At 36.9% G+C, this 144,179-nt stretch overlaps 1 protein-coding gene across 1 annotated transcript; it reads left to right on the top strand.

The window, feature by feature from the left end:
* The first annotated feature begins 33,881 nt into the window (after positions 1-33,881).
* Positions 33,882-125,875, top strand: KCTD8 (potassium channel tetramerization domain containing 8). Its single transcript, XM_062493486.1, has 2 exons — positions 33,882-34,725; positions 125,415-125,875. Exons 1-2 carry the CDS (start codon positions 33,882-33,884, stop codon positions 125,873-125,875), a joined length of 1,305 nt encoding a protein of 434 aa, XP_062349470.1.
* The last annotated feature ends 18,304 nt before the right edge of the window (positions 125,876-144,179 follow it).

The following is a 144,179-nucleotide window of genomic DNA, read 5'->3' as shown; positions in this document are numbered from 1 at the left end:
TCACCACTATCCCTGCCTACATACTTAAGTTCCCTCTTTCCAGCACACCAGTCTGATTTATTGCTTGGATCCTGCTGAAAAGGAGAAAGCTCAGATCAGTTGCTAAGGTCAGTAGCTAAGAATACCCTAAAATGCAGAAAGAAGCTCCACAGAAATGTCCCCCAGACCCACAACCTTTGTTCTGTGAATAATGTAGAGGTGTTTTTGCTGAGATAAATCATGCCTCTCTGAGCTACTCATGGCCAGAAGATGTATGTATGGCTGTTCAGTTCCTTGGCTATGGCTAGGGCTTATTGAAGAACTATGACCCCTACATGACCACAGCTTTTTCAGGTCTTCATCTGGTTCCACAACATGAAACATTATGTGTGTTACATTTTCAAGAAGAATGAAAGATACTTTCCTATTTCAGACTAATTAAATCTGAACTTTCTAGCTGTTATAGCAGCTGAATAATCATAGATTCATGAAAAAAATCAGTGCAGAAAAGAGCACACAGAGGACATTTAGTCCATCCTGTGTCTCAAAGAAGGGTTGACACGGTTTCTGACGCCATGACAGTCACCATGGTGACTTTCCTTTAAAACTTTAACCTTTCTCTCAGTAGACCTTTCAAATCACTGAATACCTGCACCACCTTTTAGTGTTAAGTGGCATGTACAGGATAGTGTATGGTTGTTTTTTCTGTGTGTGTATATATGCATATATGTGTATGTATGGCAGGGAGGTTGAAAGCAGGTACACTGACAACAGGCAGTTGGTTATCTGGTTTTGAGTCATTGAGTTATGACAGAAACCATGGAGCAGATCAAACTGCTAGAGGATCCCCACAGAATCTAGTTCCAGTTTTCACATCCTTACTACTGATTGCTGGAATCTCAAAGGCCATACCAAGGAAGGAGTCGCTCTATACACGCCTGTTTTCTCATATAAAATATAAGAGAAAAATATTAAAAAAACATTAAAAATATATTTCTGAATTTTATGAGAAAAGGGATAGAGAGATTGATGGGGCTTTGGTCTGACCAATCATAATTCTTATCCTTAGAATTATCCTCATCCTCATAACTATTATGCTGTGCCTAATGGCTAATCAAGAATGATCCCTAGGCAAGGTACAAGCAGAGAATAGTGCCTCTTTCCCAGAGCAGCTTATGCTGGTGAAATATGACTATTGTGGCAGCACACAATTGCATTAAAAATATCATTGCATTAAAATACTGTAAAGGTTTCCCTCTGTATAGCCTGACTTTTGCACCTCAGAAGGCATTTCACTCTGTAATCAGTGCAGTGTGGTGCTAATGAGCTTGTTGGGCTTTGTGTGCTTTACTGCACAGTTTGCATTCTTTGTGTGCTTGGGCACTTGAATATATTCTAGCTGTGCCAGTTGTATTTGCATTCTGATTGCTTAACAAAACAATGCTGCACATTTAAGGAAAATCTCAATGCAAATACAATGAATGGCAACAGTAATGATATCCTTTGTGCCTACAAATCCCTATAGATGCAATTTCATGTGTTCAGATTTGAATGAACTGGGCAATGTGAAGCTACAGCATCAGTTGTTACATAAATTGTTTACATATGTTTACCAAAATTTTCCAAGCAGTTCAAGGAGTTAAGGGGATAAGTTTTTCTGTTAAAAGAAGGAATTGTGTCTAATACATTGGCTTGAGACTTAGTCCACATGGGTTCACTTTGCTTTATTTCCTATCAGACCCAGGGCAGACATTTGGGTTTGAATTGTAAAGGTGCTTAGTGACATAGCCTGCTGATTTCTTTTAGGTACATTATTCTCTTAGCATCTGGCCCGGAGACTTGTCAGCATGATACTTTCATGTTTCATAAATATGATGTGAAGAGAGCTCAGTTTCTTTAAAATTTTCTTTAAAAATCAGGCACTCAGATGATTGAGCCTTAAATAAATTCTCACAAAAATAGGTGAAATCTCCTTTCCCAAATCAGCAAGGTTTCTTTTCACTCAGACACACAGTCCCCACATGCATATTCCCCAGTCTTTAATCACAGTGGATTTCATATCAGATGGGGTGACCCTAATGACAAAAGATAGAATATGAGAAAAATCTGGTGGAGCTACATGGGCAGCCTCCAGCCAGCGAGATGCTGTCCTGCTTGCCATGTTCTTCTCCTCTGCCTTTTTCCTGTCACTGTACAACATCTCACATCTTCCCAGTGAACACATCTCCCTAGTGTGGGGAGGGCAAAAAAAGACCTCAGGCAGAGTGTGTGTCTTCCTTTGATGATCCTCATTAAAATCTCCAGGGAGCAACCAGTGGAGTGGAAAACACAGCTGTTCTAAGACCAAGATGGGTATGAGCAAATGTGACAGCTCCCATTCCTTTCTTAGGAGTCTCAGGAGTCTCTTTAAAATATGAGAGATATAAACTACAACAGGACCAGAAGATATTTACACTGTTTATTGATGTGAGGGATGTATCCAATGTGAGGCAGCTCAGAGCAGTAGAGGGTTTAGAGACAGATCTACACCTTGCACTCACACCTGTGTACCTTGGCCACTGTACTGTCAAGCAGGATGAATTTCAGGAAGATATAGCTCCTCTATCCTGCAACAACTGTTAGAAAAAGGACTCTACCAAAAATCAATACTGTGAAATCCATACTCTGAGTCTGGGCGACTGAGTGACTCTTACCCAGACATTCAGTATCCTCAATAGCTGATGGGTTCTAGTTTCTTGTAAAAAATTCAGTATGTTCTGCATGTTTTCTGACTTTTCAATTCAAATTCACTGTCCACAGCAATGGGTGACAGCTATGCAGAATCAGCCTGGCTGGCAGAACTAGATTAAGCACACTGTTCCCCATTAGATGGAGCTCAGTAAATTGCTTCTTTGACTTCAACAAGGTATTAGTTCATTAGTTGTGAACCAACTCACTAAAAGGCTTTATCTTATAAATAGCCTGTGATGTTTTAAACAATCAAATATCTTTAGCTCTGTTGGTCAATCTGTTACTGTGTAATCAGTCCAATGCACTTCAGAAATATTTTTGCAGTAAACTCCACCAAATACTATATATTCTGCAGCCCAGTGTGACAAGACAATGTGCATGTCATCAGTAACTCTTCACAATCTATTATATGCTCTTGATATTCTGTTTATTGTTGACAATTTATAGTAACTTCTTTGTCCTTGATGGGGAATGCTCTATTTTAGCAAATAGAAGCACAAGTGCTTTTTAAAAATAGATCTGGTGTAAAGTTTTTGTCCCAGATAAATTTGGGTTTTTTTTGACAAGTCTGAATATTTGTTCAAAGCAGAAATACAAATTTCCATTCCGTCTGAATGAACAGCAATACAAACTTAGTGCTGGAAATTTGAGGGGGAATTAGATCTCAGCAGTCATAAAACTTTTGAGGAAGTAGAAGTTGTTTTGCTATTTTACTTAATATGTCCAGGATGGGCTTAAGTGAATGACATTTAAAAACAAATAACTGGTGGAATTTGGTGCAGGCATAGGCACAAGCAGATGAGATGTCCAGAAAGAATCAAATGACAAGGGCGACCTGTTTTCAATTTCAGAAATGCAAAGCTGACTTAAGCTGCTATGTCTCAAATTTCGGTGAACTTAAATCTGAAAGAATATTGCCTGGCTTAGTGTTAGTTAGAAGTATGGAGAAGAGGAAATTGCACTACTCTTTATGCTTTTGAATACAAACACAAAGAACTCAGTCAATGCCTTAATCTCAGAGGTGCTTGTATCATTTCCCTTATCCCTTTTCTCGTGCAGCTGGCATTTTCTAAAGTAACATTCCATTATTAAGGAATATGAACTGAAATTTAATAGCAAGGAAAAGGAAGAATTTCAGCCAGTCCGAAATATTTCTTTCACATTAATTAGTCTGATCCTGGGCTGGAATATTTCTGTATCATCAGAGCAATTAGACTAAATAAACTATTTTTATTATTTTCTTTAAACGTCAGCTGTTCTTCAGATTAATTTCTGATAAACAGCAAAAAGAGAAGATTATTTTCTACCTCATTTAGATACTGCTCCATCCCCCATCCAAATCAATACAAACCCTTTCCCTAAATTCACTGACATTAGGGTAGAGCTTTTATTGTTCTCAATGAAAACTGAGAATGTATTAAGTTCCTGGTAGTGATGGTGGATAGCATTTCAACTGTTCGTAAATTGTACGCCAAATAGAGTACAATAGATATCACCACATGTCCTGATATTACTAACACTTTTGGAAAAGTGCACAAGGAACCAAGGGAAATCTGTCTCTCTTTTTGTCTCTCACTTGCTAATCAGTCTGGTTGGCGGATGGGCTGGGACCAGTCCTTAGGATATTTATACTGCTGATGATTCATGATGCACTTGTAACTCTGTCCTACTGTTCAGGCACAATTAAGCATGCCCAAAGAGATGCTGTGATCAAAATACAGCTGGTTTCGAAGTATAAAGCAATCTTTCATTGTCTAACAGATGTAAGAGATATCTAAGGGCTGCAGTGAACTGCTGGAAAATGTCAAGGAGACACACAACAAATTTCTGCTGGGCAGTCTTTCCCTGTCTCCAACTCTGTCATCCAACTCCTTGTGTTTCCTTTAGGATTTTATATGTTTCCATGTTTTTCCTTATGACTCTGCTATAGGATTCCTCACAGCTTTCTTGCAATGTTCAATTTCTACAACCATCTAAACTGAAGTTGGCTTCACCTTGGCATTGTTTCTGGTAAATTAATGGGGAGGTGAGCATGTTAAAGTTGAAAACAGCAGATGCTGCTGAATGCAAAGGAAATTAAATATGTTTTTTACATTTTAGAGTAATGGAGAGCATTGAGAAGGCTGTCCTCCAAGCTGATGCAGAATGCACAATTTTGTCCACAAGTTCTTGCAGAAAGGGGAATTACTCCTCCCCAAAAGTCCAAGGATGATAATAAAGACCATTCTAGTTCTCAGGGTGGGAAACTAATGCAAAAAAAACATAGGCTTTTACTCTGAGTTTCACTACAGTAAACTTGGAGTAAGATCATTAGCAAATATCAATGGGCAGATTGTAGGAATATCAAGACCTGGAGTGTCTGGCCAACATCATACTACTGGTCAACAGCAGGGGTTAAGTTTAAGAACAGAAAAATAGTTTGCTACTTTCTGTGGACTGTAAAGTAGCTGGGACATGCCTGAGAAAGAAAAGTTTGTGCTAGCAGAGTTGCTTTAACATTTTTAATGGCAAAACCTGAAAGCAGATCCCTTCTGCTTCAAACAAGCATTAATCAGTAGAAGCAGGTACTTGTAAATAAATTAACTCATGCCATAGCGTCCTCTATATATTTTTTTTTTGCTTCAGAAGCAGAGAAATCACAATATACCTTAGGGAAAATGGTCTTACTTGTTGATAAAATCTAAAAAGGTCGTTGGGAAAAAAATAAATACGAATCAGAAGTAAAATGAAATGCTTGTCTCTAATGAAAAGAAGGAGACTGATTAATTTGTGATTCTTAGCATCTACAAAATAGAGGTCACTATTGTGAAGGGTATCAGTCAGTTTCTAATCCATTTCTTTAGTGCAGCTTTAGCAATTCATCAGAAATTTATAAGGAAAAGTCCAACAAAGCTTGAGGCTTGGGCAGAATTTATTATTCGGTACCCAACTTTCTCTTCATGACATGCATATTTAGCACAGCAGACTTATACACTGAAGAACTGGACTGGGATCCAAAAGCTTTTCCTTGCAAAAGCTCTGAAAAGTCTCTTGGAGATGTCTACTCTATATGAAGTCCATACATATTCTTAAGGGAATCATGAAGTGCACCCTACTTATTCCTAAAGATATTTTTGTAAACTATCAATGCAAGGCAAACATTGACAAGCATGATAGGTAATTTCTGCTTACTGATCCCATTAATCATGCCTGTAAAATCACTTTCCCTAGCAAAGTTTGATGCACAAAATACATAGATTGTGCAATGAAAAATTATTTAATCTCATAGTTTTTGCTATAGTGGAAAATGCTGGATTTGACTTCTTCCCATAGGTTTTATTTCATTATTCCTGTGGATCTTAAAAATAATGCATCATATTCACACCTTCTCTGTACAACACAGACAGCAGCAAACATACACTGCTCCCACCAGTGTGGGTTCAGAGTCTGGCCATTAAGTGCTAGGATACCCCTGGCTGCATTGTTGCAGGTAGCTGTTCTGTGACAAAGTAAAAAAAAAAATTACATTATATTGCTGAAGGAAGGGGATGCAAGAAAGGAGGGAGAATGCATTCTCATGGCAGTGTTCTGTCTGCTGCAGTAGTTTGTAGTGAGTGTGAATCTGCATGAAAGGATTTCATTGAATGCTCCTTTACTGGTATTGTCTCTCTGCACTCTTTAGTAGGGGGCATAAAGATTTCAGTTTTAGATAAGAAAGGAATTATAATAATTGGCTAATAATTCAGTCATGCTCCTTGAATAATGGAAGGATAAGAAGCAAAAGAGATTTTTGGGTAGGGAATAAAACATCTCTCATAAATGTCCAAGACTTTGAGAGTTGCAGTCCATATCTCCTTTAGAACCTAAGGCTCCTTGTAGGCAATTTACAATCTCTGACTCCATCGTCACCATCTTATGCTTCACAGGAAAAAGGAAGGAACAAATTGATGCTTTACTGTGCAATGAGGCCTTGTTACTCTTCATGTATATTCTTATTTTCTGTAGAAAGAAATTGCAGTTCTGTTAAGCTACTTATAAACTATTAGCAATTAACATAACCATCCATTTCAGAAAAAAAAATCCACAAAACTTTTCCACATGCATTTCTACTAAATTAAAAAGGAAGAATGATAGAATTACATCACAGGATTGGAGAAACGTTGTTTGCAAGAAACATCAGAGTGGCACGTTTTGCAGCCTCCCCATTACTACCCCAGCACTGAGCTATGTCAGCCCTTGGTTTGCCTAGTCAGATCTTGAAAACTTCCTAGAATGTCCACATCACCCAAGGGCAACCTGTTCCAGTTTTGCACTAAGCTCTTTGTGAAATTTCTTCTGACGTCCAACCTGGCTTTTGCCTCTTTTGCCATTTGCCACAGCTGAGAAGAGATTGTATCTGCATTTTTGTATCTGTTCTTCAGAAATCTGTAAGCTATTATTAGGTTGCTCCTTAACCTTGTCTTTGTGAGTCTATGCTGTCTCCACTTCTCTTCCTGATACATATACTGTAGGCCTGCAAATACATCTTCTGTTTTCTAACATCAGGATAATTCTCAAAATTTTGCTGTGATTTTTTTTTTATGGGCAAAGCTGCCAATAACTTAAGTAAAGTAAATATCTGAGATGACACATGAGAGTTTAATATCAAGTCACAGTACATCAAAATATCTGCAGAAATCTAATTTTAATGAGTCTAGAGTTACCACATTTTAGTGAATATTTAAAAATTAGGTTGTCTGCTTTTCTAATGGGAAGTGATCAAGCAGCACAAAAACTTGTTAATAGAATAAAAAGCAAGAGAGAAATTATATAGAAAATGTTCAGATCAACACAAAACCCAAGCCTCCGTCCCAGCAGGAAATTGAGAAGATTTCACTTTTATCAACTTGTATACAGCAACATGGAAGCCACTGGGAACCTTATAGTAGGTAATTCTACAGCTGTTTAGTAGACAATAAATGAAGTGTTATTTGGTTGCTTTTACAACTGGAAGGGGGAAAACTTAAAATGGAACTTGCTACAGAGTATGCTGTTTCTGTAATTTCACAGCAGGACAATCATAGACCACTTAAAACCACAAACTTGCAAAAATTCTCAGTGCTTCTAAATCATATATGAGTCGCTGGAGCCTTATGATACTGAAAGTAATGTAAAATTGTAAACAACATATGCTGAGCTTCTGTGTTGTACAGAAAATTCTTTGTTGTACATTGTCTTCTGTTTCAGAAAATAATTGCAAGACATTCAGCTGTAATCAGCAAAGCATAAAATTACTGCAAAGTTCCTGCAGATTCCAAAAAATTATGAACCCAACCCAAAAGTTAGCTGGACTCAAGACAAGGTGTCTGGAGTCTTTAGCATTACAACTGGAACACATACAAACCCTACACGTGTGCTTGAGATTTGACAGTGACGCTTTGCACATTCAGACCTTATGAACTCCAAATGTCTTTATAACCCTCCTGAGGCTATCTAAGCCTCTAGGCATAAAGAGGACTGTTAAACATCAATTCTGATCCAGTAATTTTAAAGTATTTTGCAGAAAATATCCCAAAATAAATTAGGAGAGATCCATGTGATATAATTTCTTACTATGCTGGGGAAGATGTGGCTCTAATTCAGTTAAGAAGTAGAACTGAATCTGGGTCTCACCCAACCCACATAACCATTACAGGATTGAATTAATATGTGCCTTCACTACTTCCATGCTAATACAGCTAAGTGACAAGCAGTTTTGGCAGCTAACAAACATACTGAACACTGATTTTAACTTAGCATAAGGGACTGAGTGTTTCTCAGCTTTTAGAAATGCATCGTTAGCCTTGCTAGCCTTTGTAAGTCTATTTGTGAGCTTCAATGCCTAACCCTGAATATGGATTCTGCCAGAAGTTCAGTACCACTGCGACTAGGATTTGTCCACTCTCTTCATGTATCTCCTCACCAGTTTTGGAGAAAACTCTTCAAGTACCCCTACTCACCACAGAAAAAAGTCAGACCCATATTATCAGAATAATAACAGATTTATTTGCCTTCTCCAAGTGGGATCAACAGAAAACTACCTAACAGATACTGCTAAACTGCTAGTTAAATGACACACTTCTGCTTACATTCCCTTTTTCACCCTTTTCAACTTCTCAATTTTTTGCCTTTACCACTCTCATTCATTCCCAAATAAACAGGCTTTTTGTATTTACTCTTTCCTGTTGTCCCTAATTTTATACCTCCTCAGCATTTCTGATACGCTTGCACTGATAATTTCTACTTAATTCCTTCAAGTTAGTGACTCCCTCCTGTTATCAATCATAGTTCTAATTTCTACTGCTTCTTATGTTGCTATCTGGTTAATGTAGTCTTGTCAGAATTAGATGTCTACATATGCATTACCCCCCTTTTGCTCTTTGTAGATCTCTTTTAATTTCTTGTGTTGTTTTGTTATCATAGCTTCATGGCAGGGCTGCCCACCTGCATGCTCTTACTCTTACAAGTGCTAGGCTGCTCTGCATGATGAACCTTGTACAATTTAGATGCATTCCTTACTGTAGTGGAAGATTAATCCTTATTGCATGAATTATTATCTCTCACTCTTGGTCAGCACACCAGGAATATTGACTCCATACCAGCTCATAGACATGAGATGTCAGTGCCCACATCATCTGGAAGTTTCTAATGGATACAAGAAGGTTGTATACAAGTTGGAATGATATACTGAAATTAAGTTAACATTAAGTTGATTTTCCATATGGAGGCAGAGTACTAAATCATATATAACAGAAGTTCACATTCAAAAGTCCATTGACTTTTCTTCTAAATATCTTCCAGATTTCCCCAGATTGACAAAAAAACCTCAGGTTAGTTTGGGGACTTAAAAAAACGAGACCAACTAAGACCTGTGTTTGGTTGCAAATAATGAGTTTCTAGTTCCCTTGTTTTCTTTTTTTGTTTTGTTTTGATTTGTTGTTGTTGTTTTTCTTTTAATAAATAAATAAATAAATAAAAAAATAATAGAAAAATACTAGCAGCTGTCTCTATCTTCATTTGAAGTCTCTCAACTTGGGAAATTACTGCCACTGTCTGTGGCTTCTTACCATTGTATGCTTGCATTCATTCACGCCTTGAGACTCACCCTCAAACATCTTTCCTGAATGCTGGAATGCCCTTCAGGGGCCAGTCCTGATGTCTAGCTCCACTGGCAGAATACACATATATCTGCAATACATACGTGTATATTTTCCTCTAGCAGATGACTAATGTAAATGGTTTGAATTATTCCACGTGAATCCAGCTAATTCAGCCCATATGGTGAATTCTTAAGATTCCTGTCTTCAAGGACATAGAGCTTCTGAACAGATTGTTCATGACAGTAGAAACAAATTAATTTTCAAATAGTTTTTATTATTTGCCAAAAGAAACTATATCAAACATGTCTTGTCAGCTTTTTATTGTCCTGCCACAGAATGACTGACTGAACAATCTACCCAGTCATTTCAAGCAAATTCAACCATTGGTGAAGCTCACCTGAGATCACTTGTACTACCTTGTGGTTTGACCAGTAATATACATGACTTAAAAGTGACAACTCAGGTGCTTAAATATTGACATACTCTTGCTGAGCTGCAGTTTTCTGTAACTACATTATTCATGATGAATGCAAGAATCATAAGTATAAAATTATGAATGAATAAGTAAATGAACAGATGAATGAATAAATGTTCAAATAAAGGAATAATCTACAGTGTCTCTCATTTTGTCTACATGACCATTTAGTGAGATTTTGAAGGACAGCTACTTTTATGATTAAAAGTAGAGTTTTATTGATTATAATTTATGAATTGAAGTACCTGTATTTATGATAGGTCCAGCGTTATATGTTGTATCACTTACATTAAAAACAGAAAGGAACCATCTATCCCCGAGGGATCACACTATTTTAATTAATAGTAAAGGAAACCACAGTCTTATATATGATAAAATTCTTCCAAATGCTAAAAGCTCTATCCAGCTGTACCTCTACACCATCACTAAAACAGTATATCCCAGAGGGATAAAATCACTCCTCAAAGGCCTCTTCTCCATGCTGGCTCTGCCTGCAGTGGGAGAGCATGGTGTAATGAGCTTGCTCCCTCTCGCTGTGGTACTCTAAATATCAGATTCACTTCCATAAGGATGATTTCACTTCTCGTCACCTTTTATCATGAAATAGATGCTATTATAGTGTAACAGGATTCAGCTCTTGATTGAAAACAGAAGGTCAGAAGAAGGAAGACTCAAGTAGGTATCTCAGGCTATAGCTGCATTTTGGGGTATGGGAGCCCTGCCCAGCTCTCATGCTGTCAGAGGTGCCCTCCAGAATTTCTGACTCCATACCAGGATAAGACCTGAGTACACGTTCCCTCCATTTGAATATCCTGATTTTTGCAGGGACTGGCCAGGAGGGAGCTGCCAGTTTCCCTGGTGAATACCCAACCAAACCATCAGGGATCTTGATGGCACATCAGGATCATCTGACCTGAAGGCTGACTGGACATTTCCCTCCTATTTCTGTGTTCCCATCCAGCAAGGAATTTAGGTATATAAATTACTCCTCTCTATTCTGGAAAACCTATGGGTATCAAATAGTTAAACTGGTTTTCTATAAAAACATTCTCTCATCCCGTTTTGAATCGCATCCCTTTGCATAATAAAAGGGACTGCTGGGACATAAAAGGCAGGTAGATCTTGTGGCATGCAGGTGGAAGAAACTAAAGAATGTTACCTGATTCACAGCAGAAAATTTGTACATTACTTTCAATTGTTTGATTATAAATTGCCAGAAGATTTGGTTAAATGCTTGTGTCTCCTTGTTTTCTTGATTTTCAATTTGTTTTCTTAACTTTAAGTGGAAAATAGATGTTAAATAGCCACCAATTTCTGTAGACAAAAAAAGCCTGCTAGCACATTTTAGGGAAAAGTTGAGAAAAAAAATCAAGCGTGGTATTTAATAAAAATACAATATTTAATCATATCTTTTAAAGAAAATTAACCCAAACGACTGATCACCTCTACTGAGACATGATTCTTGGTGAGAAGATTAAGTTCTTTTTTTTTTTAATGAGCATATTTATAATGATAATATTTGAGCATGGCTCATTTCATAAAAGCAAACATAGAAACTAATCATTAAAATTCAGTCTCTCTCACCAAAACCCATTCCTGTAAAATTATAATCATCTGTAGGATAATTTTGTAGGCAGTATATAATGTAAGGAATATCATTATTGTTACGATAACTCTTTACAAATAATTTAAAAGACCAGTAATTCTGTCAGTAGTTACTATGTCCCAGCCAGATAAAAAAATCAGGTTCAGAAATATAAAAAACGGCATATATATACATAATTATTAATATTGAAGTTGCAACAGAAGTGGTACTTAGCAGCTGTTTATACTCTTTTGTTGCAGAAATTGATGGAAAGTGCATTTAATGCAGATAGCTAGATTGATTTGTCATTTTAAATATCTTGACTGATTTTTTTAATCTTTGCAGTAATTATATGGAATAAATGACAAACTGATATAAAACATAATTCTTAAGGTGAAACTAAATAACCAATTAAATCCAGTTCAAGGAGTAAAAATTTGTTTGCAAAACATAACTGTTTTCTAATTCAGAATTATTTTGCTATCTATTCTTACCTCCAGCAAAGAGGTACAGGGCACTGAATCTAGGCATTGAATTCTGCTCTGTTTCTTTTGCTTTCACAATTGCTCCTTAAAGCAAAGCCTATGAAAGTACACACTTATCTTGCAGGGGATTAACAAAAAAATATAACAAAAGGCAAAATCCAGTAAATTGTGTAGCCATTTAATTTTGCTGAGAAGTGCAGAATGGATTTGTTCCAAAATGCTTTATAATTTGCAGTGTGTTTCACAAAAGTATTATGCATCTCCTTAACTACATAATAGGTAATGCTGTTGCATTGTGATGTTGTAACTGTCAGCTTTTACATAACACCTGGTTTGTTGAGCATGTTGCTCCAAGTCATAAATTATAGGTGCTAAAAAAAATTAACAAATTAATTTTTTAATATTAGCAAAACAGAACATGTGCCAAAATTGCTTTTTCTTTTTTCTTTTTTTTTTTTTGTTTTCTTCTACTGAGGCATAGCAGGAACTAATATAATGCCTATGCAGAACAGCATCTATTTTTAGTAAAGCAGTTTTCACTAGATATAATTTTGGCATTCTGAATAGAATATTTGAGCCATTTCAAATTTAACTCCTCCTGGTTATGGAATAAAGCCCCTGGTGTATGTAACAAAGGTGATTTTCTAACTTTAGGGTATGATCTTGGTTTTGATCTCTTGTTGCAATGTCACAAACTCTAAGTGACTCCTGTATAAGTAAACAAACAGGATATTCATTTCTGTATCCTACACAGCAGGAATACACCAAGCTAAGTCAAGTGACCCAAATGAATGCAGATTCATGTAACTTGTTCCATTAGGGTAGAGGCACCCCAAATATCTATGCATGGAGGAGTCATCCCAGAAAAGCATAGATATTTTCATCTTGCACTGTGTTAGTGCTCTATGTATTACACACCTGTTTCTCCCATACTGAAATGAAGTACAAAAGACAGTACAAAAGGAGTGATTAATGTTTGTCCATGGCAGGTTCAGCCTATTAACTGATCGGTTTATTTGCCTGTACACACAGATTTTTCATATGAAGCCTGTGAAAGTAGTATCTAAGCAACAGACTGAACATTTCAGCTTTGTCCTGAGGTCTCTATTCAGCATTTAGAATGGAACATAAATGCAGGCAAGTTGTAATAGCTATGGGGAATTTAACCACTGTTATCTTACCTGGGTTTGTGCTAAGCAGCTGTAATCAGTGTGTTATTTAAATGGCTACTATTTCCACCTTGAGACGGTACTTTCCTTGTTGTTACCACTAAAGAAACTACCCCAAAAGTGCTAACCTAAAGAAATGCTAGGAGAAAGATAATACTAGAAGCAAAATAATTCAGGGGGAAAAAAATTTGAGAAATCAGTGTTGTACTTAGTTATAGTCTCTGTATGTGTTTGCAGATATTGTATGAGATTTAGCAGGATTTACTTTTCAGATATTCAAAGAAAGCTAATAAGTTTTGAGAGCTTAGGATGTTATTTTAATTACTTCATGTATTTCAAAGTGTTACTGTATTTTTTCACCTGTAACTCAGTGTTTCTTGGAAATCTTCTCACAATTTCTGTTCATTTGTGCCATTCCCCACCAAAACCTGAGACAGTGTGGTCCTCAGTACCATGGCAGATTTGGCCTTCTCACATAGAAGGGTTATGTAGGAAAAAATGGCTTTCAGCAGGTCATCTGTAGTGAGAAAGTTATTTGTATGACCAATACCAATTTTGATAAATAATAAAGGGAATTTTTTTTTGAAAAAAGACTTGAAAAACCTATCAGCCTGATATGTGAGAGTGTTTTTCTGTTGTTGAAGACAGTTGCCACTGACTTGGAAGAGAATAAAAACCTTGCAGCAATTAAGAAAGAAACAATAAAAACTCCCCATTTGTAGATTTCATCTGTGTTAGGAAAGTCATACTGATTGTACTGCAACTTTGATAGTACTTCACAATTTTTGCTACAAAATGTGAGGACATCAGATATGAATATTTTCATTTTAGAGAAGGACTGAAATATCGTATTCAAAACCTGGCCTTAGGCTAAAGCAAAACTGAAAATGTACAGGATTAAAGATGAGGGCATGAACTTAGTGGCCTAAAGCAAGAATTTCTTCTACAAAAAGTGGACTTTTCTGATGAAAATGAAAGGGGAGGAGTAGTAGTGGGAATTGCTCTCATATTAAATAACTTACTGCATGCCACCAGATAAGATGTCAATGTCTTGTTGCTGTGAAAAAGAAAAGGAAGATTTATCTATGAGAGGACTCTAAAAGACTTTATGTGTTTGTTTGTATTTGCAAGGAACTGTAATTGATGTCCTGAAAATTTTCACCTGACAAATTCCAAGTCACTATATGACTCTGGGACACTAGTAATTCTCTGGATTCTGTTTTAGCCTTTAGGATACAAATTCTTAGTTTCTACAGATACTGTGAAGGACTGTGCAGAAGTACACATACAGTTCTGAATAGAATGTAGTTTGGTCAAAATTTTCTGAGAGGCAAAGAATGACCAAAATTTTCATGGCCACAGGGTCACTACTGTGTACAGGATTATATACAGAAATATATTTCTACAAAGCACAGAGTACATAAAGATAACTAAGAGAATAAGATTTGGAAATTTAATCTTGAATATCTTGGGAAATATCTCTGCATATTTACGGTTCCTATAATATCTTTGTATATATTGACAAAGTTAGATTACAGCTATACTCTCTTGCAATAATTAATACTTGTATGGAAAAGGTTGGATTCAGAATTATTGCTCATCTTTGGCTGTCCTCACATACCCAGGTTAATGAAAATCATGTTGTAGTTTCAGATATGCAAAAGTAAGTGCTTTACTAGTAATTCTCATTTCATTTGAAGTACAGATTGCAATTGCTTTTGTCTTTTGAGTCCCTGTTATTATTTTCCATCTATTTGATCAGGAAGAAGAAATCACTTAAAAGAGATATATTAAAACTGATTATCTTAGCAGATACCCAGAGACTGTGGCCATTGCATTATGAATAAAACACTGCACTGATGCATAGTGAAGGTTGATGCACCACAGCAAAAGAGTAGAAATGAGATGATGCCCCAATAATCTAGGAAAAAAAAAAGTTATTCAAGGGGAAAAATAGTTTGGCAAAAAATTTAATCAGTACAGGGCAAGAAAATTCCAAGAAGCTGAGAAAAAAAATTGAAAGGACTAAATAGACTAAATTTTCTTTTCTTTTTGTCTTTCTGGCAATTATGTGTCAACATGATGCTATTTTAGGATTTAAAGCCAATTAAAAATTGTTTTCACTTTTTTTCACCCCAATAATTTCACTTTATTTTATATTTTTTTGGCTGGCCTCCACAGAAAATACTGCAGTACATTTTTCATACTATTCTTGCCAGTAAAAGACTATCCTTGACTAAGAGAAAAAACAAGCTGCTTCTCTGGAGGTGGCTAGAAAACTGGCATAATATCAGTGAACACAATCCTGGCACAGGACAGACTAGACTACCTATAAAATTTTCCTGATATTGAACATCAAGGTTTTTCTGGAAGTAGCAAGAGAAAGGAAGAGATTCCAAAATACTAAAATCTGTCATGATGTTTTAATTGTGAAGGGCTTAAGGGACTCCAGAGATACTCTATTCTAAACCACATGCTTCACTTTCTGTTCATTTTACTTTTCATCTGGTTTTGAATTAAATAAGATGACTGCTTTAGCTACTTCAGCTTAACCCTTCACTTTATCTAAGTGGATGAAAAGAGTTTCTGTGCCAGGGGCAAAGGCAGCCTCTCTGAAGTAGGCTTTCCTCTGGAAAAAAGCAGTTTGAGTCCTGGATCAGCACTAGAGTGGAGTGCACTAGGGTAAGCCTTCTGGCAGTACAGGTAAGGTGGAGGAAGGGCAGAGAAGTTAATACCTTAGTGATTGGAGCATGTCTATATATTTTCTTTTTTTTCTTGCTTTTCTGTCAAGACTTTCCTAAGCACTGATTTCAAGACTGTAAATCTATGTAGAGGAGTCTGAGGGTTTTCTTCCTGCCCTTGTTTTATAGATCCATGATTTGTTTAGCCTTCAAGAAAAAGTATCTATGTATGTTTGGGTATGAGTATTTAATTGTTTCAATTATTGTTTCCAGTATTTTGAAACACGCACTTCTGAAAGACTGCAGAGATATCCTATATTTAGTAGGAAAAAAAATATCCAAGGTCATATTGTGTCCCTCAGGAGACATCAAGTTCATTGATGTAGCCAGAATACATGCTAGAACCGAGCACAGATACTGGCACATTAAATAATCTTTTAAAACGTTCAACAAACCTTCAGACACACTAATTTGACACCCTAGTTTCCTTCCTCCTTGGTCAGCTATCCATTCCTATGTAATTTAAATATAAACCATTTGATTAAGAGCACTTAATAAGTATTCAAGACTAGAAACTGTGGAAAAAAACCACAAAAAACCAACAAGCTAACAGCACTTGAAAAAGTGAAGCATTCATTCCTGATACGGAGCTAGTTTGCATTGCCATTTCTAACAAATAGTACTGAGCCTTTTATTTTCATATCTTGCTGTAAGTCTTTGCCAGCCTGCTTCTATTTCCCAAATAGCTTCTGCTTCACTACATTTCCATCTGTACAGAAAGGGCATGGGCATAAACACTGATAAACAGTGAATGAAATCTTCCTTACCTCCCAGCTAAGGCAGGAAACTGGCAGGCTGTATTTTTCTTTTCAGAAAGTATTACGGTAGGGATTTAGTCTTTTATTGTGATTTAAAAGGGATTTTTACCAGGAAGCTGGCAGCATCAAGCTTTTTTTGCTAGATGTGGCACTGCTCTATGACATATAGGCATGTGTCTTTTGGCTGGTGTAACAACCTTCCTCAAAACCAACAAAGTATGATTAACTGTAACTTCATCTTTTAATCACTGCAGTAGTGATTAAATAATTAGTCTTGCATTTTTTGCCTGCATTTTCTTCTGATTAAGAACAAGATGGAAGATTGCCATACATGTGCCTGTATGAAAGAGGGAATGAAAGAGCTGAACTTTCTTCCATGGACCAGAGAAATATCATCTGGCAGTAGATACAAAATGGATTTCATGAGGATGTTTTTTTCTGTATTAAACAAGCAAGAATCAATTGAATGGTTAGGATTTGGTGCAATCCTGAGTTCTTTTTCCCCTATATCATTATCATTCTGGTAACAACAGGTAGAAATTTATTTGAGCCTGCTGCACAATTAACACAGCTATCCATCTACAGAAAAAAAATGAAGATTCTAAATTGGCAGAACTTTAGGACAACATAGGTATAAGGTGTGGTTAAGGAATTATAACTCTAGATAATAACAAATAGGCAGTTTTAGAAATCAGTAGCAATAGATGAGTCACTGAAAATAACAACTTTGCATCTGTAGTTCTGTTTTCTATAGAAGGAAATTTTCAATATGAGAACATTTCAATGAGGTACAGGTGTATCACATAATAAGTTGTTCCATGTGGTGAAAATGCTAATGTTCTTGTGTGTCACAAGCACATCCTTTGATTAAAAAGGGTACATGTATGTCCTAGAAAACTACTCTTACATTACTTGGAACAATGTTTTTCTATAACTAAATAAACGTAATCACAACTAAGTTTACATAATTGTCATTAATATGAATAGGAAGCTGATGCCTAGAGAGTAGATAATAGAACCCTTAGACACTTATAAAAAGGAGATTTGCAGCTGATTTATTAATAAAAAAAAGATTAAACTTGCTTTTATCCTCTGATCCTATGCAACATGCTTGCAAATGCATATAATCTGTGCCTTGCATTCTCACAGGTCAGCATCTACTCCTGAGTCCTGAACCCTTTTGTAATGTAATATGATGGTAGAAGTCTAGGAAGATGGGTAAATAATGTTCTCCTCCATTTAACTGTTTGCCTGTCACTTCCAGGCTGTTCATCAGAGCTGCTCAAGTCTGCAGGTGTTTCCCTACATGGTCTTCAGCCATGTTCAGCCTCCAGGAATCCCACATTGAGCAGTGGAGGCAGCTGCAGGAATCCACTCCAGAATGTACAGGGAGCATCTACAAGAACAGGAAGATGGGTCAGAACTGAAGTTAAAACAGTATTTAAGAAAATTATTTTCTTAGTAACTATAACAAAGGAAAAACACACTGGGAAGCAGACTGCACGAAAAAATTGTATCCTGCAATGAATAGTTTCACAAATTAAAACAAGTACATAGACTTTAAGACTGATTTGGAATAAAAACAAAATCATGTTTGGAGAGACTAAAAGTGACAGTTATAGCAAAGGGTTTAAATTGTCTGAAAGACAGATGCCTGAACTTTTGCTGGTGTCTGCCATGACCTTATGATACAACATGAAGGAAAACAACATAAGTACTTTAAAGATACTATCTTGGTGCTGTCCATTTTTCAAAACCATGGTGACTATAAATCCCCATACTAAAAATCCATGTGGATCAAGCTATCCTTTGGATGTGATTTGATTGAGGGTATATGAATCTCATTTAAACGGAACTCTGGCATGCAAACATTATCTTAGCTTGTCTGAATGTGGCATTCTTCTGCAGCTGCCCAAGAGCTGAATGCACAAAAAGCACATTACAAGTCATGTGAAAGTTTTACAGTGTGGGCAATGGCACTTAACGAATTCCTACAAGATTTCTGTCTTGTACTGGTGAACCATCTGACTGCTGAAGTCAAAGAACCCAGAAGTGATCAAAATGCTCCAAGGGACAAAGTAAGTAGAAAACTCCCCACTCTTTCCATGAAGTTTTGCATGCCTCACTGTTTGGTAAAACACCAAACAAAGTAATTCCAAAGAGCATTAAAAGGTATCTGAGAAGGCTTTTGACTTTTCTGACTTTATATGTCATAAAGTCATCAGTCTGTACTCAGAAAAGAGAAACTTATTTTCTTCCTCTAGGACAACCATCCTTTCCATGCAGGTGCAAAAGGAAGTGGGGAGACAGAGGAAGGATTTGCCCTTACAACAACTTGCTCCAATTTTTTAAGCAAAAGAAGCAAGATAAAGGATTTTCACCTGCTGCTTCTAAAGAATGTCTCCTGACACTTCCATAGAAAAGTGGGACATTGCTGAAATTTGAAGAGAAGACAGTAAGGGGGTAAGGCAAGGAGCGACAGCTGATGAAGTTGCAGAATGGAAGAACAGGTAAGGCAGAGATGGGAGGAAATGCAGAAAGCATCTTGCACATTATTTCACACATCCTCCTGTTGTGTTACTATCTTACACCATTCATTCATCACTTGATTGATGAATTTTATACTTGAACTTGATTGATAAATTGATATTTACCAATATTTTAAAAATGCATGCAGGATCTGCTCTTTGGACAAAATATATTCAGTTCAAATTTGTATCTTTTTGTGAAATATGTGGATTTAATTGGTTTGCCCACTCTTTACAATACAACATACATACAATAATTGAACTTTTCTAAGTGTTTATGAAAAACAGTGTCTTAAACTAGGAAGAATGGAAAGAGGAAAATAAAAAGAAAAAAAGAAAAACTATCAGAAAGAGGAAATGTAAAATGAAGTGATTTAATCACCAAATCCGGAAGACACATTTTACCTAAAATAAAGATTTATTGACAGGTATTAAACCCCACATCAAAATATTATGATGCACACAAAGAAAAGGAAACCTTTAGCAGACTTTATAGTTGGGATCCTCCCATTAGAATGCTGGTCCATGATCATTGGTAACTCACTAGGTACTAACTAAATTCAGTTTTTAATTTTTATGAAATCCTTTTCCTGTACTATCTTAAAATCTTCCAAAATACAAGAAACCGTGGTGAAATTACAATAATATCTAAATATAGTGAAGACAGTTTTGCTTCCTAGTTCACTGTAACATTGGTATATACAATAAGGATAAGGAAGATGGACCCATACATTTTATTTTTCTATTTAATTTTCTAGATCTTCATTTAATAAGATGACCTAAATAAGTTGGACTGAAAAGGGCAATTTTTGTGTTTATGTGTTGGACTTCCCCTTTGAAGAAGAACCTGTTGATTGGCTGGATGTGATTTTTCTTCCTTTTTTAATTTTTTTTTATTTATATATATGTATATTTATTTTTTTTCCCCACATGGTATTGTAAAGGGACATCAGGAAAACTGGGTCAGTTAGGACTTTGAAGTAACCAGAGAAGTACAATATTTTATTTTCATTTAATTGCCCTTTGCATCTGTGTAATATATCCCCACTTAGTGACGTTATGTTGTTTTAGATGTCTTACCTTGACTGTATTCCAGACCATACTTAAATTAATCCTGACCCTGTGTTTGTAGTTATCAAAGGCAGTCCAGCTGGATTTTTTAATTAGACCCTCCAAGGTAGCAGGAAGCTAGTGCTTTGGCTCCTTAGTTAGCAGCTGTGCAGCCAGCTGGGCGTGTTTATTATAACTGAGGACAACTCCTCAAATTTCCATTCTTGGCATGATCATGCTTGACTTCAGTCTCTGTTTCTGGACATCACTGAAGATAAGCATTAAAGGCAGTTTCGTTGTTGCCTCATAAGGATTTGGTTGACATAATGTACCATAATGATATATTTCTAATCAGGCTATTTAGCATTATCAAATAAACTTTTTAAATATGAATCATAATTTGTCATTTGAATATAATTGTAACCTAATCTCAGACAACTTTCTGTATAATGAGTCTATACAGTATAGTACTTGAATATGAAATTCAATATTTGCCTAAAGCATGCAGATGATAACAAAACAATGGAACATGGTTGACCCATGGAGAAAGCATCTCACTGCTCATTTGAAGAAAAAAATTGCTTGTATTTCAATCTCATTATCAAAACTGGAGAATATGCTCTATGACATTATTCATGAAATGCACAGCATTTTATTGTCTCACACTTAATTTGGAAGGTTTAAATGAGATTTAAGGAATACACAGGCCCAGTACTGCTTCTTAATATGAGAATTTTATCATTAATAGCTATAGATCAGATATAAGCCTCTATTAAAAAAAAAGAAAATGTTGTGAAAAAAACTACATTTTAAACTTGTTTTTCCTGAAGTCTCTGGAGAATGTTTTTGTAGAATTGGAGGTTTTTGTTTCAGGTGATACTTTTACGTGTACAAAAAAAAAAAAAATTAGTCCTTTCCACACTCCTTTCTATTTAATTCTCTAACAGGCAATCTTTCGCTCTGCACCTCCTAGCACTTTTACTGGCTTTTTGCATGATTCATTCAGCTTTTTGTCTCACATATTTCATCCAAGTGTAACAAATCCCCTCAAGCCAGCACTGGTCTAGAAAAGGCTGAGGATGGGAAAGCAAGTTATTTTGTACCAGGTTAGAGACTTTAGATTATTGTTTTGCATTATAATAACATTGAATTTGTCTACTTAGATTTATTTTCTTTTAAATTAGAGTTTTAGTTGAGATAAAATCTAGATTTCTCAGGCAAAATCCCATCAGGGTAAATGAGAATTTTGCATCTGATTTCAGGGAAACTGTGTTTTCCCTTGATTTCTTTGTTTTTTGTGTTTCTAAGACACAGATTTCTCTTTTCTTTACCTAATTTGCTGCATTCTCCTTTTCTGTTTCTACACAGTTAGTCATATATATCAGTGGAATACAAAAGTGCTTTGTTCCAAGATAACTTCCGTGCTATTGAAAGCAATTGCTTTCTTCCCTAAAAATTACCTCCCAATGATTGGGTACTCTCAATCAATTATTTAGGAAGTTTTACTACTCATCAGTATAAAAATAAATTGGTGTACTGCTCTGTTAGGAATACATCTGGTCCAACACATAATTTACTACCATTTCTCAGGAGTCAGCTCAGGCTAGTGTCCATTAAGTTGTGTGTCCTGAGCCCATCATCACCACTGAGCTAATATAGGTAGCACTAAACATAACCATAAGAAAACTAAACTGAAAAGCTTTCACGAACAACAAAAAACAGTATTTTGTTTCTACCTCTTTCCAAGTAAAAGAGTTTAAAGGTGTTGGATATCCTTTAATATAATAAATTATATCCATTAAAATGCAGTGTTTTGTGGTCCAAAGCAGGATGCTCTCAACTACAGAAAATATGAATTTAGCACTATCATCAAATTTTCTTTTAATGCAGTAAAAATTCTTGGATAGCAGCCAGCCTTTTTACTTCATACAAAACCAGCCTTTATGATTGCCTGTGTAGTAGAAATCTAAGAATATATTACAAGATAGTGCCTAAAAGATTAATAAACTGGCTAACAACACACCCTCCACACATGCAAAATTTGGTCTCACACATTGCATGTTTCACATTACTGATGAAGATGTGCTTTTTCTCCCAGAGATAAACATGGTCCCATAGGCTAAATTCTCCTATGACTTACATGCAATGCAGACTCTCTGGGCTAACTAACTGGAGTATGCTCCTTTACCCTATTGTGCCTTAGAAAAATCCCCTTTTTCTATCTTAGAAAGAAGGTATATTTCACTTTGGGAAGGTGACATTGCTCTTGTGCATGCCAGCAGAACATGTCATCAGCTAGGCAGATGCAAATTAAAACAAGAAAAAGCATGTAAGTATTCATGTAGGTCACTATTCCTGTAGGTCACAGTATGAAAAAATAATCCACAAAATTGTACTGAATTGTTTTCTGCCTCCATCTCCAATTCAGTTGCTGAAACATAATTGAGGACCTTACTTGATAACTTTTCATTATTAAAAGCTCTAAGATTATAAAAGTAGGTGAATGCTGTGAAGAAGGTAGATCTTATATTTAGCTAAGATGGTAATTTCATCCTTTTTTTTTTTTTATTAGAACCACCTGCAAGGGGTTATGTCCTAATATGTAGTGAACTTCAAAATGTTTATTAGTCAAATCTAAAATTAGCTGGTCATGTTCTTAATTCTGTGTTAATGCTTTATTAGTGCTGGTATTTATATTACATTTATTACCTGCTTGAAGCACTAAGTACCTTTAGCAAGTCCAATAATTGAAATATCTTTGTATTCCCTAGTACCTCAAGCCATTGGATTTTAATTATTAGTTCCTGAAACATTGATTTGATGCTTAATAGGACTCATCTCTGTTTCATCTCAATTTTTTCTTTAATTTCACATTTATGCTTGACATCTTCCATATTTGTGGGATTTGTCATTCTCAGCAGTATTTGTGCTAAAAGTATTTTGAATTTTATAATGTAGGAAAATTGTGGCTGTGTTTTATCACCATATATATGCTACCAGCTTCATTTCTTCCACTTGAGTTTCTCAAATCCATGACTAGGTTAAGAAAATCTCTCATTACTTCTACAGCTCTCTTGACCTTTCCTTATGCCTTTTAATTTACTCAGTCATTTCACACTTGAGCTCTTGTTTTGGGAGAAGGAAAATATAGCATATTGGTGTTGCCAGTTTATTCTCTGAGACCTATTCAGATTCAATTGAATGGCACTGCAGTCTTAGGAATGACCAGGTCACGATGGTTTTTCACTCAAGTAACAAGTAAGTCAATGACTATACGAAAACCAGCCATGGGAGAGAATGCATAAGGGAATGTTTTGACTCCTCTCTCCCTTTTCTCATAGCATGGATTGGACCAGCTGGAAGGAAACCCCAAACTTTTCCTCTATACATTGAATTTTCTGGCTCATTTAAGTTGGCATTACAACATTTTTTTACCCTTCTCCTTTGCCCCAAAGTGAAAAGGGTTGAAGTGGTCTCATTCCTGATGACTGCTGCTCATAAGGAAGGCAGAGGTTTCCCATTTCACAAAATTTTCATTTCACATTTCTGCTGATTTCTTCTAATCTGTGTCTGTTATTTTTAATAGCCCAGATAATGTAATCTTAAACCAGATTTAAGTTGTGCCCATAATAGTCTACTTCTCCTCATATGACTAGCTCTTCCACTCTCCTATCTACTTGGTTAAACATATTTCCATTTTCATATATTCATTTTAACATCCTTTTATGACTGAACATACATTATTTTATATTAATATCTATCAATTCCCCATTAGTCTGTCATATAGCACAATTCCACAAAAAAACCTCTATCCAAACCCTTGCTAACATTTACTCGTTTATTTTCATCCTCTCTATGTACGTATTTCTTAGAGAGGCCACATTAAGGCATGATTTCCATTTGCTTGAATAGGGACAGCTGACTATAAGATGATCTAACATTGCAATACCTAAGAAATTGAGTTACTGATGCACTCAGAAAATTTCTAGAAGTCTTTCCTCCCCATTTGATATATTAAATAAGAAGGGATCAGCAGCTATTGAAAGAGTCTTCCAAGAGACAGGGAAGTTGAATCACACGGAATGGTTTGGGCTGGAAGAGACCTTAAATATCATCTGGTTCCTCATAAGGCTGTCAAGGTCCCTTCCCTCCAGCATGTCAACTGCATGACTCAGCTTGGTGCTGTCACCAGCCTTGCTGAGGGTGCACTCAATCCCACTGTCCATGTAACCAACAATGATGTTAAGCAGTGCTAGTCCCAACACTGACTCCTGAGGAACAGCACACATCACTGGCTTCCACTTGGACTGAGTCTTTTACCGCAACTCCTTGAGCGTGACCATCCAACCAATTCCTAATCAGGCAAGCAGTCCATCCATCAAGTCCATGTATCTCCAGTTTGAAGACAGGAATGCTGTGCGCAACACCATCAAATGCTTTGCCCAAGTCCAGGCAGATGATGCCAGTTGCCCTTTCCTTATACACCATCACTGTTACCCTGCTGTAGGAGGTCATCAGATTTGTCAGGAATGATTTGCCTTTACTGAAGCCGTGTTGGCTGTGACCAATCCCCTCATTTTCCAAGCAGCCTTAGTGCAGTTTCCAGGAGCATCTGCTCCATGATCTTGCAGGGCAAGAGAAGGTGTCCTGTGTCAATAAACAGCTGGAGTGCATGGAGCTCCACCTGGGATGAGGAGCCAGGCAAAAGCTTATGGGTCAGGATGAAACAGAGGGCAGGGACAGGTGACTTCATAGTGGGAGTCTGCTACAGGCTGCCTGGGCCAAGACAACTCCACAGGCAAAGCGTGGAAGCAAGGACAGGTAGCCTTGGAGAGATACAGAGTCTGCCCGACCACCCAGTGATGAGATCAGGAAAGATCCCTGACAGAATTAAATGTGACCAGGGAAACAAGAAAAATTTCTATACTTAGGTCAGTGATAAAGGTAAGACTAGAGACCTGTCACTACAATGATGGGTCTCAGTCACTGTTCCAGCCCTGACAGTTCTTCCTTATTCTTACATCCAGGAGAGCATCACCTCAGGCTGGTCCTTCCCAGTACCTGTGTCATCCCTCACACCCTTCAGAAAACTCCCCAATGCCCTTTCCTTTGCAGCAGGTGCCAGGAGAACCAGTGCCCGTGACCAGAAATTCAGCTGTTCAGGGAACATTGTAGTTAGGTATTCACATGTGGGGCTCTAATTCAAACAGAGAAACCAGGAATATGAGATTGAACAAGCAAATCAAACACATTATTCCATTTTTTTCCTAGAAACATCTTGAAACAAATTAAGGTTGCTTTGTTGAGGCTGTTTGCTTTTTATTTTTTCTTTTTTTCTTCTTTTTTTTTTTTTGACCTTTTGACTCTATCAATAAAGTATGAGGGTCAGAAACCCCCTGTTCTGAAACTCACCTCCTTACTGTTTTCAGCATAAATGTATCCAGGATCAGTTTTAGCTCACTTGGCCTTGGGCCAGCCTGGCCGTTCAGGATTTCAGAACACATACTGTAGTCATGTACAGTAATTGAACTCCTCTCAGCTTTTGTTTTGTGTGACCAAGTATGCCAAGCTTCTGTAGTTTTGACTTCTTTCCTTTTAAGATATAGTTATATCCTTAAAAAAAATCTGCCAATTACAGCACAGAACAGTTTCAAACTATCAACATGAAAATAAGGGTAAATAATGTGGCACAGCCTTCGAACCAAATTGTCTTTAACTGTGTCTATTTTTGTCTATTTTGTTTAATTTTTTGTCTATTTTGTCTTAATTTTTTTTATTTATGTGTCTATTTTTGTCTATTTTCCTGACTTTTTTTATTGTCTTCTGAAGTGTAGGAGGCAGACATCTCTATGAATTTGACTTTATTTTTTTTTTCGTTATGGGCTAATACTATTTTGATAGCAATAACAATTTGGTTGGCTGTAAAATCAAATGCACATTGTTATTAGTATTACTGACTTTTTCATTCTCATGTGTTAATTTACTGTGCTATTCTTAGGAGCTTTGTCACTTCCACACATTTTTTCTTTTAAAGCTATCATTAATTTATCATTATAACACCTTCTGCAGCTTTCTTTTGTGAATGAAGCCCTCTGCATGCCAAAGAAATTATTTGTATTCTGATTTGGTTTTACAATGGAACATCAGGAAGAAAATATCAAGTACACAAAGAAAAAAAATATATGGAAATTACAAACGATCATATTTCATTATGCTGTGTTATCTCTTGTGAATGACATGAGTAGACATTGATCTCTAAAACATTATGAATTATTGTTTTAAGCTTTATAGAAATACTATTTTATACTAACAGAACAGCAGTATAACTGAGACAGAAACAAACACCTAGTATCATCTCATCCTGCATTGCATGTGCATACATTTTACATTAATGTGTACTATCATCATAAGCAATAGCACTCTTCAGATACTGCAAAAGTGTTTATATGTCCAATGCCAAAATAGCACCTCTAGTTTAGGCACCTCAGTCATATTAAATGTTGTGAATTGGGAAAGGTTTTTTAATATTCTGTTATAAATCTGACCTTAAGTGCTTTGCAGAATCAGAACCTTAACAGACATGTCTTCTTCCCTGTTCACTTAGCCAACAAAAACATTGATGTGCAATATGGCAACTTAGGATATTACCAGAATAATGAGTTTTCTTGGTTTTGTGCATTTAGAAACTCAAGCATAGTATTAATCTGGAAAAGCATAGTGTATTATATTTTCTTTGAAATTTTCTCCCTTCATGAAAAGAAAAATATAATTATGATCATCTATTTCAGATTTAGATAACCTAGAGCAAACAGGAAAAATCTATACTGAATTTAGAGAAGCCATAATTTGCACTACTGTAGGGAGTTCCTGAAATAAACACTCTGCATTCATTTCTGTGTGCTAGACTGTAGACACATACCCACTCAGACACTAAGTGCCTACTTGTCAGAACTCCTGAACACTGCAAACACAAGCTGAAACCAAAAGGAGCTGTGATTGTGTAGACTCTATCAAAATACAGGAAAATCAAAATCTGTATTCACAAAACAGAGTCTAGACTGTAGAACAAGTGTGTACCAGTACACCTTTGTCCCCACTACCTGAGGTTTCTGTATTTCATTCAACTTGTGTTCATAAAGAAGAATATGAGATTCCCCGTTCTGATGACAGCAAAAAGATGTGTAATTGTATAAAAACTGTTGCTAGAGCAAATAGCAAATATTATAGGTCTTAACATTGAAGAGCCAAGCCTAACTTCACTCTAGGAAAACCATATGATACCAGATATATATACACACATGTATGTGTGTGTATGTGTATGTGTGTGTGCTTGTGTGTATGTTTGTTCTGTCAAGCTGTTCATTTCAGCAGGCTCTAGTAAATTGCTGCTTGAGAATAAGAAAGAAATGAGCAGCTGAGCAGAACATCAATAAGCAGTGCCTCTGTGGAAATGACTTCACGTTGATCAACACTTAAAAGATGTTTTTTTCAAAAAGATAAATGAATGAAGGAGGAAATAAATAGTACATTCAAATGCTAAATACAGCCTACACTGAGAAAAGTGAGAAAAATGTCATTGTCATACTTGGAATACACTTGCATAACTGTTCAGGCTATTAGGTCTAATTAACAGCAAGTGAACAGATTCTTGCTATGGGGGTATTTATAAGCAGAATATGTTAAATGCAGAGTTTGACACACTGAAGTTAGAATTTAGTCAGATTTAGGCTAGTGTAAATTTACATAGAAGACAGAGTTCTGCACTGAAAAGGAACTATGGGCTAAATACTTTTGGAGTGCTAATTCTGAGTGCTAAACTTAATGATGAAAAAGAAACTGTACACTTTTCATGGAATAAATCCAATAATATATCAAATTATTCTCATATATGTCTGGGTAAAGGAAAACATTTGAAATATTCTAACAAAAGTACACTGGTTTATAATTCTTGTGGTTGTTCTTTTAGTTTCACTTTGGTATTGTTTAGCATAGTGTAGGGAATAATCCAAACTGCTACAGTATGAAAGCATGGACATCATTTTAACTTTCATAAGTGAATAGTGACTCTGGACCCAAAGAACTTGTCAGGTAAAGCTAAGGCACCTGTTGTTATGAATAATTCAAACCAATCACTTCAGCCACAGCATGACTGTGCTGACTTCAGAGTGGTAACCTCTGTAAATACTGTAAGAAAACAGATAAATTAACTATTAGTGACTGAAACTTCCAGTCCTTGGGAAGCAATAGTTGTTAAATTCTGTCTTGATTAACCTGGCTAACAAAGCTTCTCACCAGGCCGTTTCTTTGTTTGTTTGGTTGGTTGGTTTGGTTTTTTGTTTTTGTTTTTTTTTCCCCCGAGAATACATGATTTTTAAAACCTTAATTACTACTTTCTCTGTTTCAAATGCAACTTAAATTAGAGCTATGAATTGCTATGGATTGTAAAGAAAGTTCCCAGATTCCCAAAATCAGGCCTGCAGGCTAATTTCTTCTGATTTAATTCTCAGTACTGCAACTAAATAATCTATGGTTGTAACGTAAACAAGGTTGTTTAGGTTCTGAATGTACAAATTCCCACAGCACATCTACTTGTATGAGTGCTTCTCTTAAACTCTGATAATTAACTATATAAATACAAACATTTCTAAATTCTTGTAGGACAGAATCCCAATAATTTTGGAATAATAAAATGCTACATATAAATACATCTAAGGTTTAAAAAGGAATGAATGTGAGGACTGGAAGGAAAATGTGCTGAAGGAACTAATAAGGAACAAACATAACATATGTATTGAAATGTTGACTGGTAGGTGGATGGAAAACAGACAAGCTCAAAGTCTTTAGAAAAATCAGTACTTTGGAATGATGTTTTGTTGCTAACAGAGAAACAAGTAAGATCTTGACAGGAAGAATTCTTAACAGGAAAATATTAATAACTGTGAAAATCACAGAAATTACAACCAAAAAGGAAAGAAGGAATTGTGAAAGTAGCCAAGACTTCTAGGCTTACTGGGCCAGAGTACAGCAGTGCTGGAAATATGATTCTGCTGGCAGTTTTTCACACTCTTTTCTACAATTTTAATATCATTATTTTGTGCTGATGATTGACTGAAAGACAACATAATAATCTTAAATGCTTAGCAGGTGATTTCTGCAATTATTACAGACCTGTTCATAGTAGTCATCTGGAACTTCTTTTGCAGGAACTCTTCCTTCTTCATCCTGCAACTCAGGACAAAGGACCAAGTCCCTTTGACTTCACCAGGAGACTACTAGAAGAATTTTCTCCTTACTAGAATGGTTCACTTAATTTATTCCCTTGCTGGAGCTACAGACTTTTTTGTAATTCTCTCTCTAAGGGAGTATCTGTTCTTTTACTACCCATTATTCTTTACTTGCTTGTTCATTTTCATAGAGAAATAAGATTTTTTTACAATTTAATTTGAAAAGTGATTTTGTATACTTTATTTAATCTTATCCAATCACCTGTAGTGTATCAGTGAATGATTTTTCTTTTCTTTTGAAAATCATGCTCAAGAATGTCTTTAAAACAAGTCTCTCATGAAGAATACTCTCACCTCTCTCCTTCTCAGAAATGCTGTTTTATTTAACAATTTTACCAAATACAGTTTCACAACAGATTAGTGTAGCATTTTTATATGTAAAAAACTTACCTTTACTTGTATAAATCAGTTCAAAACCTGCCTGAGCAGTAACCCAAGTAAATGTATTAATTCCTGATATCCTAATTTCCATTTCAGAACTGTCTGAGCAGCAGTAAATGCATACTTTTATCTACATGAATGTTTCATTAGAATGACCTAATTGATCGATATGATGTGATCCAGATGATCTTCCTGCCCCTCTTTTCTGTTCCCCCCCCTCCTCAGCATGATCCTCTCAGGTTAGTTGAGATATATCAGGTAGACTGGTCAAAGCAGCACACCGACTGACTCCAGGGCAGGAAGGACTACAGTGAAAAGAAGTTTTTTATCTGAGGAACTTATCCTGACTGTGCCCCTCCAGGCTATTTCCAAAAGGATTGTTGTTGCTACTGCCTGCTGCTTGCACCAGTGTGCCTATCTAAGGGAAGCTCCAGCTACCATGAATTCTTCTGCCCAATCTCAAATACTCCTAACAGATAAAGAAACAGACTATGACAGATTTTCACCTGCATTTTTTTCCTTTGCTTTAGGCATCAGAAACCATTACATGTCTGAAGCTTAAGGATATTTACTTATTGTTTTAATAGAGCTAAAACTCTTATCTATATGTTTTGAATACAATCACCTCAGACACTCTACCACTTCTCCCGTACTTCACTCTCAGATCTAGTTTTAAAGGTGCAAAACTTATTTCTGGGCTAAACAGATAAATGAGGATACAATTCAGCATCATAAAACCACCCCAGGATATTTATGCAATTAAAGATTTACTTTTTTTTCATTGTACTACTGTTACATTTTACTCAAATAGCACTGCAGGATGCTGCTACATAATGTAAACCTGTAAGAAGGTGGTTCCTACTCCACAGAGCACAAACAAGTTCTTTCTGTCTATTGTTATGAAAAAATACCTTTGGAGTTTATATGGGCTACATTCATTGACTCAAACAAAGACATTGATGGGCCTAGCATATACTTATTCACAGAGGAAACCACGAGCTGACCTAATAATAGCCAGCATACAGGAGTTTAGTACAGAAGTGACTGTAACATTTGGTGTATGGACTTTTCAAGTGTCACCATGGCTGTTCAGCCTAGGAAGAATGTAGCACAGATTTTCCCTTCTTTTATTGATAATCCTGAGAAGAAACTTCCTACTTCCATAAGTAATACATTCATATTTGTTTTATGCATGACTTCTATGCAAACTGACAAACTGGTAAATTCTGTATGGCAATCTCACATAGTATTGTCAAACAATGTTTTCTTAGATTACAAATCCTTGCAAACACAAGTCACCAGAGAGAATGTTTAAGATACAGTTCTGCCTCAGCCGCGGAAGGGAGAAACAAATGAAATTATCCTCTTGCTAAGGCCACCACTCTGACTGTAGGAACAGTTCAGTGCTGCTCATAAGTGTGATGCTGCAGTGTCACAGCCATGTAATACTCTGGCATGAGTTTTGTTAAGCATAGGCAAGCTATTATTCTATATTTCACAGAAGACAGCAGACAGGAAATCTGTCCTCTTAGAAATCAGCAGAAACATTTCATCTGAGTCCTCAGGAGAAACAATATCCCCTGCAGAAATGAACAAGACAATGAAAACCGACTCCTCTCATATCCTATGGAATTAAACCTACAGAAACGTAGGGCAAAATTGTCAAAAAGCAGCGATGCCCTCCTTTCTTGCCCAGCAGTTTGAATGTTTTTTCTGGCCTTTGAGACCACTTAAAACAAATTAAACAAGGAAAGGGACAAAATTTTACTTTGTTTCTTGCAGTTATTTATTTTTTCAAAATTATTAATTGGTTTCAGTAAGTGGTTAAGTGGTCAAGGAGGGGCACTGCAGAAATCTTCCCTGAAATCTTTCCTGCACATTTCTTTGCATGCCCCTTAATTCCACAAAATTCTAATGGTTTGAATCACAACACATTTAGTTTTCTAGGAGTCTTTTCTCAGTTTAGCCATGTAAAAGCTAAAGGAGTTCTCTCTAAACTCAGATTTAGGTTAGTGTATAGAAAATGAAGTGAGGAAAGTAGCACCATGGACAGATTCCTTCCACCCTGAAAGAGACAGGTCAGATGAAGTGCTGAAGATGTGCATGTTACTGACATAAGCAGAGAAGTCTTCACTAGTGGTTTAAAGACCCCGACCAAGCTTTGGATGGCTGGTCATCTTGATCATAGCACACTAGTGAGGAAGTGACAGACTGCAGCTATCTACCTGCAAACTGATGATTTGCACCACCCACAGGCCTTTTTAAAATGAAGAACAAGTTTTGCCTCCTACCTATGTGGCACAATTAATGGTCAAGCCTTCACCATTTAAAGGATTATAAAAAAAAACAAAAACAAACAAAAAAAAATAACAAAGCTAAAACGTTCCCATGTATGAAACACCCAGCTTAACAGTCACACTTAGGCCTGGCGCTGGTAGTCAGAGAAACAGTCAGGTTTAAGCATCGGTTTTTACTGGTAAATGCAATTGTACATTTCTCAGCCAATGCATGAGCACAAATCTGGGCTCTAATATATTCCAGCAGCACAGCCTGGAAATACATGCATCAGAAATCTGGATGCAGGTGAGCTGTAGATAAATAGATAAAATACAAATCAATACAAAAACAAATAGATAAAAGTTAAAAACTCTACTGCTTCAAGAGTACAAATTGAGGTCCTTCACAGCCAAGAATCCAGACAGGAATGTGTTCCAAATCAGTGTCTGTCATCTGGATCCTAAAAGCAGCGAGTTTTTTTTCTGTTCTGAATCACCCCAAATCCATCGTCAACCCAAAGAGTACGCTTAGCTTCTCTGAAAATCAAGATCCCAGTGTGCCCTGACACAGTGAAGCCTCACAACCTCAAATACAGCATTTGTGTCCCACCAGGACCATTAGATTTGTGCCACCGGCACAGCTGAACACTGATTTCTTTTGTGTCCTCAATTAAATGCCCCCTTCACTCTTATGAAGGCAGGCTGATAGAGGGAAGATGGGGAAAAATGCTCTCATACGCATCCAGGGATGTTGCTCTTGGAAGGACGACCATCATTCTAGCACTGCAAGTGTCGACCGGAGTGACAGTGTAAGAGAGGCAGAGCCATTTGGGGGAGGCTGGGAGATTTTCAAGGGGGGAAAAAAAAAATAATTTCAAACCGAAGCCAGCCAGCCAAAGAGAGGGGAGGAGCCGGGTAGGGGCTTGGCTCATCCCTGGGCCGAACCCGGCAGCGCGGCAGCGCTTTGCCAAGTGACAGCCGGCTCCGGCGGCCGCACGGCCCCGAGCCCAGCGCGGCTGCGGGCGGAGCAGGCAGGGCCGGGGGCGCTCGGGTCGGGTCGGGTCGGGCCGGGCCAGCCCAGAAAGAGCCCAGCCAAGAGCCCAGCCCAGGCCGTCCCACCGCGGGGGAACAGAGGGGACGCCGGAGCCGGGGTCCTGCCGCGCCGGAGCAGCGGCTCCGTCCAGGCGCTTCCGGGCGCGCCGGGCGGCGGAGGGGAAGAAGAAGGAGGAGGAGGAGGAGGAGGAAGGGAGGTGTGGGTGGAGGGGAGGGGAGGGAAGGAGGGGTGGAGGGAGGCCGGCTTTTTTAGGAGGGAGACCCTCCTTCGCGGCCGCCCGCTCGCAGCCATGGCTTTGAAGGAGGCGGGCGGCAGCATCCTGCCCATCAGCGACATGGTATCCGGGCCGTCGGGCTCGCCGTTCCCCGAGGTGGTGGAGCTCAACGTGGGGGGCCAGGTGTACGTGACGAGGCACTCCACGCTGCTCAGCGTCCCGGACAGCACGCTGGCCACCATGTTCTCCCCGTGCCGGGGCGGCCCGGCGGCGGCCCGCCAGCTGCCCAGGGACAGCCGGGCGCGCTTCTTCATCGACCGCGACGGCTTCCTCTTCAGGTACGTGCTGGATTACCTGCGGGACAAGCAGCTGGCGCTGCCCGAGCACTTCCCCGAGAAGGAACGCCTCCTGCGGGAGGCCGAGTACTTCCAGCTGGGCGACCTGGTGAAGCTGCTGTCGCCCAAGGTCACGAAGCAGAGCTCGCTCAACGACGAGGGCTGCCAGAGCGACCTGGAGGATAGCAACTCGCAGGGCAGCAGCGACCGGCTTCAGCGGGCGGCGCTGGACAAGCGCTCGGGCTTCCTCACCGTGGGCTACCGCGGCTCCTACACCACGGTGCGGGACAACCAGGCGGACGCCAAGTTCCGCCGCGTCGCCCGCATCATGGTGTGCGGTAGGATCGCCCTGGCCAAGGAGGTCTTCGGAGAGACCCTCAACGAGAGCCGTGACCCCGACCGGCCCCCCGAGAAGTACACCTCCCGCTTCTACCTCAAATTCACCTACCTGGAACAAGCCTTCGACCGGCTCTCCGAGGCGGGCTTCCACATGGTGGCTTGCAACTCCACCGGCACCGCCGCCTTCATTAACCAGTACAGGGACGACAAGATCTGGAGCAGCTACACAGAGTACATCTTCTTCAGTAAGTGCTGCCCGCGTCCCGGTGTCGTCCCCCTCGCCCTGGTCCCCGGTGGGAGCGTGGCGGTGTGCGCCTAGAGTACAGCTGCACACCCAGAGCCCTTGCTGTCCCACAGCAGCGTGCAGCTGGACAGAAATGGGAGCTGCCCCGTTTCCCCTCACTCCGCTCTGTCACCGCCATAGTTCAAATTTCATTTTGTGCGCTGTGGGGGCGGGACAGGACTGCCTAAAATGCCCCGTCCGGAGCGCGGCGTGGGAGCGTCTCCCCACACACGCTCCCTGGGGCAGCCTGGGCTGATCCCGCCTTTCAGTGCCGGCAGGAGAGGCAGCCCCCACGTGTCGGGGTGTCCCGGGGGAAGGGTCACAGATGGCGGGTCGGGGGCTACCGCCTCGGGACAATGGGGGTGACCCTGCCCCGCTGGGCGGGCGCGGTGCGGGCGCGGCTCCGGCTCCGGCGCGGAGGGTTGCGGCGCTGCCCGCCAGCGAGGCGACGCAGAGATCCCCGAGCAAGGAAGGGTTTTAATATTTTATCGCTGCGCTTCCTTCAAGGGAGCGCACTGCGCCTGGGCACGGTCCCCGTGAGGGAAGGGGCAGCGAGGGCACAGCCAACTTCCCAAGGAGCAAGGAAGAGTCCCGTCCAAGGTGGATAAAAATTGAAAAAGAGAAAATAAACCGCTCCATAGCCATTACGCAGCTCTTAAGCAACTTCTCTGGTTGGCTGTGGTCAGGAAAACCTTAAAGGTTTCGGGTCATTCGCAGATAGGAAAACCAAGCGATGACGAATGAGTTTCAATCTGGCGAAGTATGTAGTGCTATGTAGGGCACTGGCGAGCAGCGGGTTCGGGTCATGAAACCGCAGCAGGATAGAGAACACCATCCCCTGGCAGAGATTTGTCTTTGAAAGGCAGATGCAGCCTTAAACATTACAGATGTGTTTGAGAGTCGAGCGAGCCGGCGGAAGAGTGATGTGTTCTGCATTCACTTCTTACTTCTCCTGCCTCTATGTGGTCTCACACTCCCTGAGCAAAGAAAGGATGAATTGGCGGAGCATCTGCCTGCCTCTGTGGTGAGGTGTGAGATGCCGCCTCTGACTAACTTCACTAGGAAGGCAGCTGAACAGAAGCAACTTGTTTGCCCTGCAACACTGGGCTTAGGCACGGTATTTAATACAGGAGGGAAATGAGACTGGTTTTCTACTGGGAGGAGAAATTCGTGTTGCTCTATATTGTGTTAGGTGGTGACTTCATTTGCTGAGCAGAACTGACTACTGAGACCAGTCTTTGAAACTGGATTAAAATAGTTTTTGAAGATTCACTGCATAACTTATCAGTGGTCATATTTCAGTAGGATATGTGAAAACTGAGCTCTAGAGGAGCTTCAGGTCCTCCTGGGTGGAATTCTGTCAAGTATTTTACATTATTATTAAGCCTTCTTTCTCAGAAAAATTGACAGAATTGTTTTCTAAACAGTAAAATTTCCTCCTTGAGATAGTGTGTACTGTTTGCTTAGAAATAGATTTGTAGGTGCATAATTTTTGGTGTGCATTTGTGATGGTCATAATGTTGTGGTTATTTTTTGTGCATGTTATGATGAGGTTGCTGCATAGAACAGTCCTCTAATTCACATCAGTGTTTTAAATTAATCCCCAGTGTAATACCACTGATTTATTTGGAATAATGCCAGGGATGAACTGGACGTTGTATGTCATGATTTTTGTTTTGGTTTTTAGTCTTCAAGCTTCTGATATTGTGAAAAGTAAAATAGTTTCCTAATTTCTTAAATTAATAGAGATAACTGAAAATTTATGGTTTTGCCTTTTTTTTTTTTGTTTTACTTCTGAATGCAAAATAAGGCTGAGATAAAAATAGGCTGAAAAGATGTTGAGCATATTTTAATTTTAGTTGCTTGTTTTGCATTTGGAAACTCTTTGTATAATGACTTTATACATTGTTTTATAATCAGATACATTTCTCTGAAATATAGCAAGATGGAAACCACACTTATGAAAATCACCAAAATGTGAAGAGAAACATGTGAACCAGTGCCTGAGCTAAATGCTTTAGATTTTTTGTTGTATTTTTTTTTTTCAGTCTGACTAGATGTCAAATTGATGAAGACTGTTGATAAAACAACACTTAATAATAATTACAATATGCCCTGGATGGATTGTTTGTGTGCTGCTGCCTTGCCTGACAGCTGCACAAGGATCCAGCAAAAGGAGAGCAAACCTTGGAAGCCTTGTGCTCTGCACCAAGAGTGAGAAGAGGGATCAGGGCTACCGGCTGTAAGCTCTCCAACAGCTTTAGCCAGGGCTGTGTTCCTTCTTTGCTCATAAGCAAAGCTTCATACACAAGAAGAGTAGTCGCTTTTCAGTTTATTCCTTGCCAAATGTCCTCATGAACCCTGAAAAGGAAGCAAAAAAAATCAAGATGAAAGACTTGAGGGAACCTATTCCAGTTTTGGACAGTGCCTGAGACTTAATTTGGTGCTAGTGAAGAAGAAACCCAGTTTTATAACCCACTGGAAAAAGCTGTACCTGCATTTGCATTTGTTATTCACAGCATGAGCACCTGCAATCAACAGCAATTGTATTATTTGTTGGTCTGTAAGTCCAAAGCACATAAAACTTATTTTTCACCATTTCTCCTGAGGACTGGACAATTCTGTTTACTAGTAATGGGAGATAGTAATGAGTTTGGGAACATACATGAGAATATTTTCATTCTGTCCATTTTCTGAGGTCATAAGTAGCTGAATTATTTTCTCCCCAAGAGCTACTAAAGAAAGGCAAAGGTTTAACCTGTATTTTATGAAATATATTTCAGGTCTGTTTCTAGGATCTTTCAAACTTTGGTAGGTTTTTTGAGTTGAAATGATCTATCACTTTTCTAAAAAAAAATGCAATATACTTTATATTCTTAAACATTCTGGAAGATCAAATTCACCTTGGATACTGCATATATATTTAGATCAGTTATGAACTGCTTAATATCTAGGGATAGATCAGTAGTTGCAGACTAATTCTGATTGGGGAACCAGAAGTTGTTAGACATTGCTTACCAGGAAATATCGCTTCAGCCTTTGGCAATGTGTCATGACAAATGCAAAAACAGGTTTCCTTCTTAGTATGTATAAATCCTATTAAAAAACCCACAGTTTTTTTGCCCCTAGTGGTGTTTGAGGTATCATGTATGCAATGACAGATTCATTTGTGCACACAGTTATTACATGACCAGAATTTAGGTTTCACCTTGCATTGGTGGCTCAGTTCTGAAAAGTGCTCATAGATCTGTTCCACACATCCATTACAAATTCTATCTCTTAATGGTCAGTTAAAGGAGTAAACTTCTACATGGCAGTGAAAAAGCTCTGTCAGAGAGTACCACAAACTTTTTTTGTTTTTTTTTTTGCTCTGTGCTATTAACACTCTCACCCTAGGACACATGACTTGGGCCAAGTTAGGGTAACATGAAATGCATATGCAGTTTGGGAAGGATGCTCAAACTCTTCTGCTGCTTAGTTTCACACTGCCATAGAGGATGACAGATTAATTAATTACCTGTTGATATGCGGTGGGTTATGGCCTTCATAAGAGTTGCTTCTAACTGGAGACAGGAGACCTTGCTTCTTCCTTTGGCTGCAAACAATGCAAAATATCTTCTGTTATCTGTCATCTTTGTGAGGAAGGGGTGAAGTTTACATGTTTAATGCTTTTGGGGAGATGTTTGCTTGGTTCATGGTGTTTCTCAGTACTGTTCAGTAATGCAAGACTGCCTATGCATGCTATTACTAATTTTTTTTTCTCTAGAATCTAATTAGCCCTAATGGGTTTTACTTTTAACATCTGCTATGCAATGTGACTTAGGGGTGTTGAGAGTATTGTGCTTAGCTGAAAGCTTACTGTGCTGAACTGACATCTTTATTGTAAGAAGAATACAATAATATTTCCTGAAAACTTTGACATGCTTTCTATGTTGACACTCCTGTTTCACATATGACAGTTTCTGTTTTCCTTTTCTCTTGTTTTTGTAACGGGTGACATTAGCACGGATTTATGGTGCTTATTTTCTACTTGAAGTCACAGCACTCTGAGATTACATTGGATGCTGTGGAGATTGTCATAAACAAGCAATAATACTTTTGTAATCAGATGGGGAATAAGCAGTTGGAAGCAGTAAATTTTTGGGAGGCAGTATGGTGTTCTGAAAAAAAAAAATCCCAAACTCAAACAAAATAATACCATCAACCCCCCTAAAAAACCCACCCACCCAACAACAACAAAACCTAACCAACATTGATTGTGTCATTGCATGTAAAATACTTGGAGGTGTTAGTTGCTCTGTAATTGCCAAATGCAGTTCAGCATCCCACTGGGATAGTGAGGGGTTGGTGGGTTGGCAGGCACCCTAAACTGCTCTTTCTTGGGCTGAGTGCTGTGAGAGCCATCCTGCAACTGGTTACTCTGACCATGTCAAGCTGTTCTCCAGCCATCACTGCATCTTTTGTGGAGTGTTTAATATGCAGAGTGTATCTGTGCTATTTTTTTTTAATCTGGAATAAATATATGTAAGAAATTGAGGAGAAAAAGGAGACCAAGAGGAGAAAAAAAAAAAAAAAAAGAGGAGGGTATTGCATTTCTGTGACATGTGGAGATAAATTTGGACAATTTACTTTGAACCTGAATCAGCGCCTCAAAGATTAAGTACAATTTTTTGGTGGAACGGGATGATGTATCACAAGCAGAGTGTAGAAAAGCTTCAGATTTCTAACAATTTCAAGATCTAGAAATGTTGTTTCTGATGGGACTATTGAGCAAAGCTCTTTAAAGAGAGATTTTGTAGGCAGTCCTTTGACTTCAGAAAACTGATGTAGAACTTGAAGATGTTCTGTCTTATGAGTTCAGCTCAGCTCTTAATACAGCCTAAAATTAAATAAATAATAGATTATCCCTGATCTTGCCATTCTTCCAAAATATATGTTCCTGAATGCAAAGATGAATCAAAAAATCAAATACTTAATAATGTAAGAATATTACTCTTATGCTGCCACTTGATATAATGTGTGATAATCTAGTCTACTGAAACTGGTATTCTGAAGTTAGTCATAATTTTAACCAACAGATTTTATCTCAAAATTATTTTAAAGTATGAGATTAAAAAGAACTTGATCAGATTTGACTTTTTAATAGAAAAATAAAAATAACCTACATTCTTCTACAGCTGATGTAAAGACACTGCTGCAGTGAAAAGCTATTCCAAGAATCTTTTGAATTTTTTTTTTGCACTTAATCAAAATATGCATAACTCAATACAAGGATTTGTGATCACATTATATCAATTGTCTCCAGTTTCTGGTCTTACTGTGGTCAAGTAATTTTTTTAAGTATTGGTGAGCCTTTTTGATATTTAGAGCTGAGTGTTGAAAATGTGTGGTATTTTTAAAAGAGAATTAGAGATTAACTAAGAAAATCAACTATCCTGGATATTATACACCAGGATCAATGGTAGATAAAGAGCAAGCAAGAACTGATGGATGCAGCTGTTATTTCTGATGTCAGGAAATGGAAACACACTGGTTTTGATATTATCCCAGTCTTTTATTTCTTGTGGTTTGCTCAGGGAAAAAAGTGACAGTGTTAGGAAAGCTGACTTTGCTGGATCTGTAGTACTTTGCAGGAGAACCACTTCTTGGTGTCAGATCATTTCATAGATTTTCAAGGATTTATGACAGTAGTTGCAGGGAAATGTTTATTTTTTCCACAGTAAGATGAGCAAATCCTATTTTGTTTTTTCTTTAGTGTCAACATGAAATTCTAGTTATCTACTTTTCAAGCACAGAAGTTAAGCGTTCAAAAGCTTTCCTTTTAATATTGTTCCAGGCAGATGATTAAAACATTACTGCTAATAAAATGCATTTTGCAATGTTTGTTTGTCTGTGGCTGGTATTTTCACTAGGTCTGGTCTTTTCCTTTGCTGCACATACCACATTCGTTACACTGTGGTGAGAATTTGTGTGGCAAACAAAAATTCACTGAGATTTGCCCCAAGAGGCTGTTCATTGATTGTTACAATATCCCCTTTCTTGCCATAGTTGCACATTTAAAAAGGAATGTAAGTGTCAGGAAAGGAGAGGCACAGCAAGGGCTCTCTTCTTGCTCCAGTTGAACCCCAGCATGGCCTGGACAAAGCAGCCAGAACTCATTGCTTGTGGTCTGGTGTGTTACCAGTTTAAGGATGAGCTCAGAAGACTCAGATGGGTCAAGAAGGAAAGTGCACAGGGTGGTGTGCATCCATCTCACCCTGCTGGGGTCCTGAGCAGCTCGAGCCTGGCGTGATGCTAGTGGAGCTTGCAGCCAGCTCAGCTTTGCCCTCCATTGTCTCAGCAACTCGGCAGGTCCTGGCTGCAGCCCTGCTCTGCATTTGCTCCCAGATTTTTTCTGCAGATTTTCTGTCTCAGGTTTTGGAGTACTTTACTGCTAGAGTCGTGTAAGAAGTCTGTTACAGAGTTAAGGTGACCAGGGTTGTGTTTGCAGGGCTTTTTCACACTACAGACTGCTTATTTGGTTGGTGGTTATTTGACTATGACTGAAAAAATCTGGAGGCACTATACCAGCTAAGATCCTAACCTAACGAACTGATGTTATTTTTATAGCCAAGGGTGATTTTGTTTCACTTCTCCTTACAAGACCTTTATTTCCTAAAGCATGTGGAGTACTAATGCCACTCAGATCATAGCTCTTTTATAAACGGAGCCACAGTAAGTTTAGTGGAAAATCTTTTAAAAATTTACTAGGCAAATTTCATTTTTCTTTAGCAAATCAAATACTTCATGATGGATTTCCTGGGGAGGTTGTTCACTCCAGCTTGATCAAACTGCATGTTATTTTTCAGAAGTATTTTATAATCTACTTAAAATTAATAAATAAATGTTTGGAGGAAGAAGTACTGTATATAAAATATCATTCTCAGCAGAGACGTAATTCTTTCATTTAAATGTTTTTTATTGTTTTTATTTTTTGTTTTTAAGCCAGTAATTGCACATCTAGCTTTTACCTCATATAAATTCAAGACTATCTGTGAATTAATTCCTTTTGTTTTTTTTTTTTTTTTTTCTTTGACCTAAATGGGGCTAATCATATATATAAGCACCAAGTGTGTGGAACTCAGAATCAAGTTCCATTCAAAATTGCAACTTCACTGGGACTGAAGCAACAAATACCCCTGTGCGAGTCCCCCACATTTAGGTGAAATTCAAAGTATATGAGTGGTTATTTGGTTTTGTAACTCTTTAATACACAAAATCCTGTCAGGAGTTAAGTGATAATGATTTTTAATTTTTATGGCAACTTTAGAAACTAATGGCATTCCATTTTGGTTGCAGTTGATCAGATCTGGCAGCTAAATTTATGTTTGTTACATTTTGACAGTGTAGCTTCTGAAGACAAACTAAAGGGTGCATCTTGCTGCAAGGTGCAACTCCACTCATATCATCACAGCTCTAAATATTCTGGGGACTTCACCAAGTAAAAATCACAGTGGTGTTAATCAGTTTCATGATTCTAGCAACAAGATGAATACAATGCTTTAAAAACTTTCCTGCAAATAGTGTTTCTTTGTGCAATTATTTGTATCTTGTCTTTCCTGAGGTTGCTCAAAAGAGGAGATACGCCTTCAGAGACATGGAACAATGTGTTTGCCCATTCTTTCTGCCTGCCCTTAAGCTGTATTAAGACTGCTCTGAGTTACAGCTGGTGCAATGTTTCCTTCCTCAATATCTTGCAGCTGAGAGTAGCTGGGTCAAAATGTAGTTGTGCCCTTTCTCATTGTTCCCAACATGCCTGAACCCTGTGGCAGAGGCTCTGGTGCAGAGACAGGGGCTGCTGCCTCTGGGGGCTGCCACTGCCTCTGGGCTGGCTTTGTACTGCCCCAGTCACATACCCTGTGCCTGGCCTGTTTTCTGTCCCAATGACATGCACTTAGCATGTAAAGAGAACTACAGTAGCTTAGAGAATAAAAAATAATAGTACTTCCTTTTGAAGGGAATGGTACAACACTTTATAAAAAAATATCTTAAATAGCTCAATCCAGAGTCAACAATTCAGTTACAAGTGTAACTACTCGGGGTAGCTAGTGCACTAAAATAGGTATTCTGCACATTTCTTCAGGGGTAGAAGGTGTGGGCTGGGAAACTGAGGGGAAGAATCAACATAATCATTGACTCTTACAAATGAAAATAAATATTCCAGGTCTTTGCTTAGCGTACATTCAGTTGTATTGTATTTAGTACTTAGAAAGATGTTCTCTTTGCATTAGCAGAAAGATATTCAGAAACTAAGTAGTATCTATTATTTTTTGTGTAAGCAAACAACAATAACCTTCAGATGCATTTGTATATTTTCTCTTTCATCCTTGCTGGGTTTTACCCTTTAGTAGTATCAACAAATACTCCCAAAGAGAGAAGTGCTAGCGCTCAGGGACTCTTGTCACATTTTGTTGTAAACATTCTCCTGCAACTTAAGTTAGTACTGAAATTGTTCTACATTTTATTGAATATAGATGTTCAGAGGTTCTTTCAAGGGTTACAACTATGTCAGTGTATTCCAGGGAAGTTATTAAAAGTGTACTATCATTCCAAAAGCTTTGCATCAGTGAATATTTTACATATGTTACAGTGATCTGTGAAACTCTATTTGATGACAGGAGCAAAAAGGCCCAGTATTACATATGTTTATGATTATATAAATAATTTTTCTGTAAAATGGTTCCTTTTATAACCTCTTACTAGCAATTTAATTAAATAAGATTCTTCCTCTTCTGTTACTCAAATCATCATTAAAGCCACCATCCCTGCAATACTATGAGAGCAAAGACAAATGTCCATTTTGTATACACTGAAGTATTCTTTAATACTCTGGCTCTTAATCCAAGCTTTTTTATTCTCATTGAAGCTCATGAATACAAAATAATATGAAAATCAACTACAGAAGGGCTGCAAGGCAGATAAAATTAATCAGTAAAATTGAGTGCCAACAATCTAATCAGTGTAATGTGTTGATAATATAGTGGAGAAAGATTAAAGCTAAACAACACTTTTTGCAAGTTTTTCTTAGTAAACACATTGTCTTTCCCTTTCTTCTCACAGTCACCTTTTATAGGAAGTCACTCCTCAGTATTGTTCTTTTCAGACAGCTGTTACTATTTCTGTTGTTAATGCCTACTGTGGCTTTTGAGCAGCTCTGGAACAAAGCATGGCTACTCTTGCCTTTCTGTCTATTTTTGTCTCTTTCCAGTGTTCAGTAATATAAATATCACTCATTCTGTCCTCCTAAAAACACCTTTATACAGCTTTATACAAACGTGATCAATATTGCTGAAGCTACACAGACTTCAGGGGGAAAAAAAAGAACAAAATAATTTAGCTATTTATGATGCAAGAAAGAATGGGACTGTTGTTCAAACAAGGTTGTTTCTGTCCTCTTTTATTTTCAAAATTTTGGCATCAAATCCCACACTTAGCTTTCTGCATGACTTACCCATTTGAAGTACCCCTTCTCTGGAGAAGGAATTTTCAGAATCTGTATGTGTAGCTAAACCTTATCATATTTAAAGAGTAAAACAAAACTCCTTAATGAATGGAGCTAAGACCAATATAGTTAGCAATCCTGCTTGGAATTTTTACTTTCCCAGGATTAATAGACTTCAATTTTCTATGTTACCAGTCCTTCAGAAAGCTGTACTTATTTACCTGTCTTAACACCAGGGCCTAATCAACAGGTATCTTAGCATGACAATGGGGAAAATTCCACAGAGGGAAAAGGGAAAGAACCAACCCCCAACACTTACAAATATAAATTTCTCATCTTCACACTGTCAGTTTGTTTCTGGGGATACAGGAAATTAATATCACCTCTCTAAATCTTATACACAGTCTGTGTGGTTTTGTTCACCCCAAAATATATTTAGTCACAGATAACGACATCCTTTGGGTTCAAAATAACCCTGTAATTCTTTAGGATAGAAAGTAAAAACTTTTCAGAACTGTTTGTTATTTAGATACTTGAAGATCATTGGATTTTTTTAAGTTTTACCTTATAACCTGCTAAGTTGATATCTTATATGACTTTTAGCTGTCTAGTAGTTCAGCCTCCAGTCATAACAACACTCACATTTTTATTACTCTACTTACAGTATTTATTTTTTCCACCTGTAGCTGAAGTAGCTTGGTGTCTAAATTGGTGGAATTATGCCCCTAAATAATGGCATCTGCGATCACATTTGATTACAGGAAGCTGAGTGTGCTTGTGGCAGAGGAGATTAAGTTAAACGCTGTCTGTCTAATCAGTTCCCCAGCGACTGCCTCCTGGCAGTACTTCCTTCCTAAATCCCATTTCTAGGGATTTCATGAATAAAAGCTGTATGTCATGTGAAAGTCCAAGTCTTCAGAAGATCATTTTGCTTTCCTGATTTGAGAAATTATGGACTTAGGAGCAAGGCTGAAGGCATTGGTCACCCTTGCCAAAAGCTTTGGGGTGGACTCGGCAAGGTGTGTGTAAGGCCACCAGGAACTGGAGAAGGGAGCTGGAGCGTGTCTGTGCTGCTGCCTTGGGGTCTGCCATCCTGAGGGGGGACAGCTGGAATGGGTTCTGGACACGCAGGGGAGACCCAGTGGGTCTTTCAGGGCTTGGGGTGTCTCGTGGGTATCTATATCTAATTTATCTATATCTATATATCTATATATCTATATATCATCTATATATCAATCTATATATCCATATCTAATCATATCTATATCTATCTATATCATTATCTATCCTTATCGTTATCTATCTATATCTATCTATATCTAATCATCTCTATCTATCTATCTCTCATCTCTATCTCTGTCTCCATCTCTATCTCTACCTATCTCTTTATCTATCTATATCATCTAGATCTATCTATATGTATCTATATCTAACTATATGTATCTATATCTATGTCTATCTATATCACCTATTTTTTGGTATTCACAGAGGCCATGTCTGCCTTCTGTGAATACCAGGAAATAAGGCCAAGAACTGCCTCTTCCAGCAGACCCCTGGCCATGCACCATAATCACAGGTCTGCTTCAGTGCTTCATTGCCAGAGCAATGAGTCAGGGTGGGACATTCCACGATTTAAAAATTTGTTATAGCACAAAATACAAGAGAAATAACTCATTGAGTTATTTTTATGCAGGAAAATCAAAGCATTCTTGGTCAAAGGCACCAGTAAGACCAGAGTTGCATCTAACTATTATTTACGCAGTGGTATGGCACACTGTGTTCCTGCAACCATGCTGCTGAAGCAGCTGAAATTCAGTAGTAACCTCAAACTTAATATAATTAATCTAAATATTCTTTATTTGTCTGCAAAGTATGGAGGGACAAAAGTAGTTGTTATAAGCAATAAGTAACCTGAAATGAAAAAAAGAGGAAAAATTATTTGCTCTTTAGACTATGGAAAAATGTTTAATTTCTAATTAATCTTAATGATCTATGTGAGACTTTTTGTATTGTCATACATGATGCATAAAGGTACAAACTGGAGTGGTTGCTTAGCTGCATTTTCTAAACATGAGAAAAACATTCTGAACATTGAGAAGATATCCTTTGTTTTTTTAAAAAAGTTTTAATACATGATTTTGGAATCAAGACTATCCTCTTGTCATCATAGAGAGATTAGTATCAAAAATAGTTAACCTTTTTAATGAACCTTGTAATGAATCACATTTGAGAATAATATGAGATTAAAATTGACCTCCAAATCAATGCCTTCAATCTTGAATATATTTTCAGAAAATCCAGTCAAGTTCAGTGAAAATTTTCATCTGCACTTCAAGCACCAGACAAGCAGCAGGGATAGACAAATTTTAATTTAGACTGCTGGTTTGGAAAATTTACTTTTCTTATCACCTCTGTGACTGGCAATAAACTGCACTTATTTTTTTCCTTCCTTATCCTGTGGTTATAGTGTAGGTTTAGCAGTCCAGAAATTGACATTTTATGAAAGTTCACCTTGATTTCTAGCAGTGGTTAGCTCTCATTCATTAATTTTTTCAATTAAATCAGTTTGTAACAGTGAAAGCAATGCTAGTAAAAGCTATTTATTATCAAGCAATCATATAGAAAGACTATTGCAAATTACCAGGCAATTGCTGCTGGTCCAGGGCCTGTTGCCATAATCTCTATTTAAAAAGGTGTATGGTTTTAGACTATGCACCAGAAAATTAGGAGTGTTAAATGTTACATGTGGTTGGCACATAACACTCAGCCTTCAAGCTTCCTAATAGCCTTAAAAGCTCTTGATAAAAGGCAAAACATTTCCTCCATTAAGGGGGTGTTGGAACAGTCTGTGCAGTGATGCTATGCATGTTGTGCATCCTTTGAGGCTTTCAGAACTTGTCTGGATCAAGCCCTGCTAACCTGATCCAACCTCATAAGTGATGTGTTTTGAGCAGGAGGTTGGCCTACTCCGAAGTTACCTTGTGGTGCTCTTCTCTGATGTGATTTTACATTGACATTGGCTGTTTGAAAACACTTCTCAGAAAAGTAGTGAACTGCTGCAGGTAAATTAAGTAGATTCTAGAAAGCTATAAATTCTGATTATTCTCAAAGTCAAAAATTTCAAACCTTTAGCTTTCTGCTGTCTTTTTTTACTTACATCAATGTGATCTATCAAAATGGAAACGATTGCATCAGGATGAAGTTTCTTATAGGAATTTCTGGCCCAAATTCAAGACTGTAGAATGTTAAATAGGCCACAGTTAAGAAAGTATCTGAAAAAGTAATCAAAATGCATATTGGACAGCACTGTAGTTGTTGATCACATGTTGTTTGAAAAAAGAACTCTCACAAATTTAGAAAATCACCACTGTTTATAACTTTAATAATTATTATTGTCATTCTTTAGAGAGATTCTGGTGCTATCTCTCATAAAGGTGACAGACTGCCTTGGGTCTGATTTCGTTGGATTTCTCTCAATTTTGATGGTTTTAATCAGTTTTGAATTCCTTTATAGTGACATATTTTTCAGACTCTGTATTTTTCCCCTAGCATAGCTAGAATCAAATTATGTAGCAACTGCAAAAATGCTGAAGAGGATTATTTTGGTATCCTTTTTTACTGTTAAAAAAATAATAGTAAAGGACATATGAATAATATAGAGTTAGCTGTTAGCAATGTGCTGTGGAATGCATGCATAGCATAAATACAAGGTAGTTAATTATTAGGGTATTTCAACAGTTTACATTTTTTCCTTCTTGAAATTTTAATGTAAGAATAGAACATGAGGCACAAGTAACTAGAATTATAAAAAAAAGTTGGATATTTCTTTTGCTTTTCCCACATTACTGAAAAGATTGCTGAAGTGATGTAGCTGAAGGTTCTTTGTGCTGTTAAAAATTCCCTTATGACAACAAAATAAAACAGAAATATTGCTTGCTTTGACTGATGCCTAATAGATAAATATAGATACATGGTCATAGAGAAGCAGCATAATAAAAAGATCTTAAGTAAGTTCTTGTGTCAGTTGTAGATTGTCAAAACACCTAATATCAGTGAAATTATGTCAGTTATGCCTAGTAATATGTTTTCTTCTCAAAAGTTATTCTTCTAGGTGGGGAATGTGTTGTTAAGGTATATATGTAAGGCATATATATGCAAGGTATATATGTATTTCCATTTATTTTGATGGAGGGATTGGGCAGATTGGTACAGATACCCTTGAGCTCACCTACACCTGCTCAGAGAACATCTGGATGTCTTGATGGTGTCAGCCAGTCTGTCCCTCTATGTCCACATTACATATAAATCAAAACTTAAGTGACACGATATTTAAAACCCTTTGGCTTGTATTGCCTGAACTTTCAGTCATTGATGTAGCTTGTATTCGAAAGAGGGTTTTGTTCAGCATGATACACAGTACCTGTACCAGCCAAACATAAAACTGTCTTGCTACAGTTCTGGAAAGAAGTAACAGGGTTACTCAAGTGTTTAGAATTCTTGATTGTAACAGTGGTAATATACAGATTACAACAAGTTGTAGAAATACTAAATAATATAAAGGTGTTTATAATCGCTGGTCTTTATGAAGGTTCTGAAGCTTTTGTAAATTTATCCTGTCTATGCTCCATTGGCTCATGTCATGTGTGCTTAGCTTCATCTGCACAAAGCTGGTCCAAGCAAAACAGGTCAAATCCTTCGCAAGTTCATTGAACAATTGTAGGTAATTTCACAGGACATAAACCAAAGGAAACTGAGGTTGCACGGACAGAAATATTTGGAAGGCAAGAGAAAATCTTCAGCTAGTACACAAAGTGTCAAAATCCCAAAATTTCTGATTTTCTGGTCTTGCAGATTGCTATGTTGCAATGCTTTCCATTTAACATGATTTAGAGAATCAAGTCTTTAAACTGTAAATTTGCAGTAAAATGTGTGGCAATTAAGAAAAAGCTCTTTTCTTTCAAGAGATTCCTACCATTAAATACTGTAGAATTTTAGTTTCACAGAGTTGCACCAAATGAGGCTGCTGGGACTAAGGGCTCTGCAGAGTTTGTCTGACATGACACAGAACCATCTAATGGAATCCATTGCAGCCTCTCGGGTCAGGGATTTTCCTTAAAGGGAGGACTTCTGTGCTTTACCATAAGGTGGAATGATGAATGTTATGCATATCACGAGTGGGTATTCAAAATTGATGGAAGTCAATAGAATTTCATCTGCCCTTTTGTAAATGCTCTTTTTCCCCCCACCTTTCTATTTTTCCTTTCTTTGTTATATTGATTTTCCACACTAGATGGCAGTGCCTTAGCACTAGTGCATGACAGGGGAATTGATTTAATTTATCCGGGGGGGAAGAAATCCTTCTGTTTCATGTTTCCTTCTACATACATAGCTTAAAGAATTACAGGTGGGAGGCTGGATTTTGATGAGCCGCATATGGATGGGAAAAGAAAAATTCAAATTTCCCCCCCCCCCCTTTTTTTCTTTGTAAAAATGGAAGTCAATTGAAGCTGATCGAACCAGGCTTGCATTGGCTGGATGTGAGATGAACAGGGGCTGTCTTTCACTGCTGTCCCCAAGGAGTTGCATTCATAGAAACTTCAAGTGAAAAGCTGTATTGAGTTAGAGCTGAGAGTGCAGCCAGACTCTGAGCAGATTGCCTCACAGTTTTGAGCCATATGTTGTCTATACTGAGAAGTCAGTGAGAGAAAACACAGCTTCCTTCTCTTTCCAAGAAAACCAAGTGCTGGAGGGGTGGTGGTGGCGAGCTGAGAGGTGCTGGGGTGCACCTAGTTATTGCTGTTTTAGTGCTGGAATACTGCCAGGGTTCATAATTCCACCTGCGAGCGGGGATGCAATCCTGGATTATGGAATGCATGGTAATTGAAAGACTGGAGGTTTGCTGATTTGAAGGTTTGCGGATTTGAAGTATTTTAACAAAAAGGTCGTTAGAATGAGGATTGAGGGAACATCGTGATTAGAACCAAATGGGCCGTGGAAGATGCCGTAAATGTGGAAGTAATAGGTGAAGGCTGAAAGCTGGAATTTTGTAGTTGGAGTTCAGTTTTAAATTAGGAAACAATATTCAAAATTTATAGACGAGGTCCTTGAAAACAGGGATATTAAAGCAAGCAGCTGTGTCTATTTTTCATATTTTCAACCTTCTTGAAAGAAAACCTCCAGTTAATCCTCTGAAAAGAGAAGACAGGAGTTTTTAAAAGAATAAATACAAAGAGATTCTGCAATGAAGACAAAAGAAATAGACATGTCATTATCAGGAGAAATTAAATACTTTAAAATACAAGAGTAGGAAAAAATAAAGAAGAGACATGACATAGGATTGATTGACTATGAGAAATAGCTGAACTAAAAAAAGTATAGAAGCACCTGAAAAAAACCCAAAAAAATTAGAAAGTCAAGAGTTGTCAAAGACATTTTGTCTTTGTAAAATGTATGAAGAGCATTCTCAGTGTATGGTCTGTTCAAAAATAAGATGGTTTCAAGTTTCAGTCCAATTTATACTTCACAAAGGTAAATTTGATGCAATACCTTCACCTTTTTCATTGGAGTTAAACATTTAAGAATCTGGAAGGCTCTTGCCTGAGGCTGGGAAGCATACTGCCATGAATACATTTTCTTCAAGAAAATTTAACTTAACTTGGTGTCTCCTGGGACCACACTGCATGCAGCTTCTGCCTTATTTATTCAGTTTTATTTTTTTCTATATACCCCCTGAATGAGATGGATAAAACCAAATTGAAATACAGGAAAACAAATTTTCTCTTAATTTTTACTGGATCTGCCATAGCTGAAATTTCATGAATATTGCTGGAAGGAGGGAAGGCCAAATAAATGTTTATCTGTCTTGTACCACAGCATTCACAGAAAATGAATATTTTTTTTCAAAATACGCTGCTGTTTGCTGTCATTTTTTGTGTGTCACAGAAAGTGATAGTCCTGTCTGAAATTTATTACATAACTCTGGCAGAGCAGAAGATGCAGATGGCTTACCATAAAAATGCATTTCAAATTATATTTGATACTGCTTAGATGATTCCTTGCTCGTTAAGGGAAGCAACAAGTGGTTCTAAGTTGGAATTTGTTGCAGGAAAATGAGCCTGAGTCTTGGGGCAGTTATGTGGGAGGTAGAAGTTGCCAGTTCTTTAAATCAGAGAGAGCAAATAATTGCTTATAGACTTCCCACCTCCCATATGAGTTTTCTAACTTCCAGGTTGGATTGTCAAGGGATGCACCTATTCATTTTGCAACAGGTATTTTTTGCTTTCTGAATTTGAATATCTTCCCTCAGAGATTTTTCATAAAACAAAAACTTGCTTTCCAATTAGGCTTCTTCACATCAGTAGAAAGAATGACACAGAGTTGTTTGAGGAAAAATGATTTATATGGACAGTATTATGCAGAAATTTGAACTTGGAGATGTTACTTGTTAATTGTTTTTGTGTTGTGTTGTGGTTGGTTCTCTTTCATCTTGTAGTGGATGATAAAACTGGGATTTTCCCTTGGTATAAGGAGTTTCAGTCTTCCAGAGCACATGGTTTTCAAGACTGGTTTATACAGAGTATTCAGAGGTGGGGAGGCCCACCGGATACCTGTAGCCATTCTGTAGCCATTTTCTCCTGTTTTTTTAATCAGCCATGCCCAGCACTTTGTAAAACAGAAGTAGCCCTCTTTTTTGTTCATGCAAGCTGAGAGAAGTTCACTGTAATAGAAGATTTTTATCTTGCTCATGTGTTCTGATTGAATCTGAAGAGGATACTTCAAACCACCCAAATGATATTTATTTACTCATATTCATGATTTAATTGAAAGCAGGAGGTTTGCCTTCAAGAATTGGATTTTGTAAGCATAAGGATTATCCTTGTTTGTTAAATGTAAATACCTCTGATTAAAACTTGTGTTTCCTAAAAAAAAAAAAAAACAACCAACATTGTGTTCTTCTAGATTGTTTTCTTGGGTTTACTCTGGCTGTGTTCCTGAAAAACAAACCCAAGCAGAATGCCAACTCTGTTCGGTTTTGATAATCAGCCATTCATGAAGAAAACATTCAGAGTGTTCTCTTTAGCTAGTGCTGCATATGGGTTTGTACTGCTGCTTCCCCTTCCCGCTATTGCTGGCCTCCTGATTCCAAAAATGTAACTTCACCACAGGAACCAGAGAGCTGCCATTCTTGCTAAATTAATGTTAGCACTTCTCATTGCAGCTTTATGCCATCCTCTTGGTCAAGTTTTGTGGATTGCACTTGAATTACTCCAGCCATCACCTGGAAGATGTCCTTCTGATTCACTGGATTTCGGAGAAGCATGTTAATCATAAATTCAATTTTGAATGGCTTTTCTTGTCAGATCCTCTTGCAAAATTCTCTTTAAGTACTCCTGCTGTCTTCCTGATTTTTGCCTCCTCTCCCTTACTTGGAGATTTACAGCTTCTTTTCTTCTCTTGCCATTACAGAATGATTTGCATTGGTAGTGACCTTAATGAGCAGACACCTTTCACTAGACCAGGTTGCTCTAGCTTCATCTACTCTGGTCTTGAACAATTTCAGGGTTGAGGCATCCACAACTTCTCTGGGCAACCTGTTCCAGTGTCTCACCATTCATACAGTGAAAAAATTGTCCTCAATATCTCATTCTCATCCAAACATACCCTCTTTTAATTTAAAGCCATTCCTCCTAGTCCTTTTATTAAATGTCCCTGTAGAAAGTCCCTCTCCAGATTTCCTGAAGGTCCCCTTCAAGTACTAGAAGGTGCTATAAGGTTCTCCCTGCAGCCTTCTCTTCTCCAAGCTGAACAATCCGAACTTTCTCAGCCTGTCCTTCTAGGAGAGGTTCTCCAGCTCTGTGATCAGCTTGGTTCTGGACTTGCTCCAACAGGCAGTAAGGCCACCAAAACCTCACTAAAATCTCATTTTTAAGTGAGACACTTAAAAGGGCTTACATTTCTTTACTTATTCTGAGTCAGATGCACGGGAGAAAGAGCAACAAGATACTCTCAAGAGGTCAAAACAACAAAAAACCCCTTTACTGGCAACTTAGAAAATCAGAGAACTTTAGCAAAACTTTTGAGCAACATTCAATCAACTTAAAACATTCCACAAAACATCAGATTAGCCCTTTCAATTTAGCAAACTCCAAGCCCATCTGACTTTAGGTTTCTCAAAATGTTACTCAGAATTCTGAGAAGAGGTAATTAGAAAATGAAAAAGACAGAAAAGGCACAGAAAAGAACTACCTTAACTACCACTTGTTGTTCCAGTTGTGTTCAGCTGATAGAAATTCCAAGAGGAGGGAGGATCACCAGGTACAGGACGAGGTTGGCTTTCTGGGCTGTGAATGCGCATTGCTGGGTCATGTTGGTCATACTCCTCTTCAGAGGCCTATAAATTAATGTGTTATGCTTTCCACTGTGATACTGTTTTTCTTTTCCATTTCTTTTCTCAGTTTTGGGGGGGGGTTTGTATGCATCTTGGTGGTTTGTTACTGTTAATTAAAAAAAAAATCTCTGTTTCCTCACACAATTTCTTCTGAGCAGAATACATTGTTCTACAGCAGCTGAAGACTGTGGGATTTTTGCATTTAGTCCACTCTATCATATTTTATTTAATTTGTAGCAAAGTTAAAACCTTTAGAAGACATCAGCTTTTGTTGTTTCTTAATTGTCATTGTTTTCTCATTTCCATCATGCCACACATATGGAAAACAGCTGCTTCCTTTGTTGGCATTCCTTAACTGTTGTTTCTGATGGTCACATGCTGGTCTAAATAAATGCAAGTTCTTTGGTTAGCACAGTAGAAACAAGAGATTGGTATTTTCTTTATAAAATGCTATGCTTCCTTATTTTTCTTTCAATTCATAGTTGGTTTTTTTTTTAAATAGGGGCTTTCTAAATAGAGGCAGAATTACATAATTTCGTTGTTTATGCTTTCTTAATTTATCACATTTATGAGTAAAATTCTGCAGCATACTCAAAATCATTTACTACTTTTTTTTTTACTGCTGTAGATACAAATCCTCAGTCTGCTAAAAAAACTGAGTTGTTTTCTATAGAGGAGGTTCAGATGCAATTAGAGAAGTGACAAACTTCTGTAGTCTGCAGAGCTCTGTGACTGCGTTCTGCTGGGGGATGCACAACAATAACCAGATTAACATTTTTCACGCTGCCATTTCAGCTGCCCTGGGTTACTCACAGTCAGTACACTTGCTTGGCAGCTTGCACAGGTCTCTCGCTGGTGCATAAGGGCACTTTCTCATTGGGTGCAGCCACTTCTCCAAAAAGTTTAAAGGGGAGATTATGGGCAGCAAGATACCTTGTGAAGTCCAAGTTCCCACCTACCCAGCTCTCCAGGTGAATGTTTTCCTGCCGTATGAGGAGGTGCTTGCACCACAAGCAAGTGTTTGGCCCTCTAGTTTCCCATGCAGGCTGTGGCTGCTATTGAAATCTGTGTGTAGGGGTTTTTGATGTTTATTTGGCAAATGCCTTCAGATGCAGAGAAATTATGTCAGTTATTTAATGTGGAGACCTGAGGATTGTCACAGCATACCACTCAAAAGTTGGTGCGTGTGGTAAATTGTGGCTGGCCTTGCAGTGCACAAGTAATAAAGCTTTATGCTAATAAGATGTTGGAGTCTATATTTTTCCCTTTTTATTTCTTTATTTTTTAAGTTTTTAAGTTTTCTGCCTCAATTTCAGAAAGTCACCAAAATTTATGTGTACTGCCTACTGATAGGAGCAAAGGTACTGAGGTAGATGTCCTTCCCACTGTTAGAGGCAATAACTTACAAAACTGAAATATAGTAATCTGTGCTAATATTGCTACATCATTATGTAGTGAATTTTCTTCAGAAAAGTTTCTAAGAAATGGAAGGGAAACTGGCCAATTTTACTAAACTCGAAAGTTATTCTATTAAAAGAATTTTAAAAGCTATCCTAAAAATTAAACATCTATCAGCTATTTCTATTACTTGTACTGTATTCTGTGGACTTGATTTTCCAGTTTTAGGTGTGTAATTTTAGCATTGCCTCATTGTCATTTTAGCTTTGTGAAATTTTATATTGAAGTGAATGTTTATGGAAAATACTGTTCTCTGCAAAGATGACAAGAGAATCATGAAGCATTAAAATTCAAGAGGAGTTTTCTGAGGGGGAAAGGAACATCGTATTCAATCATGCTATTTCTTAAGAAGTCAACAACAAAAGACACAGGATATTTATCTGAAATGATCACAGCAGTGTATACAGACAGAAGACAAAAACAGATCTGGCATTTTAATTTAAATATCCAAAATGGCTGGTCCTGTGGAACTTGTTTACCACTATTAAAATTATTCCTTTTCTTCCTTTGGAAGCTTGTTACAGTTTGGGATGCTGCATGTTGGCATTGGCTGTGCTGTTGCCCACGTCTCTGTTTCTGGCATTTCCATGCAGTGGGTAGCCTGGGGCTGTGCTGTTTCTCCTGGGGTGGGCATGGGCAAAGCAGGCTGGTGTCCAAGGAGGGATTGTGAGATACTTCTTAGAGACAAAAAGTCAGGGCAGACATGGAAAGCTGAAATCAAGAGCAGGGCACGGTGAGAGAAAGAATTTTAATTTTCTAAATGGCTAAGAATGACTTAATTGATAAACTTCTAATACAAAACCCAGAACGCAGTGAAGTCACAAGTACATTCCTCTTGGACTTTGATGGACATGCCTGATATTTATAATATTGGGTCTTAGTGTACTTACTTTCCTCTTTGACATTTAAAGTATCAGTGGAATTATATCTTGTAAAATGAAACATCCACCCTGAAACATTCTCTTCCATTAGCTTTAATCTACACCATCTAGTACCAGTCACTATTTATTTACTGTATCAGAGAGACCAATTAAAAATCTTTCAAAACAGCTGGAGAAGATTTGTTTGACACAATGAAGAGAAAAAACCCTAATTCCTGCATGTTCTTCCCAAATCACATTATAGATTTTCCTTCATTCTTAAACCACATATCATGTATTTTTCCTCCTTTTCATTTGCATTTTTAAAATTATTTAGGTTGGGAGTGATGTTAATTTTTATTTGAAGCATTTGCCAAAAATCCCAAGGCAAGGGTTGCTGAATTTGTACTGTGAATGCGTAATTCTCCTTTGCCTGACTGGAGGGCGGAACTTGTTTCTGAGTATGATGGCTTTTAGGAGAATAAATAATGAGAATATGAGAATATATATAATAAATAATGAGAATTTTTAGGAGAATAAATAAATACCTCACACCTCCTCTCAGCTTACAAAAGATTTTGAATCTGGAAGACTTGGCTCAGTGGTGGATTTGGCAATGTCAAGTTAACTTCATGATCTTAAAAGCCTTTTCCAACCAAAATTGTGAAGTGATGTTTATGACACTGATTTTCTAGTAAATGAAAATATGTGAAAAGAAAAAGGAAAATAAACCCCCCAAAACTGCCTATTAATTTTCCATAGTAACATGTATAGAATATTTGCAAAAAATAAAAAAAAAAATTGCAAAAGTATGATTTTATTACATGCTTCTATTGTCTGGTATGAATAGATCAGTCTGGCATAATGAATTCTGCTTCACATTTTACTGGGTTCTGACTCATCATGGCAATGCAGGCAGCAATCAGTGTGACATGCAGATGAAGGCAGCTTAACTTCTTGTCACGGAAGTTTTATTCATCTGCTGTATTTATTTAATTTAGTGGAAAAGCCTAGTGAAGAGAGATGCAACCTTTAGCTACATGTTGTTAACAGTTCTCTTATGAAAAACAGCATAATATGTAAGGTTTGAGAAGCTATTTCCTTTCCATAACTATTGGTGTTGTATATCTTTGTGTTTCAAAATTGCTAATGTTTGTTGCCCAGTTGGTGACGTAAGGATGCTCCTTATTCTGTTCTGCAAGTGCAATCCCTATAAAATAATAACTCTGGGACTGGTACAATTCCTGCAAATACATCAGTGAGCCACAGACCCACATATTCATGGTTACTTAAATAGTTCTGATGAAGAGGACTATGAAGGATTAGCTCCAACTCAGGTCTGCCAGGAATCAGTCTCAGTCTGATTAATTTTTTACTTTAAAGGGTATGTAGATTAATGGGATACAATACTAATTTTTATTTCTGTGAGCTAAAATATAATTGATCATATCACTATGGCGTGGTCTGCAAAGATTAGAGATTCTCAGGTCTTTCTAGTGTGGCTGTGTGGGATTGGAGTGATAAATATTCCTCTTATCACAGGATAGGTCTTCCTTTCTGCAGGTTAGTAGTGAATATTAATTTTATATATAATATAAATATATAAATAGATATAAATATTTATATATAATTCTGCCTCTCCTTTTATAGGAAAGCAGTTAATTATCATACAGAATTGGGTGAGGTGGATTTTGTCTCTCAGTTCTCATTTAGGAATGCATTCTGTGTCTTAAGACCAAGGGTAAAGATACCAGATTTCCTCTAGTAACCCCCTGAGAGACCTTTAGCTTTTTCTTTTGCTGTTTTTTCTGTGCAACTTCCAGCTTTACTAGTTGGCTTGTAGGGAAAGTAGGATGCAAGTGTGGGAGTGATGTTCCGGATTTTAAAGAGCTAATCTTTTGCATTAGTAAGTAAATGAACACCATCCTCTATCTATTTAAATGTACATCTGCATTAATTTAAGAACTATCACTTTGATAGTGATAGTTCTTTGATCACTGTCACTAGTTTTGTTGGTCAGAAAAAACTTTAAAATGTCCAGCCTTCGCTTTAGTCAATTCATTATTTTTAAGTGCTACTACTGCTTCAGTTTACATAGGTCTTATTCCATTGAAAGAACAATCAGGTATTTTATGTATTTTGGTTTGGTAGGGTGCACAAGATATGATTTTGTCATGTGCTACTATTTGATTCCTCTGATCTCTAGTAGATTCATTTTTTGTGTCTGATTCTGTTTAACGGTTCATTTTCTGAAGAAAGAGTTGTATAGATTACATTAAATGAGTTTTTATTGTTGCTGTGGTTTTTACACATTTTAGGATAACGTTCATTATTCTCGCAAAGCCAAATCATTCAGACATTATTTTGTCCAATTAAGACAGTCATGACTTTCACGTGCCGTGTTTTCTTCAGATGAGAAATTTGTCATTAGCGCAGCAATCAGTTCACTTGGTAGTAGTATTACATTTCACACTACTTTGATTCTTTCATGATCTTCTGGTCCTAGCCTATTAACTTGTCCAAACCCTCTCTTGTTGGGAAGGCTTTTGTTGATCTCTTCTGTTTCTGAGGTTTTTTTCTTGTCTATAAGCTACTGTGTCTTTTTACTACCATGTTGCAACCGTGCTGCAACCCTCACAACCTAGAGATACGGGACAGTGTGGCCAGGTAAATGCAAAGCTGATCTCTATATTTTTTTCTTTTTTTTTTAAATATAAAATTCACAGAATCACAGCATCATTTATGTTGGAAAAGGTCTCCAAGATCCCTGAACCCAACCTTTGACATACCACTACTTTGTCAATTAAACCATGGCACTAAGTGCTGGGTGCAATAATTTCTTGAGCTCCTGCAGGGATGGTGGCTCCACGACATCCCTGGGCAGTCCATTCCAATCCTTAACAACCGGTTTTGTGAAGAAATTTTTCTTGATGTCCCACCTGAACCTCCCCTGGTTCAACCTGAAGTCATGTCTTCTCATCCTATTGCTGGCTGCCTGGGAGAAGAGACCAATCCCCACCTGGCTGCAGCCTCCTTTCAGGTAGTTGTAGAGAGTGAAAAAAAAGCCTCCTTTTCTCCAGGACAAAAAACCCCAGCTTTCTCAGCTGCTCCTCACAAGCCTTTTGCTCCAGAGCCTTCCCCAGCTCCATTGCCCTTCTCTGGACACACTACAGCTCCTCAATGTCTTTATTGTAGTGAGGGGCCTGGAGGCAGGATTCGAGATGTGGCCTCAGCCACAGGTGCAGGACTCAGCATTTCCTTTTCTATAAACTATTTTTAACGTGTGGTTTTAGTGGCTACTTGAGTGGGATAGTCCAGATACCTTTTCATGCTGCTTTGGATCCACTGTTGTTTATCATACTGTGCAGATGTTTTGACAGTCAGTCTTCAATGGGGATTTTTTTGCATTATTTTTATAAGAATGTAAACATATATTTGTTAAAAAATAAAGGTTTAATGTTAGGGAATGTATTTAATAACTTTTGGACATAATATATATCTGTCTGTGAGTCAGTGTGTGTGCAAGTAAATATATATATATATCTGATCTCAATACTTAAAATTAGAAAAGAAATTTGAGAGGAGGGATTCTGTGAAAAGCAACAGAAAATCACTGACTGGTATTTTTTGGTTTTGCAGCAAAACATCAATATGTTATAACACACAGGCTCTACTTTTGGTGTTGTGTTTATTCCATCACCATATAACACTGACAGGTGTGACAGCTGACATTCTCATTAATCTCACTTTATTTTATGTAGATTTAAAAGGAAATGTAGATAAGGGCTGCTGACTATGGCTTTTCAGAAGTTTGTTTTTGACTCTTCTGGTGCATAAACTGATGAGCACTCTGTAGCTATAAAATCTCCTTGCTCTTTGAAATTGCCAGTTCTACTATAGGAGCAATGTAAAAGACACTTAAAAAACCCCCAACAAACTCCAAACAACTAAAGATTGCAATAGAAAATTGCTTACAATGTGATTGCCATAAACATCAAACTGAAAACAGATATTTTTCAAATTTTTAGTGCAGTTTTGTTTTTCCTCAGGAAACACAGTTATCTGTTTTGATAAGCTTTTTTTTTTTTTTTTTCCATTAGACCAAACTGCTGATCTTGTGTCTTAAGTGTAAACAGAAGGTGAGAGAAGCCATGATGAATGCTAGAATGAACTGTGGCTAAGATTAAGCTGGGAATAAAGAACAGCAGAACATTCACTGTCATTTATCCTAACTTCCTAAATGACAATTATGTTAGTTATGGAAATCTTACGATAAGTACAGGTTGTTTTTTTTTTTTTTTTTTTTGTTTTTGTGTTGTTTTTTTTTCCCAAGATAATTCCTTGGTTATACAATTTGGAGTAATCTCATAACTGAGTATAGTGGCTTACTATTCATTTGTGCTATATTTGATAATTTGATTTTTAGTCTGTTACCAAATAATGTGGTTTTTGACAAAAAAGAGAGCCTCTCACCTTGGTGAATACTAAAAGATGTGGAATGGTTATATTTGGGTTAGTGGTGTTCAAAGTGGAAGAAATAGCTGTAAGGCTTTTGCCCTTTTCTAGTCAAAACTGTTTCTTGTGTTTTAAAAATCTAGAAAGTGCTTCATATTTTTACTGATGCTTTTTTTCTGAAAAAAAAAAAAATCACTTTTTAACAAAAAAAAAAAAAAGAAGAAAAAAAGGTGGGTTATAGAATCATAGAATAGTTTGGGTTGGAAAGGATCTTTTAATGGACATCTACTCCAACCTACCTGCAATGAGCAGGGGCATCTTCAACAAAATCAGGTTGCTGATTTTGCCAACCTGACCTGGAGTGTTTCCATGGGACTGGGCATCCATCACCGCTCTGGGAAGCCTGTTCCAGCATTTCACCACCCCCAATTCAAAAAAAATCTTTCGTATCTCTAATCTAATTTGACCCTTATTCACAGTAAAACAATTACTCGTCCTACTGCAACAGGCCCTCCTAAAAGTTTTTCTATGACACCACAATAAATCATACAGTTTGACTTGGAATCTCAGTGTAACCTGAACACAGGCACAAGGATTTCCCCAGATATTTGGTTTATTTCAGTTTTCATACGCTTATTTTTCTATTACTGGTAACTAAGAGTCTTTAATCATACCATTAAAATGTGGTTTGAATAATTTGCTACTTTTATGCTTTTCATGATTTAATATTTACTGCACTGTGGATAATTTTGTCCCTTAGCTTAATATGAAATTACTTTAATTATATCTTGAGATCTACTTTTTCCTCTTATTTGATGCTAAAGATATCAACTAGAAAGGGATGCTACAGTTCCAACAAAAATTAAGCAACAAATTTGATACCTGCTGTGAGTGTTCAGAGAACTACTCCCAGCTGTGATATTAATATTTCATTGTTTATCAGGAAGGTAACTTGCAGGGTTATTTCAAGTTAAAGGCCAGGGTTATCTCCCACTGAGATAATAGACACATATTTCTTTGTAGAAAATTATTGGTCTAATTATGTTTTTAACTGTGCTTTTAACTATCTTAGCCATACAACTGCATGCATTAAGGTTAAAATTATTTTACATTATATATTTGACACTAAATTGTCCCGGATTCAAATATATTTTCAAATATATTTTTAAATATTTTCATAGTAGCCTGTTGCCTTGGATTTGGATATTGTTGTTACTGAACTTTATTGTAGTGATTCAAGAAAGTTAGCTGCATAAAATTCTTGAACATTTGAATGTTTTAAAAGCAAAGTATGCCTTTTTGGTGGGTTCAAGAATGGTACTGATTACATTATTTTTTAAGCATTAGTAATTTGAAAGGGAAGTTAGAAATTTAATGTGTTAGAGTGAAGTGAGCACTCTAGGTTGTACTCCATCAGAATTCTACATTTCCCAGGAGTAAATAAAAACATTAAAAAACTGTGTAGTCAAATTGGCAGAAACTTCAGCAGCAGCCTTCAGTCATATTGAGTATTTTATAGTGGTTCCCAAAGTTTGTAGTAAAATTGTTTCTGGATCCTATGGTTGAAGCTAAACAGATAAGCTGACAGCAGTGTCTGTCATCAGAGACAATGAAAATACAATGGTATGAGAATGCAAAATCCAGCAATTAGTCTTATTTCTCTTGGTGAGTATTAGTAATAATATTTTCAGACTTGTTTAACCCCTCACAGCTGAAGATTTTAATGCACTTTAAATATAAGATTTAGTGCTTATATCATCTCTAGAATGTGTGAGATTACATTTCCTTTAAATAAAGTGTCATTCAATTAGAGAATAAAATAAAAATCTAAAAAGCATTTTTAAGGGTTACACTAAGCAGTGAGAAACTGGAAATTGTAGTGCTTTACAGAATCAAATCACAGATGAGGAATTACATGAATAAATGTAAGCGTTTGAAACAGAAAAAGAAGGAAAGAAGAAAAATAGTTTTAGTCTTTTCAGTGCAAACTAGTTCTCCATGCTGAGCTTTTGTAAAAGAATCAAAAAATAACAGTAGCAAAATGACAGGCTAAAGCAAGACAAGATCCATAATACTGGGTCAAGTCATTATGAGAAGTGTTATCTTAGCTGAACAAGCAGCTAACACACTGAAGATTTCAAGCATTTGAACCTCATTCAGTAAACAGCATATGGCAAGGAAAAACTCCCCTTTGCTTGTTGCCACTGTCAGAGGTGACGTGTTTAATAAATGGGCTAAGCTCATCCAGATACAGTCAACCCTTGATTATCCAAGGATAAACCTTTTGGACTCAGGGTTCAGTGCGCCGTTGGTGCGGGGACAGCGGAGCTGGCTCTGCGTGAGCTGGTTTCATTTCAGGAGGAGTGCAGGCATGCCCAGGCTGAGGGCACAGTTTGTTCTTGACTGCTTGCCGGGTGCCAGCTGGGGGATTTCCTCACTGCACGCTCAGCAGCAGCACTGCCCTTTTCCCACTGCGCCTTCGCAGTGTGCTCTTATGACCAGGTTTTCCATTTGTCTTGCATTGTGAGTTACCCAGGTTATCCAACCCCTTCAGAGTCTGAGAGTGAATAATGAAGATCTGATGGCTGCCTGCTGTTTTCTCTTGGCATTTTTTTATGTACCAATTTGCTAGGAAACTATATTAAAAGAAGGAATGAAATAAAAAAAAAGCTAATTTCAATTTTTAAATTAAGCTTACTGCTGTGTTTTAGGATTCATTATCTCTTCTAGAGTCAAAAAACATACCTGCTACTATTTGCTCAGACATTTTGTTTGCCTTGTGCTTTTGGTGCATGGTGAATTAAAAGCATTCCTGCAATGTAGTTCTTCTGCACAAAACATATGACTGTCCACTTCAGAACTTTGCACAGAGTAGACGCACTCTGCAATAAGTAGGAAGTAGTGTGAGATTTAAATTTCATATGGTTTTATTCACCTCTTTTTTACAAATCCCATTTTGTGCTATTTCCACATCTACAATCAGAATTTAAAACTTCTCATCGGTTGTTTTCAATGCTTCGCTATAACATGCAATGCATTTTGGAGTACCAATTGGTACACGTATGTTCACATATGTAATTTTTAGCTCTGAAGTTTATTTAATACTAACAGAAGGCATCTGTGACACTGTCAGACCAATTGATTCTCAACCACAAAATTCATCTCTGTCTTGTGAGTTGGCATTCTATTTATAGACTATAATAGACACAGTCATTTAGGAGTAGCCTAATGTAAATCTACTTATGAGAAGTACTTTTGTTGCTATTAAATGAAATTGTATATTTTACTAATAATATATAGGTTTTGAACTATCTTTGTTTCTAAGGCAAACATTTCAAATGCTTAGCACAGACATTTATTTTGAGTTTAGTCCAGCATCTAAGATCTAACCAAGTTAATGTAAAAAGCTTTACATTTTTTGATTACTTTCATGATGGAAAATGTGTCAAAACACTGCACAGGATGACTTTACTTACCAGGTTAAAACTTTGGAATCTTTCACACTCTTTCTGTGAGATGTCTGTAATTGAATTCTTGGTCAGTCAAAGGCATGATGTCTGTAATCAGAAAGTGCTCTTTGTTTCATCAATATCATCAAACCGCCTCACAGAGAAATATGAAAGTGGAATATTACAATCAGTGAAATCATGTGAAGCACATATCTGAAAGGTTAAAATCTACATTTTCACTATTTTGGCTGGGGAGTAGCTGAGCAAGGAAAAAAAAAAAGAAGAGTGAGCATTTTGAAAAGTAATCTTTTCCTCTGGCCTTTAGTTCCACACAATATGCTAAAATGATAGCTGCTTTTGAAATACTGAGCAGATTTTTCTTTGAAAGATTTCCAACTTTTTCATCTAATATGTGATATCAAGCTCCTGTTGAAATGGAAATGAGCTGGTATCAGTATTTTTGCTTATTAGTCCACCTGTACTTCAACCCACCTGCATATGTCCCTCTGGACTTTGCTATAATGTGCAAGCTGGTCTTTTTGTTACAAGGCCAGGGCGTTTTTTTATTAATATATGTAACTGTTCTTGTGTTATATTCCCAAAGGCTTTCCTCTGTGTCTTTGAGCCAAATGGAAAATGTAATACTTCCAGAAAAATTTCAAAAGCTTTGATGTTGCTAATAGCACCATAGGTAGGATTTGTTTTTGAAACATATGGCAATAAAGATAAGTAGGTGTTTCATATTGAAATATTCAGTTTTGAGGATTCCTTATTAACAGCACACAACCACAAGTAAAGTTTCTGCCCTTAATAATGATCTGTCTTTGATTTCCTAGACGCTTCTGTCATGATCTTTAGCAAATTACTATATATATAAAGGAGAATCGAGGGAAGATACAGATACTTCTGTTCTGACAGCACTTCCCCGGTAATTCTCACTCATACTGCTGCTCAGATTTTAGACTTCTGACTCTTTGTTTCACAGCAGAACATGTTCTGCTCATTTTTTTCCATGCTACTTTTGGCTGTTTTTGTTGTGACCTATTTTCACACTTGTTTCAAGCAGCTTTAATATAAAAAATAAGTTCACTTTATCTGTGTGTTCAGAAAGATTGTCTCTTGCTGAGTAGCACTGAGTTGTTGAATCATCATCCTTCCCAGGCACAACCAGCTGTCTTCATCTATGTCCATTTGTTTAATCTGCCTTTTCTCTTCTATCCCTATTTGCAGTCTGTCAGCATTAGTGACTACTCTTCTAGCTTCAGGCTTTGCATTCCCATGCGTTGTTGGTAAAAATAGTTTTGCTACGTATTGCACCTTCCTGTGCTCTTCCCTCCCATTAAGATCAATTTCCAAGCACTGTCCTCAAGTAAGGTGGAAGATGAAAAATTAGATGTCTAAGATACAATTAAAATCCACATAAGCCAAGTGCTACATTTGATCATTATGCAGCTGCTTCAGATAAGACCAGACAGGCTAATTTTACTGTACACAAGATGTACTTGAGAGACCAGGCATCTGTCTTGAGTAATACTTCATCCTTCAGGAGCACCAAAATGTTGAAGCAGCTGTGAGCCTGTAAAGATTGCACAAAACACATAGAAAGCAAGGGTGTAGCTGTTTGTCTCAGCAGTTATGTAGTGAGGGTTGGACTATGTTCTGTTCTCACTGGTAATCTTCACCTTTTGGACACTGCCCTAGCAGACTGGTTAGCTCCACACCACAAAGATGTTGCCAGAATTGTACAGAGCATGGCCAAGCTGATAAGAATAGAAGAAACCGGACAGAAAAAGAGGAGGGACAAAGCAGGCTTGGAATGAGAGCCCTAAGGACCCTGAACCATTTTCACAATTTTTTCTTTAGAAGCAGCCCAGATAAAATTAATGATGATATAAATTTTACCAAAAGCTACCATGAATAGCAAGCCTTCCAAACAATGGTTTTTGTTCCTTGTTTTTTGCACTTGCTCTCTGTACTCATAGCTTCACCTTTAGTTGCAACTTCTCAAGCCTGCTACAGGGTTCTGCACAGATGACTTGATTTGTGATTGTCTGTTGTTTCTGTCCACTTGGGCGTGCAATAATCCTCTGCCTGCCAACAGCTGGCAAAGAGGAATGCGTTCAACTCTGCTCATCCCTTCAGGCTCTGAAATTGTATGGGGCTGAAAACTGTATCTCTCACCAGTGCACGTTTGGCAGAGGCCCCTTACTGGAAGGAAAGCATGTGGGACTAGGAAGAGACCAGATTTTTGCCATCCTTGCCCCAAGTATTCCCACACTACACAAGTACAGAAGAAGGATACAAATGATCTGGACAGTCTTTCATTCCTCAAAACCAAATTATGTGAAGAAATTAAGTTTCCTGAAATTCTTGCCCTACACTCCTAGATCCTTTGAAACTTGCAGTGCACATGCTGACAGGTTTCCTGCAGTAGTGAGAATAAAGCCTCCCCATCTCTTGCCTCTCCCTCTTAGCCAGGACCTTGTCCATTGCTGACAGAATGAATCTGCAGAAGATCCACAGAGCTATGTAACTAGAGCAACTTGATTATTAGCCCACATGCAATGAGGCTCAAACATGGGGTAGTTCCATGCCCTACACCACCACTGACATGGTCAGAAATTGTACAATTACTCACAGAATGAAAAAATATACAAACCAGGTATGTATAAACTCCCATTTCCTGTCTCTACTGCCTGGTCTGTCTACGAGGTTTCTGGGACAATCTTTAAGTCCAGATTTTACTCTTTCATCTCTATTTGCATAACCTCCCTACAAGTTGTGTAAACTTTTATTCTATCCACCAAAATTGTAGTCTCTCTTGTAGATACATATTCCTTCTCCTTATATGAACTACCCATCTCTACAACATGCACATGTAGAACATATCTGCAATATATCTACCTCCCTCAACTGGGCAAGTTTTCTGGGAGACTGCAAGTCCCCCTGTACTGCAAGCACAGCAGCACTGTGTCTTTCTTGGGTAACAAGATTAAGGAGGGTTGGGCTGTGAGTGGGGGCTGCTGTGGTGGAATAAAATCCCACACAGAGACATAGATGCAGTCTGTGTTGTAGTATTGCTGCTCAGAGATTGTCTTTGCCCAGCTGTGGATATGACCTGCTACACATGAGGGATCTGACAAGACTTGTTTGGCCAGTCTCCCTCCGCAGTTCTTTGTAAGGCACTTCTAACTGCATCATTTATTCAGCCCAATTGTTTGATGGTGTTAGCCTAAATGAGTGAGATTCCTGTCAAAGTCCTCAAATTCATTAGAAACGATGGTCAGTTGCTGGATATGACAGGACCTGGTAGCTCAGTAGTCACACCAGACAAAGAGCAGAAACTGCTGCAGTAGTTGTTTGTGATCTTGACTTATTTCAAATAAGAGTCTGCTAGTCTGGGACTTCTTTTTTGAAAAACACAGAGGTATCAATACAGATTTGCGTCAACAGCTTCTTGGATAGCATCTCACATGTCACACAGAGTAATGGGTCAAGTGATTCATTCATTTAGCACTTTCTTCTGGATATGCTTTGAAGCACAGAATTTTTGGGGTATAGTACAACATGGCAAATGTTAAACAACCATCTCTTCAAGAATACAGTGACATGATTTTTTCTTCTGAATAATTTTTCAAACAGTTTTCTTTCTCTTAATATTCAGGAAGAACATGTTCTTGTGGGGCTATGTGGTGGTCATTCCTAGGACTTGACTGGCCAAGGAGGGAAATGAATATCCAAACTTGCTACAGGGTGAATGGCACAATCCTGCAGCATTTCACAGTGTTGGTGAACGAAGTACTACACAGAGGAAGTACAGACCCATAATGTGGTTGAAGGAATGGCCAATGTTGCTACATTCAGGGATTCCTCAGAGCTCAGCCATGGAAGCAGCAGTACTCTTATCAGTTTGCTGAATTTGTGAAACTGAACTGTCCAGTCAATGACAGAGGATGTAGACAGAAATGTCTAGACAGAAAACTGGCTATGATTTCATTTTATATCTTGTTCTTCCATACATCATGTGCAATAAGTGCCTATAATGGCAAACATAGCTAGTTGAAAGAACAGCATGTTTTGTTGTGGGAACAATCTCTCTTGTTTCAAAATTATTCTTGAATTCAGAGAATTCTGAAATCAAATTCCATTATGCAGAACCACTTATATTGAGTTGCTTAGTGCATCTCAGGTATGCTGATCCAATTTTGAAGCACTCTAATTCAGTGACTGGAGCAGCTCTTCATGCTATGAGTGCTTGCTGCATATTCTCAGGACTGCTTCTTCCTTCTCCAAGGGGCAGTGCCCCACTCCGCTGGTTCTGCTCATTCTTGTGCTAGATTACATCCTTCCCTTGAGCTGTATTTGTGGAGTGGGACATGTCTTGGTGAGGAAGCCAGCAGCAAACAAGCATGACTTCTGGTGGTCAGTAGTATGTACAAGATCACCTTCACAGGGAGGAGCTGTGTGTGATAGAATTTCTTCATGGACCAGAAACAATATTTTGCATATGCAATAATGGTGTCTTACCTGGATATTTATGCCCCATATAATTTAAGTGGCCTTTTATGCATAGATGAAATTTTCTTCCTTCTGCTTTCATTTCCAGGATTATGTAGGAATCTGGTGTCCTTTTCAGAGTGAAAATCAAAAAGTCCAGCAAGACCACTATTGCTATTGCCTCTTTCTTTGCATCTGTACATATTGAGATTTTTCTTAAACTTTCTTTAGTCATTGCATGTCTTTAGAAACCAAACCAACAGCCTGACATGGCACATGCTGACTTAGGTTGTTATACTTTGTCCTTCTTGCTGTTCACTTACGCGGTTGCTGGCTATCAGCCTGCCTGGTTTTATGATCATATGTCATTTCTTTGCACTTATGGCATTTCTGGCACTGAAGAGAGATTGTTTGCAATAGATAAATTTGCTGTTTGCTAATTGACTTTTGTAATTTTTGAAACTTAGCAGTATTTTTATAAATTAATGAAAAATTAATGTTGTTAATGTTTATGACACTGCTTTGTTTCTTCTCTTTTGTTAACACCAATAGGTTACTGCTATAGCTGGACACATGGTCTGCATGAAAAGTAACAATACAGAATTAAACAAGATACAAAATACACCTAAGGTAGTACACAATGTCACCTTAAGTGTATCATAAACAGTGATCCCTACAATAAATTATGCAGATGTCAAGTCTTGACATTGGTGTTTCAAAACTGCACCCTGCTCCTAAGTAACAATATTTTGGGAAGACATTGTACATGCTTTGTTGAATTGTTGCTGCAGAAAGCTGATTATTCCACCTGGGAATCCTGTACTTATGGCTGTTTGGAAAAGCTCTGAAATACTCAGTAGCTTTTTCTAGAAGACTAAACTCAAGGTACTTGGCTGATTTGAGTTGTTTATATATAAAACTACAGTCCTAGTTGGCAATAGCTAATTGTTTCTTTTTCCAAGAGGTCTATCATAAACAAAAAGGCTCTTGAGTGGAAAGTGTGAGATACCTGGGGAAATTTGAAAAACTTCAGGGCTTAGTTAACTCAAAAATTAATTTAAATCATGGTTTAAAAACTTGAATACCAAGGCTGTTCAATTCTATAGTAGTTTCAGATGTGAGATGTAAGTTCTAGTGTTAACAATGTCTTAAAACCAATTTACTGAATTGTTTCAACAAGAGTTTCTGTTGCCTTCAGATACTATGTTTATGAAGATTTACTTTCCATTCTATTTACTCAAATGCTGTATCATTTTAGTACTGCTACAGCTTTCTTTTTCACTTATGACCTTTTTTTGCAATGTTCTTCAAAATGTAAGTATGAACCAGCAGAATGGGGAGAGAAATGGAAAGTACAAAGGAAATCTAAAGTTCAAAGCTTTCACAGAACGCCTTAAGGTTCTTGAAGCTGTTCAAATAGAAAAGTATGAAGAAAATTAATTACTTGCAGGTGACAGAATATAATTAAGAAAAAAATAATGCATAAAACAATATACAAAATCTAAAAACACTCATAATATATTCTTAATATCTAAAATATTTATCCAGAAGCAATTTTTCAACCACACCCCACTATTTTTTTTTACACAGATACAATTTGAATGAGTTGAAATACAGATTTCCAAGTGAAAATTTATTTCTTTGGAGTATTGTTGCATTTAGATCACATTTCACATAAGACTTTCTTCACTTGTAATTTCAAGCCATCTCCAGGAGAGAAGGGCTTCCTCACACATAATGGTGACTTGGGAACACAAATGCTGTCACTGCAAACATTCCCCCGTCCTCCTCCTTCCCCCCACTTCATACACCAAGATGATGTCACATGGTCTGGAATATCCCTTTGGCCAGTTTGGGTCACCTGTCCTGGCTGTGTCACCTCCCACACACCCCCAGTCCCCTCAGCAGTGTGAAAAGCAGGAAAGGCCTTGGCTGTGTGTAAGCCCTGCCCAGCAATAACAAAACCATCTCTATGTTGTTAACCCTGTGTTCAGCACAAATCCAAAACACAGCCCCATACCAGCCACTGTTAAGAAAATTAACTCTACCCCAGGCCAAACCATCACACTCAGTTTTAAGATAATGACCTCCTTTAGTGTTATCTTGATTTCAGCTGGGGCTAAGTACATGCTCTCAAAATTAAAACTTCACTTTAATAAAACGGTAATTTTTAAAAGAGGTGTAAAATGTTTTTAAGAGGTTACTTGAGGCTAATTATAATGTTGCAATACTGAAATGAACTTTTTAGCCATTTATAAAAAACAGAGTTTGAAAGTATCAAAATTCAGATCTGCTGGCAGAAGGTGTCATGTAATAAGATGATATAAACATGGCCTTAAATCTTATGCTACAAAAGACAGAGTCATGAAGAATAGGTAATATCAATGTCAAATAGTATATGCTGGAAAAGTGTTTGAATTCTGATGATCCTATGGTACTTTCTCTACTTGTATATAAATGTGCAAAAAAATTTGTCTGTTAATATTGGAAATGTAGGTACACCAAATGCTTGTACACCAAAGCGTGAGGCCTGAAAATCGATGTCTTGATACACTTTGGGAAATAATTTTGAAACTATGTATTTTCCTTAGAATTTAATACATCTTGCCCAAAAGAAACTTGACCAGGAGAAGGTCAACAATTTTATCATTTGGAAAATGATAAAACTGTTCATTTTAAAGTCAACATTAAACTTTACCTATCTAAAATATTTTTGAAGTAACTATTATTCACAGATCTTTGTAATATCTTTATGACTTGTTCATTACATTTTAAAATATGATAATATTTTATGTTTAAAGCAGAGGAATCTTGGAGACACCAAAGAATGTCACTTAGTGTCCTGAAAAAGAGCTGAGAAAATAATTCATAATTTATTTGCAGGATTTGTTTTTTGTCTCCTGCATGAATACTTCACATGGAACACTTTCCCAGTATCAAAATTCAGGTGTTGATAACTGGGTTAAGTTTAGGTTCATAATTTTGAGCCAGTATGCTTTTATTTTTGTTTACCATTATTGAATTTAGAGATGCTTGACATGTTTGGACTGATAGTATATTTTTGACCCTTAGTTGTGACTCTGTACACCCCTCTTCTAGAAGAAATAAGAATAAATAACAAATTTTTTTTTGGTAGACATTAGCATCTCACTCTTCAGTTATCTTTGTAACTTCCTGTCTGTAGTTCTGAGGACCTCTGATACAGAAATTCTTTCATTGGAGAATGCTCATGTTAAATAGAATATATTATCATTCCCCCTAAAAATGAAATGCCATAAGGTTTGTGACAATGAAAAAGAGTGTTAAACATAGATGTTTATAAACTTAGAATAAATTTGTTTACTGTTCAATAGCAACATAAAAAGTAGAAGAGAGAAAATAATACTCAAAGGATGGAGATACATACGCTTTTGCAGAATGCAGGAGAGATGGAATTTCCCCCCCTCAGGTTTTCTTCATCTTATGAAAGATAATCCATGGTCTAAGATATTTATTCTTAAAGATAAATGGTGCTCATTGAAGTCTTGAGGTTGTAAATAAGCATCTGACCTTGAGAATGAGAAATAGTTGCCAAGTTCTAAATAATGTTGCTATGTACTTCAAGTTTTAAATGGCATTTAGATAGTGACATTAACATCATCTGCATAAGAAAAAAATGTATAACCCTTTTGTCATTTGATTTTAAAATATTTTTAAACTCAAATCTTATATATGTAGTTATGCAAATTTTATGTGTCTTTTTTTCAGGCACCTACTTTTACTTTGAAAACTAGGCATAGTGTTTGTTCCTGTCCTGTGCTTCCACTAGCACCAAATGTTTCTTTGTTCACTTAACTACCACTCAAAGATTAATTTTTATTTGCTTGCCAGGGACAAAGTGGAAAATTATTTTATCTTGCTTCAGCTAGTTGAAAATCCCTGCCTTCTGGGGTAACCCATCTTTGCTGGAAGGCTTGCCCACACCAGTAGTTTGCACTTTATGCTTTAAGATGAGTGCAGCAGCAGCTCTTGCAAGGACCATTGTAACATAATCTTAACCCTAGTGTTCTTCAACATGTTGATCTTAAAACATCAAATACACTGTACTACTAGTGATCTGAAATAACAGTAACATGCAGGGCATTTGCTACTTTGTGAAATGCCCTTCATTGAAAACTAAACCTATTTTGAAAAAGCCAGCTCTGGAAATAGAAAATAAAGTAACTTTTGAAGAATTAGCTGTATGAAGCAAATTAAGCAGGGTGTCCTCTCTCACCTCTTTTAAATGTTTAAAAGACATTTTCCTATGAACAGTGCATACCTTGGCAACTGGATTCAGATGAGAAGATATTAAAATGCAGAATCATAGAATGTTAAGGGGTTAGAATGAATCTTAAAGATCACCTACTCTCCTCCTCTCTTTGCAGATACAGGTAGAGAAGTTAACAAATTACTTTTGGGTAGATAGCTGAAAAAGTTGAAGCAGCTCTTCCTGCTATCGATTCTTGCCATGGTTGTGCATATGAGAGTGTGATGAAGACGGTACCAGTGTTTTATCCCGGCTCTCTGGTTACCAGCAGTTCCCTTGGGATCTTGGAGCTCTCCGTTGTGCTACAGCCAGGTGTGAAGTGGTGTCATGCAAACATTGGTATGGGCACAGTGGTTAAAATGAATAAAAGAAATAAAAACTAATAATTGAAGTTTACAGGTTTGAAATATGTCTGATATTACTAGAGTACTAACCAAGCCTCTGTGCATCTCTATTTGCTCTGCTATTGAAAACTTGTTGTCTCTGAATAGTTAGCTCATGAGATTGCATGCAAAATCCCCATTTATGACTCTGATTCTTTTGTTCTTTGCACCGCTGTAACTTTGCATTTCGTTTGTTTATTTCTTTGTTTGCATGTGGTGCTTAATATTGTCAGAACTATGCATTTTTTACCTAAATATTTTCTTTGATCTAGGTGACAGATTATTCCATCACTAAAGTAATATTCAATGCTCTGCATTCCTTCTGTTTTCAGCTGCCTGTTTTTGCTGTGCCTGCTGTAAATAAAACCACAATGTTGTCAGCCTAATTATTCCACATACCTCTTTCCATTTGCTCTAATTTTTAAATTAAAGCACATGGAACATGTGCTTTTCTAGGATTTTGTGACACCTCATTTCTTGTCCTGAGAGCCAAATTCACACTGTGAATAATCTTATCTGCCAATAGTGAATTGCCTGTCTTTCTATCTTGACTGTGTTTTCTGGCTTAATTGCTGTGAGTCAACAGTAGGAAATTAGAAACATGTTCCATAATGAAAGGAAGCTGTTCCTGAATACAGCCTTTTTCCAGTTCAGAGCCTTTTCAAGTATAAGTTGATTTTTATGCTTTATTTTATTGGGCCATGCTTAGTTTCAAATTTTTCTTTTTTACATTTTCAGAACTTATTAGCTTGTCACATATGAGAGATCAAAACTAAAAAAGAGTTGTAATCTGTAAATAATCAGCCAAATGATCCTGTATTTTGAAGTCTCTGAGGTTTGTAAACATGAACTGTAATTCTGAAAATCTGATTATTTTCATGTCCAGCTTTTCCAGTGAAGTGTTCTTGTGCAGTTTTGGAAATGATACCTTGTTATCCCATGTAGTCAGAGGGATCTTTCCAGACAAAGTTCCTATTCCAAAAAAAATGAGTGATACATTACTTTATATGGTGACACACTGTTTTATATCACAAGGATTAAATGGATGACTCAGATGTGATCTTGAAGATTTATGCACACAATAAACTTTCGGCATTGGAGTAAATTTGAGTTTGCACATAAGTCATCCCAGGATTAAATCATAAAATTTAGTTGCTGATTGCCAAATATTTACTAAATAGCAACAAAAGTGTGGTACTTGGTAAAATATTTTTAATCATATGCCACCCCTTGATTTTTCCATGGTTAGGGCAAAGATATTGATATTACCTCAAAATCTTCCTTTCTTCTTTCTCTTCCTATACTTTACCTTTGTTTAATTTTTTGTGTGTCAAAAAGGGTCAAATTTGAATTTATTTGGTATGCTTTCACTCTAATTTAAGACCTGAAAACTTTACATATTGAGAAAGACAAAATGAACAGGTTTATTTAGATCAGATCAGGAAATGGTTTTTATCAGCATTTTTTAAGCATAGAAATAGGATATTTTAGAAAAAATGGATGAGAAAATTGCACAATAATACACATAATAATAAGCTGCATTTTTTTTTTTCATCTTGGAGATTTCATTATCTATGAGTAAAATGTGTAAATGTAAAAATGCTTTTTTGGTGGGGATATTTTTAGGTAAGGAATACTTCTGTAGGGATTTTGGGCTATAAGGTCAATACAAGGGTTTTGCTGGCTGCTCCCTTTGGTAGTTTCAGTACTTTGTGTCCCAGTTCTTCCATCTGTACTGATGTGCTGATTCTGATTATTATTAAAACAGAAGTGTTTTGCTATCTATTTATGAGGTGATGTCTTTAAAATCCACATACAGTTAGTATGCTATAACATACGTGAATATACCTCCTTATAAAAACTCAAATAATGTGACATTTTACCTACCCTAAATTCTCTGACAGTTTTCTTGATTTACCAAGAATCCTCATACCCAACTCTTTGGTGTTCTTTCTCAAAAAATAGCAACGAAACTCCTGGGTTCACCTTACAATTCCAAGTTTAAGTTTTGTTTGTTGTTATCATCTTTATCATCATCATCATCATCATCATCATCATAGTATTTTAAAGTGTTTGGTAAGTTAGAAAGAAATGATTGACAAGTTCACCTCAGTAGGATGAAACAATTAATCCTTTTCCCTTCTTACTTTTAAGACTTTAAAACCAATGTTATGATTGTGGGCTTATCTATTGAATTTGAATGCTTGGAATTAGTATTATTTGTTTAAAAATTCTTTGTCTCTCTAGACTAGCCATTAAGTACAGTTCACCTTTGTGGATTTATGTCCCCTTTTGTTTCATAAATGAGATAGATAGAACCTAGAAGTTCAGCTGCTGGCTAAGTCTATCTGTTAAAATATACTAGAATAGCTAAATAATTTATGGACACTGTATAGAGAATTGAAATATTCCATAATGTTTTCATAATCCAGAATGGGCAAACTGTAGAAGAACAGTAATTATTAGGGAGTAGATACACATTTAGGGAGAAACTCTTCAAATTTACTAGAACAGATGAGGAGGCATGTGTTCAGTGATGTCTCTCATTTTGTAGAATTGGCAAACTCTGTCTCAAGTTGCAACAAAGGTAGTAAAATTTAGAGCTGTTTTTTGTTTCTGAAAAATTGTCAGGTTATTAACCTTAGTGCTACAGTTCTGTGGCTTGCAGCCTCCCCCCTGCTTTTATGGCAAAGCAGTGAGCTATGAGTGATACCAGCTACCTGTCATCCACTGAAAAACTTGGTGAAATTATGCTGGGTTGCTTGAAAGCAGAAAGAGGCAAAATTTAGCTGCAGGCATCTTTTTCTCTTTTATGTCTCTTCCTTCTCTTTTTGCTTCTGGCTTTCCTCAATAAGGGGGTGGACAACCTACTTGTAGTTTCTTATTTATCCAAGATGTCAGTGTTGGAAAGTTCAGGCAGCCTGCCCCAAGCTGTAACAGTAAACCCTGCTGTGAAATTTTTCAGTTTTTACTAAACTGAAAGTTACTAGAAAAGCAACCATATTCATATGGCTTCTGAAACTCAGGGGTTTCAGGAAGAAGTGGATGCACTTGGAAACAGAACTGGATATACAGACAGAAGAGAACAGCATTAGGAAGAGTTCTTGGGAAGGAAATCTAAAACTGAAAAAATGGCTTTCCAGAAACCCTACTCAAAATCAAGGCCATTACACACAATCCTATAAAAGAGCACAGAGGAAGTCAAGTTTTCACTAACTCCTGCAATGAGTGAAAAATGCAGAAAAAATAGCAGGACTTTTCCAAATTAATTAAAATTCATTTTAATGTTCTGTTAACGTCACAGAATCAGCTCATTTAATTCTAGAGACAAATGGGAAAATAAACCAAGATCTCCAACTGACACACTGCTGATCCTCCCATTTTTACCAAGGTGAATGGAACCCAGTCTCCTTCTCTTGCCAACTTTAATGCCATATTCAGTGCTTTATAATGACATCATAATATGTATCCTCTCTCTCCAGCCGAGGTTCCCATCAAAGCATTTACTGTTTCACACTTTGTCCTTGCCTGAGTCAAAATGCGTTCCATTTGGTTCTACTGCTCATAATTGGTTTCTTTGACCTTCAGATGCCTTCAAGCACCACAAATTCAGCTTTTTATGGTGAACATGTAGGACACCGAGGCATTAAAAGAAAAAGCTGGTTTCGTTTACAAGCAATTAATATCAGTTTATACATGCATTTAATAGATTGCTCTATTTTTCTTCTTCTCACTAATTATTAAAAGTCTATTTTAACTTCAAAGTCTAGAGCATCTTCATAGACACTGAGTTCACACCCTCTCAGGTTCAGCGGTGCTGGCGGAATGGTCTCAGGGCATCCCTTGAACCTCTCGGAAGAGTAAATCTTTACTAGAAAGAGAGTGTATATTCAGTTCCATTTCTGTGTACGTATGGTTCCAGCTTGAGAACTAGTCAGCATACATCAGAGCTGAGTGATGAATACATGAACAACACATATATTACTTTGGAATGTTTTGCAGCCACTAAAAAGAATAAAGTTCCATCTGCTGTCCACTGATAGCAGGGCCTTGGGAATTATTTCAGAATAAAATACTGATGTAATGGACAACAAAAATACAGTGCACGTATCTAATGTATCATAAAGAAGCATCATTCACTTTAGAAAAATTATAGCTAAATGAAATGGCTTTATTATAAAACAGTGTTAATAATAACAGTAAGTGTAGTAAGATTAAATGGGATATGAGATTTGTCATTTTTATAAATGAAATGTTTGGCTTGTGTTGAGGAACTCTGAAGTAAGGTTGCTGTCATTGGGACATGATTTAATAGGCATTACTGGCTGGTACTATTGCATATGTTTTTTTAATTTCTTCTTAATGTGTAAGTTTGCATCCTGCTGGTTGCTGCTAAACTTTGCATCTACAAATGGAACAAAAAGCTGTTTCAACTGAATGATTCATGTATAGGAAAATGTATCTTCCTTTTTGCCATATTTCCCTAATGCATACTTGTAATTTCAAGATCCATGGAAGTATTGCAAAGAACTTGTAACAACCCTAATTGAAAAAGAGTGATTTTTTGTGGCCTTTTTAGATAGGCAAGATATCCTACATAGTAAGCCAAGGATTATCCTTAGCAGAAATTCTCAATCTTACTGCAAGTTGCAGTACAGGTAAAAATGAAATTTAAAAATTAAATCTCTATTACTATAAAAAAGAGTTACCTGTAAAATCATGCACTTCATTCCTTGGTCGTCACTTTTTTAGAATGTACTGCAAATATTTTTTTACAAGAAACTGCAAACAGTCCTGTGTGCACATACTTTTATGTCTGTTTATTTCAGCAGGTGTTTCCATATGGATGTGGAGACAATCAAGAAAAAGCTGATTTTGCAGTTTCCTTCTCAATATGGCCCACGATAATTTTATCTTTCTTCACATAGTGAGTTTGCTTGCTTTTTTTAGGTTGTAGTGAATTTGTAGTGTCCTGTATTCAGAATACTTTTCCTTTACTGTACGATTTCACAATTTCAGGGGAAAAGAACTATTGTAGAAAAATGCACATTTCTGGGAAGGGAAGAAGGGGAAAGGAGGGAAAAAGTACTACAAGAATGCTTAGATGTTGGGAGAGAGTAGATGACTGAGTCACTGTTCACTGAAGACTGCACACAGGGAGCAGATAATTATCATAGTATCTTCATAGTCTTATGCTACAATACAAAGCTTGTTCATTAATTGGGATCCCTAAATCTGCAGCCCTGAGCTATGGCTGGACACTGTCAACAGCAGAAGATGTGACACATAAGGTGTTTGTTATCAGAGCATTCATGTCTAGCATGAACTCATGCCTAGCAATGAGCACTTTCTTTTCTGCTATGGATGTCTAGATGTCTTGTTACCCTGAAATCCAGCAGATTGAACTGATTGATTTAAAAGTAGATAGGTCAGCCAAAATATATGAAGGATTATGCTTTCTAAACCTATTTTGGGAGGGAACCAAATAGTCATATTTGAAATTAATGGGAATTAATGGGAAATTGATGATATTTGCTTGTTATATAATGCACTTTAAAATATGCATTTCATACTTACTCTGGAACCTTGTAAAACACCAGAAAAACTACTGATAAATGAATTACAGGGAAGTTAACAAGTGCTCAGTAGAAGTATAACAGAGGTCAGAATGTGGTAATTTTTAAAAAGATTATAATCATAACCTGTTAGTTTATTAGAGTACTGGAGTGTTGTCTTTGTAGCAGGAACTATATCCACTTCACTGTTTACAGGATTCTCAGAACATTATGGCCTAAACCCCGGGGTTCAGAGCCATTACTCTTCAGTGCTGTAGTGACATATTAGCAGTTCAGGGCTGTTTTAGGGGCCGTACAGGCATCATGCCTTCACAGCTGACAGAATACCAGTTTTAACACCACATCTGTCCTTCTAACCTCAGGAGTGCTGAGGGCTTTCCTCTACCTCATTAGCTGTGAATAACTTAAAGTTGCTGACAGCTATCATAATTTAGAGGGATGAACCCCACTCGCACCAAAGCAAACACTGGGAGAATTCATGAAAACGTTTGCAGATGCTCTGTAAAAGTTTAACTGAGTTTCATGCATAGAATAAGAGACAAAATTTTATATTTAGTGCTACCTTTGTGTCATTCTTATGTAATTATGCAAAAGCTCTTTTGTATCAAAACATCATTAAACTTTTAATCATATATAATAAGGTGTTGAAAACAAATCATGCTAGGAATGGAAGATGTTTCATCTATATGGTAAAAAAGAAAACAAGCTTGACTGAATGGGAGAACATTGTACATAGTAACAAGTTGCTTGCATGAGTAATTTTTAAGTCAGACTCCTTTATATTTTGTTCTGCAACTCAGTGAATTCTGCATGAGAGCTCATGGGAGGATTTTTGAACACAGAGTTCTTTAGTGGCAGAAGTGGCCCAGAAGCATTTTGTACGAAGCAGTGTTGGCATGTTGGGCAAACACTGGTGGTGTGTCTGAGGCTGCCTCTCCTGAGACTCCTCAGTTTACTTGTATCTGCCCCCTCAGCATCTGTGGGCCCAGGATGGATGATGAGTTTATTATGATTGTGTGAGATGAGAAGGAGGAAATACAGCAAGGATGTAGTAAGAAGAAATAAAAATACAGATAAGAACCTTCTTATCTTTTACCTTTTTGCCTTCTTAGCTTCAAGTCACAGTATTTGATAACCTGCTGTGACATGTACCTTAGATTGGAGAAATGTTGAGCTGCTACAAGAAAGGACCATGGGACAAGGGACCTGTAAACACCTAGGCAGGGAGAGAAGTATTCAGCTGGAAAGTGTCCGCTACAATGATTGTTTTTAATGGAATGTAAAACTAGTATTTCTTTATCTTGGAAAATAAAAAATAAGCCTTATTTTTAGGGACAAACTGCACACCAAATATTTCATTTAAATATCATTAGGTGAAGTATGTCAATAATGGAATTTCATATTACCAGCACAGTTTTAATTCCTCAGGTGTAATTAAGGGAAGTTCATCTGCTTTGTATTTGAGGTCAAGACAAACAAAACAACTTAGTTTTAATAATTGATTTGATATTGTTGAGGAAATGCTTTCCCCCATGTTTTGATCTTTAATGTATTAGAGAATAAAGAGAATAGAAATACAAAAGTAAAACAGCTGTTTTTAACAGGCAGAAAGGAAAAGAGAAGCCAGTTGGGCAGTCCTATTCACCACTGTGTCACCATGGATTTAGTCCATGGAAGTGGTTTTCCTGGTCATAGTCACATAGCAGTTACTGAGATTTAGAGTCCTTTACTAGAACACCAGAATGCATTTAAGAATGCATTAGAGCTTTTCAATTCATTGTCTTGTTCATCTGACAATGGTGCCATATATTTTTAATGGTACAGAATCAACCTGTGAAATAACTGACAGTGGAAATCTTTCTGGCACTGCGCTGTGAATACAAATACACCAAAGCAATATGGCCAGGGACTCAGCTGAAGGAAATCACTAAAATCACTGTCTATTCTTGAAAAAGAAGCTCACAAAATATGAAAGGGCAGCATTAACCTTCTTTGTAGTTCTCAGTAAATGAGAAGTAATTAAAAGGTGATACACAGAGACCTCTGGGATACACAGGGAATAGTTACGTGGTTAGAGATATAAATGAAATTTAAAACACCTCCATAAATTAATGCTTTACTGTTGTGATTTTTGTGTCAAAATATTCATTCTATATATGATTACACATAAAATTTGAGTTTGCATGTGAAAATTCTTGGGACTTGACAATAATTTTAAAAATGTTGTTTAAAATTCATCCCAAAATCACATTACTTGTATCTGTTATTCACTACATGGGGAGGTGTATACAGGGGAATATGCACATCTTAAACCTTAATTTCAGGATGAATTTTGGTAGGTACCTCTTGAAAACCGTTCTGTTTTCTGATCCTTTATTTCATTATGCATTCCAAGAATTATGCCAAAAATAAGGAGCAAAGACAGTCCAGACAGTCTGTTCTTTATTTTTTTCCAGCAAAAGTATATCCAGCTAAATTGTCTGAACCATTAAAAAAATGAACACATTTGGGAAACACACACCTTCAAATGGTTCATTGTTTCAAAATTGAGAGACTTACCTGCATTTGCAATGTGTGTCTTTTCTAATAAATATTTAGCTCTGTAGTTTCAGGCACCCAAAGTGTCAATCTGCTCTGCCCATGAGAATAAAAGCACAAGGTAGCATTTTGCCCTTGTCTCAGCCAGATGTGGCTCTGTTCATTGCCAGCACAGGTTGTATGAACACATTTAGTTTGTTCCTTGTATGATTCAACCCACTATTCTTCTGAAGGTCTGCAGGAGATAATTTTGTAATCAGTTAATTATGCATTTTTTTCTCTGTAGTACAATTTTCATTCATTCTTCCGTAACGTTTTTCCATAGCTGACAGATGCTATGTGATTGTGAGATTAATTAATAAAAACATTGTCCTAAAACAGCATTCCAAAGTGCCTTGCTCTCCCTTTCCTGCTTGTATTACACTTCACTGCATTTTTTCCTTTTCTTTTAAGTCTTTCTATTCATTGTAAAAATTCATACAATCAAATTACTTTTGACATCTGAAGATGATACAGATACAAGAGTCCGTTCAGAAACAAATATACGTTGTTGCTTTTCTTAGAAAGATTTGAATATTTGTGGGGTTTCACTCTAGTCCTGTATGCAGAAAAAGCTACCCTATTATCAGCTTCAGTAAATTTTTGATGAATCTTTTGTGCAGGCAGTCCCAGAACCTCTGGCCTAAAAATGCCAAACCTGTTTTTACTGGTTGCTGTGGGAGGGTTTTTTGTTGATCTGAGCTGTCTTATTTGCCTTGAGGGTAAATCCTATGCTAATATTTAGAAGCAATGACTTCCCCCTTATTTCAGTTAGCCAGAAACCAAGAAATTGCCTCTTTCTTCATCTTCCAAATTTCCCTTAGTGTACCCAGAAATTTGCTTTTCTTTCTGATTCCTTTACAGAGGAACAAGCTAAAGGGGAAGGTCAGGCATATTTACACTTGACTGTTCCTTGTAACAGTATTTTAACTAACCAAGTGTGCCAGTTTACTTCCTTTTTTTTTTTTTTTTCTTTAGATTCCTTCGGAAAATTCCATGTCCTTTCAGTGACCTCAGAAAGGCACAGTGTGTAGATAATATGCACCTTAAGGAACATCTGCTGAAAGAGACCAGTAAATTCACTTCCTTCTCCCTTCCCAAGTATTTTTCAAGCAGTCCAGAAACTTTTCTTGGGGCAAAAATGTGGGAAGAACAAGTGTGTTATTATTCTGTGCTGGAGCTGCTGTTCTTCCCAGGTGGGTGCACAAGAGGAGCTGAGAGGATTTATTCCCTTCTGCAGCTCTATACAGTTAGGCACCATCTGACCCATAACTGTTTTTTGAAACATATATGTAATGCAAATTTCTAAGCTGCCACATTTTTATTTTAAATATTCACATGTGTCTCCTGAAACATCTAAAAGCAGTAAAAGTCTGCACTAACAGAAAAGAAAAATCTAGGAGCATTGAGGTAGTGTCATCATCAATGCATCTTTGCCCACAAATTTTCTGATTACTTGTAATGACTAGTCAGGCAGTCTTGGCCTCAGATTCTTATAAAAAGAGGAACTGGCTCACAGCTGTTCAAAAAGGAGGAATCTTTTTTACCTATATGTAAAATTATTCAAGTGATAAATAATTTCTTGATGGGGCTTTCCATGTTATCTCTCCATAGATAATCATGTTTTCTGCTTCAGAAGTAGGGAGAAGTTTGTAAAACTGAAAACAGGAGACCTTGCTAGATTAAAAAATTTAGAATTTTAGCCACCCAATAGGTGGCTAAGGTTTTAAAAATTATTGGAGTTTTGGGTATTCATTATTTAAATAAGTACTGTAAACAGCATGACAAAGCTGTTTCTAAAGTAGATATCAGTATGGTAGCATCACTACAGCTGCAAATAATTTTATCCTGTCATCCAAACTTCCTGGCATTTCACATGATCCCAAACCCCTCCAAATACCTATTTGTTAATCCACTCCAGAAGAATAGGGAAATTTCGTTATTTTACAGAATTTTAGAAGGACTGAGAAAACATAAATTCATAAAAATATAAAGATTGCTCTGAGGTGAGCTCTTTCCTAGGTGTTTGTGACAAGTCTTGGCAAGGACAAAACATGAATAGCTTTATAATTCACAGGTTCCAAAAATAGCCTTATGTGAAGATTTACTATAGCTTGAAGTTATTTTTTTGTCTCTATGATTACTTTTACTCGATTAAGAATTAAGAATAATATTTTGTGTAAACAGAGTAATGATAGCTTTTTTTTCCTATTATATCATTGACAGAATAAAAGTCCATGAACATCCAAGTAATCTCAGACATTATGACTTTGAAATCCAACTTTCCAAAATTTGGGATGTTACATAATTACACATAAATTTCTAGCAGGTATGAGATATTTATTGGCAGTTTTATTTATGGAAAGAGAATGATTTCAGAGATTCCTTTGAAAGTACTTGTCTTGTAAAGAAGTTTCTAAGTAGAGAATAGAGAAGGAAATGAGTAGATTTAAATCAAGTGAATTGTAAGCAAAATCATCTCTTGCACACGTGATGTATGATCATGTTTCTGAAGATTTCCTTCCTGACTAATGTCATACTGTCTATTTTTGACTCTTCTCTTGAACAAAGATTTCTGTAAGAGCTACAGTAGATATAATCCTTTGTTACTTAAATTCAAGTAGTTCCTTGAACAGATTCTGAATTTTCTACAAGTTCCAGTCTCTGAACTGGTATAAAATTGTGATTTCTGTAGCTCTGCTGTTGGGTTGCTTCCTGTCCCATAAAACTGTGCTATGACTTGAATTTTTTTTCCATTTTTATTTTTAAATCAATAGTACAGTCAGAACAGTGGTTTATAATTGAAGCTCATGTCCTGAAGCCTTCACTCTATTCAAACTCAGGACTGATATTTTAATATTTAAAAAAACCCTCCAACAAACTGATTTATCAAAATTGCAGAACTAATGTTTAAATATAACTACACCAAAAATACCACTAGTGTAAACAAATACTTCTAAATGCCTGTCATGGTAATTTCAAAATAGAGTTCAAACTTAAAATGTAATTGAATTACATCTTTTGGCTCTATATTAATTTTTAAATTAACTTATAAGACTTTTCCTATTATTACAATGTTATTTCCTGAGCATTATTTTAATGAAAAAAATGTTTAAACCTATATATTGCTGTTTAAGTCTTTTAATACTTTTCTTTTATATTTGAGATGAAGTAATGTTCTTTTTAATTCTCATTTATGTTGATACATCTGTAATATACTTCAGGCATGACATCTGACTCATTTGATAGATTTACTTTTCATTGAACTGTTATTCATATGCAAATTGATTAAATAATTTATTGACCTTCCCTTTAAATTTATTTTTGAGATTTCAGAAGCCTTAAAGAGTTGCAGCTCATTCTTATATTTATTCTGTTTCACATTACTTTTAATTTTTTGATTCAAAGAATCCCTTATAGTGGAATACTTCTTTTACTTTTACATTCCATCAATCAAAGGTGATATCTGCAAACTATATTAATAAGAAAGCAGAGGCCATTCCACAAAATTAATTTGTTCATATTCATATTGTTTTTACGTTAAGATGCTCTGGTGCAATGTTCCTATATTCTGCTTATTCAGAATGAAGTGGGCTTTGAAATGACTGTGTCCTGAAATAACCTGACATCCAAGAGTTACTTAATCATACCTTACATTCCTAAGACAGTCCAGCAATAGATTACTGATGTTAATTTTTCAAATTACTATCCAGAATATAATTACTTGATTGTTTTTTAGAGGATGATGAATTCTGACAGACAGTTGTCAAATGAACATTCATCAAAACACTATGATTTACTGCAGAATAGCAAAGCCCATTTTCTAAAATCTTCCGTTTCCTCTGTAGCCTTTGATGGGAATCAAGTTATACAGTTTTGTGTATTTGCTCTTCTACCTTTCCTTGTTAGCAGTTAGCAGTAAAAAGTGGATAATACAGAGTGAAAAAAAGGAATTGGGATCAACAAATTAGGCATTAATTTCACTGCAGTTATCACTTCTGCTGCTGTCTGTTGCACTAACTTTGAGTGAATCTGCACTTACTCTCTGATGAGCCTTTATTTTAGCCAGTAACTCCTTGTACTTCTTAGCATTAGCTCAGTTCTCATTCTGCATTACTATTTTGTTTCCCACACAGAACAAAACTGGTTCCAGGTTAGAAAAAAAGTCTTTTCAAACTCCTCTCCTCTGACTATAACCACTCTTTCAATGCATTCTAAAAGGACAATCACATCATTCTTGCTCTGGTCTTTTGATAAAATACAAAAGCAGTAGCTCATCTCCCCATGCTGCTTGTTCTTCCTCAGGCTTCCTCAAGCTGTCACAGCTATGTGTTACTGAGACTGGGAAGCAGAAAGCCAGTCTGCTGCTGGATGTTGAGCCCAAAACCCAGCAGATAAAGTCTTCTAGGATGCTAAAATGAAACAAAGTCCAATTCAGAATTTATTTATTGTGACTGGTATTTAGTTCAGTCTAGTTCAGTTTTGCGCATGGCAAGAAAGTCATGCTTTGGTCTTGGGTCTGAACTCAGAAGAGTGACCTTAAGAGTATTCAGTAGCCAGGGAGAATTTTTAGGTGAAGTTTTGAGTGGAAACACTTCTACTGTGCTCAAGTCCCATTCTAGGTGTCCATTTTAATGGGATAGAACTCCTGAAGCCAGTCCAGCTCGATCATTATGCATGGATAAGCACACTTTAAAACATTCTATTTGCAGGTGAGAAACAAGTATGAATGGTTGACAGCTCACTGGAAACAGGAATCAGCAAATGCAGGCTTATTAGGGATTTCTGAGAATGGTCATTGTGATTGTCCTCCAAGCCCTTCACATCTGATCCTTTCTAGAATGTAGAACAGCAGTGTCCTCAGGTGTGTTCCTGAACATCCTGAATGTGTACCTTGGCACTGCTATATCTGCAGGTGAGATTGGATCCCTCCTAACTGCTTGCACAAGCTAACCTGCTGTGGTTAATGAAGTTTGTCCAGAGAGTGGCCACTTGTGGTGGTAGCACAAATTAATCTGATTATAGGCTGACTTCTCAACATGCTCTTACCAAATCTGTCTGCTTCTAGAGGTTGTTAACTTAAGTATCCATTTAGCTACACATCACATCAGGAGTGGGAAAGGATGAACTCTGGAAAGCCATTTCAGTTCACACGTAACCTTAGTGCAACAGCCCACTTTTGGAACCTAACCCTAGCAGACACAGGTTTAAAAATTACTCAAGGGAAAGCCTTGGAATTGTTTATGAAAGATACACTGCAAATCATCTGCTTTGTTTTAAGAGCAGAGTTGCTGATTTTTTAAAATTCATTGAAATTCAGCCTGATGGTTCCTGGAATTACTTGCAAATGAATTCCACTGTGGTTTAGTATCATCAGTGGGAAGAGGAGTGTGAAGCTGAGCAAATCTCTTGCCATCTGGAATGTAACTCAAGCACCTGATAGTTCCATTCTGAGTCCCCTCAGGAAGCTTACAATTATATAAAATGTTTAATCAAAGCTGTTATGCCAAGTATAACTGCAAAGCTGACATCAACATAAGAAAAGTTAAATGGCTCCATATGAACTGTTCTTTTCACTAGAATTTTTAAAAGACAGGAAGAAAAGATAATACCAACTTTGCTTCCTTTGTTTGTGAATGACCAAAACCATCTTTTTAGTAAACAGTGTCATTTGGCTTTACAATGTTACTGTCACTTTTTTTAAATTACAGAATGAATGCCCATACATATATGGCTTTGTGTCATTAAAATTGAATGGTTTTTTCAGCTGCTTAAGACATGCCAATTTCTCTCACAGTTAATCAGGCAAAGGGGGCTTAACCCAACTGGCTTAATGTGCATAGTTTCGATTTTTATTTCAGTTCTTTAACAGAAAAGACTGACACATTAGAAGTGGTGATTAAAAAAAATGAATGCATCTGATGAGCAATCTTCATGTAATCTGTATTTTAATATAAAAATGATACTTGGGTATTAGAAATACTGTGTCAGATTTTGGAGATGAGAAAAAAATCCCATTTGTTAAAAAAGTTCTATGTAAAACATAATTTAAAAGTATTTCTTAATTCTTTTTCTTTTAATTTATGTCTATGTAAGATAAATTTGTATTTTTGAAACTGTTGGAATGTAAGCCTTGGGAACAACATTTTTTCATAATAGCAAGTTGTATTTTCGATAAATTTAGTTGGAAAATTGTTTGCATAAACAGTTTTTCACTAAAGCTCAGTTTAAAAAATAATTATTCAAAAGAATAAGCTAAAAATATTTTTGAACTTCACTATTTTTTAAGAAAAAAAAGTAACTGTATATTTCCAAAGCAAAATATAAATTAGTGAAGAAAAATACTAGCATAAGAGAAGTGATCTTGTGGATTGTTGTTCTTTACGAAATGGAATTTTAGGAAGCATTTAACTTCACAACATATTAGCTACTGCAGATAATTTAAAAATTACTAACAGCTGAAAATGTTTCAAGGAAAATCAGTCTTTTAAATACTTGCTAAAATAATTGTAAAATATAAAGTATGTTTTCTGCATTTTCCATATTTTGTTTGCAGTGTGTTCACAAAATCTTATGGTGTTGAAGACTTGGTTCTCCAGGGCAAGACTAAAAATGCTGAAAAGCTTTTATGTCCAATAGTATAGATAAATTTCAGCTGACCTTTCAAAGAACTTATTTATATAGTTGTTTAAATAATTGCCTTTATGCAAATTTAAAATAGTGACAGATATGCCAGCAAATGGTGGTATTATCAGCTGAGGTTTTGGCTGCTGCATCATATCAAATTATTGGTAAAATATGGATATGAGAAATTCCAATTCATGATAGTAATACTTCTCTGGTACTTTTTTGCATTGTAACACACTTTGGCATTGGCAATGATTTTAAAGATGTGAGAAAGGAATATTGATCTCATGTTCAAAAAGTCACTAAGGAAACTACAGATTCCTTAAAGGTAAAGCTTTATTATGTTAGCAAAGTTAATAGACCATTTTGACTCTTTGAAGAATATCAGGACATGCTTAAAGGACCTAGTTAGAGATAAATTCATAATCCCAAAGGTCCCAGAGATAAGAAGCAGGTTCAAATACCTCGGTACCTCTGACACTTCTACAGATTCAGTTCATTTTGTTGCCTCAAGGCATTCAGCTTGGCTTTTTTAAGTGTACAGTGCTCACTGAGTGTTGTAGGGATTGGTTGGTGGGAACCTCCCAGGGTCATTGAGTTCAACCTGCTGCCTGAAGCAGGACAGTCACCGACCTCACAGGAGGTCAGCCAGCTTTGTTTAACTCTTGAAAACTGCAAAGGAAAGGGTTTCACAGCTTCTCTGAGCAGCGTGTGCGGTGTGAAAGTTTGTCCCTGCGTCCAGCCCGAATCTCCCAACGTGTTGCTACAGGATTATAAATCATGTTATTACATTATCTGTCTCTATTGGCAAGAGTTTTGTTCCATCACATGGAAACCTACCCATCAACTAGCTGTGGGGTTAATCAACCTCTTCTCCTTTACAGGTGTTGGACAAGATGGCAGGTATTGCTAAAATTCTCTCCACCAGCTAGCAGTGAAGGCATAACACCATGTCTGACTTTCCTATTTCCTTGAAGGAAGGCAAAGAAGGAATCCATGAGGAGGAGACGGAGTAGTGACTCTGTTTTGTGGAATGTCTTTTTTTTTTTTTTAATCAGGAAATCTTACTTGTCTTGGGCAGCAAGGAAATCTTCACCTTTCTCAAGAGGTAGTTTGGTTCAAAGGAAAGGAGCTTGGCTAGAACCCACACCATGTGGTGGATGAAGTGTACTGTCTCAGCAAATTCTGAACAGGAGATAGACATGAAATAGTCTAAGCCTTTACTCAGCTCCCTGGGAAATTACTTTGGCCTAATTAGAGGTATACCAGATCTTCAGGTACCACCATGTCTTTCTACCTGCTCCCATTTCTTTGATTAAAAGGCTGAAATTTCTGTTAAGCTAATCTAATAGCAGGCTTATCCTGCTGCTTTAAGGGTTACTCTTATTTCAGTCAGTATGAACTCTGAAGACAAGCTAACAACTTTCAGAGCAGCTGGAAAAGGTACATTAAGTACAGGTGTACTAAGAAAAGGAAGAGGGCTGCATTAACACGCTTTCAAAGAAACCTATACACACTGAAGGTATGTTATCACTTATCTGTCATGAAGCTATATTTGAGAGATATATTTGAGGTAATATTAATAGAAGCTTTTAACTGCCAAGAATTTGAAACATTAAGTTAGTTAATTAGGAGAAAAAGAACAAAACAAAAAATGTGTGTATGTGTTTCAAGTGTGGAAAACTTGTTGTGCAGGAAAAGTGAAAAATCTGAAAAACTTCAGTGCTTCTCTGTGTCATTTTTTCAAATGTAAAGCACCTGATTGCCACGGCAGTAAATATCTATTAAATGGTGCAGAAAGTAAATGCTGTTATTTCTCCCTTTTATGTCTCAGTGCCTGTTCAGAAAGTCTCCAAAAACTTGTGAACTGATCCATTCATCTTAATGAGATACTTCCAGCAAAAAGAATATTTCAGGGATGTGGATACCAATAGAAACCTGGGAGGTTTCATGGCTTCATTTCAGTGGGTCTTCGCATTTCCCCTCCTTTAGTTTAATCTCATATGGAGCTTGCTGGTAATTAGAGCATAAAGCTTTATTTTTTAGATAAATAATTGGGCAACAATACATTCTTTATTCTGCTGTTTTAATGTTTTATGAGACTGCTGTATGTATGTGCATGCATTGGAGACAGGAAAAATAATTTCATTTATTTAACATTTAAAAATCAAATTAAACACCTGAGACAATATTGCTCGGTATTTCACAAAAAATCCTGAAGAAATTAGTGGGAAAATCAGAATTTAAGCTACTCCATTTTCACTTGCATGATATCTTTATACAACATTTTTGCTGACATTTACGCAAGACCTTGTGACCTGTGGTAAGAGGCCCTAAATATTTTCATTAGTAAGAAAACTTCAATCACTAAAAGCATCTCAACTTAAAACTGAAGCATGTTTGCAGGCTACCCCATCTTCTTTACGGAGTGTTTTCATTCTTCAAGTTTCTGTCCTTCCATTCTCCTTTTTATTATGCTGTCAATATCTATTTCCTCCTAATAGGCAATTATTTTTTATTTGTAAAATACTAGAAATAGGTAATCACTAAAGTGATTTTACATCTGTCTTCAACTACTTTCATTTCCAGTGCCCTTTCTTTTAACTATGATTTTACTCCTCTCATTTAGCTCTACCACCTGCAATTGATTCCTTGAATTCTATTCAATTTACTTCATAACCTTATCATATTCCTTGACAGTTCTTTGTATAAAACATGCTGTCATATAAATTATGAATGATTCCATTGCTTCTTTGTAGCACTTTTCTGAGTTTTACAGGGTACATCTTCAGGTAAAATAAGTTTGACCTTGTTTCAAGTGATCAAAGTGCAAGCAAGACTTTAACTGGAATTAAAATCATCTTCATCCCTAGTGCTGCCAACAGCAAGGTTACACTGTCTGGATTGTTCCTTACAAAATAAGGCCAAAGAAGTCAGATTCTGAGTCCAATATTGAAATCTATTTTCTTTAGAGCTGTGGTGATTGTATACAATTATAAGGAATTATTTGTTTATGTACATATGTTTAAGGAAATAATATCGAATAAAATAAAGAACTCTGCCAATTGATTGTGGTAGGAGTTAAATGAGTTTTTCTAGGCATGCTGGATTCAGTCCTGCAGAGACACAGGTCATAGGATCAGCTGAGGTTTTTTAGGCATTGAAACCCTCTCATTTTCTGAAATGGTATTGTTTCATTTCATTCATATTTGGCTCGCCACAGCCATTTGTTTCAAGAGATGCAAGTACTTGATAGAGCTGTTGTAATTACAATTCACTTTATTTAGTTAATATAACAGGACTTGTAAATTGGGGTTTATTTATGAGGATTTTGCTGTCATAAACTTCAGATCCTGATACGAGCTTGAATTCACCTAAAACTTCCTTGGAAATTTTTGAGAATCCAGAGCCATATGTTAAGGATGGAAAACCTTGAAAATCTTTAGGCCATGATTTTTCAGCAATGTATAGTTTTAAAGATAATATTACACAGTTCTATTCCATTGTGTTTAGGATCAATTAACTTTCCCGAGCTTGTCCCAGGTTGGACACAGAAAACAGTGGTCCCCTTCTATTTTTTGCCTCCATCTACTGTGAACATTTCTTAGGGAAAATCCCAAATTTTCAAGAATGCATCTTGCTTTTTCTTTGTGAAATATTTTGCAATTTTAATATGATATCACCAAATGGAAGAGGCTAAAAAGAAGTTGTATGGCATATCTTACAGAAAAGGAAATGCAGTTTTAACAAAGGCTATCAGGCTATTTTTAATAAAATGAAGTAGTGTTAAACCTCATATTGCAGAGAAAATGTGTTAAATAGGCTCCCACTTTAGCCTACAAATACTTGAAAATGCATTACAGTCTACACTGAACACTGCATAAAGAAAAAGCATCAGAAGTAGTTAACACATTAAAAATATAACTCTAGGCAAAAAACTTCTAGAAACCCTGGGGGTTTTTCCATTTTAAGGATTAAGAAATTTTTCATTGCATGAAAGAATTCTTATTTCAGGCCATCTGCTTCTATTGCTTTTTTGGGTTTGATTTGGCATCTCGACTAGTATCTTTGCTCCTGTAATTAGGATTTTAAAATTTATTTGTCTTCTAGTTCTAGTAGATAAAGATAGAATTTTTCTGAAAGTGTTACTTTTTATTCGTGGGTGAATCTTCTTATAAAAAAATTAGGAGAAAAATACTAAGACTTTAGTGAAATAAAGTGTCTGTGTGTGTGTCTGTGTGTGTTTGTGTGTGTCTGTGTGTGTTTGTGTGTGTCTGTGTGTGTTTGTGTCTGTTGTGTGTATTTGTGTCTCTGTGTGTGTCTTTGTGCGTGTCTGTGAACTCCAGAATCATCCATTCAAGAATTACAAATATAATCCTGTCTAAGTGTCACTTTCTGCCTGTTTTATCTTAATGGTTTGAGACTTTTGTTTGATATTTTGTTCTTTTAAGGAAATTATTTCCTTGTGTGTTTATATTGTTTCTTCAAAATGCTGTTCCTCTCATGTTACAGCAGAGGATGTGAAATATTTCTCATTCCACTTGCAGTAAAAATCCTTTTCAGGCAGAATTCACAGATCCACCAGTTCTAAGAAAATCATGTACTCTGTTGTTAATCTTCCTCCTTAGAATGAAGTTGCTAAAAAATTGCCATATTATTATTTGGTGAGAGATAAAAGGGCTGTTATTAATTGACTGTTATGATTACGGTAACTATAGCCATCAGGGCTTTTAATTATAAATAAAAAATGGCACAACTTTGTGAAGTTTGCCACTTAATTACTTTTTCTATATCTTCTTTAAAGATAATAATGATAATAATTTATAGAAACAAGGAAAATAAATTTCTTGAGCTGGTAAAATGACATAACTGTTTGATTATGTGAATATTGGGTCAATTGGTTCAATTGGTTCAATTTTTAAAATATAATTTGAGTATGTATTGAATGTATTCCATAAGGGAATGTGGCAGCAGGAGGCATTTATGAAGACTCTGACTTAGGAGAGAAAATGTGTTGGTGATCTGAAAGATTGTTCTGTGTTTGGGGTTGAGGTACAGTGGGTATCAGGAAAATGAACTTAAGAGAGACCCTGGAAACACTGTTTCAGAGCTGTCAGTACTTGATCATTTGGGCAATAAATTATACATGATAATTTCCTTATTTAGAATGTTATTTAGAAAAAAATAATCAGTTTTTCATTCACTCTTCAAAACGTGCCCATACAAACTGGAGTTAATGATTTTTTAAATTTGATTTTTATATTTTTTTTAAATACAGTTGATTGTACTGCCTGATCTGAGAGGATGCTTCCTTACTGCTTGAATAGTAAGAATCCATTTCATTAGTACTGGGGTGGAGTGGACAAATAGCTATTCTTCCTGAATGAATTCTCAAATGAAAGACAGCCTAAAGCATTAGTGAAAGTGAATTATAGCTCTTTTATGGTTTTTATTTACTTATGATAATTTAAATATTCTTTGTTGATCAATTTTCATCCCTAAAGTGTAGATCAGTTTTAATAAGAGCATAAAACTACATGTACCATCCTATCAAATACTGCTTCTTGTGAGTTAAATCTCTCTGACAGCTCTTTTGCTTCTGTCTGGAATTCACTTCAGGAAGTGTATTTTCAGAGATTTCAACCTAACTACTTCATTTGTCAGCACTCTGGAGTCAATGGTTGTCTCTTCCACACCAGAAAGAAGAGCAGGAGAAAATTCAAGATACTTTTTTTTTCCCTGCCTCTTAAACTGAAGATGTTGAGATGATGCTGCAAGATTTGTAGCTCTCTTCTTTTCTCTAGTAAACTTAGCACCTTCAGTGCCTACTTTCAGGAATAAGATTAATTTCTTTTTCAGTATTTGTTGTTGCTTGCCCTGGCTGCAAGACAGGGTTTGTAGCTGTGAGCTTCACAACATTGTTTAAGGAACACCTTGGTGTGAGACTGGTCTCAGCTCTACATGTAATTAAATTTCTAGTGGAATGGGAGCTCGTTAGCTTTAAGTTAACTAAGCTAAACTGTGCTTCTACTCCACTGTGCAGTCACCACTGACTTAGGTGTTGATCTCTAATGGTGCCTTTCCCATAACCTTGCAGTGTTTAGCATCACCTGTATGTTAGGCAAAGTCGCTTGAGTCAGCCTGACTGCAAAGTCTGCAGGTCACTTTTGGTATTAGGTTAAATCAGGTAGGAAAGGTGTTTTTTTGTTTGGTTTTTTTTTTTTGTTTTGTTTTGTTTTGTTTTTCTTTTTTGTTTTTGTTTTGTTTTGGTTTTTTTTCCTTTTGTTGTTTTTGTTTTTTTTTTTTTTTTCACATGAATGTATATTTGCAAATGCAACTAAATAAATGTGTTCTGTTCTGAAGAGATTGTTCCAATTTCTGGAGCTCATGGGATTCAAAGCTCAGGGAATTTAGAATTTGAAGCTATGTGCAGAAAAGTCGAACTCTCTTTTAGGTACTGCATTAATAGCCTGATTTTGAAGAAGGCAAAGTATATTTTACTCTCACTTGCAGCCAGTCTTCAAGAAGAGATTCAGTACTTGTTCTCCCATTTTCCCACGTTCTTATTTCCTGACAGCTTACTTGCTGCAAGTGAACTCTGGCAACTGGTAGAATAGTGGGGAGAAATGGAATAAAGCATTTTGGTGACTCCAAAAAGCCTAAGATCATTGAGCTTAATTTCCCCATCACAGCTGTGGTCTAGAAGGTGACTGATGTTCTCTGACTCTTCGTTAATAAATCCTATTGTGTCCTTGTGCTATCAAGGAAAAGCATATGGACAAGCATATTTCTTTTTCTTCAGAGGATAATAAAGCTTCTCTGTTGGGATGATATGGTTGTCAGGTGAGGACAAGACTGTATTTCACACAATCTCATCAAATAGGCAGAAAATACTTCTGCATCTAAATGGAAACAGAAAACAAATGCTTGCCACTGCTGATTACTGGCACAGTATTGTGGCAGGAATGAAATAGATAAGTGTGTATAAATAAGATCATTTGAAAATATTTTTAAATTGCTTTGTTCAATATAACAGTGAAATAATTTTATGCTGAATATGCCTTTAGGATATGTTGATGCTTTTCATGCTACTGACTTCAGCTGTTATAATAAAGGACTTAACATTTTTGCCTTTCAGACCAATTAAGTTTTATTATTTTGCTATTTTCAGCATCCAGAATATAACCGTAGTAACTGTAAAATTCCTGAGGAGGAGACCAAATTATTATTATTACTAGACACTAGATTATTTTTTCATAGATAGTATTCACTGTAAAATTCAGTAATTTAAGATCACTAGGATTTATTCTATAAATTTCTATTATCAGACAGATTATCAGCCCCTTAGAGGTGATTTAGTTGTAGCTATTATTAAATATTTTCTCGTGGTTTGTGCTGTGAGGAATTGTGATTTCTTACTTCTTCCACTTAGCAGTTTTTTAAGCAAAGACTGTTGCTTTCTTTCCCACAGTTCACTACAATGGGATTTTTTTGCCTCCATACATTAACCAGGATGTGCTAACCAGATCTCACATCTGCTAGACCTGGAGTTAGTGCTTTCCTGATGAAAATTTCTCCTATCTCTGCTTATCTCAAGTTCCTGCTGTTGCAGTTTATCTTTTGGCAAGTTTCTCATGTGGCCTTGGCAATGTTTTGAGTCAGGCAGCTGTGATCTTTAAGTACTTACAACCTTGTATACAGAACTTTGAAATCAGCCTGATTCATGTCATCCAGCCTAAAAAAACCTCCTTCAGGTTTCTTGTACCCTACAATTAAAAAAAACCCAAAATTTTAAGCTTTAAAATCTTCTGAACTTCAGAAAGTACTAACCTTCAGATTCCTTAGCTTCTTATATAAGAACTGCTACTGGCAAATTGATGTCCCATATCTACAAAACTCGAATCAGTATTCAGTCACAAATCACCAACTTTTTGCCATGCATGGTTAGTATCAATTTCTCATCATGGAATTTGTCTGGATGCTGATACTGGTTAGATAGAAAAAATGAATGAATATGCATCCCAAGGGAAACGCACTTTCCTTCTGAACATTTATAGGAGTTAAATTTAGCTTCATTAGAACTTACTCATATTATCTGGATGAACAGTCAATGAATAAAAAAATTAACTGCTATGTGTAACATTCAAAATATTTCCAATAGGCACTGAATTCAAAGTTACTTATTTTCCATTTTCTAAATAGATGTTTATTTTCCATGTTCCTATGTTGGTAAATAAATAACTTTTCATTGTACCAGTAATGCCGTATAGGCTGTGATGCAGTGACAAATGGTGTGATAGCAAAAAAAAAGATACCTAACCAGGGATACTTTGAATTCTTTTCTGAAGAACAAATTTCTGATGAAACAGAAATGTAGGGGTAGGAAAATACATAATCTTCCTCATCTTTGTATTTATCAGGCATGGCTGTTACAAATGGTTTAATATTTTAATAGAAATTACAATTTGAAAGAAGTTTTTTTTCTTTATAACTATTAGTAATTAGAAGTATCAAGGTATTTTAATTTTTTATCTGAAGGAAAATGTAGGGAAAACACAGATGATGGGGCGTATGCTAATGGAAGTACAGAAAACTTTGAAGTAGACACAGTAACTCTGACCCTATATATGAAGTTGTAAAGGTCTTGACGTACAAAACTGTAGGTACAAAAATGTATTAAAATGCTCCTATATCTTCTACCTTTTCCCTTGTTCTTTACTAGAAATGGAGTAAGATAACCTGCTTCTCCCTGATCTCCCCAAAAGTAATATACATTAATTGTAAATTTGATGAATTTTCCGCAGCTCAACAAATGGTGAGAAGCTGCTGTTTTGGTGGCCAACTGTGTTGTGAATCTCCATGAAAAAGTGGCCAGTAAAGCTCTCATTTCTTTCCCCTGTCCAAGCTCTTGCACTAATGCCAGCTCTGTGTGCACCTTCTGCACTGGAAATGCAAAGGCTCTGTGTCTGTGCACCTGCTGTCTGCCAAAGGTGGCCCTGATGCTGACTGGAAGCCACTGTATGCCAGTGGTTTTCACTGTGAGCCTGTAGCAAGGCCACACCGAGGCAGTAATCCTCACTATGTGATTCAGGAGATCAGGCTGGACACAGGGGCGGTGTGCACCCACCTCCTCTCACAACCAAGCTCTTTCTAAAGAGAATTTCAGTAAGTCACGTTCTAACCCAGAAGGTGATCAGGAAGCATCAGCTGTGGTGGTGTGATTCAGGTGTTATCTGGGTATCTCTTCCTTGAGTCATTTCTGTTTCTTCTCGTGGTTCTCTGTAGAAGGATCCTGTGCAAAACTCTTGATAGACAAAATGTAATAATGAGTTATTATAAATTTTTGGAAGTTATGAGCGCGATACTTTTAAATTATTCCCATTCTATATAAGAAAAGTAGTGCCCCCCTGTACCTTTACTGCTTAGTTCAGAGAATCTAAAATTTCTTGCCACAGTGATACAGAATTTTGGCAACATGGGTAAAAACAGTATAATATGCTTTCAGTCATTTAGTTTGAAATTAATTAAACCAAACTGCAAAACTAATGAAAGAGAAAGAATTGGAATAAAAACTCTTAGTGACTTCATCTTCACACTTCCTTGTTAAGCATTGTTTCACAGTCTGTCGGATTGTGGTAGTTTTCTTTAAAAAGCTGAGCAGCTAACAGTTGCTATAAAGTTGTCTATTGTAAAGGCACATCAGTCTCGAAAGGCAAAGAGTCACAAGCCTTAAAGTCCATGCTAAAAGTTTCTGGCAAAAAGTCCTAAATAGCAAGTCTCAATTAGAAGTAGAAGCTGCCCCTGTTGAGGTCCTGGCAGGGCCAGTGTTGCTGTGGCAGCTCCTGTCTTCTTTGGGCGATGGTGATGGCAGTGAGGAGAGAAGAAAAACAAGAGAGCAAGAACAAGAGCAAAAGCAAATCTCTCCCCAGTGCACAGATTCTTATACACACATTACCCAACAAGCTAAAAACACAAACTCAAACCTTTTCTTCTTAACCTATTAGAATTCTAGTTTCCTAGCACGCCAGGTTAAGTATAAACTACGCGTATAATCAATCTTGTTCTATCGAAAAAATGTAAGCAATGTTCTTACTATAGTTTTATTATGTCTAAAACTGTGTTTCTGGAGCCTCTACAGAAGCATATTTTCAACACTAATATCTAGGACTATATGTTTCAACCTTCACACACTGGTATTTAAGACCTTTATTCTCTAAAGCACTTAAAACTTTTCCTTCCTTCTTTCCTTTCCTTTCCTTTCCTTTCCTTTCCTTTCCTTTCCTTTCCTTTCCTTTCCTTTCCTTTCCTTTCCTTTCCTTTCCTTTCCTTTCCTTTCCTTTCCTTTCCTTTCCTTTCCTTTCCTTTCCTTTCCTTTCCTTTCCTTTCCTTTCCTTTCCTTTCCTTTCCTTTCCTTTCCTTTCCTTTCCTTTCCTTTCCTTTCCTTTCCTTTCCTTTCCTTTCCTTTCCTTTCCTTTCCTTTCCTTTCCTTTCCTTTCCTTTCCTTTCCTTTCCTTTCCTTTCCTTTCCTTTCCTTTCCTTTCCTTTCCTTTCCTTTCCTTTCCTTTCCTTTCCTTTCCTTTCCTTTCCTTTCCTTTCCTTTCCTTTCCTTCCTCTCTCTTAAACTTAAACTGACACCTCTGCTTTATGTGTGAGTGGCTTAATATGCCTCAATCCCTCTAAATGGTTTAATTCAATCCCTGCATTCTGATTTCTCTCTAAAGTATTCAGATAGTCTCTTGGTTTACAGTCTCCAACAACAGTCCCCAATGAACCACCTATTGTGTTCTGTAATATCAAGAGATTCAAAGGTGTTCTTCTGGAAAAAGAATGTAGCAAACTTATTCCATGCCTGAATGTGCAGGGTGCATACTGAGCACGGCTCAGCTGCACAGCCCTGTGAAACACATCTGGAGTGCTGTGTTTTGTGGGGGCTCCCCAATACTAGAAAGACATGGACGTACTGGCGACACAAAAATTATTAACGGCTTAAAACCTGTGTCACATAGGAAGACTCAGAGAGAGCTGGAACTCTTTAGTCAGGAAAAGAAAAAAACTCAGGAGGGAACTTATCAATGTGTATAAATATCTTTGGGAAAAAGTAAAGAAGATGGAACCAGATTCTTCCAAGTGGTGCCCAGTGACAGGATAAGGGCAATGAGCACAATTTGGAATTGAAGGAATTCTATTTAAACATACAAAACCCCCTGTTTATTGTGGGCATGGTTGAACACTGAAACAGGCTGCCCTGAGAAGTTATGGACTCTCCATCCTGGGAGATACTCAAAACTTGACTGGGCACAGTCCCAGGCAACCTGCTGTAGTTGATCTTGGTTTGAGTGGGAGTTTGAATTGGGCGATCCATTCTAACCTCATAAATCCTGTATGTTTACTTTAGTCTTGCCAAGAATTATGAAGGTAAACTCCAGGGTTAGCCAGATAACTCTGGGTCATACAGACACACTTTTCATTCAGTGTCAAGTTTTTTGTAGCATAAACAGCTTTTGTTCCATTACCAGCATATGCTTTAAAAGTACCACCGCTGGTGATGTGGGAGGTAGATACTATTCATGGTCCAAATACAGACTCAGTGCCAGAAAACACCAAATAAACTTTATTTTGGGTTGTTTCTGTGATTATTAAAAGATTCCATGTATTCATCAACAGAAGTGTATGAGCACTTTTGGGTAGCCATTACTAAAGTGCTCTCTCAGCTGGGTTACTTTACTGTGTATTGATCAGGTCTGGTACTATTTGTTTTCTTTTTTTTTTTCTTCTACGCAAGCAGCTTGAAACAAAATTTAAATGCCAAATTGTAGCTTAAATAATCAATTTCCACTAGACATATGATTTGTAATGATTAATTTTTTAATTTAATGTACAGGATGGTTTGCAAGAATCAAATTATACTTAATTATTGGTCTGTAGCTTTGTCAACAAAATTTCAGTTCAAGGTTGTTGCAGGAAACAAAGACTGATTTGGGTGATAGTTTGATGTCCTTTCCTCAAAATTTATAAAGCAAATTATTTATTTTACAAAATGCGACAGTATTAATAGGCCTTAATAAAACACAAAAACACATCAGCAAAACTAGTCTACTTGTACATAATTTTAAACTCAGTAAATATCAAGCACTCTGTCACAGCAAGGTCAAGTCTTCTGAACTGGAATTAGCTAATCAAACAAATCTTCAAGTCGTTACCAAAAATATCCTGTCTCTATATATATTCTACATGAGTCTAAGGATGTGGATGCATGTCTGGGTTGCAGATACTAACTACATTCTTTTAAGAGTCCTTGCACTAAAGAAATTTGGACAGTAAGTGCTTTATTATGGCTAGAAGGCTATGATCTAACATCTAAATTGCATTATAAAAGGTAATAAGAATAAAAAGAATCCAACGAATAAATTTACATGGAGATTTAAACCTTTCTCAAGTATTTATCCAATAAGGAAACCCCACCAATTTTGCCAGGAAATTTATTGAAAAATAGACATTTAGCAGACATTATTTATCAGAAAATTCCAGGGAAAGGCTCCAATCTTCCAAAACCTGCACAATACCAAATAAATCTTTGACAAAATTTCTTGCTGTTGGGACTCATTGGATGTTGTCACAGTAATTGTGCATTTAAACACAGCAAACATGCAGAGGTTGCATGGATATTATGCCATTTCTAAAAATTGAAAATGAAAATGACATCTCCAAATTAATAAAAAAGAATCAAGAATAATGAGCTGATGAAGGCATAGCAGATCTTGGACACTCTTTATCTGCCACAGGACAGTTCTACACAGGTCAGTGGAGCACATCTCCATCAAGTGCTGATGAAGCTTGGCCGAGGCCAGAAGTGATACACTTGATGCATCTTAGCACTGCCCTGGTGCTCAGGTGCAGCTCTGAAACTGCCCAAGTCATGGATAATTCTTGATGTAGTGTGTTAACAGTCACTAACTTAGATGGTTTCAAACTGAAAAGTAGCTTGGAGCCAGCAAATGTTTCGCACCTAAGTTAAGAAAATAAATCCCTACTCCTGGCTGCCTACCTACCTACCTCTGAGCTAATTTCATAGAATATTAATATACAGTTTAAAAGGGCAAATGTGAAATAACTGTTAAATCTACAAACACTTGGAGAACTTTTCTTCTCTCCTCCTTTCCTCTATAAAATTTCACAAGAGCAGATTAGAAGCAGAAGTTTAAAAAAATATAGAATTTTTTCCTGAAAGCCAAAAATCATAGATACTTGATATTCAACCTTCCATTCTCATGAGTCCCATTCTATTTGTAATATACAAACTAAATACCTGTCTCAAGGCATAATGCAAACTGTCATAACATCACTTTCAAATAAAAGAAGACTATTTATTGCTCTATACACATGAAAAGAGAAGGTCTGTCCTGTGGGAAATGGCACTTTGTGTCAGTTCTATCGAAGTTTCACCTGATAAATTTTAAGTAAGTAGAATTCACAACTATTGTGATTAGGTTGGAAAAACAAAACCATTTTAAAGAATCAGTTGTTACTTTATGAGCAAATAGGAAAATATGTTTTCCTGTATCATCTTTTTTCTATCGTGCCTTGGCCTTCACCAAAAATAAACCCAAAACCTCCCCTTCTTTTGCTGCACATGCTCTGTATTTCATGTGCTTTTAAAGTTTTTTAAAATGTCACATGCTTTTTTTCAGACATCTTTTTAATGAAGAACTGAGAAGAGCCATGGAAAAAATAAAATCCCATCATTGATCTCAGCAAAAAACCCATAGTGTTTTATTGCAACAGATGCCTTAAAGTCTGTTATGTTTTCATTCTTCAGTGCTGCAAGAACTACTGCTTTTATTTTCTCATCATTATATCCCTCTTTATTCTTTTTGGTTTTGTGTGCTCAACCAGCATGTGTTGCACTGGCTGCTCTTCTGCCCTGATCTTGCAAATGTGACCACCAGTTCATTTGCATTTCATTTTCCATTCACACCCTTTGAACTGCAAGTTTTAATCCAGTTGATGGAGCCCTGCTGAACACAGGATGAAGTGGCAGTGTCCATGTGCTGCACAATAATTTTTACCAGTTTTCAGAATGGGGCTGTGCATAATTGGCCCAGTTTTCCAGTCTAGTGCTTCCTTTCATTTGAGTCTTTCCTAATACTTTTTTATTATATCAATAAGTGATATCATAATTAAAACCTGAGTAGATCAGCATTGCCTTTGTGTAATCTCTTAATCCTGTATTAATATTAGACATTGCTCTTTTTTTCAAATCCTCTGTTTAACATGTCTGGGCAGTTCTTAATTTGCTCTAAAGATTAGCCTTGGTACACCAACCTATGAGTGTTTCCCAGCAGTCAGTTGACTTCATTCTCAATTCATCTTTTACATGATTTATTGCTTGCTGAGAGAGCCTAATTAAATGTAATGGACTGCTGGCATACATCTGTTGGAATATTGACATTTTATCACCAATTAGGCTGTATTTCTTATTGTGCTCTTAGCTGGCTTTATATCACTTTACTTTGCAGGATTAGGAAATGCTTCTTCCTCTGTTTTTCAACATATTTGTTTTCAATTAAGGTGTTGAGGTGTTTTGTTTGGGAAATAGAAGCTCTACATGTCAGAAGATAAGTACAGGGCATAAAGATGTGTGTAATTGAAAGGCATAATCATCTTAAATATGCTTCTCCTTTTCTTCATTTATATTCTCTCTTTTTTCCGAAATACATCCCACAGTTTGATAAATTAAGCTCCTGTATGCAAATCTGCTTTCAAGCTAGAATTGCTTTCTTTGTTCCAAACCATTTTGCAACAAGAAACTCCTAATGATTTCAACTATATTATCTTGCTAAACTGTGATGAACGTGTGCTGCATTTGGAGATAGTGCTGGAGAAATGACTGTCCCCTCACTTCTTGTCCCGAGTGTCTTGTACCAGCAGGTATCTTTAGACTTCAGAAGAGGGTCTCTGTGGCACACTGCAGCACTGAAGGCATGGGGGGCTGCTGTGGAAAGCTTAACCCAGGGTCAGAGCTACTGTAGGGTTGTGTAATGCCTTTTAGCTCTCTGTATCTGCAGCTCGTCATTAGCAAAAAACAGCAGCAAAGCAGATACAGGCAGAAGTGCTTGTCCAACACCAGTTAGATTGTTGAGGTTTTGATCCCTCATGAGCTATTTCTTAGGCTTCTCAGCAAAGGAATAGAAGAAAGCTAAACAGAAGTGAGGGACACATCAGTTTTGGCCATCTGTACCTTGTTCTTTGTACCAACTTAAAAAGACCCAAAAAAAGTTGTTTCTGAGATGAACTATATGCACTAAACATCTCCTCACCCAAAACCACTGTGGCCATGTGCAACTGACCTTGTGAGAACAGACCCTGACCCACACTCTCTTTAAAGCTGTGCCCAAACACTGTCTGGAAAAGCTTGTTGGCATCGGATATCACTGTTAGGGAACACTGCCAAGTGGTACAGCGTCTGGCCAGTCCTTGACCGGCAGAGTTTTCCATGAGTTTTCTTTTATTCATTAATATGTATTTTTCTCTAGAGATTTTCTTTGCACAGTCCAGCCTTACGCTACAATTCGAAGATTTCCCTGTATTCCACTAACTTAGATTGTAGGCTGAAGAAAATTGACACTGACATGTCTGTGCAGAGCAGTGAATGTGGACTACATTAAATTTTAAGAAAGAAAATGAAGTCCAGATGGATATTTTCAACACTTTTAACAGCACTGATATCAGTAAAATCAATGACAACTACTTTACATGGGCACCATCTTATACACTATATCTAGTGTCCCAATACAAGTCATAATAGATAATCTGCACAACAGCTTTCAATAGTATGTATATTGCATTTATTTAATGTTTTCTGCACCTGCTGTGGTGCTAATTAATTAGGTGCTATACCTATCTATGCTTTCTCTTAATTTTCAGTAACTGTTAATGATTAAATTAAAGAGAATATAAAGTCATCATATTAAATATATTCTGTTATGGGTAGAGTATTTTCTACATATCCAGAAACCTGCTCACCAAGAATATTATCTATGAACTACAGGATTATTGACCAAAACAGCTTGTAAAATATAAACTAAAAGGCTGCACTGTTGTTTACATTAGAAATACATGGTATCTCAGTGATAACAGGAACATCTCTGATCTATAATGTCAGAACCAAACAAAAGTTATATCTATTCATGCAACACTGAAATGTTGTTTTATTAATAGATTTGGTTATTGGGCTGTGAATTGAGGCACCAGAGGTGCCAGCACATAATTTTCTTTACTGCTTCAGGGGGAAATAACCTCTTCCAAAGGTGCAAAGAGAACAGCAGAGAGTTTAAAATTTAGATCTTTTGTTCCCCTCCAGCAAGGTCTATCATAGGATGTCTGCCCTTCCTGCTTATATGTGTCCCTTGAATTCTGCTCCTGTTGATGATCTCTTGTGTTGGTGTATGCCAGGTTTCTGCCTTATAAATATATTACAAAAAATATATATTGCTTTGACTTCCAGAGGAATTTTATGTCTTGTTTCCCTCCTGGAATCACAGCACAGGTGTATAAATATAAATGTATCTTTTTCAAGAGGAATAGGAAGAAACCTTAAAGGTTCTTCTTCAATGGACAGATATTTAGGGTCTGGTGGGAGTGAATATTCTATTCAGTTGCTGCTCTCCTTCTTCAAAGGAGAAAATATGTTACATGTCGTCCCAAAAGTAAACACAGTATACTGTTTTCTAAATGCAGTAATTGATCCTTAATGCAGATAAACTAAGGAAACAGGTTATTAACAAAACCCCAAATGACTTACCTTTCTGAAACAATAAAGGTTTCATATGTGTTTGAATTGACTTCATAACCATAGCACTTATGACTCTGGTTTACAATTATTTGTTTTTGTTTGAGAACTTATAGGCAACTCTATGTAAATTATAGTGGTGATGGAAATTAAATATACATTAAAAATGCTGTTCCTGAATAATTCTAGCATAATAGGTAGCCTGCTTCATAATATGTTATTATTTTCATAATGATTGAGCAACTTGTATCACAGATGCATTTGATGAAGTAGCAACAGCAGTCGAGATAGCAGCATAAACATCATGCTCCACTGCCTGCCCTGTGCTAAAGAAATTACAGTGTGGGAGGAAGGAACATAACATTGCGATTGCTGAGACTGACAGCCAAGGAAGTGATGAAGTCTTATGAAATCAACAGCATGTTGAGTACATACTCTCCAATTATGATGACAGGGTTTCGCTAAAAGATGGACCTGCTATCATTACACATAAACGGAGTTGTTAAGACAGTTTCCAAAAGATCAAGAGCAGCATATATAGTTTTAAATAGAACATAAAAGTTGTTTGAATCTAGCAGATCTTCTAACACGGTCTTACCCTGTCTCCTACCAGTATAAAGTTTGTGCAATTCTTTTTTTTTTTTTTTTTTTTTGGGTTTGGGTTGTTTGTTATTCTCATCTGCCTCCAAAATATTTTGCAGCCATTTCTTGTCAGAATGCTGCACTGTCTTGATTCTACATGCTCTGCAGTGAGCTCGGCTTTTAGTCACCATGTTTGCAGCACCATGGATACAATGCGTGCGCTACTTCCAACTGTAGAGCAAATTTGTGGGAAGACCTGCTGGGTAGGGGTTTTCTGTTTGTTTTTCTGGGCAGAATGCAGATTTTTCTTTGGAAAATTTTGGGTTTTCTATAACTGACCAGCTTCATTGTGAGTCATGACAGAAAGTAGGTTGCATTCATTTTTCTGTAAGCTGGTGCATTGCACTGTTATATAGGCTGGGCAAAGAGAGGAAAGATCACTTCTGCATGGTGCCCTCACTGGGTGTACTGAGAGTGGACATGAGCTGCAAAGCTGCTAAGTGTGCAATTCCCAGACAGAAAATCGGTTGGCCCACAGCTCAAGCAATTCAAGGAAAACCTGGTTTTGATTTTGTTCATCTTTCACCCTAATTTATGAACAGATTTTGAGAAGTACCTATAAGGAAATTATCTATACAGATCCAACTCAAAGCTGTAGCTCATTTGGGGATCTCGTCATAGATGTGGCTGGAAGGCAATTCCCAATTTACAGAATTTGTACTATCTCAAGCCACCACATGTGCATAAACTTATCAAACTGCAAGACCTTGTTCTGGCTTGTTAGAAAGCTTCTGAACTCATAGTTGGTTAAAATCAATTTATTTTTGTACCAAAACTGTCATTTCTGTTTGGATTGCTTTTTCTTCTTTTGGGCTTTAAAAAAAAAAAAGAAAAAAAAGAAAAAAGAGTAAAAAAGCTAGAAGCACTTTATTTAATTTGAATTGTCTTTCATAAGTGTGAGAAGCCATAATTAAACACAGTATTCTGGGTCAGGTCTTACCTGAACCTTTGCAGAGAAGTACAGTTTTTCCTTCTGGGTATTCCTCACTTGTTATATTCTGAAATTGTGTTCAACTTCTTCTTTAATGACTGTATTACTTTGTTCAGGGGAACTATGATCAATTAGCACAACCAATTCTTTGCTCTCCATTTGTTTCCACTCAGATACTTAAAGAAGAAATTCTTGTTGATAATTTCCAAGATGCATTTTTGAACCATTACGTCTCGTCCTCTTTCTATTATTTACCTCATTTTCAGTGTGAGTTTTCCTCTGTAATATCTTACAAATTTATGCCACCACATTTCTGCAGCATGCTTCTTTGCAAAGATCATTGCTACGGTTAATAAATGAGATTCATCTCAAGCATGATTCTGAACAAAAGAACACACTTTTTTCTAACTCGATGCAGTTTTCATCTTCACCTCCCATGTAGTCCAGTCTGTGGCCACCTTTTTATTCCTGTATCAGTCCTCCTCTTGTCTGGCCTTTTGCAGATCATTACTGCACAAGTTTCACAATACTTTTCCAATGAGTGAGAGAAATTGTACTGATATCCTAGCAAAATATTTATTGCTCAAAATTCATCTTTTCATGCAGCTGCAGATTCTATTCCTATCAGAGTATTTATAGTACATCCATTACCAAAGTCCAAGAAACTGGTGGCAAGCAGAAAAATACACGTTTACATATAAACACCCTCAGAGAACTACTGAAAGCATTTAAACACTGAAAGCTTTTTCTTCATGTATATAGTTTTGCAAAGCACTTATGAATTCTTCATACATAAATGCCCAGAAAATTCAGGGATTATTTGTATTAAGTCTTGTGTAAAACAGAAAAAAAATACAATTAGTGAAAAATCTCAAGGAGTCTTATATAATGCATGTTTATACAAAGAAACACATGGGATAGTATTCATTTTACAATCAGAATTTAAGTAAGTTCTTTCAAAGAATACTTCGATAATAACATAAAAGCAAAATGAAGAGAATTTAAATTTTTTGGTCTATCTGGTATTTTTAAGCTCCATGACAAAATTCATTAGTACCATTTTACAGCACGGAAAATAACTCTGCCACTGTTTTCTGTACTGTTTTCTGTACAGTCCCAACTGAGAAACAGCTTTTTTATCCTTTACTTGGTGACATTTTCTCTTTGGTTATTAAAAATAGAAAAGGACAGCTGCCTACTTACATGTGCATTAACTTCATAAATTGTTAATCTTGAAAAGACATGCTGTTCACAGAAGGGCTAAGTTTAATGCTGCAGACTGCCATTCAGTGACTATCACTGTTTCTTATGTTTGAAGTCATGCACATCAGACAATACTTGCTTCTCTATAAATTTAGCCCATTCTCAGAGTGTCCCTTGATACAAGCAATAGTTTCATTTATTTCTGAAGAAACACTCAAGTTAAAACAATAAGCATTACTGACATATTAGTCTGGCTGGTGTCCCTGAGCAGAAGGGAGTGGGAAGCAGGTTTGGAGCATGTCTTGAAGGTCAGCATGGATGCTTCTCCTTAGAGAGTGTCACCTCCCATCTCTCCCCTGAGGGCTCTTGCCTGGGGTGATGCTGTCCTGACACATGGAGCCATGTGCCGAACACGAGCAGGATGTCTGGCCCCACCACCCTCGTGGTCAGCACTGCAGTGCACCTCTCTGCAGGAAGCAGGTGCCCATTCTCCTACATGGATGCTCATCAAAGCAGGGTTGGGCAGTGACAGTAGGGACCTGCAGTGGCAGGCAGGGTAGAAAAGGAGCACGGCACAGTCTCGTGGGTACTTATGTCCCAGTTAAAGCAGGATTTTTGTGTGGATTTCGTCCGGTGTTATTTTTTTTTAGCTTTGTCTCTGATCAGCTCCTGCATATACCATTTCCAAACCTCTTTCACTCATTCACTTCCCAGCTGTAAGCTCTTGCTTGTATTTTATCATTAAACTGAAATGCTTGATGTGCTTAATAAAGGCTTTATCAAGGAAACATGAGGCGGATAAACCTTGAAATTTTTCATTGCTTACATGACAGGAGAGTGGCAAATATCTCTAAGCTGTATTCTAGCTAAGGTAAAACTGAAATCCACATCAAAAAGAGAAGATTTAGGCATATATGGTAGAACTTAGCTTAGTGCAGCATGTCATCCTAAGAAACTCAACTCAGCTATCACTTCACTCTGGAAACCAGGAAACTTTGCTAGAGGTTGCAAGTGTTAGCAGTTTCTCAGTTTCCAGGCCTGGACTGCCTACTGAGGTTGTTCCACAAGGCAGAAAATAATTCATCATCTAAAAATAATGAATCTTTTTCTAACAGCTATGTTTTAAAAACCATTTCTAAATAAAGAAACCAGACAAAATGATCTGCAAGGTCAATACCATAGTTCCAGCACAGAATATAATCCTAACAGGGTTTTTTGATGATGACCATGAAAATGTTTCCAAGTTTTTGGAAACCAAGAGGTACTACCAGGTGCTAAAGGGAGCTGAGAAGCTCCAGGTCCAGCTGTAGCATTGCTGAAAATAGGAGCATGTCTGTGTTGCACATATTCAGGTTAATGTATAGGAATAAAAGAGTCAACAGAACCTGACTGGTGTATTTATGTGGATTCACAGCTGTGCAACCGGGTTCTGAATCCGGGCCATGCTATAAGGAATGTAACCATATTAATACCAGAACTGAAATTCTCATCAGGGAGTGCAACAGTAGCAGTAGGAAGCAAAGGAGGTGATGATTGTGAAATAATTGCCTGCCTCTGCCTACTGAGGAAATAAGTGTCATTTTTTTGTTATATGGATATATTAGATAATGTTTTGCCATTAGTAGAAATATGTTTCTGTATCTGTACTTCTAGTACTGCATCTGTGTTAACCACAGATGCTGCATAATCCAGAGATATCCTTATTCTAACTGCATTATCATGCACATTAAAATTACTCCATTTTTCTGTCCCTTTCTGCCTTCTATTCTTTCATATAAAGACACTGAAATAGCTTCAGACAAATAAAATAAAGGATCTGTGGAATTATTATTTCAGTTGTATCACAGACTACTGTAAAGTGATGTAAGATGTGGAAAAATATATTTAAAGCACTAGTTGTGTTCACAAAAAAAGGCTGTAATATTTTTTTTTCAGTGAGAAATATGTGTTTCATCAAAAGCTAAAGTATTTTAAGTACACAGATTTAAATTATTTTTCCTTAAAAAAGAAAGGTAATTTTAAGAAGAAAAACAGATTATTTCCAAAAGTGTTGAAAATTATTAATTTTGATTTTTTTTTTTCTTTTAACTTACATGGATTTCCACATTTATTTTAAATTATTTTATAAAAATACAATCATTTCACTCGCTGGAATGAAAAAACATGCCTTAAAACAAAACACAGAAGTCAAAACCCACCCTGAGCAGGAGGAAAAACAGTTGTCCCTTAGACCCTAACATGTTTTTAAAAATGCAGTATCTCAACTATGATTAGATAATTTAAGAAACCTTGTGTTTTCTGTTTTCTATTATGAGCATCTTCTGAGGAGTGCAAATTATAAACAATATAATTGACGGTGGGTTGAAAAGTACAGTCAAAAGAGGTATTAAGTTTTCTGTGAAGAATGGTCTTTGTTTTAATACAGGTAATAGGTAGTGGTTTTTGTGTCAGAAATCACTTCATGAGTGGTTCATAAAATCCAGTTTAAAGTCTTTCACTAAAGAAACATAACTTATAGCCAAGATTCTGCCTCTTAATTCATGTTAGTATAATTAGCAAATACACACTCAGCTGGAGCAATGGAATAGCCCCATAGTGCACACATCATTCCCACTTTGTGGATCCCTTAAGCTTGGTTGTGGGGAAATAAAAGGATATATCAAAGTTTTTCTCCTGTCACTAAAAGGCCCTGCCAGTGGGAGTCTCCCATCTGTGACCTTGTCTGGAACATAGGCAGCTCTAAAGCTCTGCCATTTGTGCATTCTTAGCATGATGCAAAATTTAGATGTGAGATGTGAAATGTGAAAGTTACAGGAACATGTGAGAAAAATGTAGGACTCTATATCAGCATATTTTAATTCCTTTTATTGACATTTATGTACACTTTTTAAGTCTAATTAACAAAAAAATTTAGGAAATTTTAATCAACTTTTGGCTGTAGAGTGAAAGTCAGACAAAGTAAATCAGAAGCATTCTGAAGAACTGAACTTGTAATCCCTGGGCTTTCATTCATCCTTTCCACTAAGGATTTTGACTTCCTTCACTCTCCTAAATTTGTCAATCCACAGTAATACTGTGGCATACCACACACATTAGAAGACCTGAAATAGTAGTGAGAATATTAAAGGGGGACATCTTCTACAGTCACATGAGGTAAAAATGTTACCTAGTTTATGGTTTAGATTTTAATTCTCTTGGTCCAGCTGTACTTTAATCTACAACCCCAAAATAAATTTGGATTTTTTTTTGTAAGAAACCAACACTGTTTAATCTAATAAATTATTAGTATCCAGTTGTCATATAATACTTTCAGCAGCAGGTCTTGAAGCTTTTTACAGAAGGGATGACTTAAATTTTGGAGGTGGAGAAACTCAGGGAGTGAGACAGAAGAACCCTGACTTTAATATTGACATTGAAAAGCAAAAGAAAATTACATTTTCAGGCAAAAGGACAATTTGTTCGGGGTAACTGCTTTGAATTTGAAACCTCAATGTACAGCTGAATAGGAAAGATACACTAACATTGGTAAAGCTTGGTTAAATTATTTTAGCTTATGAGGGAATCAAAATAGGGGAAAAACAAGTATGTGAGAAGAAAATATTACACTACAGGACTGAAGCCAGTGAATATAGCAAGAGTAGTTTGATCTTGGGTTTTTTTCTGGGGAATACTAAAAAGGAGAAGGGTACAGACATCCCTTTCCCTGATTAATCACTGTACAGATTGCACTTAGAAATGTGAGTCACTGAAATTACCTTGTTCACCCCTAATGCACATACATACACTGGTCCATTTTGTCACCTTTGGATGGTGACAGAAAAGAAATACCACCTCAACTGTCACCACAAACAGATTTCAGTTTGGTTGGCTTACTTGTTTCACTGTTTCTCCACATAAATTCATTTAATGAATTAATTTAATGAATTCAGCCTCTAAGGTTTATCTGTTTGTGAGTTTGTTACATAATCATAATACTTTGTTCATATGCATATATAATACTCGAACATACAAATGATTTGCAAACTATTTTGCTTTTTGCAGAGGAAAAATGAAGAGTTCTGTGCAAAGTGAATTCATTATCCCTTAAGTATTGAGCTTTTTTATAACTTAAATAAATACCATATAAATACTTTTTGTTTTATGCATGTATATTCATATTTTCTGTAGCTTTCAATGAATGCTTTGAATTATTCCATTAGGTTGATCTAAGAATTTGGAACTACAAAAGTGAGTTGTTATTATTGGCATTTGTTTACATGGTTTAGGCTTGAATGCCCCATACATGTAATTTTGTGTTACTTTATTTTTCATGTACCAGACCTTAATGATGAAATAGGTGAGTGGCACAGCTACAGTTGAAATGTAAGTCTCAAATATGCTTTATGCTGCATAGACCAAAGTGAGAAAGACCTCACTGATGACCATCAGTTACTTAAGGAAGGCTTTCAGCAAACATTTCTGGTCTTTTCACAGAATCCTTGCAGATTGAGAACTTACTGTTATCCCAGGAAGCAGCAAGGAAGGGGATAAACTATACCAATATGATCTCGAGTGTATTCTGAATTGCTTTGCTTGTAGTGCTTGAACCCTTAGGGTAATTCACTGTGGACTCTTGCCCAGTTCATATATTCACTGCTAGTTCTCGGTGACCAAAAGTAACTGAGTGTGCATTTCCCATTGTTTTGCACTTGCCTATTGCCTGTTATCATCTAGTATCAGCCATCAAGGTGGCTGATGTCTGAAATATTTCTTTAATATGAGGCTTTTTCTAAGGCCAAAGCCAGTGCATGGTATTTTGACAACTTCCTATTATCATGTCTTACACACTTTCTCTAAAGTCACATTAATTTATTTTGCATGCCAGTAGGAAAGATAAAAAGAAAATTGAAAGAGCTAGAAGGAAGAAATGAAGAATTACTACTTTTTTAAAGCAACTGACAGTGTAATTGACAAAGAAAAGTTATGTGAGATACTACTAAGAAAAACAGAAATAAAAATTATCAAGGAAAACTGCTAGTGCAGTATCTGAAATTTAATGGGGAAGCAAGGCACAAATGTGATGGTTTATCCTGTCTTTTTTATTTTTTTTTTCACTCTTGCTCATACTGTTAGAACAAAATAACTGAGACAAATGACAATCCCGAAAGAGGACAGTTTGTACCAATAAGTTATGAATAAACTTTCCTTCAAAGCATCTATCAAAGCAAATATTCCTGAAACTTTGTGTTAGTTACTGTCCCTCTGCTTTAACTCATGCTGGAGCTTCTAAGTGACTTTGGATATGACTGAATCCCTGAAGTTCCACTGAAATATGTTTCTGACAGTAAGGTATATCTTATTTGAAATGGCATTTTTTTTACATTCTACATATCCTTTTATTGAAAGTAAGCTGTGTTTGATGGGGGCATTATGAAGTCAATATATTTAACATGTGTGTGTGTCAGAAGAAGGCGAGTAATTGCTTCATGCATGTTTCAAATTGCTGTAAGCCATCACTGAGAGGCACAGTCCTTTCCTGTCAATACACTTTCCCATCCCTCCCTCCAGTGCCTGTTGTTCTGGCACAAACATTTATATGGCCACATAGGGAGCCACATCTGACAGCTGAGAATTTAAAATGAGTTTAGGAAAAAAGAAATGTGAGTTGCTCAAAGAGTGTTGCTTATCTGAGTGGAAAGACATTCAGCTTCACATGGCCTAGAAGTCTGATAAGGGCTTTGCCAAACACAGACCTGGTGGCTAAAAGACTATTTCACACTTGAGCAGTTGCTCAACCAATATTAATATTTACAAAGCAGAATGCAGCAGCCAGTAATGTGGTTGACTACAGACTGAAATGCCTGATTGACCAACAGATAAATATGTTCTTAGAAGAAAGGGGATGGTGAGAAAGGGGAATGAAAATAGCAGGTAACTTCAGAGGGACCCCCAAGGAATGGGGGCCTATATCAGGGATAAACAGGGATATAGAAGCAGTATACCTCCCCAGTTCAACAGCTACTTTCTCTGAATGTTATCTGAGGATGCAAAATAGAATAGGAAATAGAACTGAGAATCTAAACCCACAGGTTAAGCAGTCATTTATAGTTTGTCCTGTGAATCATGGCAGGAAGATGCATTTGGGGTGTATTTCTGTAATGTGGAGTGACTGTCTTTCTTTTTGACACTTCTACCCTTTTAGAGTTTTTGCAAATATGCTGTCAGCTTTTATTTTTTTTTTCCTTTTTGTAACTGAAGCCTGCATCTGAGGTGAAGAAAATGGTTAAGAAAGAACAGCTTAAAAACACTGAACATTCTTTACGCTGCGATTCTCTGGTACTGTCCAGTATCCTAGGTGTTAAAAGAATAAGAGCGTACCTCTGCTTTCAGCTACAATGGATTAAGTACAAGCTGGAAGATGGGTCTGTGTCATTGAACTCTTTTCCACTGATCAGCCTTAACAAAGGAAAATTTCTGCCAGCGCTAGTTAGGGGAAAGAAGCACCAAAGTCTTAAGGGAATTTACAAGAGCAACATGATCAAATGTCCTGCCTTTGATCATTCCCCTAGCTCCTTTTTGTGGTGTGTTGAGAGTATCACTTGATAAGTCTCACTGGCTTTCAAAGGCCAAATTTATAATTTAGTGGCATTTAATATCAATTAACTATTTCTTTTAGGGAAAATACTGCATCCAATAGGTAACTAATAAGCATTTATCATGGTCAAAAATAAAATAGTTTAGTTCTTAACTGACAACCAGTCAAAAATAATGAGTCAAGAAAAGAGAAGATGAGAGATGAGCATGAAGTGACTACGGTTTGTAAATGAATGACAAGCACATCTGCCAAATTTTGCCAAGAAGTTACTGAAATAAAGTAATTGGGCCTATTCACTGTAACAAGTGAAGTTATGAAAGAAGCATGCTTTTTATAAAAGCTGTACTCATTTGTCATTTTTACCAATGCATTCATTTCTGAGATTCCCCTTTAAGCATCAAAATTACTTTAAGTACCTACATTTTCAGATATTGGGCAAGGGAAAAATATTTTATAGGTGGAAAGAGAAAAAAATCCACCATTCTACATGTAAAATATTTTTATATCAAATTACTTTAATTCTAAAATAGCCAAATCACTCAGTCATACTGCTGCTAGTATAATATTTGCATTTTATTGCTATTACTCTGCTGTCAATGGAGAGTGATACAGCACATGACCACCACTGAAGAATGTGATGATTTACCCAGAACATAACATGGAAAATGTGAACCATCTGGTTGAACCTGGAAGTTTGTGCTGCCTGCTAGGAAATTGGCAGGTAACTTTATAATATTCCTTTAGCTGGGATAGAATTTTTAATTTTGTGTCTAGGATTTTGCAGAAGATTATGCAATCTGTTTGCTAAACAGTGCTCTCTTCAAGAGTAATCAGGAGGTTTGACATCTTTGGCTGCAATATACTGAGCTAGTGATATGATCCAGAAATGGCTAAATCTATCATGCATAATATTTGGTGGGTGTTGGCAGTATTGGTGATTTCCTGACTTTGAATATTTTGCTACAGGTACAGCTAATCTTATCTATTCCAAACTTTCCCATTCCAAACTTTTCATTTTTTTCTTGTATGTGCATTAATGTCATAGCCATCTCTAACTTTACAAATAAAAATACAGTCTTCAATACTGGACTCTGTTTACAATTGGATATGAAAACCAGTGGTCTTGCCTGTCATCTTGCCTAGAAAAGAAACAACTTGCAGAATGACTTCAGAATTTTCAGATTAATGTTTTTAATAAAAAACCTTGGTCTCTTCATTGGTTTTACTGCAATGCAACAAATTGTCTATGTCAGAATTTCCCTGTCTCTTTCCTATTTAAGTATTGTTTGGCCTAACACAGAACTGAGCTGGAAAAGTAAATAATGTGGGTTGGTTATTTGTTCAAAACAAGATTCAGGTGAAACAGCTAATGAATTCAAGCTGGGCACAGATGATTTATAATTTATTATTCTGTCGTTCCATATAACAAAAATAGTTCCCCTCTATATATTAATTAGTATTTTTATGTCATGAAAAATGTAAATATTTATAATACATCTTGACTGGAAAGGAGCAAAGAAATTTTTCTCTATGATTTATTTCACTCATGCTACTGCACCCTTTCTAGAAGTTAGTTTAACAACAGGTGGTAGTAAATGTGACAGTAAAATATTTTTATGTTTTTGTGGTCTTCTTTTTTTCTTTTTGATACAAAACACTTATCACTTACAGGCATGTGGCCCTAATCTGAAAGATGAATTAGTTCCTTCACTTCAAGTACCATATAACCATTCACACACCATCAAGCTTAACACTATTAAAGGGTAATTTCCCCTGTGGGAGCTATGCCCAATACCGATGCTGTCACTGCACAGTGTCCTTTTATCTTTCCATGGCAGGTAAGGAGATTTAAATAAGAGGCCCCATCAAGAGTGCAATCACAGACATATTCTTCCTATTGAAATATCCATGAAATAGAAAATAAACACTCCTAAAAATCTTACTACTCCGAAACATTTTACCAAGATGAATTCAGTGTACAGTTCACACTTTGAAATTTTGTGTTGAAATCACAGCATAGGAGATGCCTAATGGGCTTGGCAGTAAAGGATAGGAAATATTGTGGGATAATTTGCATGTCCTATTAAATTCTGAATGTAGTAAAACAGTTCCAAGTAATCAAGGAGTATATTTTGCTTCCATCTCATATAATCATAATGATTTCTTTTTAATTTTCTCATAACTTCTTTAGTTTATCATTATGGGTTCTATAGTCTATCAAACTTGATAATTAAGTCTGTGGTGAAGTTTTCTTTAGAACATAATATTCATATGCTTTTCCTCAAATATTTGGACTAAAGTTCTATCTGCAGTAATTTTGCCTGGTTTCATTTAAAGATGAATTGTCTAGGGATGCAAATAAAAATATGTTTTCTGAGTAAAGTACAGAAAAGTTACAGAATTTCTTTTTCCTTTAAGAAGAGACAGTATTTTATTGCCTTATTTTCTCCATTGAATTGCTTTTCTGATAAGGTCTTTTTTTCATTCATATTAGCATGAAAAGGCTGTATTTTTAAAATTAATTTTGTCTAACTTAAGGTCACAGACTATATTGTCTTTGACTTAAATGGAATCAGCTATGTCTAAAACTTTCTTTAAAATTTTTGCAGTTTTGGACTCACAGCTCAGAATCCTCTTATTAGTGAAGCCAAACCAATTTACATGCCCTGTAGATATGGATTTGAAGTTTTGCCAGAATATGGGGCATGTTTACAAAACTGTTTTGATAAAGTATGAGTAGCATAAGTGCTATTCTTCATGTCAGGAAAACCCTGCTGAGATTCACAAGCCTCTCTGCAGCAGTCTCGTTTTCAGGCCAACATGCTTGTCTTTCTTAAATCAGATAAAATTCGGGTTCTGCTCAAAGTGCTGAAGTTGATAACGTCAACAGCACTGGCCTTTTACCCAGGAGTTCAGAACTTAGCACAGTAATAACTCAAAGCCTCAGAGATACTAATTCTCCCTTAAGCCTGAGGGAAGTTAACTTACTTCTTCCAAATGAATATTTTACCTTAAAGTAATTGAAAGTGAAAAGGGCATTATTTTCAGGTTTTCTGAAGGTATTCTGTTTGCATTGACTATTGCCAAGACCCAGTTGGGTCAAAAAACATGAAAGTGTGAGCATTTGGCCATCCATAGTAATGGATACTCATCTGTATCACTCACCTCAGAGGAGGAAGAAAACAGGAAAGACTGAATTTCAGTCCTCCTTTCTCAAAAATACTTTGCTATTATACACTAAGCATTCTTTGGATTAAGCTTTTAATTCAAGAAGTGGTTTCAAATTTTGTACCAGATGAAACCAAATTTGGAAACGGGATGTTTTTGGTTTGTTTTTTTTTTTTTTTTGTTTTTGGTTTTTTTTGTTTGTTTGGGTTTTTTTTGTTTGTTTGTTTTTTTTTTACTTCAAGCAATTTGATGCTACACAGATTCCACAAAATTTTATTCCACAGAAATTTTTATGCTGAGCTCTTCAATTTTTCCCAGAAGTGCAAGCTGTCTAGAGCAGAGGTTGTCAAGAGCACTTAGATGTTTCTCACACTATATATTCAGTTATTAGTATTGTTGGTTTGTTATGTTCATAATGGATGAAATTCATTCATGGCCAGAGGGACAGCTAAGGACTGCACACCACTTAATTCATGTGTTGGCCTGCATATTAGCCATAAAACAGACATTTAATGGGACATGGCCTTCCTTCTTCCCTCCTCCCCTGTCCCCCAGAACTAAGTCAGATGTAAATTGTGATAACTAAAATCAGTAGTGAAGTTTTCTTGGCAAACTGTATGTAGTTAAACCCATATAAACTCTTACTGCTAGGTCCAAGGAATGGATTTAGCTTTGACTTTTGATAAAAAGGACAGAGTGCAGGAGTCAGGAAATGCCTTGAAAATGTGCCAGCCATTAAGGTACAGTTTTAACCTATAGGTCTAGTGGTAAGAGATGAGCTAGTCCTGTGCAGATCTCAAAGTGAATTTGTGTGTTGAGATGAGCTCTTAAGAACAGGATTTTCTTCTAAAACTGGAAATACTGATAATATGCCACTGCAAATGTCAGGGGATTAGAGCTATCCTTTCAGAGCTCTTAAAAATAATCTTTTTTATAAATAAAGTGAAATTAGACATAAAAGGTAATCATTTACCATTGAAGTGTGATATTAAGTACTCAAACTTATGGTAATGAAAGTGTTCCCACAGTAGCCATAATCTGTCATCAGGTTTCACAAGTGACTTCTTCTAAGCTTTCAGTTTAGTGTAATACTTCCAGTCTTGGTGAAAGATAATAAGAAACCTAGATATATTAGATGAGTAAGTCATCAATGTGAGATTAGACGAGTATTTTTTCTGTGATTGTATATTAATTACAGTTACTTTTTCTTAGATTCTAAATTAAATCATAAAACACAATAGGTTTCATCTTACATTCACTCTGTCTATAAGGTAATTTTGAGAGAGCAAGTGGAAGAGATGTTCATTCAGGAGTTTAACATATCCGTATTCCAGACTAAAGGTCCTATGTAAACTCTAAAAATAAGAATTTTTCCACTATGTGAAACAATGTGGAAAAAATTGCAATTTAAGCAAAGTCATGTACAACTCACATACTGCACAAATTATGAATCAAACTGCAAACAATATTGTTGAATTAGATATAACTTCTTTGGCAGATACAAATAAAAATAACTTTGTTCTCACTGCTATTATGCTCCAGATCCATCAAATATTATGTCACTTTCAAACCTTGTTGCCCTCCTATTTTCATTTTTTATTAAATCTACTAGAAACATGAAATTTATTTACTGTTTCAGCATTTTACATCGTAATTTTGATAACAATTTTGCTGCAATTTTTTGAATCTTGTTGAATTTTCTTGAAAGAAAAAAATGTTCTTAAAGACATTTGTTGAAGTTCTCAATAAATATATTTACAAAACGTTTCTTGCTTATGCAGGAGTTAGTTTTGTTTATAAATGTAGAATTTCAAAGGAACTGATTTTAATTAATTGGATTATTTCATTAATTAAATAGACTGTATCAAGTAGATCTGAGTTTGGCTTTTTAAGTGCATTTGAAGAAACAGGAAAGTATGAAAATTAAATACCCTCAAGAACTTTGTTTTCACTAAAATTACATCATAGAAAGACTCAAGATTTTGGATTTGTTGGTTTGATTTTTAAAAATTGGTTTAGGTTTTTACTGAAATCAATAAACAGGCGTTATTTTATAGTGATAGCAAGGGAATTCATAAAACTCAAATCAGTTCACTTCTTTTGTGCATATTTTCTGAAACAACAGTAATATATACCATGTTTTCAGCAGATTTCATCCTTCTTGATTGAGGTGGGGCACACTGGACACATATAAAGTGTTGGTTATGTTTTTTCCCCAAATAACCCTTTTTATATCAGCTTCAACTCTTATCTACATGTCTTGCATCCAGCTATAACCATTGTACTCTAGAGCTAAGATTTTCCATTATTCATTTCAACACAGTAGTTACTAAAATAGCTAACTGCAGCAGTCTATGCATATGTTCACAACTTTTTACATTTTGCAGTAAAAATAAACTGAATTATATAAAAAAAATATCTTTGAGACACTGTAGGAATAAAGTAGCTGAGTGAGGAAATTGATTCAGGCATCTGACACTGTGCATACAGGAATCCAGGTATTTGACTGAAGGAACAGGGGAATCCTAAAGAATTATTTGGATTGAAAGGGACCTTTAAAGTCCATCTAGTTTAACCCCACCCTGCAATGAAGGTTGGACATCTTCAACTACATTGAATTGCTCAGAGTCCTATCCAGCCTGACCTTAAATGTTTCCAGGGATGGGGCATCCACCATCTCTGGGTAACCTGTTCCAGTGCCTCATCACCCTCGTTGCAAAAGCTTTCTTTGTTATATCTAGTCTAAATTTACCCTCTTTTAGTTAAAAATCATTATTCCTTGTCAAATCGCACCAGGCACCGCTAAAAAGCCCCTCTTCATCTATCTTGTAGTCCCTTTAGGACTGGAAGGCTGCAAAAGATCTCCCCAGAACCTTCAGTTCTCCAGGCTGAGCAACCCTAACTCAGCCTGGCTTCCTAGGAGAGGTGCTTCATCCCTGTGATCATCCTTGAGGCCTCCTCTGGACTTGCTTCAGTAAGTCCATCTTCTTCCAGTGCTGGGGAAGAACTGGGCACAGCACTCCAGGTGGGGTCTCACCAGAGCAGAGGGGCACAATTCCCTCCCTGGACCTGCTGCCCATGCTGCTTTGGATGCTGCCCGGAATAGTGTTGACTTCCTGAGCTACAAGCATGTTAAGATCCAATGAGAGATGTCTCTGCCCGAATTAAGATACACATATCGTTAAATGATTTCCTCCCTTCTAATGCTAATTGGTCCTATGCTGTTTTTCTCTCCTTTTGGTTTGGTGGGCCATGAGTTGGCAGTCACAATCTTCCCCTTCCAGAACTTTTAACCTGTCAGAGCTGACTTCAACATCATTGCTGAGTTGGCTTGTCCTCTGGCCTGCAAATTCTGCATTCTCTTTATCCATTGTTAGTGATACATCCTTCTCCCCAAGCCTTGTTAGCCTGCCCCTCAGTCTGAGGTAACACCTGGACAAGAGTACCACCTTTATCTTATCTCAAGTTCCCACTGGGGTGTGGTGGATTCCAAGTTCCAGCAACCCACAGAAGTGTATTTGGTGGGGGGGGTTCTGTGTTTGTTGGTGGTCAGAGAGTCCATCTGTCCCATAACTTGGGGTGATCTTTGTTTCACCAGTGATATGTATATGAGAAGTTGCTTCTTTACAGAGTTTGCCACAGCAGAAATTCTTTTCCAGATGCATTACCCAGGATGTGCTAACCAGATCTTCCTCTACCAGGCCTGGAGTCAAAGCCATTCTGTCACTCCATCCTGTGCTTATCTCTTGGCAAAGTTCTTCTGTGGTAACAGTGCTTGAATATGATTTCTTTTGTTTTAAGGCTGTTGTACAAATATTTAAGAAAATAAGTGTATACAAAAATTGAAATATAGATAAGCAGAATATCATTATTTTATGTTTTTAATGTTTACAGTGTGGTATTTTTCTCTGATGCAGTAGATAGAGCTAAAAACAACCTTTTAATAGTTATTAAGACTTTGCTTTAGAAATATCTGAAGCAATTTATGTAAATACATGATTACAGTTTTCAAGCAGTACTTTTGGTCACTGGATGATTTGCTGTGGTGTTTGGCCTCTTCTTTAGCTGACTGGAGCTCTGTTGCTCAACTATTGTTTGACCAGGAAATCAGAGAGAATTTCTTCTGCTTTCTGTTTTGGTAGTCATAACTGATAGAAGCAGGTTTTCACTTCAGTGAATTAAGTTTATAAGTTTCTAGATAATTTTCCATGCAGATTTTCTAGCAATTGAAAGGGATTCTTTTATTAGTTCTCTCAGGAAATGTTTGCTAAAATCTGTGCAGAGAGTAATGCCCATGAGGATTAAATACAGTCAAAGTAAATGTAATATGCCTTCCTGATCAGAGAAATGTCTTTGAAATATCTTTTCAAGTCGATTAGACTTGGGAGTCTAGTAGCTACCTGTGCTGGTTTTGGCTGAGTTAATTTTCCTCTCAGTGGCTTGAACTGTATTTTTGATTTGTGCTGAACACAGGGTTGACAACATAGAGATGGTTTTGTTATTGCTGGGCAGGGCTTACACACAGCCAAGGCCTTTCCTGCTTTTCACACTGCTGAGGGGACTGGGGGTGTGTGGGAGGTGACACAGCCAGGACAGGTGACCCAAACTGGCCAAAGGGATATTCCAGACCATGTGACATCATCTCAGGATATAAAGTGGGGGGAAGGAGGAGGAAGCAGGATGGACATTGGAAACGATGGTGTTTGTCTTCCTGAGTCACTGTTAGATGTGATGGAGTCCTACTTTCCTGGAGGTGGCTGAACACCTGCCTGCTCATGGGATGCAGGGAATGAATTCCTTGTTTTGCTTCACTGGTGTGCACAGTTTTTGCTTTCCCTATTGAACTGTCTGTATGTCAGCCCATGAGTTCTCTTGCTTTTTCCTTTCTGATGCTTTCCTGTATCCTCCTCATGGGAGGTAGTGACCAAGTGGCTGTGTGGTACTTGGCTGCTGGCTGGGGTTAAACCATGACAAAACCATAGCAGAGGTGATGAGTAAGCTCAGGTAAAAGGCTAGCTCACTTTCTAACTTTCTGTGAGAGATGCAGCCATATAAGAGCATTAAAGGAAAAAGAAGTGGGGAGTTCAATGTCTACTGGAACTGCCTAGAAGAGAAGTGCTACCTGGGAGCTGTTAGGAGAACTGGGCAGTGGATAGGGCAAATGGACATGTCTTTGCAGAGGAGAATAAGTTGGAGAGGACCAAGATCCACTGACTCACTTCAGCCTCTCCAAGTTGGGGATCCAGCAGCTGGTGGAGGTCCTGAAAAAGGCAGGAGCAGGAGAGACAGGTTGTAGGTCAGTGATTTTTTTTTGTTTGTTTTTGTTTTTTTATGTTATATGTAGACTTGGCAGTGTCAGGTTAGAAGTTAGACTTGATGATCTTAAAGGTTTTTCCAACCTAAATAATCCTATGATTCTACGTGCACAGTGCAGAAAATATGCTTTCTCTGAGATTTTAAGAACTGTTCTGCACTCCTGGAAAGTAAGTAGTTTCAGGTAGACTGAACTACTTGAATGTCTTTGGTGTTATTCTGGAATGGCTAAGGAGGTACAAAGTGTAGCAACACAAAGGGCAAGAGAGAGATGCTTTGTGAGCTAGAAATGTGGCTAAATTTATCTGATAATCCCTGATGTTGAAAATTAAACAAATCTTTTGTAGATCCTTTTGTATATATTTTAGAATTCTACTGGGTTTCAGCAGGCAGAAAATACTGTGAGGAAAACCTCCCCTCTAGCTGAACTGTTGCTTCTGTTAATAACACACTACTGAGAAAGCAGTGCATAGGCATAAAAAGAATTCTTTGTGAGGGAGGATTTGTTAATTTTTAAAAGGAGAGGTGTGGGAGAAACTTATGTTTTGATTAAAGTCATTGTGAATTTAGGCGATTCAGTGGAGCATACAGAACTCAATGCTGTAAGATACTGAACCTCAGGACTATGATCCAAAAAACCATATAAATACCTGCCTATAGTCATGCTCCTGAATAATCTTATAGCAGGAAATGGATCTTTCTATATTCTTGAAGGTGTATTTCAGTGTGCTTTTCTGAAACAGGACCTCAGTACACGGTGGGTTTGAGCCCATGAGAAGCAAGGAGTACCAATAAAGAAGTACAAAGTAGCCAGCAAGAAATAACATCTTGATAAATGATGATGCAGCAAAAGAAATGGGCAGGAAAGAGACTTGAAGGCTACTGAGTACTACAAACAAAAAGCTTTAGTTTCTTAGTCATAGAGTGTGTTGTTATATTTGAAGAAGCCAAAATTGTAAACTAGATTAGATATTGATGTTAATCATGTTACTGAAAATCAGAGTAACAATACTGAAATCACTGTCTGATTAACAACTCAGTTTTATAATTGCATGCTGCAAAGCCAGAGTAGTTCCATAATGCCAGCTGACTCTAAATTTAGCATATTCATATAATTGTTTGAGGTATGAAATGAAATGAAATGAAATGAAATGAAATGAAATGAAATGAAATGAAATGAAATTCTAGATACAGCAATAGAAGGAAGGCATGTATATCTATTTAAGAAGGTGGTCATACTTCTGAGAAAGAAAGAGGAGGGAATCACTGCAGCCCCTGCACTTGCAGCCATATGTTAAATATTTCAGTTGAATATAATGAAGCAGAAAATTGCTTGTTTTTCACTCCGCATAATGTTAGTACAAGCCCTGTAGGATTGCTGTCTCTGGTTCTTGATTATTCATGGGTTTCTCTAGATGGACTACAGAAATGGGACACAGCATCCTGAGATGCTGGCTAAAACGAAAGAAAAGCAGGTCACTGAATGCCGCTATTGTTCTACTAATCTTTATTTTTCCTCGTGTGTTGCTTTGTTTTGTTTTTCCCTGTCTCATGTAAAATACAGCAATCTTCTTAGGTTCCTTTGAGTCACAGAACTGCACTGTCAGAAAGACCACTGGGGTGTTCATATTGCTTCTGCATTCTTTGTAATTGTAATTGCATTTCTAATTTATAATTCTGAACAACAAAATGCTAATTGAATCAAAAATCTTGCAGCTCTGTCCCAGTGACCCAAGTTAAAACTGTCATACTCTGAGTTTTGGTGCTGTCAAAGGCAGTTAATTGATGCTGGTGGTGTCAGGATAAACTGTAGGGGTAATCTAGTTTTCATAAGATATTTAGATACCCAACCTGTTTGGATGCTTCCAGGATTTGTAGCAAACACACAACTGCCACTGAATCTCCACTCCAGGTTTTCATTTAGATCCTTAAACATCTTCGAAATCCTTCCCTTTGGTCCAGTCCAACACTCCTTAAACTCCATAGATATTTCTGTCATCTTTGGATAGTGTCCTAAATTAAGACTGTGATGTTTATATGACGTCAACATAGCATAATTTCACTTCACAGCTGGAGTTTTGAAATAAGTCTTCAAAACTGAAGATGCTTGTACAGATTTAGTGGCTACCACTTAATTTTCACATTCATATTCTGCTTAAGACTTCAAAGCATAAATGATCTGATTTTCAGGCATATGAATTGCTGAGCAGTGCCTGCCAAGAGGCTGGTGGGCTGCTTCCCCTACCGTGGCAGAATGCCTCTTGTACCCACAATTTCATAACCTCCTTTTCCCTGCCAGTCTGTGCAGTAGGAGGTGTACAGCTGAATTCTGAGCTTGCACCAAGTCTGGGTAACAACTGACAGTAAGAAGTGCAGTGAAATCATTATAGGATTAAAAAAACCCCAAAACCTTGAAGACTCTGTCAACAGTGAGCAATCTCTCTGTTATCCTAGGTTTAATACTCCTTTTTCTGTCCAGGGCTTCTGCAGAGTTGACATCTGCAGAGCACAGTATCAGTAGACTGTTCAGGGAAGGTGAATTAAGAGCTTCCAAAAAAAATTAAATCTAAGTACTTGGAATGTTTTTATTCAAGTGAAGAGCTTGCAAATCATACAGTAGTATTTCCCTTATACAGCAAAATCTGATTTATCATAATAAACTTCTTGCAGTGTAATAGTAAACTAGTTCATTTGAACTTGTGTGCAGGGATTTCCAGTGCAGCTAATCTGTGAGCATCATGCATCCTTCATTACCTGGATTCTAAGGCAGGCAGAGTTATTCTTGCTGTAAACATTTTTAGGAGTGAGAATCTTTTTGAGGATCAGACCTTCAATTTGTGTACCAATTGGGTGTAGTTTTGTAGCCTAGAAGGAAATTACACCAGCTTGTGCCAGCTGGGACTCTGAACTGTGTTTTTCAAAATGGTATCTGATCAGTTTTCTGTGTAAAACAGTGCTTTCTTAATACTTTTTCTTTCCTGCTTTATATTAGGGCCCCCCCAGCGAACCGTTTCCCCCAAACAAGACCACGAAGAAAGGAAGCATGACAAAGTTTTGGACAAGGGCAGTGAAAGTGGGACTTCCTGTAATGAGTTATCCACCTCAAGCTGTGACAGCCACTCAGAAGCAAGCACCCCTCAAGAAAATGCCACCAGCACTCAGCCATCCACAGCCCACCAGCCAAATACTCTGACGTTGGATCGTCCCTCTAAGAAGGCACCAGTGCAGTGGATGCCACCCCCAGACAAACGCAGGAACAGTGAACTCTTTCAAACTCTCATTAGCAAGTCCAGAGAAACAAATCTTTCTAAGAAGAAGGTGTGTGAGAAGCTGAGTGTTGAGGAAGAAATGAGGAAATGCATTCAAGATTTTAAAAAAATCCACATTCCAGATTACTTTCCAGAGCGCAAACGTCCCTGGCAGTCTGAACTCTTACAGAAATATGGGTTATAGTGATCAACTCTTTCCTGACATAGCTCTGAGGCATTTGCTGTTTGTTACATTGCCTCTAACTTACTGATGTCCTCCTCCTGGCCAACTCTGCCACCAGAGCTATTCCTGCTGCTTATTTCTTTCTGTGAACAGTGGATGTTGGATAGTACATGTTTTTCTTTAAAAATATATATATATATAAAGATAGAAACTTAAAAAATTAAAAAGGTGTCTCATCTAAACCACTTAATAATAGAAAAGAAAAAAATTGCATGGTCAAGAAAGATGGTTTTCAAACCACAGTCAGTTGAGCTTCATTATTGTTCTGGAACTTAACAAATAATAATCTCAATCATCAATTAACACCTCGTTTTATGTCACCAATTAAAAAATGACTCATACTTGCTAAGGATGAAGAGAAACAGGGTTTAAAATTCACTTGAACTGGTTTTGGAACTAATTCCCAACATTCTCTCAATGTTAATGCAATAAAGCAAATACCTATTTTGCATGAGCACAATATTACAAATAAATCACACAGGAACAAGAGGTTGTCTGTTGCTTGGAGAATTACTTGTTTGATACCAAGCCTATAAACATAAAATGTCTAAGGGGTTGAATTTACTTTGTTCTGGATCTGTGATTTTTTTGTGTGTACAGTGTTCTGTATGTAAGGATGGTGTAAATATGCCTTTATATTGTTTTATTATTGCACCAACAATGTTCATCTATTAGTGCTTGTCAGGATTATTTCAGTGAAATGCAAATTTATGGCAGATTGTGAAAACTGGTTTGATGGTCTGAAAGTTTTTGTTATGTTAGTTGCTAAAAATGAAGAAAAATAAAAGAGACTTTAATGTATTTATTAAAAGAACCATCTGGTAAATTTTCTTGGCTGTTGTTATCACCTCTTCTTTTTAAATACAATCAAGCATGTTTTTACTCTTTGTTCAATATTTTCATAATTACTCTGCTGTAAATAAAAAAAACCAAAACAAAACAAAAACATATTTCAAGAGTAGGAAAAATATTTAGGGTAGTGTTTAATTGGAACTACCATACTAAGGGAAAGACAGTTATGCTAAGAAGGAGCAGAGGATGAACTAAAAAATTGAGTGGTTTTACTAGTAGAATGGAAAGCAGTTCCAATTTGACAAGTACACAAAAGTCAGCTTAGGAGATTTGAAATACTGCAGCAGAGTGTGCTACATTTACAAATGAAAAGTTTCTGTGAATAGTCAGCTCTGTATGGCAAACCTGTTATCTCAGCCCAGATACAGGAAAATAAATTCCTTTCTCATTACAGGAACACCAAGAAGACAACTGTGGTTCAGACAGCCACAGCTGAAATGGGTAAGGGCTGCTGGAGTTCATAAAAGAGCTGCTGAGTTCTTACAGATTTCAAATTATTACTGTGAGCATACAAATATACACATACACATTTAGAAGGGTTAATCTCCATACATGTTCTATAGAACTAACTCCACAGTTGTGTCAGAAGAGATGTTTTACAACTTATGGTAATTTTAAGTGGTTTAGCTAAAGTAAAGAGGACTTCTTGTCTTCTTATAATTTCCAGGGTTATTCCTGATACCTGTACTACTTTTCAGTCCCCTAAAAGGCCACTTTAAAAAAAAAAAAACTTCTAATAGTTTTCTAGAAGCAACTTCATTCACCAATTGTTTTCTTAATCTTTCTAGAACTAATTGTTCTCCTATTCAGTTAGTTAGTTGGCTTTAACATATTTTGACAACATTTTAATAACTTGAAGGACTGTACCTGGAATAAGTCTAGCCTGAACTGATGCAGACCAGTTTGACATACTTTGGCATCCCAGGTTTGCCTTTATGGTCCTTGCTTGCTTTTTCCTGGTCCAAAATACCCATTCTTTCTTTTGCAAATTTAATGCCTCTTAGACAGGTTTAGCATTTACTTTCTGTCTTTTTTAATCTTTGGCTTCCTAGTCTCTACCTGTTCAGTCTCTACCAACTATTCAAACATGATTTATCCTCCAGTGGATAAAATTCTAGTTTTACTTAGTCCAAAGTTACAATAATACTGAGAGCTTTGTTTCCATCTGGGATTATATATTTTAGATGCAGACAGCATCTTGAACTTTCCTAGTAAACCTTGCAGTTGAATTTGGAGGTTTGTTTTGCCTTCCTGCTTTTTCTTAGTATTCCCATAAGTAACTTCCTGAAGTATGCTTAGGTGATTTTTTGATCTGCCTATTAGTTTTAATTTGTCAGTATATAAATATTTTTATGAGTTGCTTTTTTCTTTTATTTTACTGCCTGAAAATTCTCAAAACTTACTGATTAATTCTAGAGGAGAACAGAGTATTATGTTGATATGTATTTTAATACATGAGTATGTAATATTTTTAATAACCTTCACCACTTTCCATGTGCTCATGAGGCATGTGAGTGATGTGGCAGATAAGTGACATTACTGTTACTTGGTAACCACAGTGGCATCTTAAGACAAAGCAATTTGGTTTTGGAATTAGACAGTGTACACTGTCCTTCTTTCACAGTGAAAAATTCCAGTGTGTTGTAAGGGAGAAACTACAGGTCATGTGAATCCCTCAGTTGTATTCTCTAATTCTTGTCACACTTTTCATCCAGTTCACCTAGACAGAGCTCCAATCCTATCTATATAGTTATTATTCTACAGTTTTCAGACAATTAGGGAGAACACAAGCTGAGACTTTCAGTGGAACAGGGAAGCTTGTGGGTGTTGAGATGGCTACAGTTGGTTGGAAGCTCCCATGAGTTACAGGAGAATTACATATTAGAAGCACTTGGAGGGTTGATTGTTTCCTATTGTCTTACATTCTTCTGATTTTCCCATGACAGCTGCTTTTTCTTCTTTCATTTTAGTCTTCTTTTTCTCTTCAGCTATTCATATTTTTATGCCCTGGAATAGTCTGCCATGGGAATCTGTGCCTTTTACTGGGCTTCAGTAGAGGCAGTCAGTGTGCTAAATACCCAGTCCATTTGAAATTTATGAAGATAAAGGGGTTTTTTTGAAAAAAAAAAAAAGCCCCCAAAAAATCCAAATACTGATGTTGGTCAATACACAATTATAATCATAAAATGGTTTGGGTTGGAAGGGACCTTTTGAAGGTCATCTTGTCCAACCCTCCTGCAATGATCACAGACATCTTGAACTAAATCAGGTTCCTCAGAGACCTGCTGCAGAGTCTCACTCCCCTCATGATAAAAAACATCCCATTCATAACTAGTCTGAATCTACCCTCTTAATTTAAAACCATTAAGCCTTTTCATTTCACATCAGGCCCTACTAAATATCTGTCTGCATCTTTCTTATAATCTTGTATTTTCTTATTATCATATCTGTGTCTCTCCAGTTGAGAGGGGAGGATGTTGTGGGGACTATGTCAAAGGCCTTTCATAAATACAGGTAGATCTGCAGCTCTTCTCTGTCCACTGCTGCAGTCACTCCATCATAGAAGGTCACGGGATTGTTCAGGCAGGACCAGGACTTTCCCTCTCTGAACCTGTGCTGGCTGCCCTAGCACAGCTTCTAAGAGGATCTGTTCCATGACCTTCCCAGACACAGAGGTGAGCCTGACAAGCCAGTAGTTCCCAGGATCCTCTTTCCATCCTTTTCAAAGATGGATGCAAATTTAGTTTAGTGTAATTAAAGACTAGGTAGGTTTTTGTGAGTAATATAGTGGTAGATTTAAGTGATAATTGCTTTGATAAAAATAATTTTAATATTTAAATAAGGAAAAAATTCAAAGAAGTAATTTAATATGTAAATTAAGCAAACACATTTCTCGAAGGAAAGCAATTCTTAAAAAAATAGAATTCTTGCTTTAGCAGATTTTCTTTCTAAATCAACATTAATTCCTTACATTATGGTCTTATTGCGAATTCAACATGGAATACATATCCCATTATGTTTTTCCAATGAGTTTAATTCTTAATATTTGACACATCCAGAAATATAGAATGGTATAGTCTAGATTAAAGATTTGAAACTGATAAAAATAAAATCTTCCTTTATAAGTAATCTCCCAGTTAAGATAAAATTTCATGAGAGAAGTGAATTAGAAACTGATGCCAAAGTAATGATGTTATTATTGCCCATATTTATTCGCTAAACTATTGAATTTTAAGCTCTCACCACAGATGTTGCATGCACCAGTTTTCCAAGTGAATGATGGGGTCTAGAGATGCAGTTTTGCCATACAGTGATGTTTACACTTTAAATTGTGTGAACAAAAGATCAGAATGACATGCTGGACTAGTCTATTACTGAAGGATTATTTCATTAACAAAAATTTTCAAGTCTTAGAATAACTGAAATTAATTCTAAAATAGAATTTTAGAATTCACTTTAATTTCTTTTGAATGAATAAAATATGATCAATTGCATAAAATGAATATGGCCTCCTGTAAAAAAAATAGTGCTTATGCAATATCGTTTGACTTGCTAATGTTGTCTTTGTTCAAGTAATGGTATTTAAAAATATACTTCCTACTGGAGGTGGAAAACCCAAATTAGTAATGAGAGGGCAATGTTGGGTTCCTTTTACAAGTGACTCATGTCCTGAACCAGGCTCTTTGGGATGATCAGAAATTATCAAATCTTCAGGTTTCTGCAGGATTGCACCACTGGTGTGGCTCATCATAAAAATAGCATTTGCACATTACTTCAGTTTATATATTACAGACCAGCAAGTAGTTTCTTATTTTCCACAATCTCTTATCTAGAAGATATTTTCAACCTCTTTCATATTTTCTACTCTGCCCCTCTCTTTTTCATTGTTACCATGGACATCCATACAGTCACTTTTATTCAAGAACTTAGTCAAAGTAGTCAAATTCAGAAGAGAGTAGACTACACTGGGAACTGGTGGGGGAAGCAGGACACATTGGTAGTGCTACTGGTTTGAATAATGTCAGCTCTGCTGGCAAGAAGATGCCATAAAGCACAAGCTGGAAGGCAAAGTCACATTGCCCTACAGCTTGTGTTCTGTTTCAGACTACCAGGTGGCACATTCCTTTAGCAAAGACCAGTCCTCCAGTGAAACAAGCTACAAACACATTATCCACTGACAAATGAACCACTGATGCAGTCAGTGTCCTGTTGGCCACCTACACCTGCTGTGTGTTGGTACTGCAGCTAAATTGGACACCCCAGTTCAGAGATGATGGTGCTGGTAAGAGCTGGGAGAGCTCCTCCTCACACTGTACACCCATTCATGGGGATATACAGTTGTTGCAGGCTGCTGTAGTGAATACTTGCCTTCATACCACAACACCTTGCATCACTATCTGAAGTGGGATTCCTGTTTTATTCTGGTGGATCATTACCGTTTGCACAGAAAACAGCCATTCAATGGGACCAAATCCCAGTATTATGTGTAGAACCATAGCAGAAGATGGCAATCTCTCCTGCTTTAGCACATTCTTCCTTCTTTGAAATTGGGCTTGTGACAGCATGAAATGGGGTGCTGTGAAAACAGAGTACAAATGGTGCCCAGAAGAGAAACTCAGCACCAACTGTGTTCCCATCTGTTTGGAGCCTGGCACCCTGGCAGTCCTCAGCTGCAGGCATTAGACTGTGTAAGGCACATTGGGGAAAAGCACAAATGGACTCAACACAGTTAGCGATGAATATAACAGAAAAAGTATTTGAGAATTTTCTCCTCCCCTAAGGACTCTTCCTCTTCTTACCGGGCCATCTCTTCTCCTCAGATAATAAGGAAAATGAATTATGAAAAACAATAATAGACCAGATGTAAATAGTGGGAATATCCATATCTCTATGTTGCATTGCCTTTTACAATTTCTGTTTCTTCATCATGTTAACATTACTTAATGTTCTTTTATATACATAAAAGGGAAATGTAGAAATAGCTTGATGGAATTAGTTTCTAAGACCCTAGTTCATATAATCCTTCATAGCCAGATGAAGTTCTAGCAGTGAGCATGTTAAGTATTTCAATTACATTGCAGTGTGATTTTTAGCAAGCAGTCACCCCAGAACAGATACCAGTAACAAGAATTAAATTAAATATACATAAAAGGAATGGAAATCATAAATAGGAAATAAATAATCTTTCCAGATTCCAAAACAACATTTAATTCTGAAATACTATCATTTCTCCTCTTATCTGCTTAGCATGCATGCAATTCATTATTTTCGTACCAATCAATTGATAATGTGCTCCAAACTTAGATTCCTCCTGATATATTGCAGAAAGATTGTTTTCTTCATAAATATATACTGTGCATAATAAATGTAAAGTTTTGACAGCAGGCAATACCTGATACAATATTTTTCATCCCTACTGGATTGCTAGTGTATCCTAGGAGGAATTGTGAAAACTATCAATCAATGATCCTTAAAAGCTTTATTCCCTGTTTCTCTTCCTATTTAAGTGAATTGTGCGTTTCATATGGTGTCACTTTTCCATTGAAGGCAACATTTGATTCAATGCAGCTTCAATGCAGCACAAAATAGTCACTGACAGTGTGGCCCTGAATTGTTCTGATTTATACCCACCCCTAATTCAAATTACATTAGTTAGCTTCTGACATGAGCAGTTTAGGTGACTGCTGAGTGATTGAACACCTGCCATACAGTTGAGAAATGAGTTTAAAGAAGACAGGGATAAAAGTAGTCCTCCATGTCACTGTGGAATTGGAGGCATCCCAAAGGATTTAAAGCCCCAGCCCCTCCAGGACATGTCATGTGATGCTTCTGTCTCTGTAGCAGGAGGGATGAGGGGCCCTTGTGTATCCTCTGCCAAGGGCAAACTTACTTTCACCATCTTGCAGAACTAAGACCAGTCTTCAGGAAAAAAGTTGCTCTTTCACAGGTTTTATGATGCCAATCCAGAATGCCCTCATGTAAAAATTAAAGAGCACCTGCTTGGTCGCTGATGAAAACATAGGCTTGACTTCTATTTTTGTCACTAAAGTCACTAAATGTATGGGAACAGTTACCTGAAACTTCCATAGCAATTTTAGGATTGTTGTTTCAAATACATTGCATGACTCTTCTTGAACTTCTTCCAACTGTTCAATAGTGTTTTGGGAAAGAGGATCCACATATTCTAGTTTTGGTATGTAATGGAAGGACAAAGGTAGGAAAAAAGATTATTCCCTTCCTTCAATGTGATGGGATGTTTCCATACATAAAACACAGAATTATTAATTGTTTTTATATTGCAAATTATGTCACTTTTGGTTTTTTTTCACCCCTATAACTTTTTTTCTGGAAATATACAGCCAGATTTAAATTTTTTTCTAACCAGGCCACTTTCTTCAAATTTTCAGTCATACTTTACTGTTCTCTATGTTTCTAATTACTTTCAAGTCTGTCTTTTTTTTTTTTCTAAATCAGATCTCATGAACATTTCATTTACTTTAACTTTGAGAAGACGGCAAACAAAACATATGAAAGAAACCTTCAAAGGAACACAGAGATCCCAGATTCCCTGTGGCATTTACTGAGACTTGAACATGTAACTTTTTTTTTCTATTGTTTCTGAGAAACTCATATTACCTCTGCAGTGATACCTATGCCCTTCACCTCATCTCAGTAAGACCTATCATCATCTTTAACCACAGCTTCCTACTTCCACTCCAAATCAATTTGAATTAATTTTACAAGTAAGCTTTCTTGACATTGAAATCAGGAATTATTATGCTGTCCCATTCCTTTCATCCACTAATTCTGTAGTGCATTTGAAAGGAGTAATGAATCAAGTTTGTCTGACAAGAACTATGTTTTAATACTCATTATGAGTCTGACTTATTCTCAGACAGTGGTAAACAGCAATTTTCTGAGCCAATCTGTGATAGGCATCTCAGCAGGAGGCAAGTAATGATGCTGCTCTGTCAGGTACAGAAATGAGAACTCTTGCACATACAAGCTTTCAATAAATTAGCTGTACATCAGTGTTTCTGAAAAGAAATTTTCTAAAATCCTATCTGTCGTTATGTAAGTCTTCACACCCAGTGAAACTGCCATGGAGGAAAGAGAAGGAAATTAAATCAAGAAAAGGATTTAAAAGAGAGAGGAAAAAAACCAAAAAACTTCTCCATAGATTTGAAAGTGATTTGAGTAGTTTCCTCCCATCTTCAAGTACCTGGGGAGCAATGCAATCTTTATGTGCTTTAAATTCATCATCCCCACATGATTATCTTGATGATCTGCTGATGGCCATCCTGTGAACTGATGCTCCCAGATCACTGAATTGCTCCCAGCTGGTGCTCAGGAGCCGAGATCCTGCTTGAATTCATAGCAGTCATCAAGGGCCTCATCTCTAGAACCACATCAGTGCCCCATCTTAGGAAGCATAGATGTAAGTTCATGGATCATTGCTTAACAGTGGTGCAAGTGCAATATATTGCTACCACAAATATGTTTTTTGCATGTGTGGTATATCCCATCATGATCTTGACTGCAGAAAATTTCGGCGAAACTGCCTTATTATGTGGGGCCCATGTCTAGAACTATATCTTGTATTTACTGTAACCATTAAATGATCAAAGGATTCTTTTCAGCTGTAAGATACCAGGGTCTTAAGCTGTCACATGCTTACGTGATTATCCGGTTGATGCTTTCTCACAGGTCTGAAGATGCGTCATATTCTTCAGATTCCTCAGTCATCCCTGGATATTCAATATGAATGACTATTTATGCAGGAGGTGTGTGCTGATTTACTCAATATCCCAGAGTGCCTGTCATGATTTACTTTTATACTTATTTTGCATGAGGTGCATGTTTAATGGTGTACAGTTAAGCATAAAGACTTGTCTCCTGTCCCAAGACAATTGAAAATGGCAAAACAAGAACTGGGACCATTGAAATGAATGTAAGATAAATGCAAGGAGATTTTAATTCCTATTGGTATTCTTTAGGATGTTTCTGTTTAAATTTTATTACAGTGTGGGGTATAATCACAATCTCATCATATTCTTTTTTTCTTTTACATCACTGAAACCCCCTGTGAATTAAATCAAGTCATGTCTGGAGCATGTCTTTTTTCTGTACCAAATCTTCCTAATTACCCATCTTCCTTTTTGACACCTTCATATTTGTAAAACTTATCAAATTACTTTGCTCTATTGTTTGCTCATCAACTGTGTGATTAACTAACTTAGAAATCATATAATGAGAATGCAAAAGTGAAAAAAAAGTTCTCATGTACAACCAATTCCCCTACAGAAGATTCTGGTTGGTGTATGATAGCTGTGAAGTTTGGTCATGTTTTAGCATGTTTTTTTCCCTGCCAGGTAAAAAGGAGGAAAGCTTCTGGATGGCCAAGGGCATTTCCTCACAAGCCTTGTCCCTGAAACCTTAATGTTTAAGTAAGATCCTGTGCTTTGCCAAAGACCTATTCATATGAATTGGGTTTTTGTCCATGGCTATCCAATTGTAGGATTAATGCCTTAAAACTGAACCCTTAAGTTTACCATCTGTTCAAGTGCTAGTGGTACAGAGCAATATTCTGATGCAGCTGGTAGCCAGGGAATCTTAGCTCATGGAAGAAGGGTAGATGGAACAGCACCATGTTCCTCAGAAAGACTGGTTAAACAATTTTTAAAAGGAACATGAAATCTCATCTGTCTGAAAGAATGGAGACCCAGATGTTTCCAGAGGTTCATGGCAGAGTCTCTCCATCTTGATGCCACACATCTGAGTTCTCCAGATCCATTCATCAGGCAGTACTGGAGTAGGTGGCTGGAGGTGCACTTTTCTGGTCTTTGTAACAGATCTTCCACCCAAAATTTCTCAAAGGAAAACCTGAAAAGGTGCTGCCCAGACTCTGTCAAAGGCACTTGTCTGAAACAATTTGCTGACCCATCAGTGCCATTAATTGTTTCACCACTTAACGTTGTAATTGCATTGCACTTATGTTACCCAACATTACATTGCATTTAACATTGCAATACACTTAACATTGCATTGCCCTAATGTTACCAAGTGCAGTGCTGGTAGAAAAGGTGCATTCTCCTTTTTGGAGAACAGCCCAATCTGTACCTTCTCTGCTGTGTGTTTCTGTATGCAATTCAGGTGGGAAAATCGGCTACTTCTTCTGAAAGTTTTTTGAAAGAGAGAGACATTTCTGGCAGTAGGGATATTTTCTCTCAGTGGCAGAGTGTATTTTCTCTAAGCCATCACAGCAAATTCCTATTTTCTTTCTCCTTTGACAGGCTCTATCTCCTGCACTGCATGGCATTGCTAAAAGCATTGCTTCTGCCTGGGATTCTCAGTTTATTAGACACCAGTGGAAGAGAGAGAGCAACTACTGCTGCTCTCCCCATCATAGGAGAAAATACTTAAAGCCTTTACCTCCTCTCAGTCTCTCCCTTTACCTCTGATAAGGCAGAATGAAGCCAACTGCACAGTCTGCAGATTCAGCATGGAATTTGGGTTATTTGTTTACTGGTTTGTGGCTTTTTTTCCCTCTGTAAGCTTTCTTCTAGAGACACCAGCTGCAAATCTGGGCTTGAAGCCAACTTTGACTCTCCTTGCATAAAAATAAGACAGAGCTAGTGGGAAATGTGGAGAGGGCAGTGGAAGATCACACAGTAACTTGTGTCAACCATGCAGTGAACCCCCAAGATGCAGCGAGGTGCTGCCCCCGAGGAGGAGCCTTTAACAACATCCATGCTGACACAGGAACCTGCAGATGTGTGGCTCCTTGCCAAGAAGAGTACAGGTGGTGGTGGCAATAAACTGATCTTGCCTTTCCCTGAACTTGCAGGGAACAGAGCTGCAGGATGAGAGCACTTACAGCCCCTACACCAGCTGGGTCTGCGCTCTCCCCCCTCACCACAATTCCTGCATGAGACAGTGGCTGAGGAGCATCCTGGAGGGAGCAGAAGCAGGCAGAGTGTGCTCAGAGACTATGATTTTCCTAGGCTGAGGTGAGAATCATCAGCATATTCACTGGGGGGAAGCCAGGAGCACCTCTGCCATTTGTGAGAGGCTGCAAAAAGGAATTTAGATTGGAGTCAAGACCACGAAACAAAGCAGTAAGTAAGCTCAGTAAGGCAATGATGAGGGTGGAATGGGAAACAGACCTTGCCTTTCCCTTCCTTTCCCAGAAGCTCATGGTGATTTCTTCACCAGCTACCTTTTGACTGTCTGCATTGCAGTTGGACACAGATTCATGATGAGGAGCAGCTGCCTGCTCAGCTCTAACGCCACTAACTGAGACGTCCCTGGCAGTATAATAGTTGTGTCACTCACCCCATTGAAAAGAAAGCTAAAAAAAGTATTTCAGGGGAATCCAGAGCAACAAAGCAGTTCCAGGATGTGACAAATGTGACTGTCCAAATGTTCTGCTGGATGAGCTGGGGATGGTTCCTGTCTACAAGACCTGGGGTGTGACTGTTTGGTGTGAACTCAGGTTGCAGCATTTGGGTAGGTAGGTGATGATGGATGGACAAATAGCTAAAGGTTTAGGTAGCAGGTAAGTTCCAGTTTGAAAGAAGTTTAGGATGTGTGGGTTGCAACCAAAGCTGCCAGTCTGCCTCTTTATAGCTCCCCAGTTGTGGACTGATGTCCTGACCTCTGTCCATCTCCATCCCCAGGGAGGTGCACACTGCTCAGGGCCAGGGCTGTCCCTGTGCCCTGGTTGCTCTGCTCCCTGGCTAGGGCAAGTTCTGGCTGCCCATTCCTGCACTGCTGTTTCCCAGGAAGCCACCATGGTTCCTAGCAGTGGATATGCATACAGCAGCTGTTTGACTAGATATGTTCTTAGGAAGAACAATAAGATTGAAATACTAAAGTAGTAAAAAAAATACAAAGGAATATTCACAAAAATGCAGGAACAACAATGATGTCTCTCATTACAATTGTGGCTGATTAGAAGTAATCTCTTTCCTGTAAGTTTTCTATATTTTTCAGATCAAGAGCAGAAGCTCTGCAAATATCTGCATTGGACAGTTCTGCTTACTGCTCATTTCTACTTCCTTGCATTTGAAACAGCTCGTAATAATTTTGTTTGGGACAAATAGATTATGTGCTTCAACTAATACAGGACAGCAATGAAGCTCTAACTCTGTGTATTGGAAGTAACTACCCACAAAATATAGCCCTTCTTTCAGAATACAATAGTCCAGAGGACGATAAAATGTCAGCATGCTTCTGGAAATACCTTGTCAGAGTTTGTCAGAGTAACAGCAACAAAAATTTGCTGCTCTGCCCCGCTCCCCTTCAATTGATGTAACTGCTAAGACTGCCTTAAAAGCAGTGGAGCTGGTGGAAGAAAAAATATGGGCTTAAAAAGTCTTATCAACAGGGAGAGCATTAGGCATGTCCTTAGGGTTATGGAGAAAAAACTTATTCCTATTGTAATAAATGAACAGTTTAGCAAATAAAATATAGTGCATTTACATTTAATGAGTTCTAAATCATAGAACCAGCATTTATCATTCACTGCTTGTTTGCTTTTCTACTCACAAAATCTTATCTCTTTGCTCATTTAGACACTGCCAGAACAGCTGCCCATTCTATCAGTAGAGATTTTTAGAACTGGAGAAGAAGCATCTTACACCCCTAATAGGCCTCTTTTACTGTCATTCATTGTGAAGAACCTTAGTGCAAATGAGAATCTGGCACCATTCTCTTCACAAACACTGACATTTATTAGCAGGTTAAGATAGGAGAAGAAGAGTCCTTTTGATGAGTAGCATAGAAGATAATTAATTAGAGTTGTAATTCAGCAGAAAAGTGTTAAATTTAAACTTCAGAAGAATTATAAAACTTAATGAATTGACCTGGAATGTGCTCACATTTCTAGCAACTTCCTTATTGCCCTTAATTAAATGACCTAAAATCATGATCGGACATCAAAAAAATTGAATTTGTTGACCTGACCTGTGAGCAGGCAGTAAATAGCAAACTGGGAGGATTGATAGCAGATGTTTATTCTGAGAGAAAAAATATGCCTATCTATAGAAAATACAAATAATTTATTTAATAATTCCTAGCCAATTAAGATTACCATTTAAAATCTATTTCCATTCATTTCTCGGAAGACCCAGAGGCTTCAGCAGGGGAGCTTCAAATAACATTTTAAATTAAGGAGTTCCCAATATAAGCATATAGATCAGGAAATGCCAAATGGACAGCTTTCTCTTGGCTGCTCTGCTTCCCTGCCTCACTTAACTCCTATGTCTTTTGTGCTGTACATGCTGGCCTGGCAAGCACTCAGCTGTCACAGGTGCTTGAAGACACTGACTGATGAACATGCTCCATGTAGAGTGTTTCTCATCTTCAGGTTCTAATATGTTTTATAGATTTGTTTTTAAGTGTTTCCGAACCTTACACCACATCTATAAAAGCAGGGACATTGAGCTTAATGGACTAAGAAGCTGGTATAGCTGAATCTGAGAGCACACACGGAAGTCTTATGCAAGATTCTTATAACCAAAAAAATTTGCCAATTAAAAAAAACAAAAAAACAAAAAAACACCTTCTGCAGCTCAGCTTTGAGGAGCCCAACTTCACTCTCCATTTCTGCTATAAATGCTGATGGATGCCACTTGGCAGCAGAATGGAATTTGGGCCAGTAAGTACTGTAGCAGGTTTAATCATTCCATATGTTTGTTTATTTTATCATTTCCTCATCCACATATGGCTAAAGCACAATATTCAGGCTTTACAAGAGGAAAAAAGAGGTTCATTCATGGCATCCTTGTGGCTGCTATTAACACTGGATATAATGCAAGGGGTTGATTTAAACACTGCCCCCTCCTCCCCCCTACCCCAAGGTGTCCTGCAGCTAGTCATGAACTATTCTGGGGAGGTTCTCAACATTTTCTATGTAAAACTTTAGAGGATATACTAAAATATTTTTCATTAGTGTCTGAAACATCGTGTCTGTTTCCTCACAGTGATCAAAAGTAATCTGACTGCTCCCCAAATGCCAGCATTTTTCTTTTTCATTGCCATTCTCACTCTGCTGAAATCATGACATGTGTTCACCACAGCAGTGAGTGCTGCCAAATGGCATAAGATCACTGGCACTACAGGAATAAAACTGTATGCAAATCCAAAGGATTGGAAAATCTGCTTAGAGGCTCAGGTGGCTTCATTCGGTAAAAGCTAAAGCATACAGATCCTGCAATACTGCTTGCTAGGGACCTGGGCATTCTAGGGCAGAAATGCTGCAAAAACTCTGAGTCAGTGCTCAAGTTCTGAGCAAGTTGCAGTGTTTGTGAGAATCAGAAAGTCATCTGCCTAATTAAGGATTGATTCTAATCTTTTACTTCCCCTTCATTATTATGCACTGCAAGAGCATACTACAAACATTAGCATCCTGTTATTGGTTCATAATGTGGTGCCATTACTCTGTCTCAGCTGGAATTACCACTGTAATGTCTGTTGGCTTCCAATAACCTACCCCAGTGTGAGATTCCACAAGGGAGACACAGTTTATGTGAGGTAGCACTAAAAATGTCCCATAATATGCATAAAAGACCAAATTGAGCATAAAAGATTGAACACCCTCTGAATGCAGAGCTTTTGCACTCTCTGCAACAGATGTTTTCCTTCATGCTGCCCAGAAAGGATATATCCTGGGGACTGTTTTAACACAAAGTTATATAATTTTCTCTATAAAATGGTTGGTGGCACTTTTGGTCTCTACTTTCACTGGCTTTCATTGACTTCTCTTTAGTTTTCACTGGGATGTGAATACATGGAAAAATGTAGGACTCACTCTTTAGAGTGCCAGGACATGCAGGTATCATCCATTATGGAGCTATTCCCCACTCTCCTGTCACATGCTGTTGATCACTGTGATCTCAGTTACCTGTATGCAATTAAATTCAGTTCCTGTTGCCTGTAATGTCTTCTCTGTCTGACACCAAAATATTGGAGCTCCCTCCTGTCCAGTGCTCGCATGAGTCCTTACAACAGATATGTTCTGTTAAATAAACACCTCACACACTCCATTTCCCAACCAGCTCCTCTAAGTCTATCATTGTTTATTTGGAACTTTGCCTTTCTTCAGAGTGTTATAATTAAAATTCTCTGTTCCTATGTTTCCCTATTTGCAGTTACCATCATGCTTTAACTAAACCTTCACTGAATAATCCTAAAAATATAATCTGAGGAGTAAGGCAAATTTTAAAGGAAAAGATAACTTATCGCTCTAACGGGGATATGCAATTCAGACTAACTTCTTTTCACACTATTTATTTATTCATATATAGAATATAGGCAACTCGCCAATGTATGAGGTAAACTTCAATTTATTTTTTCTTTTACCCCTCCTCCTCTGTGATCTGCATCTCACAGTCAATAACTCTTTTAGTCCCACATCATATGTCCTGTCAGCTTTCTTTCCTATGATTTTAAATGAAAAGAGAGACTTATTTTCAAAATCCATATTTGTTGATGCAAAACCCTATATCATTTTTTATTATACTTTTCAGAAAAATTCTTCTCTCTCACTAAAAATGTACTTCTTTGCCATCCATCATATTAAAAAACTTACATACTGCATACTGTTAGGTAACACTTTTTTCTATCAACAGCAGTAACCTGCAGGCAGAAGTTCTCTGCTTTTTCTTGCTTATTCCTCTATGAGGAAAAATTGAAAAGTATGCTACCAAAAAGCTCTGGTAGGACTGGGGACCATGCCCTCTAATATCCACATAATAAAGTCTAATCTTTGACTGAAAGTTAGACTGTGGACATATGAATGAAGGAGTATAAAGAGCCTAGTAATCCAATTTGTGTTCTCAATTTCTTAAAGGAGGATTAAGAGTTTCCTGTGAGTGCATCCTGACGAATTGAAGTTAGCAAGTACTGTAACAGTGAGTCTTCTTGAGTTTTAATTATCATGGGGAATCTAGCAGACAGACAGATATCTAATATGTTTGTGTGGATTTTATTGTTTTCCCCTTCTTTAGAAATAATATCTAAATTTCGTGATGCTCTTACTTGCCAGCTTTAACATTATCAAAATTACATGTCCTTATTTCTTTGGCAGATTTCTAATAATGTGATATGAAACGCTTCTACGAAGTAAAGATATGTTTGCATTCAGGAAGTTGTGGGGAAAGGAAGACACCTATTTTCATGAAGTATCTAAAATTTTTAATTTTTTCATACACAGGGGAAGTGGGCTGTGACTGGAATAGCAATTTGTGTTTCAATGAACAATAAGCTAGCTTGTACCATATTAAAATCAAAAGAAAAAAACGGAATATAAATGTAGCAGAACCACATTTTCTGTAGCAATATCATGTTATTTTCTTATAGGAACTTTGATATAAAATCATATTAAATTAGAATTAAATTATATTTCTTATGAGGTTGAACACATATATGTTAGAAAGTACTTAGCTTTCAAAAGGTCCCTGGCAGAAAGAAAAATGCTTGAGAGAATATATTTATTTTTGCTTGCTTTGTGATTCTTGCTTTGTGAATATCATAGAATCAATCTGATTAATGAGGCATTGTCTTTGCAAATTTGTTTTCTGTCCTGTAAGGAAAAGACTGAGGGAGAACTGTGAGAAAGTTTATTAAGACAGCACAAGCTTCAATAATGGGACTAGGCAAACTCTATGTCACTTCTGACAGAACAAATGAACAAGAGGCATAAAAACTCTTTGTAAAGACAATTTACCAAAAAAAAAAAAAAAAACCAAAAAACAAACTGTAGACTACAGACTACAATTTCAAGCTAAGACCTTTAGGAATAAAATCTGACCTTAAGGTATCATATGACTCAGAGAACCCAAGATTAATGATCTGTCCCTTTCAAATTACAAATTTTGCCAAATACTTTCTAAGTTAATTTGTTTTGGTTTTTTGCAGCCGATTGAAAATAGCGGGCACAAGCACAGCAACCTTACTATATTTTATATCAGATCTTTGCCTTCTAATAAGACTTTGCCATTTTAGATAACAAGTACTGGCGAAACAACCATAGCTTTAGATGGGAATGATCTATTTTTTTGAAGATAACTTCCCACACAAAGCTGAGTTTCTCTCTGTATTAATTCTCTTTATACTAAGGCAGATAGAAACAGGCATCCTGATTTGATATGACAGTATTTGAGCTCTCATTTTTCTGCAGGACTCAGAATACTCTGAAATCAATATAATGGAATCCTTAGTACGGTGGGTCTGCTTGGTACTGGTAACTCCAGTTAGATGGAAAATTAGGTGGCTCTTCACAGCTGAGACTGCAACCAGGGGCTCCTGAACTCTACTGATTTCCATTTACTCATGATTTGAAAAGTCAGTTACTGAAACTGGGCATCTTCAAGAATGGAGGTCTTTTTGTTTTCAACTTTTTGAAATTCTTTATCTTCTGTCCAAGCCTTCTTTTCCTGTCCAAAGACCAATGCTATTTCATAAGAAGCATCCTGTTGTAATCTGTTATTTCTGAGAGATGCACAAGAATATGTATTTTACCACAGCTGGCTCTACGGATTTTTATCTAAAATTGTTCACCTGTCATGATATAAGAAAAACTTGACTTCAAGCATCCTACTGATTATGATGAACGTTTGCCCTGTTGTCAGCAATTTCCTACATCAGATACTCAAATGCATTCAGATTCAAAATAGCAATTTTTATATTGTTCTGGCAAAAATTATGAAGTGGGTTTTTTTTAATATTGGAAAATAATTAAACTGAAAGTAAACAATAGAATGATTTTTAAGACACAGTAAAATAAATTCTACTGCCTAAATAATGCAGCCCAAACTGGCAGGAATTCTGTAGAAAAAAAATGTACAGACCTGGGTGTTGTGTGTTTTGCCAGAAGAGTTTCTCCCCAACCTTCCAGAAACCATTTGTCTAGGATGTCCAAAAGTTGTTTAAATTACATTACTGTACATTTAAAACTCAAGTGTTTCTGCAAGGCTTAAAAACTTCATGTGTTCTTTTTTTTTTCTTTCTTTCTTTTTTTTTTTTCCTTTTCCCTAGGGAGCCACTTTATATAAGATTACAATAAAGTCCTTACTTATCTGGAGCCTAAATCCTTACTTATCGGGAGCCTACAGTGCATTAGGAAAATTCATCTTAAGAAAGTACTGCAGGTGAAAGCCTCTCTTTTCTTAACCTGAAAGAGCATTACAAAAAAAAAAAAGGAAGAAAAAAGAAATAAACACATTAGATGTGTCATTCTTAATGCTTTGAACTTCTTCTGATGTAAACTTGCCTGCTTTTGAGCCAAAGCTAGAAAATGTCTATGTTCCTGGTTTTATGAAGTCAATCTATAATGGTTTCAGCATGGATATGTGAGCAAAATGAGCTGCTCATAAGCCAACAGCAAAAAAGTTACAGTTTCATGATCTGT

This window comes from Cinclus cinclus, chromosome 5 (assembly GCF_963662255.1).
Source record: "Cinclus cinclus chromosome 5, bCinCin1.1, whole genome shotgun sequence".
NCBI lineage: Eukaryota > Metazoa > Chordata > Aves > Passeriformes > Cinclidae > Cinclus > Cinclus cinclus.
The sequence above is the reverse complement of the archived record's forward strand: the minus strand, read 5'-3'. Positions and strand labels throughout refer to the sequence as shown.

Bases quoted from the DNA above. Each gene is read 5' to 3' on its own strand.
- KCTD8 (XM_062493486.1), top strand. From the start codon at position 33,882: ATGGCTTTGAAGGAGGCGGGCGGCAGCATCCTGCCCATCAGCGACATG. The intron at 34,726-125,414 runs GTAAGTGCTGCC...GCTTTATATTAG, and splicing joins CACAGAGTACATCTTCTTCA to GGCCCCCCCAGCGAACCGTT.